Source organism: Vidua macroura, chromosome 13 (assembly GCF_024509145.1).
Source record: "Vidua macroura isolate BioBank_ID:100142 chromosome 13, ASM2450914v1, whole genome shotgun sequence".
Taxonomy (NCBI): Eukaryota; Metazoa; Chordata; class Aves; order Passeriformes; family Viduidae; genus Vidua; species Vidua macroura.
Window position 1 is genome coordinate 5,790,697 of NC_071583.1, and position 116,760 is coordinate 5,907,456.

Below are 116,760 nucleotides of genomic sequence, written 5' to 3' on the forward strand. Positions count from 1 at the left end.
TTGTGTAGTGCCCACAGTAACTGTAACATGCAGCTAAGTCAACAGCTTGAAGCTGTGTCTGTGCATTGTTTTCAAAGCAATACTGGATTTTAAACTCTTATCTCCAGATGTTAATCCGTAATGGGAGCAAAGATGGAGCTTGGCTTCCACAACTCAATTTGTAAAATAGTGGCCACGTGTTCCCTTCATCCCCTCATTGCTTTTATTACATAAAATGCAAAATTTTATGTAATTCCCCTACTTCATGCAAAATTCCCCTACTTCATTTTTTCTCCTATACAGAGAAAAGAGTTGACATCCAAAAACCCATTAAGTAGTGGGTTGGTCTCTTACATGAAGTCTTACTGCAAAGGGTTACAAATTTCGGAGGGTTGAGATGAGGTACATTATGAATTTAAACTTTTGTCTATTTTGACTTCTAGAAGCCAGATTGTTACCTAGCAGGGACTAGGCCACCTTTCAGTACACCCTGAGGCTATTGTGGTATGTGCTGGCCTTCCACACCTTCTGCCCTGCTGTTTTGGGCAGCAGAAGACAACTTGTAGTCCTACTTGTAGTAATTACATTATGTGTGATTTTTCACATAACTGCAGAAAGACTAAATCCCTTTTTATTTCCATGCTTTCATTTTAGAGGATTTTCAAGTTTCAATTAACCTGTGCAATGAGAAAAGAGCACCAAAGAATACTCAGGTCTCTAGTTTAGCCCTACAAGGAGGAACACCTAAAGTTCAGCCCCTCATTTGTTTGTGTGTACCTGGGGAAAAAAATTGCTTTTCTGCTACAGTGGCAGCTGTTGAATTGGAGGGAAAAAGGATTTATTAAAGGTGGTAAGTAAGAAATTCGGAGAGGATGGAGAAAACTATGCAGCACTCAAGGGAAAACAATTCATCAATCCAGTCTGCAGCTTTTGGGGGCTACGGGGAAGAGCCGTTGGATGAAGTTGGTGGATATTTAATCCATTTTCCCCCCGTGGGGCTGGCAGTGCCAGTGGCAGGGTGACAGCAGTGACGGGAGCGCTGCCATCGCGAGCGCGGTGGCTCTCGGCGGCTCCTCGCCATGAGCCAGGCAGGACATCTGCTCTGGCTGGAGGAGGCAGAAACCTCTCACTGCCATTCCTCCTCCTTTGGTTTCCTTTAGATAAAATCTGAATTTCTCCCAGTTTCTCCAGAGCCTGGGGGAACTACAGGGAAGGCAGAAGGAGGCACATCTGGAGTGGTGCAGCAGCTGGGAAACGCCTGATGCCGCAGGGGATGCTGGTATCCTGTGAATGGCTGTGACCTTTTCAGTATTCCAGATTTTGATTGATTGGCCATTTCCCTTCTTTCCCGTGCTGTAAACAGGGAAGCTGTGAAATAGGTGGCCAAAATAAACACAGACTTACGTAGGCTAAGACAAATTTATATTGAATTTATGAGAAAGAAAATTTTGCTAACTCATTCTACTCATAAAAATTATAAAGAGGAAAGAAAGTGACATAAAATCAATCCATTTCCATGACAAAGCTCATTATGAGAAGAGAAAATATAGTCTCATACTAACTTGTTCTCATTACTGTTCTAAGATTTATCATGTCAAGTTCAATGTGCAAGGGAGAAAAGAAAAGCCTTCTTTGCCCTTACCTTAAAAAAAACCCAACAGACAAAATAAGCCAAACCATCCTCTTTGTGTCCAGTGAGCATGTATTTTGTCAAGCCTCACAAGAGGCATGCTTAACTCAAAGCTGTGACTTTGAGGAGCCCTTCCAGGCTGGATGCTCCAGGGCAGGGCAGGTCACCCTGTCCTGGCTGTCACTACCAAACCAGCTCTTCCCTTGGTGTCAGTGAAAACTGGCACTCTGGAAGGAAGATGCTGCTTGAGGGCTTGACCAGATGAAGGAAACACCAGTCAACACCCCTTAGCTGGTGGGAACATGATGTGGAGTGGGAAAGAGCTGATGGAAAAATAAACAGACCTGAGTTGCTCAGAGCTGGGAAAGGGAATTGTCATGCTCAGGCCAGCCCCAGGGTCAGTCTGCTGGATTTTACCTGCAGTTCTCATTCTCATCTCAGCTTAAACACAGCAACAAGTCTAGGGTAGAAGCCCAAAGCTGTCTTTGCAGATGCACTGTCCTCTATTTGCCATGCAAGCCCACAGCCCTGGCTCTGAGGGGCCATTCCAGAGTCTGGTCTCATCCTCTCATGCATTGCTCCTTGTGTACTGCTGAACAGATGCAGTTCATTTTGGAGCTGACATCTGGTGCTGTCAGAGTACATAACTGGTGCTGATTTGCAATGCCAGCTGAATACTCTGACCTTTTTGGTGCATTTATAAGAGATGATAGTCTGTGTGTGCTCTGTGGATACAGCAGGCAGTGTGTGGTGCGTGCGTTTGTTTGCAGGGATGACAAGGAAGAAGTAAATACACAAAACCAGATCTGGCCAGAGTAAAATCCCACTGGTCAGCTGAAGAAAGGAAGGGATGACAGATAAATGGAGGGTGTAATGCCCAGATAAACACAGGCATTTCCTCAAATCAGGATTACAAATGTTGCTTCTCAATTCAGTCGGTCTTCTCCTTATCCATGCAGATAACATTCCCAGCCGTCTCCTCTTACCTGTGGAAGATGGCACACAAATACTGGGATGCTTTAGTGGGATGGTGCCTTCATCATCCCAAAATCTGGGAGAGCACTATTCAGTATCACTGAGGCTGGAACAAAAATTCAGGGATAACCATACATCACATCACAAAATGAATCCTGACCTATCCTTGAAACCCAACCTAGCATGACTTGGGTGGGAATTTTATTTGGGAAAACGCAGCACCCTGCAGCAAGAACTGCTTCACTCTAGAAGCAGGGGCTCTCAGGACAGGTTAGGCTTGCTTTCCCATCCATTTTTCTGGGATTTGTATTGCTGTATGGCTGTAGTTGATTAAGGCTTTTGGTTTGCTTATTTTGTCTCAGTTTTGTGGTGTGGCCAGATTGGGACCTGGGGAATGGAGAAAGAGACTCTTTAGGGATATTCTTTGCTTTACTTGGCTGTTAGAATCCAACTCTCACCCACCCCAAAGCCTGTTGGCACAGGGAAATGTAGGATCTAACAGTGCAGACCCTCAGCTCTCAGCTGAGAAGGGCACCTGGTGCACTTGTGAAGTGTGAGATGAAGAGGCAGAGGAAGGGGGGAGAGGCCAGGACCTCCCCTATTCAAATCCTCAGTGTCACACCCTGCTGGGAAGGAGTTGTGCATCTTCAGCTCTGCTTTGAACTTGCCCTGTGTTTGGAATTGCATCAAGTGGAAAAGCTGAGTGATCACGGGGCTGGGTGGACCAGCAGAGCAGATTCCACAGTGTCAGTAGAGATAAAAGTGAGGTGGAAATGTTTAACTGCCAAGAGGCTTGAGCACTAAGTGACATGTTTTAGGGAGACTTGAACACAGCTGTCCAAAGCCACAAGTTAGAGCATCCTTCCTCCATACAGAATCAGGGTCTCATACCTGTCTAAAGACCAACAAATGCCCACTGAAGGACAAAACCTTACACTTGGGTCCTTCAGATGCTTGGGTCCTTGTGCCTAAAAGAGCCACAGTGTGTTTCTTGCAATAGCCTTGAGATCTGTATCTAAAAGTCAGAAGTAAAAAGCTCTCTCCTTACAAAACCTGCTCAGAAAAGCCAAATTTGAAATGAGGCATTCCTTCAGCAGTGGGACTAATAGAAGCTGGTTTCTTCCAGTTGTTCTCTGCAGTTTGATTTTTTGGTGCCAGGAAGGAGCAGGTGAACATTTTCCTGGGGTTTGTGTGCTGATAACATCTTTTCCTGTGTGGATTGCTCCATTTCTGAGTAAGGATGAGGCCTGGCTGCAGCCTTTCCAGCAGTGGGAATAGCAGTGCCTGTTTTCATGACAGCCAAGGATCTCAGTTGCCTTTAAAACTGTTGTTCCCTTTAAAACTTTGTGCAGATGGCCCCATGGATTAAACAATTACCCATGAGGAACAGACATGGAGGTATAGAGGTATGTGGAGTATGAGTGTGTGAACCTCCCTTGCTTGGGAAAATAGGCTAAAAAATAATAAAATGCAGAAGCCTTGTTATTATCCCAGCTGAACAGTCCTCCCTGGCATATTCTATTAAGTCACTTCTGTTTCACTTAGGTTTTGCATTACTGGCTCTCCTTTCCACAAATGACCTTTTTCATACCAGCCTCTGTAAAATGATTGCCATTCTTCATTTAGAAATTTGCTAAAGTGTGTTTGCAGAAGCTCTAGACTCTTTTTCTGAGGCATCTTCCCTTTTTGGGAAAAGGAGTAAAAAATTACTAACCTTTCTTTACATTTAGCACGATTTTTTGTAAGTTGAGTATCATACCATTGACTCTAGATAGGAATGGGTCTTCCTGTTGTGTGTCAGTGTTTATTCAGCTATTTCTCAGGTACATCTGTAAAGGTATTTATAGCAAATGTTTTGTGGGAAAACCTCACTTTATCATTCCACATAAAACGTAACTGAGAAACTGAAAGAATATTATTAAAGCATTTAAGAGGACAAGGATAGGTTAATAGAGTGAAGCACTTGGTGTTCTATATTTTGATGAGAGAGAACAAAATCCATCCTTTATTCAGCCACATGCAGTTGTTTTGCATCTTTTGAGGTGCACTAAGGTTTACTCTTTCAGGCAGAGCACCACTGTGTCCCTACACAGCAAGGAGGGAGCAGGGCCCTGATGGCCAGCAGTGATGAATTAATTGAGTGTCTTGCTGCTCTACACCACCATGGCCATAGGAGAAAACAGGAAGAAAACAAGATTTAGCTTGACCTCCCTGGTTTTATAAAAGGTTGATTCAATGTACACAGAACACTTGCTATGTGCAGTTGTTATTTCCTGCCCCAGTAGTGTTACTTATTATTTAGGCCATGAGGAATTTTTGGTGTAGGATTTTAACTGCTGCATGAAAAAGCTACTAAACCTTTACCACTAAAGTGGTTTTTGCAGCCACTCTGTTGCTTGCCCTTGCAATGTAGTACCTAAGCCTTGGTAACACATAACATCTGCTGGGGCACTGAGCACTGATGCCCACCAGTGCTTTGTGATCCCATGGTGTGTCCTAAGGGCAGATGAATGGAATCATGCACCTGCAAGGAGTTCATCCAGCAGCTCCTGTTCAACCCCAGCACAACCTATTTTGTGCCTGTCAGGGGCCTGCCAGAGCAAAGCTATAGCTGGTGATTTCCATCTTTCTGAAGTGGCACATTATAGACTTAGGAGCTCATGTCCAATTCCAACTTGCTTCCTTCTTTAAAACCTGGCTCCTGGAAGTCTCCCCAGTTGCATCTTGTGCTGGGATCATGCCAGACATCTCATGCATGGATTCCCTGCTCCCCATGGCTGTGTACAGAGTGTGGAAACATTGCTGATTGTCCCCATAAATCACCACTGAGTAAAATCACTGCTGAGTGTGTCCACAGTGGGTTTTTGTTCTCTCAGCATCTGGCTCGTGCCTCACAGCACTGAGCAGACATCTGAGCCAGGGGATCCCGAGGCACCACATTCAGCTATTCCACCTAATGCTCTACTGTTGCATAAAGGTAAAACCTTACAAAAGGAAGGCCTTGTAAAACCATGGCTCAGACCTGTTACTTTGTCAAGTAGAAGAAGACTATGAGAAAGTGACTCAGCTGAATTAGAGGTAGGAAACCAATTTATATGACCATCACGTGTTCACATCGTGGTGTGTGGTGGTTGGTTGGATTGTGTTTGTTATGATTTAAAACTGTGTGACTAAGAAAGGCCTGACTGCTTAAAAAGGCCTGGTTTTTGCAGTAAAGCAGCTCTCCTTTGCACCTGCCTGGGGACTCGGCGTTGCTACGGACCCTCACCCACACTCCACTGTTAAATGTGTCCAGGAGAGGAATATCTTGTGCTGCAGCTCTTTCCTGTGCCACAGCTCCCACCCAGGGCTGACTTGCAAAGCTGCCACTGTTGGTGCTGCAGCTGATTGAGGACCTCAGCCCAGGAGCAGGGGGGTGGCACCAAGAAGCCCCACTCAGCCCAGCAGCACGTAGGTGTGCAGGATTGCCTCAGCTTGGGCTGCCAAAAGGCACAGCTGACTCAAAACAAATCTCTTTTGTTCTCCCTCCTTGTTTCATGCAGTAAATAAAAATAAATCCTCCAAGGAGCAGAGCATTTAGGCTCAGCGTGTTCCTGTTTGCTCAGAGCATATCAGTCTGTTGTTCTTCCTGGCTAATCAGATAGAGCGGAAACCAAAGCATTTTAAATTCGTGGGTCCATTTTATTCTGTACATAATCACTGCTTCGTGTTTGCTTCTAAATAGCTGCATAAATACACATTAAATGCAGTGACATCTCTTTTGGGACTCAGTCCAGTGTTTCCTGCTTATTTTCTCACTTTGAGAGAGATTGGGTTCTCAGATATTGTCACATTTCTTGTAAAATCCTCTGTACTGTGTATAATGGATATTATAATGCTGGGCTCATTCTTGTCCTCCGCAGGCATAAGGGAGTTGGTGACACTAAATGAATGTGGAAGAATACCATGTGCTCACATACCATGTGTGAAAGCAGAAAAGAGCTCTCACTCTGGGTAGGCATGAAGGTTATTTGAGACTGACACTTCTTGCAGTGCTCCCCCTTCACCCAGCCTTCTCTCCCTCCACTCTGACTCTCAAGCTCTCACCCCCATTTGCAGGGATCACTTTGGGTTAGTGGTTTGTGGTTCCTGCAGAACTGCTTGCTCCTCTTTCAATCTGGTTTCCATCACCCAGGACATGTGCTGTCACATTTGGCTTTTCAAAGAGCCTTCCTGCACATCACAAACATAATGGCACTTCAGCCTTTCAAGACTGAGGTAGATACAGGTCTTAGAATCTGAATTTTTGACTGGCCAATAACTCTCCCTCCAGTACAAAAAGAGATATTTAATGCTGTATACACTGACGGCCACCTCTAGAAAACTGAGCACTGCAATCTCTGCAGAATTCATAAACTAATTTTGGTCACCTTCCAGTGCTTTCTGAATTTGTTTCCTAGGGATGGGCAGGAGGAGGAATATTCTTAGCCCCTGAGGACGGTGGCTTTCAAATTCACCCATTCAGACAGTTGCCCAGCATTATTCCTAGAGCAGCAGTGACCCCAGGCAGGCACATCCCTGAGGGCTGACACATCTGGCCAGCTCAGAGCTGGAAGAGACTGAGCCCACATCTGTCCTCAGTGTGCCACTCAGTCACATTGGTTGTTTAGCTTTCATTTTCAGTCTTTTTTTTCATTTTAGTGGAGAATCACATGAACAGACTCATCAGTTTAATCCAACCCACAGATAGGTTTTTGCAGCACAGCACAATGAAAACTGATGTACATTTTCCCAGAAAGGGCTGTAATTACTTAAAAATATCTATTGGACTTTAGCCATTTCACTCTAATAGTGAGGCATGTGTCCCAGCCACATGCACATCAGGTGAGATGCATGTACGAACATTAACAGCAATTTGGTAAAGGACTGGGACAAATCCTGAGGGTGAACACAGCTCTGCCTGAGACAAACCTGTAAGTGAGGTGCTGTAACACAGATGAAGCTGAAGCCCAAGCCATGGCATTTTGCATCCTTTGGTATGCCAGGTGCTCCTCACGTCTATACCACAATTTGTCACAGCTGGTTACATCCGCACATCATGTTCAATACATTTCCCAGGCACAAAATGAAAGATGATCAGAGAAGTTCTGAAATACCTGACACGGGGAAAGTGGGAGATTAATTACAGCATTAAGGCTGAGTGTGGCACAGAGTGGGAGCTGGAAGAGCTCTGCTCCAGGGGAAGCATCTGCAGAGTTGCTCCTTGTGGAGGACCACTGTGCACCACTTTGACATTTTGGTTACTGATGTCCCCAGAATCCCCAGTGTAAAAATGAATTGGTGTGGGCATAGGGTGGGATGGAGGATGGATGGATGGATGGATGGATGGATGGATGGATGGATGGATGGATGCCCACCAGCCCTGCCCTGAGCCCACAGACAAGTGCTGGACTTGTCTTGCTGCCCACTGCCTCCAATCTCAGAGAGCATGTAGCATGGGATGGGAGAGCCCTTGTAGAAAAGCAAAATATCCTTTGCCTGTTTGTATCCCCCCTCCCAGAACCGTGTGTATCTTAGGATGGAAAATGTCAGGCATATCATTAAGAGAGCCATCTCTCAGCAGATGGGAGTCGGGGGGGAAACAAAACTCTTAAAAGTTTATGGCAGACGATAGTATAAAAAAGCAGCAAAAGCAAAGCAAACAGCCTCGGGGACAGAGGGAGTTCGGCATCTCTGCTGCAGAGAGACGCGCACGCTCCCTCTGCAGGAAATGTGCTGCCGGCTAATTAACCACAGCCAAGCCCAAAGTTTTGGAGGGAAGCACGGGGGAATGTGGAAACACACAGGGAAGAGCACGCACATTCCAAAGCAAGACCGGCGGGAGGAGAGCATCCCGCGGGGATGGTGAGAGCATTCCATGGGGAATAGTGAGAGCATCCCGCGGGGGATAGTGAGAGCATCCCACTGGGGATGGTGTGAGCATCCCGCGGGGGATAGTGAGAGCATCCCACTGGGGATGGTGTGAGCATCCCGCGGGGGATAGTGAGAGCGTCCCACTGGGGATGGTGTGAGCATCCCGCGGGGGATAGTGAGAGCATCCCACTGGGGATGGTGAGAGCATTCCATGGGGAATCGTGAGAGCATCCTATGGGGGACGGTGTGAGCATCCGGCAGGGGATGATGAAAGCATCCCGCGGGGATGGTGAGAGCATCCCTTGGGGGACGGTCTGAGCATCCGGCGGGGGGTGATGAGAGCATCCCGCGGGGATGGTGAGAGCATCCCACTGAGGATGGTGTGAGCATCCGGCGGGGCCGGCGGGGCCGGAGGAGAGCAGGGCGGCCGCAAGCGCGGGGCAAGGCTGATCTCTAGCGGTGCACTGCGGCTGCACCGCTCAAAACTTGCCCAGAATTTTTTTTTTTTTTTTTTTCACTTTTAAGTAACACAGCAGAATGTGTTTTCTCCCGCCAAAGCCGTTTCTGTTTTAGCACTATGTGTATCTCCTCGAGCAGCGCTCCTCTAGAGTACTGGGCTTCTTGACAAAGTTTGTTTGGATAAGAAAGGAAAACGTTGATTTTCGATCTTTCTAGAATTTTTCAAATCGTTGTTCAAAGTGATTGTTTCTCTTTATTCTCTCTGAATACTTGTTTTTTATTTACTTCCCTGCCATGTCCAACCTAGCTCCTCCTATGACTGATGGAAGGAGAAAAGGTGGAGAAAGGAGAAGTAAATGCCAGACTTGACGTATATTTCATTTGTTTTAAATGGTTTTCTTCCTAGTTCCAACAAAAATAAGTGATGGCCCTTCATGCATAATATTTACAGGGAGAGAGGAAAATGTGCAAGTCTTGCACAATGTAGAAGTTCATGCCTTGAGCTGGTCTGGGCAGGGCTGGGCAGGAGCCTCTGGAGGCTTGAGGGCATGGTGTGAAGTCAAATTCATGCCAGCACAAGCTGGGAACCCAAACACATGTAGAGGAATTTCTCCAATTTTATCACCTTTCCTGGAGCTCCTTGGTTTGGGGTTTTTGTGTGGTACACACTTCTCCAAACTCCTGCCATGAGGGCACTGTGAAAAGCAAGCATTCAGGGCTCACACCCCAGCATTTCAAAGCAACCCTGAACACTTTCTGCTGGCTTCAGACCTGTTATTCACATTTTGCCGCTGGTTGTCCCTCTGACAGCCCCAGCAGCCAGTTCTGACAGCATTGCTGCCCTGTGATGAGGAGCTATGTGACAGCCAACAGGTAATAAAAGTCCTGCAGCAAGCTGCTGTTGTCTGTATGGATCCTTAGGCTGATTCATGCCTTTCCCACTGACACACCCTGATCTTCCTGGCATGAAGGAGAAGCCAGTGAACAGCTTTGCAGCTGGAGGAAGCCACATGTGGAAAATGCCTCTCACTGGGTCTGGCTGGGGAATCCTCCTCATTCAGCTGTGTTCACAGCTCCAGAGGCCAAGGGTCCATTAGGTGGCCTCTCAGGCACAGGCAGGCACAGGAAAAGGAAAGAATTGCCCTACTTCCATGCTCTTTTGGGCTCTTCCATGGGATGAGTGATGCTTCCCATGCAGGGTTTGCTTTTCCCCCTGCAGTTCAGGCAGGACAGGCTGTGCTTCCCCTTGAAGGGGGCACCAAAGTGGCTCTTTGTCCTGTGTGCCCCATCCAGGTAAGGCTACTGTACTCCCTCATTTGGAGGTCACAGTGATGGAAGACACACTTAAAAGCCTTCCTACTTATTTATATAAATATTTATATAGCTGCTGCAGGGCATTGAAATATTGCTTGTTACAGGCTCCTGCTTTTCTAGGTTTTCCTGCCCATATTGAAGTCATAATGTCATGACCTGCAAATTAAAGTAGGATGTCTGGGAAGTGCAGAATGCAACCTGTAGATAAGTGTATGAAGGTCCCAAGTGTTCTCTGCAGCTCTAGCGAGCACACAGATGGTAGGAGCCACCAGCCCAGCAGAGTGTGGGGCTCATGGATGGCAGAAAAGCCACAGCTGAGGAGATAATGGATCAAAAACAAGGGCCCAGTGATGTCTCAGCAACAACAGGATGTTGTTAGGGCCACTAGAAAGCTCTAGAAACAGTCTGCACAGCTAGGACTGTCTGTCACATATATATACATATATATTTATAATTATATTTATATTTATATTTACACATACAGATATATGTATATATATATCTGTATATATATATGTTTGTGTGTGCATATGGTATCTGTTGTCTGCATGCAGCACGTGCACAGGTGTGTGTGCAATGTCCAGACACATCTGCACATCTGGATGTTCTGCACACTGGCCAGAGCTGTTCTAACTGGATACCTGGGGCCTGGGCTCCTGGCTTGCAATGGCACTGAAGGAAGAGCTGCTGCAGGCCGTGTCCCTGGTGCTGCCTCCAGCTGCCCAGCAGCTCTGTCCCCTCCTGCACTGCCTCTTGGAACTCACACTCACGTTTCTGTTCACACTATGCAAAGCAGGAGCAAATGCTGCTGCTCTCAGCAGTGCTCACAGACTGAGTGTGCTGAGGGCAAAGCCCTGCTCTGCTCATGTGCTCACTGTCATTTCTCACAGGTAATGGCTGCTGCTAAATCAGCCCCAAATCTGTTCTCCAAACAGTGCTTAAATGCTTACATACTTGGAAGTAAACCACATTTAGCTGCCTTTAACGCTTTTCCATCTTTATTTTTATGCATTAAGATCAATTTCACGAACTTTCCTAGGTAAGATGATTGCCATCGGCAGGAAGAATGTAGTAAATTAATTATAGATGTGTGTTAAATTACTTTCATTACCACTCTGAGTTCTGGGAGGGAGTTGTGTGAGCAGGATGACTGATGAAACAGTGTTTTTACATATTCCCCTGGTAATGCATATTTTTACTTGGCTGCCAGTGTTGTTTCTCAGCTCAGAGAAGCTGGACTTAAACATTTCAGAAAATGGAGGTTGACTCTAAAATTGATCTCCAAAGATTGCCAGAAAACTATGGCTAAGACAGACTGGCTGGAACACAAGCTGTCTGTTGAGGGCCTTGGTGGTGGTGCACAAAGGTGAACTGAGGGAGGATTCATCCTGTTTACATCAGACACACCCAAATCCAAGGGAGTCACTTGCATTTGGGGTGTTGTTCCTACACACTGACAAAGGTGTAACAGCCAAGACAAAAGTCAACATGAGTGGAAAGTTATTTTCCATACTCACCTTATAACAACCTTGGTGCAGGATATTTTCTAGGGATTAATGGTCAGGCCAGTTTAATAGCTCTCTGCTGAACTTCAGGCTATCAACTTTCCACAGTGTATCATTAATCCATGGAAAATATCTAGGTTCATAGCAGATATGAGTGAAAAATAATACACATGTGAAGGCAAGTATAGTGTAATATATACTGGGATTGGTGAAGGTAAGTGTTTAATCATGTGCTGGCCCTAATTGCTAACTCCAGATGCTCTTCAGAATACAAGTAAATGAGGTACAGCTTAGTTACACTGTAATTACAAAGCAGCTTCATTGCACTTCTATTTATATGGTGTATAATTACTGTCTTCTCTGGCTGAAAGCTGAAATCGTAATATCATTGTTCCTCATGTGTCATACTGAAATGTGCTACAAAATACTGTATTTGGAAGGATTTCTGTAACAGGTAAGTCAGAGGACAAATACCTACTCAGTAAACAAATTCTATTTACTTCTAGCCACTGCACTCACAGTCTTTTTTGATTAAAAAACCCAAAAAGTCTAAAGAAATAAGAAATACAAATCAACGTACATCATGTCCCAAGTCATGAGCTGTGAACAAACTTCATTACACGGTTTATCCTGCCTGGAATAGTGGAAAGTGGAGCCCAGACATGGAGAGCAACCTGTGTTCCCTCCCCAGTCCCTGGCTGTGGTCTGGGGGTGGTGCTGAAAAGAGCTCCCTTCTCACTTCCCATTGCCACTGGCACCTCTGGGATCAAAGATGCACCATCAAAGATGCTTGAGGATCCCTTCTGATAGCAGATTTGAGTGACTCAGTCTTTTAACACATCAATCCAGACATCCCAGCGGAATGCAGCCCCTGCATGCCAGCCTTCAGCAGGTGGTTTTCCCTTCCATCTCTCACTGCAATGCAGGCTGTGGGTGTGTGCATGTGCACACAAGGTAGGTAGGGCTATCAGAAGTCTGAAGCACATCACAGAGACTTCCCTGCCCACGCTGCCTCAGCAGGAGCAGGGCTGTGCAGGTTTCCATTAGACTTGTAGAAGTGCCAAAAAAAAAAAAAAAACTCCACAGTCTGCTGGGAGAATAATTAGAGTTGGCAAGTTTGCTCAACAAGCTCTTCTTATACATAGTATTAATGGGTGATAGGTAGAGTCTGTGGTTTTTTTCACTTAATAATGCATGGAACCTCCTAGACATTCTAAGGATCTCTCTCTGGAGTTGTGCTTTGTGATCACAGGCATAACTAATGGTCAGGACTGATTACCTACTGATTATAACTACTTAAGAATCTCATCTGTCCAGACAGGGAATGCCAGGCTCTGCAGCAGGAGGCAAGTGCTCGTCACGATTTCATTTCAATCATACCCATTCATCTGAAAAACTCTGCTTTGCACATCAAACAGGATCCAGGATTCATAAGGAATCTGATGTGTCAGAATTAGACCTTGAAGCTGACATCTTTGGTGAGTTATCTTCCCCTTCTTGGAAGCCAGTGGATTTGACCAGGGAAGCGTAGAAGCACACTCTTGTTCGGTGCCTGTCCCAAACAGCAGTGTTCCCACAGCAGGTGGGAGTTTCTTCACGTGACACATTTTGCTGGGATACCTTTGCACCCAGCAGACAGAAGTCCAAAAACCTCTGGAGAGCCTATGGGAAGCCTGTGTTTCTCTGGGTCTCTCTTTCCATGGATTTAGTCTGACATGAAAAATGACAAATTCATGGGCTGGGGAGTTGGACCATGGGCTGGACCATTCAGAGATGATGATGGTGTGAGGGTGGGCAGTGCCAACTGAGGTGTTTACACCATTAGACTGTCAGATACTTTATCTGAAGTCGATGCAGAGTTTGGCTCCTAAGGGCAAAGTGTAGGACTCTGTCCTGTGTGTGCATTGAGGGACATCCCTGTCCTTTCCAGGCAATAGATCTATTTCCTTCTTATCCCTCCCAAAATCTTCTGGGCTTGCATGCCTTGATAGGTGAGACATAAAACAGATCTGTGTTCACCAAAAGGCTTTGAACTCCATGCTGGTCTGTTGGGATTGCCTCCAGCCCCAGCATGGGCTGGGAAACACAAACTCAGCCACCTGCAGGCTTCTGGTGTGACATTAATAAGCCTCTGCAGAGGAGCAGTGCTGGCCATGCAGTCTCTGAAGAGGCTTTGCAGCACTGGTGATCTCCAGAGGTCCTTTCCAGCTTCAACCATCCTGTGATTGTGTGTGTGATTCTGTGATAGCTGACACAGACAGCCTTTGGCACCACGTATGTGTCCCTGAGTTAGCTGTGAAATCAGAGACACCAAAATGTGAATGCATCTTTTGAACCCTGGGAGGGACTGTTCTATCTGGAGGGTACAAACCTGGGTGTCTGTGCCAGACTCTCCATGAATTGTGTGGTCCCTGTGTGGTGCTGCTCCTCTGAAGCTGTCCCTGTCTGACTTGTGCAGCAACAAGCTTCTTAGGCTGTCCAGCAATCCTGAGCAGCTGACTAAAATATGATCTGCAGCTCTTAAATGACTTCTTAGTGCTTCAAGAGTATTGGAATAGGGGGGAAACACACTGTTAAAAAGTATAAAAACTGGATGTTATGACAGCCAAGTGCTGTGTAAAGTTAGTGTGGCTGAATAAGGGAGTTTAAAAAGAGCAAAGAAAGGGAAGTCATTAGAGGAAACATTTGTAGCCCAAAACAATCAGTAATATTAAAGTCGAAGAGATGTAAAGTAGGTTCCAGGAAGTACTAACACATAAACAAACAAATACTTAAAAAAAATACAGATAATTTTTAAATATTGGCCAAATTTATGCCTTTTTGGAGGGAGGGTACATATAATTTTCCCCTCATGCAGACATCCTCTCTAACAGTTTGATTAATGGGTTAAGCTATCAGCTATCTCAAGCCATGTGGGTCCGTGTTTGTTTGAGCCTTTAGACACCTTCCCTGTGGAACATGGGGAGCTTCACCCTCTGCAGAAGCTGCAGCACAAATGTCATCACAGGGTCACACCTTGACCAGAGCAGGGCTCTGCAGGACAAAGGGTTGTACAGTGTATAAAAGGGAATCTTGTGATGCTGTTACTGGTGATAGCAGGATCTCGACCACAGTGACACAGAACATCCCATTTACCCATGGATATTCATTTTTTTTGGTGTCAAGATGTAAATGAGCATCTTTCCAAATCCAAGCTGAAGCACAGCAATACTTTAGTGAGTGTCAGAGAGGACAGCAAATCAAATCTGTGCTCCTGAGCCACACTGCCATTGTGGGAAGCTTTGCTGACAGATGTGAATGTCACTCATCAAAATGCCCTCACGCAGTTCTGATAAGTCCAAATAATACTATTTTATAGACAATGTCACTGTCACTCCAGATGTAATCTGAATGCACCTGTGTTGTCTACGAGGTGTTTTCTGAACACAACCAAATAAATTTGGTGTCAGCTGCCATGGGAACTGTCCTTCTGAATAATCTCCTGTGTCGTCTAAAATGATTGCATATTTCAAACATATAGGTTGGCACTTCATTTGTTTGTTTGCTTGCTTACTAAATTTTAACACAATTACTACCAAGTTGCCTCTACTCATTTGTGGTTCCAGACTTCTTCTTGTGTGTCTTTCTAAACATGGTTCATTCATTCTACTTAAATGATTTTTATATGTGGGGTGAAGCAGCACCTGGTCCAAGGTGTGATGGCAGAAAATGTCCCCTTCTGGCAGCATGACACTCCATCATGTGGCAGAGTCACTGCTCTAACATTCTTTTAAAAAGGGAGGGAGCAATGTGTACAAATTTTGCTGCACCAAAGCAGTGAAATATTTGAATTCTACCCCCATGCCTTTGAATTTGGAAAGTTAAATATAGAGAGGGTAGAAGTGAGGGGAACTGTAAACAAAAAAAGAGTACATGGGATAAATCTAAATCCAATCTGTGGTACTTGTCACACCTCCCCATCAAACACCACTCTGTTGGTTTCTTTTGTGGTTGTTGGGAATGATGGTCCAGCATCCAAATCAGGCTCTTGATGAAGTTTGAGCAGCCCTGGAAACAATGGCAATTACTTCTAATAAGGTCACAAGCTAATGAAATATGAAAAGTCTCATAACTGCACTCCAAAGAAAGTGTTTGCAATTATCCCTGCACATCTGATATCCCAAATATCCCCCATGTGCCTAGCACACATATTTATGGCACAACTCTCACACCTCTTGACTTGCTTACACAGGTGCTTTCCAAACCTAAGTAAATATGAATTTTGTGTTCAATTTGCCACACAAATCACTAAATTAGATGCACAGGCAGCTTCTACTGCGACACAAGAGCTTTTTGTAATGGTTATTTCATATTGCACTAGTTATTTTTAATAACTGAAATTGTTCTTTGGAAAGTTTGAGAGCTTTCCAAGAAAGAATTACAGCTTGAGTCTGCAAGGTGTTGAATTCATAGGATTTGAGTCAAGGAGGCATTTCTAGGGCTTATAAGTACAGGATTATTTGGCATTGCTTTGCTGCAGTGATTAGTGGGAGTTCATGATCAGAGGTTTAGTGTAGGGTGGCAGCAGGGTGGTAACAGGGAAGAGTCAGGCCACCCACCAGCCATAACCACCAACATTGTCTTAAAATAGTCTGGCTTCCTACCTGACAGAAATAGTGCCATAACCTTAAAGGCAGTGCAGGTTTCTTTGACAGGAGAGTGAGTAGGTTAAATGAAATAGCTGCTTCGTGTTAGAAAAGTTCTGAAGCCTTAAAGACCTACTTATCCAATGAAATATTTTTTGCCCTCAGGGGCAGTTTAACAAAGGCGTCTTTTCCAGAGGATTTTCACAGATAGCTGAACAGAACGCCTTTTTATTAAAAATCTTACCTGTATTAACAAAGTTTTATGACCTAAAAACTTGCTTGGGGTTTCTGAGAGATGAGGAGCCTGAGTATCAGCTCCTGCCGCAAGGACAGCTGGGGATCTGGGTCATTGAACTGAGGATTAATTGATACAACCCAGCAGAACGGTCTGAAAATCATCTTGTCAGGTCCTTGCCAGGTCATTCTGCACAGCTTTCAGACTCCTGGGCCCACACAACTGGAGGTGTGAGGCAGGCTGGCCCAGACCACCAAGGATATCAAAGGAATCCAAATCAACAAGAACATGAGGTTGTGACCAAGAGTTGTGCAACCATGTGCATGGAGGCAGGACTAGAAACTCTCAGAGGATAAACTCCTCACTGAATCAAGAAGCTTCATTGAACACACAGGAAAATGCAAACTAATTTAATTTTTTTTTAAATAGTTTTATTAAGTATATGACAGTATATGACAGAAGGCATATTGGAAAATATTCATGACCTTCTGCTAATGTCTTTTTAAATGAACTATCACAGATATATTTGACAGAAATAAAGGGTATTAAAAACAAGCACTGAAGGCCTAATTATTTTGTATAGAGTTCGGTTTTTTTCAGAGAAAATACAAGTTACAAGTTAAGGCTAACATTTAAGTCCTACTGAAGTCAAAGACCACTATTCTTCAAAGAAACAAAAGAATTCACAGAAAAGATTTTGTACAATAAGACCAGAATGACCTAATTTTAAGAGTTCAGTGTATTTATGAAAGTATTTTTACAAGCCTTTCTTCATATTGTGTACACAAATGACAAAAAAATACAGTTCTTCGAAGACAAAACCATGAAAAAATATTATCTGTCCACATATGGATACCATTGAAACAAAGAAAAAGGAGAACTAACTTCTGGACTAGTTTTAGCTATGAATTTTGGTGATCTGCCTGAAAAGTCCATGTTTTTATCTAATCAAATCCATGAAATTCCACACAAGTCTGATGATTCAACTGCATGATGCCATGCTCAGCATCCACAGCTCTTGGGCAGCAGCTGCTTGGTATAAAATACATCAGAGTGCAAATCTTCCCAGATCTAAATTATCACCACAGGATGAGAGCCTCCTACGTGGTCTCAGCTCTACCTCTGCATCACTGACCTGGCAAACTTTGCTTTGTGCAGCAGGGTGGCATGAGGCCAGCAGGAATTGCAGTGCCAGCACCAGGGGGGTGCCCACTCCAGCCCAAACAAGGGGGAGGCAGCTGGGTTTGGATTCCCTCCAGGATGCATGCAACTGAAGCAGGTTAAAAAAAATATGGCACAAGCGTTCAAAATCACTAATTGTGATTAGTGTGAGTAGTGTGAGGCACACAGTGAGCAGAGTGCACTGTACACAGGTTTAATGCACTGCTATCCATTGTATTCCCTTTTTCCAGCAAGGGGATACCTGTGCTCAGCAGGGCTTTTAGGCAGCTCAGGGCAGTAGATTCCACTTCGGCTCTGGCACGCCTAAGCTTTATTCACTGATGCAATGATGCCCAAAGCCCCTCTGTGCTTCAGTTCTTCATTTGCACAATTAATTAATAGTGGCAACACTTACTGTCTCACCAGGGTGTTGCAAAGAAAAAGCTCACTAGAAATGATAAGGCATTCAGAAATTGGATAATAAGCACTTTGTGACCTCCTAGGGAAAAATTAAATTTGCACTGTTGGAATGTAGGTCAAGGTTTAAGCTTAAGACTAAATTTCTGCCCTGCACAGACAAAGCAGCTGAAGAAGGACTCCTGTCTCATGCCAGCCTCGTCCTGGCCCCCTGCAAAGCATCACATTTCCCTTTTCTCTGGGAAATGGGGAATATCTAAAGGAAAATCTTTCAGGACCTTTGGTATGCAAGCGGATACTGCAGTGTCCCAGCAGTTTATAAGAATCAGGACTTGTTTCTGTTCTAGTCTTCTCCTACAACAAAGAAGAGGATGCACATGGCAGAGAATAGAGTAAAATTTTAAAACCTAGTGTGTTTTCAGAGCTGGTGCTCATTTGAGTGACCCAGAAGTCATTTCCCATTCAGCTCATGAGAACAGGTTTAAACTTCATTTGTGCCATTCATTTCCTTCTTTAATCCTTCTCCCTTCTCTCTCAAAGGTTCCAGCTCAGGCCCATCCTGCGTGGAGTCTTTGTTCCAGGTTCTTTTGCCTTCATTTTCTGTCCTTACAGATTTAGGATCCTCTTCTTTTGCCTTTCTTTCCTTCTCCTCCTTGGCAAGCATACGATAATTATAATAATTCATGATGAACAGAAAGGTTCCTGCCAGGACCATCACAGCTCCACATTTAATGAACATATATTTATAGTCCCCAAAGGTATCAATAAGAATTCCTGTAAAATATATATTAAAAAAAAAAAAAAAAAAAAAAGGAAATTTAGAGATGAAGGCAAGGATGTTGTGTTTTCAAATCCTGTATATCAAGGAACACTCTCGTGGCTTTAGGATGAAACATTCTCTGAACTTCTGATCTCTTCCACAAACACTCTGAGCCCGCAAATACTGAACATGTGTTGCACTATACAGCCTGTGGGTAGTTGACATTGGTACAGGTAATGCTCTGATAATGTAGAAGGGGACAGAACCTACACTGCAAAGTCTGGACTTTTCCAGCACACCTATTTTTTCCATGCTAAGCTACTCCTCTGATCACAGAGCCTGCAGGCAGCCTTTCCACTGACTCCAATGATCAACTACAAGGATGTCCACTTGGCTTGGCAGCCAAAAAGCAGCAGCTTTTGGGAAGACTTTCATGAGAAGACACCTGCCCACTGGGTCTCATCTCAGGCTCCTGGCAAAGACCCTGTGATTTATTCCATCACGGGTCACCCACCAGCATTAGAGGGGGGCTCAGCTTTTGGTCACAGCTGCCCTTTCTGCAGTTACACTCATGATCTAAAGAGGAAAGGGCACAGCGTGAAACTGGAAAACATTAGTTCCAGGGAAAGCAAAGATGATGCTGTCAGTGTCAGATAATTTCAATGCCAAGACAAATGTGACAGGTTCCTCTCAAAGGTTAATGCCTCTGCTACGGAGTTACAGAGCAATTGAAGGGAGATGGCTTAATTGAAATGTCACCATTCTCTAGTATGTCAAAATGTAATGCAAATCTTATTGGGATTATGATCCTGACCATTAATTCCCATTTACTGGGCAACACAGACCATTCTTAACATCCCAAATCCTAATTAAAGTAAGACCCACTCCTAACCTGGCCTTCACAGTACAGATAATGTTCCCTGAAACTGGCCCATCATCCATTAGCTCTCTGACGTTTTGGAATATGTTCTCCACCTCAAAAAGAGGGACCTTTAATTACATCCCGATTGACCCTTAATGTTGAAAAGCTGATGATTAATTATCCCACTGCATTGCACTAACAAGGGGTTTTATGGTCACCAAATAGATTTCCTGATCATAATAATAATATTTTTAGCTGGTTTTGGTCAGTGGTTTTTCCTGAATCATCCCTAGCTGACTTGGTACACCACTTTCAATGCAGAGTGTTTTTCATGCTACTGGTGAAACATCAACCAAACGCTAATTGCAACATTTTTTCCTTTTCTGCTCATCAGGATGACCTAGAGGTCTCTTAAATAGGTTTCAATGAGAGTTTTAATGAGTAGAGTATTGGAAAATTCAACAGTAGGATAGTCTTGCCTCTTTTCCTTTGAGAATAAGATAAAGTCATAAAACACATTGGGAACAATTTACTTAGTTCATTAAAGCAGAACCCTGCAGTAGGTTATTAAAATGCCAAAGAACCAATAAATTTGCTGCTTATTAAAATGGTGGGGAAAACCCTACAAAACTAATATTACTGATTATTACACAGAACTGTTTTAGCCTCATTAGCAGTCTCTGCTCATTAACTTAATCTCCCACACAGAAAATTATATAATTCAGAAAACAGCCATTTTAGAATTGTATTTTCTTTTGTTTGTCATTAATTAAATAATGAATCTCTAAGACAGCAAGAGGATACAGCTGCTTCTGTCACACTGTATGAGCTACCCAGTAGTATGAAGAATTAAACAGCTCTGCAGGATGTGTCATATGAAGCATTAGCCAGATCTCAGTTTTGAATCCAGGAAAAGGGTTAAAATTGCAAAAGGAGCACATGCTATAGAGGGAATATTAAGGCTGTTAAATCACAGGAGATCACTGGCCTTACTAATCTGAAAGTCCTCCTGGAGACTCAGTGTTGTCCACATGGACCTTTGTGGGCTCTGCCTTTTGATATTTCAAACCATTCCATCCAAAAATAAATATTTTTTTAAATTATTTTTCGAACAGACTTAAATCTTTCAGCTGCACTAATATGATTGACATTCCTAAGTGGAGTACTCAGAGCCTTAGAGACAAACAGCAAGGTTTGAGTCAACAAGAGGCTTTCTTAGAACTGTTGTGTTTTACTTAAATTGTGGTGGACTCCAGCCTTTTGCAAAAGGAGGAATGTCCAGGAGGAGCTGTCTGAAGTGCAAGGTTCTTGGTGTTGTAGGAAGCCCCACTCTGCAAGTTCAGTTCAAGTGTCTGGAGGGATCCAGGATTAAAAGATGACCCTCCAAGACTCACTTCAACAGAAAGGAGGAAAGAGGAAATGCTGGAGGAGACATCAAGGACATCCTTTCCTGTCCAGTTACTAGTGGAAAAATGGTGATTGTGAGGCAGAGAAAACACATCCAGAATAATTTCCCAAAAACTGTGCTTGCAAAAGTCTAAATCCAAGTGACAGCCCTGTGGCAGCAGAGGAGGAAAACACACTCACCTCCAATAGGGGGTCCCAGCAGTATCGTGCAGCACTCGGCGATGGTGACGAGGCCGACGGCACTCGTGAACCGGGCAGCTCCCACCAGGTCCATCAGCGTCTCGAAGAGCATGGCACACACCATGCCAAAGGCCAGGCCAAAGAAGCTGGAGTACACAATGAGCCCTGCGTAGCTGGAGGCCAGCGGGCACAGGAGGTGGCAGGCGCCGTTGAAAGCGATGGCGAAGCTGAAGAAGTACTGGATCCTTGGCCGCACCCACTTGCTGTTGGCAACGATGCCGGTGGTGGGGCGAGCAACCATGTCCACAATAGCCAGGATGGAAAGCAAGAAAGCAGCTGAATATTCATCAATCCCTGTGTGCTTTGCATAGGGTGCCAGGAAAACGATGGGGGCAAAGAACCCCAGGAACATCAGCACGTTTCCAATCAGGTAAATCAAGAACCCTCTGTGTTTGAAGAGGGAAAAATCAAGGTACTGATTGACTTTTTCAAAGCAGTCCTTTTCTCCTTCCTCTTCTGTTTTGTTCTCCATGGGGCCATCTTCAGTGATCTTTCCTTTCAGAGCATCCTTCCCTTCCTCAGTCACCTGGGTTTTGACCAGGGCTGTGCCTGCCCCAATGGGTCTGAAGAGAGCTCCTGCCACACAGCAGTTTAATAAAATTGCCCCAAGAATTAAAAAGCTGCCCCTCCAGCCAAAATTGTCAAAAAGGAATTGGTTGAGAGGTGCCAGGGTGCAAAGCATCACGGGGCTCCCTGCCATAGCAAGGCCATTGGCAATGGGTCTTCTCCTCAAGAAGTATTTCCCTATGATTATCACTGATGGCTGAAGGTTGAGGGCAAGGCCAAATCCTGGAAAACAGTTCAGATAAACAAAGGAAGATTTGAGACCCATTTCTCCTCAGCACATTAAGGAAATTCACAGTCAGTTGATTCACTGGTGGCTATTCAACACAACAATCTGGATAAAGATGTTGCTCAGGGTGTCTCTGAGTTCTGGCTGCCACATTTGGGTAACTAGACCCCAGAAACACTCTCTCATTCCGAGAACCCCCTTCCTTCTGCACTGCAAATCTCTTGGGTGGCAAAACTAGCACCAAGAGTTTGCTTCAGAGTGAACCAAAATTATTCCCTCACAGAATGCTGGTGGGTTCTGTCCAGACACAGCACCCTTGCTGGGGGAGAGGATGGATCTGTTTTTAAAAAATGGCAGCTCCCAGTTTGAGGAAGGTTGTTTTGGCTTGGACAGTGTCAACCACCAAAGTGCATCCATCCAGGGCTGGCCTCTCCTTCCATGGGCACCCAACTCTGCTGCCGGGCAGCCAGACCTGCACAGAAAATAACAACATGCTCCTCAGCCACAACTGATGTGGTGCTGTGAGCAATGCAGGTCTGATGCAAAAGATTTAGAGGTCTGCAAGTGCACAGCAAAACAGCTACCGAGGATGCTAATTACACAGGGCCCCAGAGTGTTTCTTTTAATTAGAATTTATTTTTATTGCATTTAGATATATAAATGCCATTGTAAATCTGCATTGCTAATTCAATTGGCCAGCTTCTCCTGCACAGGTGGAATCTGCAGGCAGAAATACCAAATGCTGTGATGGTCTCAATTTTCTGTGGTTCTGTTTGAGAGCACTGCCATATAGAACCATAGAATCACACAGTCAGTAAGGTTGGAAAAGACCCCCAAGACCATGGAGTCCAATCTTTGACCAATCATCACCTTATGAACTAGACCAGAGTACTGAGTGCCACCTCCAGCTTTTTCTTGAACACTTCCAAGGATGGGGAACCTCCCTGGGCAACCCATTCCAATGTTTAATCACCTTTTCAGTGAAAAAATTATTCCTGATGTCCAACAATTCTTCTTGATGTGCAATATCAATAATCAGTAATTAAACATCAATAATATTTTCAAGCATTTCTTTGTATTTTCATAAAAAGTTCAGTTTTCAGAATTCCATCAAAATGGCATTTAAAAGTCATGCCACATATTTTCCACTCCATCATCCAGGAAAGAATGAGCCACATTAGAACAAAGCAGAAATTTAATCCTTGAAGTGATTATATCAGAGAACATGAATCCTGAAAATAGGGTCATGCAGATTTTTTCTTGTTCATTAGTCGATATAATTAGTTTGTTTAACTGTGCAGTACATAATTAGGCATATTGCTTTACAGAAGAGAATTTACAAAGGTCAAGGTCCTCAAAATTAATTAAGGAACACTATCATTAGTCACTGATAGAGTAGAATCCAACTGATGCAGCAGAATCCAGCTGATGCTGGATAGCTTCAGTTTAAATGGATTTACAAAATTATGATTTTTGCCAAGTCTAAAGTTCTTTTTTTTTTTTAATTACTTTGAAGTTTACAACATTAAAAATAAATTGAAATGGCAACACATTAAAATAATTCTGGATACAAAACATTCTCAGCATGAACTTTTTTAGATAGTCCATATATTAGGCAGGGCACATCTTTGGGAAGTGTAGTCTACCTGTAATGCCTATAGGGCCAAATTCAGGGTGACCTGGGAGCCACAGAGGAAAACCACAGCCCTGGTTAGAGAGCGCCCTTGGACAGTGCTGAAATATATCTTTTTCCACCTGAGAAGATGCAGCACAGCAGGTGAGAGTTTGCATTAACTCCCCATTTCTCAGGCTGGTCAGTAAGGGCAGAAATTGAACCATCATTTCCACAGAGTCATTTTTGGTAGGGACACACCACACATCTTCCAAAGGATGAAAATCAGACTGGATGCCAGCTACCCACTTAAACAATAATCATCTCAATTTTTTTTATTATGTGAACATTAATTTGCCAGTCAGACAAATCTAATTTAATATTACCTCATGCTCTTCCCATTAATTAAATTTGGAGAGTTTCAAATTGAATAACTGGATTTTCAATTTACTTAAAGCTTTTGGCTGACTTTAATAGGAAATATTTACATCCATTTTATTGCAGTTTTCAGAAACTACAGCAGCTTTTCCATAGCTGGAATTGTTACTCAATAACCACATTTTCTCCCCAGGGATATGACAGAGAGGTCTGTCAGTGGTGTTGCAAGAACAGAAGCAAACCTGCGCCAGAGGGAGTGTTCTTTCCTGGATTAAATACATCTCACTCATATTAGGATGAAATAAGTGGTGCTACAGGACTCAGCTGTGTAGTTATTGATCTTGTTCTTACTTTATTAGCAAGGAACAATCTGACCAGGTATTTCAGTGCTCAACATTTACAGCCATGGCCAAGACTCTGCTCTCATTAGTCCACATGCCTCACCCAAGATGCCATTTTATTTCATGGCAGTCTAATTGGTACATATTGAACTAAACTATGACCAGTCGTTACCACCTTGCAATTAGCTTTGAAATTTGCTGCTTCTACCTCAGACTTCAGAAGAGGTTGCATGTTGAAACACCTACTTAACGCATCCAGGCTGGCATCTGTCCAGGTGGACAGCTTGCAAACCCCATTTCTTTTTCTAAGCGCTGTAGGGAAACTAATGGGAAGAGGCTGTGGGGTTTCCTGTGCATGCAGAGTGCCTCGTGCAGCCCAGAGAGCCATCAAGGACAGAGCTGCCTCCACCAGCAGAGCCTGGTTCCTGCTCTGCATGCAAATGGAAACAGGCATAATCAAGTCAGCAACTGAGATTGCCGTGTCTAATCCCTCCACTGCAAACAGATACTTCCTGCTCTGCTCCTCTGAAGAGATTTCTATTAATATGCCACAGGCACAGGACTGAGGCAGAGACCTCCTCGTACCAAGACCTTGTTTTTACCTCGATCCCTGTGACTTACATGAGCACAGGCTTTTACATCAGCCTGTTTTCTTTCCAGGCTAGTAGGAAGGAGGCTAGAAAGAGTGTGATGTTTACAGGTTGCTTTACAGTTACTGCAAATCCCCTTTACAAAAGCCTCTCTCCTCATGCAGCAGCACTGTCACAGCCACATGATGGCCAGGTGGCTTCCTAATTGCCCTTGAATGCTTCCATGCTAGGCCTGACCAGCAAAGATACTTCAAGCTTAATTGAAGGCATCAAGCATGTTAGCAGGCTTACAAGCATCTTCCCTTCTCTGACAAATTAATAATCCTTCCCCAGCACACCCCCCATGCCTGGAGATGATGGGTTCTCATCCACACTGCTGCCCTTCTTCAGCAAGCAGGAGGGAAAGATGCACACAAAAGAGGTGCTCTGCTCAGAGGAAACAGCACAGCAGTGCAGACAAAGAGATGTGGGTGTTTTAGCCCTGTACTTTGGGGCTGGCACGAGGGTCACCTGTGTGCACTGAGCACTGCCCACACTCAGCTCAGTGCTGGCTGCTGGACCAGACTTGCAGACACGTTCAGGGACCAAGAGCAAGGTCTTTATCAATCCTAGGTCTGTTGGGGTTATGCACAGAGTTCCCTCCTGTCACCTTTTTAGTGCTTTAGAACAGAGAAGCTGGTGCCTCCCTACAGCCCTGTTTCTTGTCTGAGTCCTTCTGCTCACCAAAGTGCATGGAATATTTTCAGCAAAGGATTTATGGTTTCCATGTGCTAATCCAGCATTAGTCATGGTTTAGGTTGGAAGGGACCTTAAAACTCACCCCATTCCAACTCCCTTGCCATGGCAGGGACACCTTCCACTGTCCCAGGTTGCTCCAAGCCCTGTCCAACCTGGCCTTGGACACTTCCATGGATGGGGCAGCCACAGCTTTTCTCTCTGCAGCCTGTGCCAGGTCCTCCCAACCCTCACAGTAAAGAATTTCTTCCTAGCATCTGATCTAAACTGCCCTCTGTCAGTTGAAAGTCATCCCCCCTTGTCCTGTCATTTCCCCCTTTGCCTTCCTAGGGGACATTTGTTTAGGAGGAAATGATGCAAGCTCATGCATTAAGAAATATTGGGAGACATTGGTTAATTTTATTTCCCACCCCTTTTTTTTTCTGGAGTCTCTTTCAAGGAATCTGCAAGATTTATTCATCCAATAATAACAGTTTCACTAAATTACAGTGACAGTCCTTAGGAAGAGTAAAGTTTAAGAAAGGGAATCCTGCACAGGGATTTATTCACTACTTTAATACAGATTTAATAAAGGAATATTGATAAAGAAGAACAGGGTGACAAACTTTCTGTCCCAATTTGCTTTGCTAGTGGCTGGTTTTATTGATTTTAAACGTTGAGCTCACATTTTCACATTCAGAAAACAGCAACACTTAATGCATCTGCAGAGAGATTGGGAGCATTCATTAAATCATACACGTGGCAACCTCAGAAGCCAATTTTGAGCTCATTGTGTCATGCTTCCAAGCAGATGTCCTAGCTGCACTGGAATAAACTTTGGCTGTACCTTATCCAAAATAATAAAACAAAAATACTTACAATTAAGCATCTATACTCACACAGGTGGAGAGCTCCAATCCATCTACCTTTAAAAGCAATAACCTGGCACCTGCAGGCATTAAAGGTGCTGGACTGTTTGAGTTTCCATATGGAATTTCATATTTCAATACAGGCAATTCAAATTGGAACTTCAAGAAGGAAATACAGGATTTTTTTTTTCACAATAGGAAAATTGTAGCCTATTTTCAGTCAATTCCAGCAGTTCTTATTTTCAGATAAAGGACCTCCTCACCTCACAAGCTGGAAAAGGGCAAGTAAACTGAAGTAAACACCTGAAATCTCATTTCATGTACCTCTCAGAGGGAAGATAACACACAGTAAAATAGGAACAAGGGTTTCTTTATAGTTAGAGAGCCCTGCCTGGGTCCCACATGCCACGTCCAGCCAGGAGCACGGCACAGGGAACGTTCTCTTTGCTGAAGTTCATCGGGAGCATTGATAAGGAGGGCCTTTGTCCCACAAGATTTTTATGTCACGAGCTTTTTATCTCAGCAGCTTCCCCTTGTGTTTGTGCTGGTGCACACATTGCCCAGCTGTGGAAGCCCCAGGCCACCAGAAGGGAGCTTCGGTGCGGAGGGGAAGGAGGTGCTTTGTTCTCACCTGTGATGAAGCCCACGCAGATGTAGAGCTGCAGGATGCTGGTGCAGAAGGCAGCTGAGACCATCCCCACACCACACAGGAGGCCCCCAAACATGACCACGGGGCGGCTGCCGTAGCGGTTCACTAAAATGCTGCTGATGGGACCTGGGGAAAGAGGGCAAAAAGGACCTTGAGGTCGTATCTTCTGACAGAAGGGCATGTTTGACACACAGCAGGTAAAGCTCTGCAATATCAATGGCCCTGAGTGCTGTTGACAGCTCCTAGGGTGAGCTCGGGAAGAAAATGGAAAAGCAGACATCTTCCAGTGGAGATGGCAGCATGTCCAGTGCCACGGGTGTGTAATCAGTGACAGCTCCTGCCCCCAGGACTTCCAAGTGTCACCAGAGAAGGCAAACAGCAATAACAAATCATGTGAACACAGGATCCCCTTGATTTATGATGATGTTAAACTACCCACACAAAGCAGTGGCTCATATTGTGAGGCAGATATCACAAATGCTGCTGCATTTTTAATGCCCCTATTTAATGCAATTCCAATATTGCTGACCAGAACCAAAGCTTCAGCAGAACAGTTGTTAATTAAACCTTAATAGCAGTCCATGTAGGTAGAAAGTGTTGGGGATGATGGATTAGCCAGAGCTCAAAAGAACCAGTTTGGACTTGCATTTATGCAAAGAGGAGGTTCAGGGCAGTGCAAAATTATGAAAGAGGGAAATGGCTTGACAAAAACTGTGCACACTGAAACAAAGCACTGAAATCTGAGGAAGTGAGACCAGTAAAATCAGAATCACAGTATGATATATACTGGAGGGACTTTGATGGTACATCAGGACCAACCTCCTGCTCAAAGAAAAGCCAGAACTGAGAAGCCAGAACTAGAAAAGCCAAGCTGAGCAGGAAAGAGCAGTCCAGAAGTCCAAGCTGTGAGATGTAAAGAAAAGATTCTGTATTGCTCAAAAATCCTGAATCAAAATGTTTCAAAAGTGATACTGGAAATGAGGAAGGGGAATACAGGCAGATTTAATATCTGAATTTACCTGGCTGTTAGTGGTGCTACTCATCATACAGTAATGGTGTTTCAGAGCCCAGTGTGCCTGTTTGCCTTCATTCCTGCCACTTCCCACTCCACTCACACAATACTGCAAACTGGTATTTTAAAGGCACAGGCATCTCTGATGAGTTTGGTTGTAGGATCTACCTCACCACAGAGCCATGGTAGAATATTTACCTTTGCTTAAATAATCTCAGCCAGAAAGAGCTCCAGAGCTCTCTCCAGACCCTGCAAACCACACCACTCCTGATCACAGGAATGAAACCCAGAAACCCTAACACTCCCTCACCTGACAGCATCCAAACAAGTTATAATGTGCAAGAATAGAAAACAGTAGGTATGGTTGGTTCAATCTGGGGAATGGAGCCCACAGAAATACTTTCCACTTGATGTCTGAGGTCAAAACACTCATAATATAAACATAAATTAAATGCACACAAGCACAGTCTCAACAACATCCCTGTGTGATCTGTGATCTAGTCCCATCAAATGCACCATTCAGTTAAAATTTCTGTGTGTCTATAATTACATGGAGAGTTTTTCTGCTAATCCTGTAACTGGATTCACACAGGTGCATCCTTTTGCTGCACAGAGCACTGCAGAATTCAATGAGAAGTTCTGGGCAAAGGGATATCTATTTCAGATCAGCAGAGTGAGAAAGACACCCCCTTCTGTCTGAGTTTCCCCTGGTCAGGGCCTGAACTTGCACTGTGCTTGAGCTGGTCTCAGCACATCCTGTAATTCAATAGATCGAGCAGTGTTCCTCAGAAAGGCAGCACCATATTCATCTGCAGCCTAAGGGCATGCAACTCTTCCATTTTTCAATTTTCCACATGTCTGCATTTCTGCAGAATCAATCTAATTACTCAACTAAGAAAATGTGGTTTCCATTACCTTCTCCCACTGGCAGAGGGCTTTCACCCTGCAGGAAGTTGTGCCACGGAGCAAAGCATTTATAGCCCATAATATTCCTGCTAAGGCTCCTCTCCTGCTCTGACCTGGGACAGCTACCATGGAGAGAAGCCCCTGCTATGAGAGCAAAACCAGGACTGCTCACATACGTCCCACTCTTGCAGCATCCAGCTTAGGAGAAGGGAAATTAGGTTTAAAGTCCCTCTCCTTTCAGTCCATAACGGTTTTATTGGCTTCACCCATCACGAAGGATGGGCTTGGACCATGACAGCAAATAATGAACTGGAAGGGGCTGAGGGTAGGACACATTCTGCCTAGCTATGGGGACAGCTGTACAGCTGCTATTTTCCTCTAGAGGAAAATAAATGTTTGTATCTCAACTAGTGGCTTTACAAATGAGAGCAGTCTTTCTGTGTCCCTGAGGACACTCCATGTGTGCTGTGTCCTCAGCCACATCCCAGCTTCCAAACAAGCCATGAGGCTGAAACTTTTCCCCATTCTTGTCGTGTGTGATCTCTCAGCAATGTTTTACAGGTCTGCATGACCTTCATCTGCTGCAGCCAGAGCAATCAGTTTTACAACAGGAAAATCAGCCCCATGTGTGCCAGTCTGGGTGCAAGAGCTGTGCTCTCAAGGGTGTCACCTGCCTGGGCTGGGCTGGGCTGAGCTCACAGGGAACTGGGACAAAATTCAGAAGCACAGAAGCTTTCCCTTCACAGCCTGAAGTGTCCAGGCTCTGTGAGCCTGATTTGGTAAAGAGCCACAGCCTGCAGGATCACAGCCCATGCCTGAGGGACAGCACCTGACCAGCCTCACCCACACAGAACTGGGGATCAGAGACCTCTCAGACCCTGAGTGCATGCAGTTAGAGCACAAAACAGGAGCAGAACATCTGGACTAAACCTTCTCAGCCACAGAGAATCCACAGTAAGACCCATGATGAGCACTCAACCTGCAGGAAAAGCTAGACCTAGCAGGAAAACCTACATGAGACACCAAAAAAATCCAAACCAAAGCTTCAAAAAGTTGGGAAATCAAACTTCCTTGAGTTGTTGCTCAGAGGCTGAAGGGTTTATAAAAGTCCTCAGCATACCTTTCAAATGCATTGAAGCAAATGCAAAATCACATCCCCAAAATTACTTCCACTTAAGTCATTTGGACCTACAGAAACATCCACAGGCTCTAGCAGAGCCTTTTTTCAAAATCTGTCCCATCTCTGGGTGGAAAGTGGCACACACAATCTGTCACATCTGGGAGCTGTGCACACTTCAGCTCCCAGCCCTGCCAGCCTGGGCAGGTGCCAGAGCACACACAGGGACCCCCTCACCTGCCCAGGTGTCTGCAGCAATCAGCATCACACCCAGCAGGTCTGAGTGCACCCTCCTGCCCTGCTCTGCCCCGTGCCACCTGCACTGTATTTCTTGAGGGGGAGGTTGATTAAACATCAAACATTAGATAAGTCTAACAGCAGCACTGTGGGGTAGCTTCAGAAAACATTAAATAGCTCAAGTTGGGGCAGAGGGCTGAAGAAGAGGGAACACAAAGGCAGTACTGCAGTTGTGGGGAATGTGAGACACAATTACTGCTATGCTTGCAGCTATTGCACAAATTAAATGTGTGACAGGCCCTGGCAGCACGGTGGAATTGAAAAGCAGGACCTGCCATTTACCAGTTACTCAGCTGGCATGGAAAGAATAAAGATATTGTATATTAGCACAGAGAAACCATTTAGGGTAACAGTGTGTGCAGCTCGGATCCCAAGGCCCCTTCAGCTGCTAATAGCTGCCTGGTCAGACGTGCAGGAACCACAGGCTCCCTGTCCTGGCATCCAAATGAAGTCATTGTTCCCTCCTGCAAGCCTGCAGCAGGACAAGCTAAGAGGAGTCAGGGTGATTTTTGCTTCTTAATTTACAGCATCAGGTGAGAACAGGGCAAGAGAAGCAGCTGGCAAAGCCCTCAGAGAGCTGCCTGGCATTTACCTGGCTTGACCTTGCAGGAGCAGCCACACAAATGCTGTGCCAGTCCCTGGGAAGTCAGAGCGAGGAGCAAAAGCCATCCCAGCTGCTGAGAATGTCCCCAGTGCACTGAGGCTTCTCAGGGAGCAGAGCAGTCAGGGCTGTCCCCACAGCCCCACCACCAACAGAGCACTGCAACTTCTCATGATGAAATTAGAGGTATCATTTAATAAACCCCTGGCACCCAGTACATTCCAATGACAAGAATGCTGACATTAAGGTGGTGTTTTGGTGCAGGAAGGGCTGGCATTCCCTCCCACCCACCCAGCCTCATGGCAGCCCCTTCCATGGCCCAGTGACTTCCTCCCTTCCAATGAACTTCCAACCATGGTCATCTTTCATCACCCACTGCAGGGGGACAACACAGGGCAGCAGAGGACACAGCAGGGATGCTGAGCCTCATCCTGCTGCTGGCTTCACTCAGAGCTGTGCCTGTGGCTCTGCACCTCCCCTGGCTCACAGGGACCTGCTCTCCATCATCTCCATCATCAGCCCATGGTAAGAGCAAGGAATGCCTGCTCAGAAGTCCTTCACTTTACACCCCAAGCCCTTGCAGAGCAGGGTGCACACCATGAGGCTCCCACTTCTGCCTGCAGTAAAATTCTGCAGCCTGGAGAGCAACAGTTTGCACCAAATATCCCCAAAAGATGCAGCTGGGATCATGGTGCCCCTGGAAGACTGATGAAATGTAAAGCACTCTCCTCAGCCCATATAAATCACTCTGGTTTAGCCTGTCCTGTTTAAAGCCTCTCTTTTCTCATACCTGTGGCAGATTTCCATTCTTTGTTAGCTGGTACATGAAAGGCCGTGTCAAAGAGGCTGCTCTTGGTGGCAAGAGAAACACAGAGACTCGCCAGTGGGGAATGCAACAAGCCTGAACTCATTTGTTAGCTTGTCCAATTACTTTTCACCTTGAGTTTTGTGTTTGCAGGAGTGAAAAGGACCCTGAAGAGGAGACTGTAAAACCATAAAGAAAAAGCAAAATACCCTGGGCTCTCCTCTCTTCTCCTCCACAAACCCAGGCCACCTTGTCATTCATTCTTCTTGAGTCACTGAACTATGATCCAGAGAGGGTCATAATGCAGAGCTGGCACATAACAAGAAATATCAATCCAGACTGGCTTAAACTCTTGCAAGTATGACAGTGCTCAAAAAATAGACACCTGAATTGCCTTCCTGTTTCCTCAGCAAGCCTTATGAATTTTTTATGAGCTGCAAAACTTCCAGTGCTGGTGTGAAACACTGATGTATTTCTAATAGGGACTAAAACATTCTTCTCTCCCATACTTCTGACCCTGTGTGTGTGTATATATATATATATATATATATATATATCTCCCTTATTTGTAAGGTTTGGTTTGTCTTTTTTTTCTAACTTAACCTGTTACTAATAGTAACAGTATTCCTCCTTTCTGTTGGAACTTGTCCTGGATGAATTTCTGCTGCAATATTTCTGTGTAGGCTTTCAGATAAGCAGCGAAGAGCTGGGGCCCTGAAAATCTGCAACCCAGAGGCTTCCAGCAATGTGGGTTTTTTCCAGGTTTCACAACACTGACCTTCTGACAGGGTAAAGTGGCACAGAGCCAGTGCAAATGTTCTAGGTCTGCTGGTCAGACCATTTAATGACCACACAGGTGATAAAACAACAACACTTTAAAATACTTTAAAATACTCAACTGCACAGACCACAGAGCTGGAAGATTTGGGACCACCAGTGCCCCAACAGCTGGGGCTGCAACATGCAGCTCAGCTTTTCCTGCTTTTCCACAGTGGCAAGTGGTTCTAAAGAGCTTTTCCTGCACAGGGACATTGGTGAGCACCAAAAGAACTGCCCAGATAGTTAATATTTTCCAAACTATTGTGAAAACACAAATAGGAACTCTGCATGCCATGATTGCCACTCACTGTGGGGAGTCACTGGGGACATAAGAAGGAGTGCAGTGTACTCAGAGGAGAGAGAAAGGGGGGAAATCATTTATACTAATGGAACAAAGTCTATAATTACACCAGTAGTAAAACAACAACAGGAGCAGGCCTGCAATTTCCTCAGTAATAATCTCACTCCCTCCGTGGAATAACAACACTGCCTTTGGCTTGGTAATTTATCCAGCAGGGTTCCAGCCCACCATAACAGAGCAAGCTCCTCATTACCCCCTGAATGAAAGCAGGTGCCCCCACGTTATTAATGTGCTGCCAGAACCCCCCAGCCTCGGGAGATGGAGGGATCAGCCAGCAGCTCCTGGGGACAATGCACAGCCTGAAAGGGAGGCAGCCAGGGAAAACACAGGGCCCAGCTGCAAACTTGGGGGGAAAGGGATGAGAGGGTTAAAACCTGCAGCCTTTTACTCTTTGTCATGCCAGAAGAGACTTGGACAGCTGATGCTTTTAAGTGTTTGTGTCACCAGGGTGTGGAGAATAACTGGTGGTACCTGCTAATCATGAAGCCTAATAATTATTAGTCTCAGCTGTTTGGTTCAGATGGTTTGGTTTTCACCTGCATGGGCTGAGGAGCCCTCAGACCACCGACCCTTCCTCAGGCAGTGCTGCTGGGGACAGGATGGCCACACACTGGGGACAAGTGGCAGTGAGCACACGCCTCAGGTGACAAGCACAGTCTCAAATACTCCTCTGCCAGGCCTGACAGAGCAGCCTCCAAAGACCTGTCCACACCTAAATCACCCTGATGCCTTTTATTAGTGTTATTTTACATTGTGAATAGTCGATTTTAATTAAGGAGGCTGAAATCCAGCACATGCCACAGCAGCTCCAACAGCTAACCTGGCCCCAGAGATGCTTCATTTGCTCCCCCACAGGTGAGGAGAAAAGCCAGTTCATTTAAGGGGGTAATGGCTGCAGCTCCAGCACAATCCCTGTGAGATGATGCATAAGCCAAGAATGGGAGAAATTGTCTGGACACACATTATTCACATTATTGATATTCACACATCAAACTGGTCAGTCCTGTGGTGCCTGGGCAGGACTGGCACTGTGTTCAGCTGGGAAGGTAGTGAGGGCAATGAACCATTGCAGCAACCAGGCTGCAGCAATCCTCCCTCCCCTGCAGCCACCAGGTATGCCCTTGGGAACACAGGGACTGACCTCCCACCTGAAATTTGCCACAGCAGCAACCTAAAAAAAAAAAAAAAAAAAAAAAAAAAAAAAAAGAAGAAGAAAAACAAAGCAGACAAGGCCCAAGCTTCAGGAAGATAAAGTGTTCTCTTCCTTATCCAGCAGTCTTATCTGATCAGTGCTCTGGCATTTCAGTTTCCAGATTACCCAGCTGAGATGCTGCTCCCGCGGTGCACGGAGGAGCCACAGGCCACCAGCTCCCAGACTGGGGCTGTGGCCAAGGTCCTTCGTGTCACTTCAAGTTTAGGCAATTAAATAACTTCTCCTGCAAAGGGACAGCACTCAGTGGTTCCCCCAGCTGCAGGTTTGGGTCTCACCACGCAGCAGATCACAGCCGCTCACCTTCGCAAGGTCACGGCACCGCAGTGTTTGAGTTGCTCTCCTGTGATTTCTTTAGCTGCCCTTTTGCCTTGGCAGGATCACTGGCTTTCATCCCTCCCATCACTCACTGGAAGCCCAGCTGCAGGACAGGAGTTCCCTGTGTGGCTGCAACATCCATTCCTGGAGGTCAACAGCCCTTGGTTACTGCTCTCAACGTGCTGCTCCAAACCTGGCCCCTGCCTGCTGGTGGTCTCCAAGGGGCTTTGCCCACCCCTGGGACCCTGCAGGACTTGACCAAGAGATCCACTGTAATTTGACCAAGTTACACTGGAGAGCCCATCCAGGGGCAGAAGAGCTGCAATGCTCTGGGACAGGTTGGCATCTGGGGGGAAGAAGCTTTCACGTGTTTGCATTCCACTTGGGGGGAATGGATTATAACTTACTCCTTGGCTTAACACAATTAACACCCCCCCAACCAAAACTCTTCACTTCCTTCTTCCTAGTTCTTATTAATCTTGGTTTTTATTAAGTCTATCACATCTCCATTACTGCTGCCTGGTGACCTTGATAGCTCCGATGAAGGGCAAAATGATAAAGCTTTGTGACCAAGTCCACGAACACAGAAATATTTCACCTGAACCTACAGTGCTATTATTGCTTTTAAGTAGAACAGAGCTATTTAAAAAAATAAAAAATATAAGCCCATACGTGGTGACCTTGCAGAGCTGGAGCGCTCTCTGAGAGTCAGGAGAAGTATACGAATCTGCAGCACCATTCATTACAGAAATCAAATCATTCCTCATCCAGCTTTCTTATCAAAATCTAGGATTCTGGTGCTGCTACCCCAGGGATTGCCCCTGCGTGGGGAGGATGTCTTGTTTCCACAGCAGGGAGGCTGATTGAGTGGGACTCCCAGAGGTGGGGATGATAAGGAAAAAGGTGATGTCCAGCATCAGGCAGCTCCAGGGAGCGCCTGGCAGGCCTTGGGCCAGGATAGCAGGATGCTGGATATCCACCGCTCTGTGAATAAGCAGGATAATCCTCCCCCTTTTGTTTCAGCCTCCACAAAATACCCAGGTGGAAAAGCACATCCCTAGGGAAATCCTAGTAAAAGCCCCAGTTGAGAATGAATGTTTGTGGAACCAGTGCTGTAAGCACAGCAGTAGAGAGAGCTGACACAGGTGAACAGAACCTTGTCCTTGAGAAACCCACCTCTCTCCCATGCCTCAGTTTCCCCTCCTAGTGCTGTGGTGCTTCACAGCTATTTGAAGGCAAGTGAGATGGGTGGAGAGCCCTGGGTGGGGTCTCCTGGAGGCAGAGAAGGTTTTGATAGAGTCTGAACCAGAGCAGGAGAGAACATTGGCAGTTTTGATTAAGTTAAAAACTGCAGAATCAAACTCATTATTAATATAGCTTTATGCCACTGCATGTTGTAAGGTTCTTTCTAAACCTGTCACTGCAATTTATCATGCTAGCAGTGTAATAAAATACAGCTATAAAATTTTGGATTAAATGTTCAAGGTCAATGGTGGACTTTCAGCTTCCCTATCTCTTCCTTGCTGCTCCAGCAGATGCTCTATTAAGCACTTACAAGCTCTGGGAGAAAGTTTTTTTGGAGAAAAAGATTTAGTTGTGGAGCATTTCCAGAATTAAATCTTCAGGTAATTTGATTTTCACCAAATTACAAACCTATAAATAACAAGACTAATAGACACTGGTTGGTTTCAGGTGGAAGCTTTTTCCCCAGAAACTCTCATTTTTATTGTTTGCAAAATGTGTCTCTCTGATGCTGTCTTTGTAAAATTAAAAGATGGAGATTCCCTAATTTTAATGGAAATTTGGGTGTGAGAGAGCAGCACCCTGGAGATTTTGGGGGGAGTTTTACAGCAGTGAGACTGAGACAAGACTCCACGGCAGTACACTCTGAATAAAAACAATGCATGCTGCTGATGCCATGAGTCAGAGCTTTTTGTATAATAAAGGGCAACAGAAGCAGCACATATTTACACCTACAAGCTGTATACAAACATGCACAGCAATTGCAAAAGAGTGAAATTCTTCAAAATTGCTAAAAAGAAGCTCCAGTGTCCCCTGGTGTAGCCCCAGCTGTGCAAGCTGAGCAGCTGAAATGACTCTGCAGGAGGATCTGCTCCCTGAGCTCCCCTTGGATGATGCCTGTTATTTCATTATAAAGATGGAGGAAGAATTTGGCCACACAGTCACCATTAAAAAAAAAAAAAAGAAAAAAAGAAAATGCAGATGCTGTCCTAGTATTGAGTTATTCTCTCTGTTCTGGCACATGTGCCAGGAGGCTGGCTCGTTGTTCAAGCTCCAACAGTTGGCCATAATAAAAGGTATTACTTCTTCCCACGATCCTTACCTCTCTTGCAGCCTCACAGGAGATCATAAGAGCTACAAGAACATTAAATTAGTGGCATCAAATTAGAGCTATTAAATTAGTGGCATCACTATTTCGTATTTTCAGAATGTTTGGCTGTTTCCCCTGATGCTGAATAGGGCAACTAATTTACTAGCAAATTAATACTGCTTATCTTTTCTTTCCTGAGAGCTCTGCTGCCTCCTGCTTTCCCTGGCTAATGGCTTTCCCCAAGGACACATCTGTGGCCTGGCTTGAAATGTGTCACCCTTAAAAGTGGGACAAGGGCAGCTCAGTTTGGTGAACCTGGCACCACCACACAGCCCAAATCAGGAGGTGCAAAGGCCAAAGGCTTTTGGCTTTGCGATGAAATTGTTTCCTAAACAAAACTCACCCCTGTATGTGAGGCAAAACCTTGGGAATCTTGGCCTTGTGCTGGCACAGCAAAGAGTGCCCAAGAAGGCAGTTTGCAAAAAGAAGCCCTGCCCAGGGCACCTGGCAACACAATAGGTACCCTGTGGTGCTCCACATTTTGGGACATTTGCTGCATCCTCCACACCCCCAGAGCCGTTACCTGGGTGCTGAGGTGCAGCTGAGAGCACCTTTAGGGAAGGATGATGCCATGGCCCTTGGTCCCTTACAGAGAAGCATTAAGGTCAAAATCATTAAGGTCAGAATAATTAAGGTCAAAGGACTTCTAAGATCATTGATCAGATCTTTTTTCCTTTTTTTTTTTTTTCTACATCAAAGACTCTACTCTCTAATACCTTTCTCATTTGGTGTAAGGAATGAGCTCTTCACCCATGACAAGAAAGAAAAGAAAAGTAGAAACATTGTAAAACAAATCTTTCTTTATCAGATTGATAGGGCTTCAGCCTGTGGGATTTGGTTAGAGAAAAGCAATGTTCCCTCATGCTCCTCACTCTCAAAGCTCCCAGTCTGCCCTCTGCAATTGGAAATGTGGAATTGCTGAACAGGAGCTCTGGCAAGAGCTACAAGTACCCCATCATAAAGTCCAGACTATCCACTTTACTGCACAGTAATCTGTTTTACTACTTGTATTATAGTGACAGAATTGTTTTCTGCAACCTAGTTCAGATTAAGAAACTGGGGGATAAGACACATTAACTTCTGTAATATATATTGCCAGAGCCTTGGCTGGTATAAAACAGCTTCCTGGGGGAATTCAGCAGAAAGTAAAGGGCAGAAACAGTCCTGGCTGCTGATTTTCAGTTTTAGTCTGAAAAACTGGAATTCCTTTGGTGCTACAAGCAAAGCCTCAGGTGGTCACTGTAAATCTGCATCCATGCTGTCAAAATCAACACAGCTTCTCCAGTGGAGATTTGGGTTAGGTCATGTATTTTCAGAAAACAAGCTTCATTTGCATTATTTATGAAATGCAAATGCAAGCTCTGTTACAGTGTAAGCAGCACAGTGCAAAAACAAGTCCTTAGACCAACGAGAACACCAAGGAAACCAGGCACTGTGTCAACAAAAGCTGTGGCCAGCGAAAACATCGGCCTCTGCGTGCCCTGCCAGGGCACCGGGCAGCCGGGGTGCCCCTGGGGCTGCAGGGAGCTGGCATGGGGCAGTCCTCACAGGGATTTCCTTCCGTGGCCACCCTGACACCAGCAAAGGCACCAGAGGCCCCTCCAGCCCCCCAGGGACATGTCCCCCCCCAGGGACATGTGCCTGCTGCTTCATGTAGGAGATGCTCAGTGCCCCACAGAGCCCCCACAGGGCTGCAGCAGCATCCCCTGCACCTCCACACAGCCTGCGACCCTTCTGCCTCATTTGGGAGAGGAAGGGAAGGGATGGGCATGCTGTGGCAATAATCATCTGCTTTGGTAGCTCTGTTAGCTACTCAGGAGTATGTTGCAATCTTGGCGTTTTTAGAATTTCTTTTTTTTTTTTTTTTTTTTTTTTTGAAAGATTAGCAAAAATCCAGTGTTAAACTGCTTTCTGTTTTTTCAGCAGAGTAAATCAAGCCTTGCATCCTCAGAGTTCTAACAGGCACTGCCACAGAGCAAAACGTGTCCTTTAATGAGGATTTCCAAATCACTGGAGTCATGCATAAGCTACACCCACTCTGGTGTTAAATGCCCAGAAAGTCAAAGCAGAATGTTAAATACGCTCTTGGGCACAAGTGTTTCATTGCTCCATGCTCCAGCAGCTCCCACCATGCCCTGTCTGCAGCCACTGAGGCACCAGCACCTCAGCCAGGGGCACAGGGAGGATCCCAAGCACCAGTCTTACTCCAGAGCAGAGGAGGGGAGGCTGGTAACTGGACATAACTCTGAGCAGCTGCAAGGCAAGAGATTGTACAAAGGTACAGACACCTGCAATTCAGCTCTATCATCCCCCACATCACCATGTAACAGCATCAGGGAGAGTGAAGTTAAAGCTCCTGCAAAAAGGCAGGAGATGCTCAGTTAACTGGGATAAAAGTCCACTGCAACATCCCAGGTACAGAGCACACAGCACTGACTTGGAACACTTGGAGAGACAGAGAAGAAGGTGGGCTGGGAAACGAGCGGCTGGAAGGAGGCAGAGGTGATCAGAGCAGCATTTCACCTGCTCCAGCACCAGCTCATTGGCCGTGAGCTGAACCCTAAGAGGCTCAAGCTCCCCATCCAGATCCCTGTGAGCAACTGAGGTGCTGCCAGGTGCAGGGCTAATCTGCAGAGCATGTTCCTCACTTGGTCATGGTCAGGCACAAAGCATCTCTTCCATACCAGGGGAGGGGACAGCATTTTTTTATTGGAACACAAAGCAGAGCTGCCAACAACTCACAGAGGCATCCAGGGAGCCCCCAGCCCACCCACAGGTAAATACTTTGGCACATTTATTGCAGTGTAATGGGACATCCAATGGGACAAGAGCACTGGCACAAGCAGAGGGTTTCTCTTTCTAAATCACTGCTTGGGTTCTGCCCTCCAAGTGCTCCATTTGTGGGTTCTTATATAGGAACTCAGCCCTTGCAGAGCTCGTCTCTGTAGGACCAAGTCTGGGTTACAACAGAGTGGATTACAATAGGTTCTGACTCAAGCCTTGCTTCCACCTTACAAACTTATACAAAGCAACTTTATTTTCATTAGCAACTGCGCTCCTCAAAAAGCACTGCAGTGTATTATGAAGGAAAAAAAAAAAAAAACAACCCTTTGTAAAAACAAAGATTATTCTCACAATTTCTTTAATAGACATGATAAATATTGATGAAGCTTCCTGCAATTGCAGAGTGTGGTTCCTGTCCACCTCCAGCTGAAGATTTAATCAAGGGCAGCCCATGTATTTCATTCAGTCATGAAAGTGATATTGAAATCATAAAAAAGAGCAGAGTTACATGCACAGCTTTACAACTGATAAGAACGACTGACGATTTCATTGCTGTCATTATCAGCTGCCACAATAAACAAGCAGATACTTCATTTATTATTCTACTCCACACTCAGCTCTGGCTGAAACCCAGACCTAGTTATTTCACACCAGCCTGTTCTCGGGGCTTTTTCCCTGATGCCCATAGAAAGTTTTCTTAAGTAATCTTCTGCTTTCTGGGTAGGAGCCCCTCAGGCTCCACATATGACTTGTCTGCCTAAACAAACATTGGGAAACATGATCAGAAAGAAGATCTGTGGATGGTGCCCATACAGATGGACACTTGGTTGCTGTCCCTCTGCTCTGGCCCAGAGTGGGGATCTCTGCCTCATTGCTGCTCTTACAGCACCCCGTGCCCAGGGGCTGGTGCAGGACCACTCACCTGCGCCGTACGTCGTGGCCAGCATGATGGAGGAGACCCACGCGATCTCGCTATAGGACGTGCCAAAGAAATCCTGGATTTCTTTGAAGAAGATGGCCAAGCCTTTGGGGAAGGCGTAGGCGAAGCCGATGGAAATGAAGGCGCCGAAAACAACCACCCACCCCCAGCCGCCGTCCGGCGGGCCGGGGGCTCGCCCTGCCTCAGCGGGGGCCGGCATGGCCGGGCGGGCCCACGCTGCCCGGGGAGCCCTGCAATACAAAGGGTGGAGTTGTGGGGTCAGTCCTGGGATGCTGCTCCTTTGGACCCTCAGTCCTGGGATGCTGCTGCTCCTCCAGACCCCGGTCCTGAGATTCTGCTCCCCTGGACCCCCAGTCCCAGGATGCTGCTTCTCCAGACCCCGGTCCTGAGATTCTGCTCCCCTGGACCCCCAGTCCTGAGACCCTGGACTCCCAGTCCCTGAATGCTGCTCCCCTGGAGCCCCAGTCCTCGGATGCTGCTCCCTTGGACCCCTCATCCCAGGATACTGCTCCCCACATCTGTAGTCCTGAGATTCTGCTCCCCTGGACCCCCCAGTCCCAGGATGCTGCTCCTCCAGACCCCAGTCCTGAGATTCAGCTCCCCTGGACCCCCAGTCTCGGGATGCTGCTCCCCTGAAGCCCCAGCAGGATGAGTCCCCAGTCCTGAGACCCTTGATGCCCAGTCCCGGGATGCTGCTCCTCCAGACCCCAGTCCTGAGATTCTGCTCCCCTGGACCCCCAGTCCCCGAATGTTGCTCCCTTGGACCTCTAATCTCCGGATGCTACTTCTCCAGAGCTCAGCCTTGGGGTGCCGCTCCCTAGAGCCCCAGTCCCGGGCCGCTGCTCGCCCTGAGCCCACCCTGCAGTGCCGCACACACCTTCGCTCAGGTGAGTCCCGTGTGCTGTGCCGCCCACGCTGCGCGGCCCCAGCCGGGAGGAGCGGGACGGGGCAGGAGTGCCACGTGTACGTGCGGAAAAGCAGAAACAGCGGCTCCAAGGCGCTGCTCCTCCCCACCCCCGGTGCCTGCCGAGCCCCCGGGACACGCGTGGGACACTGGTGGGGCACCGGTGGGACACGGGACCCGCGGCCGGACCCACCTGCGGAGCGCGGCGCTGGCGCGGCTCTGCCCCGGGACGGGGCGGGGGAGCGGCCGCTCCGCTCCGGGCGGGACCGGCCCGCCCCGGCCGAGGGACACGCTCCAAACCCCCCCGGCTGTCACATCCCTCGCTCCAGCACCCTGTCCCCTCGCGTTTCCTCGCCCCCAGCCGAGGCAGCAGCACCAGTCACCCCGCGGGCGTTAATTGAACCACCTTCAGCTACTTGAACGCAAATTGTTCTTTTTAGTTCCCCTGTATTTCCACCTGCATCCCTCCTCTTTTTCGTACTAAATCCCAGCTCTTTTCTCCTCCATACCAACTTGTTTGCTGTTCTCCTGCCCCTGTGCCACATCATGGTTATTAAAAAAAAAAAAAAAAAGGAGAGTGATTTTTTTTTTACACGGGTAGATGCTGGTAAGACAAGAGGGAACATATTTAAACTGCAAGAGGGGAGATTTAGATTAGATGTTGGGAGAAAATTCTTCACTGTGAGTGTGACAGGGCATTGCCACAGGTTGCCCAGAGAACCTGTGGCTGCCCCATCCCTGGAAGTGTTCAAGAGCAGGCTGGACAGGGCTTGGAATAATCTGGGATAGGGGAAGGTAGCAGGGGGGTTAGAATGGGATGGGATCTAAGGTCCCTTCCAACCCAATTCAGAATTCTATGGTTCTGTGATCATTGCAGACTTCTGCCCCCTTTCATGTTCACTAATTTGCTGTGTATTCTAGTTTTCACATGGAGCTCTGGTTGGAAAAACGTTAAGCAGTGTTTGCTCTGGCTGGGAAGGTGCAGTTTCACCACAGACCTTTTATCTTTCTCAACCTTGCCTCCCCTTGGCTTAACAGCCCTGTGTGTGTCCCATTTTTCTACTTGCACCATGAAGCAACTGAGAGGGGGGAAAAAAAATCAGGGCCTTGCTCTGCAGTTTACCTGGCACAGTTAATCTGGAGCTTTAAAATCTCCTCACAACACAACTGTAAGATGTTTTATTACTGCCATTTCTTTCTTCCTATAAAACTGAGTAAACTCAAAATGACCAGATACCTTTACTCTCAGTTGTGGGGTCACAGCATGATGACTTGGAGAGTTTTATTTTGGTACAGCCCTGACCCACTTTATGGACTGTGAGGATACCAGCATTCAGTTGCTTCAGCACCTGCTTTCTGTGTGCTGTTAAAAATCAAAAATAAGACCAAAACAGAATAAACACACCTAAGATTGAACCTGGCACATCCTTAGCAGCAGCATGGAAGGTGGGAGGACAGATAGAAAGTGCAGGGAGCAGAAAGATGAAGAAGCAGGTACAACTTCAGTCATGGAAGCTGCAAGAACTCTCAGCTGGAAGATGAGAATTTCCTTCTCCAGAATTGCTAAATTGTGTATCATGCTAAAGAAGGGCCCCTGCAGCCAGCCCCAGCAGGACACCTCTGGGTAAACTTTCACACAAACTCTTGGCAAACTCAGAACTAGAGCAGGAAACCAGTTGCAGCAGGTGATACCGGGGGCAAACAAATGATTGCTAAAGATGTCTAAATGCGGTGTTTGCACTGCTGTTGCTGCTCTGAAGAGTTCACAAGCAAAGAAGAACAGCCCGAGGGCAGAGGGTGGGGCTGACGCTGGAAATCCAGGCCTCACTAGGTCAAAAAAGACTTCCTGGCAATTTGGGAGCCTTGGGCTCATCTCACAGCAGCTGCCTGTGCCAGTGCTCCCCCTCCATGTCGGGACCACAGGCTCTCCCCTGGGAGCAGGCTCTGCTTTCTCATCCACTGACAGCAGACACTTCCTGGAGGGCAGGTTTTTTAATTTGCTGGCAAGCAGCAACAAAATTGATTAAAATTGCAAAACACCTCTTCGAATGACTCATTTCCCTATCACAGTATTCCATGTAAATAAGTGCCTGCTATTGTAATTCCCAGGGCTCTGCTCCAGAGCTGTTCAAAGTGGGGCACGCAGGGAAAAGGGGCCAGGAGCAAAGCAGAACCTGAAACTCTTCCTCTCCCCCCATCTTCCAATTTTTACAAAGCTTTCTGTGACAGTTCCCAGGCCACGATTTTCTAATCAAATGAACTAACAGCCTTTACTTATTGAAGCCCAAGGTTTGATGGACAATATTTAAAATTCTAGAACTACAGAATGGCTTGGGAGGACAGAGACCATCCCCGTACCATGGGCAGGGACACCTTCCACCAGACCAGGTTGTTCCAAGCCCCATCCAAGCTGGCCTTGAACACTTCCAGAGATGGGGCAGCACAATTTCCCTGGGCAACCTCTGCCAGGGCCCCTTTTCACTTCACCCATAGAGTGGAGCACTTAAGTTCCCCCCAAAAAAGTGACTAGTGAGGACAACTTGAGTGTTTTTTCTTGTCTTGGAAAAAGAAAAAAAAACCACCAAAAAAAAAAACAGGGTTGGGGGAAAACCCCTGGGCCCCCTCAAGAATCAAAACAATTTCTGTTTATTTTCAGTGAACCACTTTGGTATTTGGAAATAATTTTATTCAATGCCTTTTATGCAAAGCAGTTTATAGCAGCCAAAGGTAAGAGCTACAACTCTATAATTCCAACAGAGTTTTTCCTTCATTGAGTCTTTGGAAGTCAATTAAAGACTTTAGAAATTGCTTCCACTCTACATAAAGAAATCCATACCTAGCTCTCCTGCTTGAAAACAGCATCTGGTAAATGCCAGAAGAGGTACCTCTGCACTTCTTTCAAGGGCCTTTAATGGCACACCCCATTTCTTAAAACTGCTCTATTGTCATGTTCCATTTGCTCAGAAAATGCTGCAGCAGTGAAATCCAATCCATAGCCAGTTCAAATGGAGCTCCTGAATTAATGGATGAGAATATAGGCAGCAATTTTCTGCAAAACCAAAGGGCTGGACCCATGCAACACCATCGCTGGAATATGAGCATTCCCTTCTCCAGAAATACTAAATTGGGTGCCATTCTAAAGAACATCCCCTGCAGTTGCCTTGTGTGCCCTGTCCTAGGAGAGACACATCCCAGTCCTCAAAAAATAGGCCCATATATTTACGTTCCTAATAAAATTCTTATTTTTTTCCAAGGGATCAATCCATACAGATACAAAGTAACACTTGAGAGTAGATTTTTAAGTCACCAAAATTCTTGGCTTTGGACTCCAACCAGATGCCATGACAAAATGCCAGTTGGGGTACAAAGCATCACTTCCCTTCCCAGTGACACAGAATTACCCTTATGCCTGCCTTGTGTTCTCCCCAGCACTGAGCATGAGCAGGCTGATAAAACACATTCCTCAGTGTTTAGCCACAAGACTCCAGCACTCAGGGATTTACCGCTAATATTTTCATGCCTGGGTTTTTAATTAAAGGGAACCTAACTCTGGCTGGTGGCTCCTGGGGCACTGAGCAGCAGGAGGGGTGCAGGCAGCACCTGCCCAACATGTTCCAAGCGGCATGTGTTGGTCAAACATGGTCAATCCCCATCCCCTGACATCTCCTTGGCTATTTGGGAGGGGAGGGACCTTTCATTTACATGCAGCCTCTTTGCTGCTGTGTGAGATGTTCTGCTGCAGGCACAGCCACCAGCCCCTCACCCCCTGCACCTGGTGATGAGGTGACGCTGCCCAGAGCCAAGTGACATCCGTGCTGGCACCAAAACCACCTGGGGCACTGGCAGAGCCTCCTGGCTTTGTTTTTCACCGAGTAATATGTTTTACAAGGGGGTCAAGAAGAGGTCAAAATAGAAAGTTATGAAATGTCAAACTTGCTTTTTGCTAAACCCCAGTATTAATAGCATGAAGTGCAGACTGGCAGAGGCATTCATGACATGAAATAAGTTTCTCCAGAGGCAGGAAATCTCTCAGACAGCCCCAGCCCTGTGTCTGTGCCATCAAACCACCTAGGTGCATGAAGCATCACTGCAGGATGTGCTGGTTTCCTGGAGAAAACAGAATAAACTAAGCAGTAACATCACTTCTTCTGTTTTTCCCTTGTTGCAGAAGTTTAATCAGCAGCTCAAACGAAAACATTCTTGTTGGTAAAAAGATGGTGACAATTAATCTAGATCTAATAACTGGAATGTTTTCACCGGGGAATTAAAACAAATTATTCCTTTGCTATTGCATCTTTGTCTCATTTACATTTTAATCCCAGAAGAATCTTCCTCTGTTATATTTGGAAAATGACTGCATAGAAAGAAAAAAACAACATGGCTGAAGTACTCAGAGATGCATCAAGACTTTAGCTACTAACTTTTATGGCAGAAGTCTGGTTATGCCAAGTCCTAAATGGCTGAAAATGAGGAGAAATACTGTGGTTTTTCCAAACACTGCTGAATGCAGAGCCTGAAGGCATTTAAGATTGTGCACACAAAGACGGGCAAACAAACAGCTGGGGCAGGAGGTTGTGTTGAAGGTGTAATTACACATTAGCCAGAGCAGAGCAGGTGACTCTTTCTTTGTACTGAAAATAAAGGGGACTCCACTGGAGACACTCTGTGCAGAGGGGAACCTCTGCCTTCCCCACCCTGTGGCTCTCCAGTTCCAGACTCAAGCCTTGTCCTTGCTGTGAGGTTTTACCACAGGATAAGGAGTCCATACTTTTGCTAAAGGTAGACACATAATGAATAAAGACTCCTTAGTGTTGCCAAAGTAAAACCAGTGTGGTATCCCACCTTATCCCAGCCTGCCTTACCCACTTAGCCTGCCTGTGATTTCTGGTAGAAGTATTTTTGTGGGGGTTTCCTTACTCCCTTCAGTGGAAAGGAGCCAGGTTAGCAGAGATCTGCAGCTCAGACAGCCAAAACTAATCTGGTGAATTGTGACACATCCGCTCCTTCCACCAGCACCATGTCCAAGTCATGGCCCTCAACAGCTGTGGCACATCTGGGTGCAGAAAACCACTGCTGCCTCCAGCCCACTTCCAAGTAAACTCCCAAGTAGCTGTCAACAAGGCAGGAAAAGGATCAGCTGCCTCAAGGCTGCCTGAATAACACTTCACCAAGTTGGAGAGCTTAAAGCCTCATGATGTTTGAGAGAGGAGAGATGTTGCAGGATCACCATGCAGAGTGATCCTCACTCCACAGCAGCAAAAACCTGGACCTGCACAATGCTGACTGAGCCTGAATTGAGGGTCAGTGACCTGGGGACAGGGGGATGTCACTGCAGTTTCCAAGTAGTCTCTGGAACACTGTTGTTTGCAGATCATAGTACTCCTAGTCATTACGTAATGCAGGTATTTTCCAAAAATATTAACCCCACCTCACCCAAGTTTTAAGATGATGGAGAGATGGTCAATTATAAGTACAGAAAAATATCATAATGAGGCAGCTGGGGCTTTGGTGTGGGTTTTGGTTCCCCACCAAATAAAATTGTGATTGTAACTCCACAAGGGTGTCTCCTCCCGACACGAGTTTCCCCAAGAAATCTCTCTCTTGGACTGCAGTGTTCTGGGAGCAGGTACTGCTCATGTATGTAGGACACCTTTGATCTGCTTCAAGGACAAGGATGGTCTGAGCAGCAGCCAGCCTCAGCTGGCACCACACAGTGCTTGTCGCCAGCGAGGCTCTGGGCAGTGTAAGAGAGCAGGTGGGAAGCAGGACAACAGGATCAAGCCTGCAGCTCCTTGGAACACAACCAGCTCCTCCTGGTGGGATGAAGGAAAGCCTGGAAACTCCTCATTACCCTTCAAATTCAGTAAAACGCTGGGATATGGAAACAAGAGGCAGAAACAAACCTGGGAGGAGCTGAGTGCACACACCACAGGGTGTAACACCCCTGTGCCCTGTGCAACACACAGGATTGCTGGGGGTAAACTCAGCAGGCTCCTGGGCCTGAATTCTCTGTGCTGCTTTGCCCTTCTGGCTGAGCATTGTCCAGCAGATTGAGCACGGTGCTTTAGCATTAACTTTCAAGGTCTTACACAAAGAGTTCTTAAGGAACTTGCTGAACTTCTGACATTGTACATCCCTGTTACCCCACAAGGACAAAAACAGGAGACTTTTTGGTCCAAGGGCAGTATTTACTCAAGCCTGCTGTAATCCCAGGTTTACAGACTGACCTTCCTAAGAGCCCCCTAAGTTCCACAGAAATGACTCCTTGTGAGAAGTGCTTCAAAGAGGCACATGATCCCTAGGTAAGGTTCACAGGCCACTCCATTACTTCCCATTCATGAAGACCTCTGGGGAAGCCCCCTTTCCCAAAATACCAAGCTTCTAATGCTGCAGTGCAGCAGGTCAAACTCAGCAGCTGAAAGATGAAATCCTGGCTCCACTAAAGGTGATGGCAAGATGCCTGATGATTTCAGTGCAGCCCAGGCTTTACCCAAAAATTATATTCAATGTTTGTTGAAGCTTTTTTTTTTTTTTCTATTTACTCTAGTGCAGGCTGTCCTTAACAACTGTTTTATATACAGATATCTGCAGCTTTTCTGAGTACTGTACAATAAAAGCTGGGGTTTGAAGGGATCCCCTGCATTCCTCCAACCACTCTGGGCAGGCTTTGTTGGTGCTTTCCTCCTTCCTCAAACACAGCATGGAGCTTCACTGGATGCTACAGAATTGCTGTAGACTTATGCTGCTACAGCTGAAAGGAAGATCAAACTGAGTATTCAATTACTTATGCACTCAAAGGTATTTATTCCCTGAGATGAAAGTCCTAAATCTGTTATTATTGCCATTCCCTCTTCTCGTACTATTAGCCTGCTGCTGCTTTCAGATCTATGGAGATGTCAACACCAGTTACTGGCAGCAAAACTGAAAGATGAGAACATGACAGGGAAATGTTTAGAATTATGAATCATGTGCAAAAACAGATGAGATGCTTGATCTCCCTTAATTCTAGAAGAGTACACAGGGATTTTTCCTCAGATTTATGCTTTTCCATTATCTACTTCAGATGCTGCAAGGATTTAAAAGATGAGTGAGGTGAAGAGCAGCAGGTACTGTCTGGGGGACAAACCCCCAGAGAGGAAAGGTGCTCTTGGAGCAATGAACACAGGGGTTTGTGAAAGGGACAGGACCCCCCTACCAGCATGGAGTTCTTGGCCCAAAGTCTGAGTGAATATAAATGCCATGCTAAAAAGGAAAAGTTGACTTTCTTCACAGCATCTCGTATTTTCCTGCTTGTGCTGCACTCTCCTGTTGTTGCAGGTGGCATCTGGGAAAGTCAGGCACTTGCACACACAGCTGTAGTTTATAATAACAGCTCTGCAGCAAGATGGTGTCAGAAAAGTCTGTTTAAAGATGGGAAGGTCAGTGATGAAAGCCACAAGCCTGGTACTGTAATGGCTTCCTCTCCCATCAATACCACAGCCAGCAGTTCCCTTGCTGTCCTCTCCTCTATTTCCAAACAGATGTCAAGGGCCCTCACTCAGGGAATGTGGAGAACAAAAAGCCAGAAATTCCAACCACTCTGAGACATGTGCAATGTCTGGTGCTCAGTTTCAGACATCCAGCTTCCAGAGGGCCCTGAATAGCCACCCTAAGGAAATGACCCCTCTAAATGAATCTCTCTTCAGTCACTCTGACTCTCTCAGCCCCTGACACAAAACCACCAGAGCCAAACAGCAGCCAGAGGATACACAGCCATGGTTTCAAGGGGAAATCAGTGTTCAGTAGAGCTGCTGATTTATTCCCCCTGGAAGTGAAGCTTTCTGTCCATCTGCAGCAGAGAGCACAGCCCGAAGAGCCCAGGGAATCTGCCTCACTGACAGTGATCCACTCCAGCCAGACCTGAAAAGGCTCTTTCATCCCTCACACCTCTCTGGTCACATACATCTCCTTTCACCTTCACCATCCCACACCACTCCCTTTTTACTGCCATGTTCCTAAAGCCCATGAGAGTGTGAGCCTTCTGTGTACCCCTGATCTTTGCAATGAGTGACCCAGAAAGCCTCCAAAGCACCCTGTCCTGAAGGTGAGAGGGTACCAAGATCCCTCCATTTACAAAATTTTTTGTAATAGTCTTCCCCAAAGAATGTCACAGACTATTTTTTGGGGGGAATACAGGTTTGGGTAGGTGTGAGGTTACTCACACTTGGGTGGCTATTCTTGTGTTCTTCAGTGTTAATTCTTTTACCTTTCACCCTTGCAAAACCAGCTAAGAACCACCAGGATCTGCTAAGAGCCCAGGAATAACTGCCAGCAGCTGCACCTCACAGGCAGCAGCAGCCTAAACCAGATGATCTCTACTAACCATTAACAGCAAGATTTACCAGCTACTCAGATCAAAGTGACAGACTGACAACCTGGAAACATCCCTCAGGGAACATCCATTTGATGATTTCATTAAGAGGACAGTAGATATCTTCCCACAAAGGCAATTTTTGCAGCCAAGGTACAGGTACCCAGTGAACATTTTAATTTGAAGAAACTAGTGAATCTATTTGTTTTTTTTAGAAAGATTCTGCAGAGAAAAGTCTAAAACATCATCCCTTACATATTTGAAGCAAGATTTTAGCAACAGATTTAGGGAAAAACATATTTCAATGCTGTCTCAAGATACACGTGCACATATTCCATGTCTGTACATCAGCAAAACTTGGGGTTTGAGTTTCAGTGGCTTCTCTGCAATCATGAGCACAAGTCACACATTTTTGTTTCAAAAGGAAAGACAAGAACAGGAACAGAACAAAAGACTAAGTATACTGAAATAACTGCCTGGACTCAAATAATTTCAAGTCTCTACTCACCCACGCATAGCAAGATTTCTGATGAAATAATTGATGGTTTCATATATGTTGGCAAGAAAAAACTCAGCACTACTGGTTTTCTCAGTTTTGCCAATATATATCATCAGAAAACAGAAAGCCAGACTCAGAGTTAGCACTTTCCAGGAACTTTCTCAAGAAATACATTCTCCCCTTTTGGTGTAGAGATCAGATCTTCTCTTTCCAAAGGAAGATACAGCCTTGCTTCACTTACCTCCTCCGTAGGTGGTAGCACACATGATGGATGTTGTCCAGGCAATCTGGCTGTAGGAGATGCTGAAAGCAGCCTGGATCTCTCTAAAGTAGATTGTGAAAGCTTTAGGGAAGGTAAATGCAAACCCAATTGAGATGGAGGCTCCAAACACCACTGCCCAGCCCCATCCACCATCGGGGGGGACGTAGCCCAGGTCTGAAAGGACTGGAGGAGACATGGTCAGAGCAGATTCCAGAGCAAACTCTGCTTCCCAGTGGCCTGCAGAGCAGAGGAGATGTGTGTTGTACAGAATGTTCATAACATGTGGTCAGGCATCATTTTAAAGCAAATTAAAATAATTTAGAGGTCCATAGAATCACCCACTCTTGAAGCCTTAATCCTTTTGCTGCCTTTTAACAGTTCTATTGTTCAATTCTAACACAACCAAGATCACCCTTTCCTCTCCAATAACCCTGTCCAGCTCTTCCACCTGTATTTTAGATACATACCCTCAAAATACTCCTTTGGCCTCCATGTCCAGGGACAGACTTCAGTCCCAGATGAAGTCAGTGCCTCCACTTTCTGTTCTCTGCCACACCCACCTGTGGCTCTGTGTCCCACCTTGGGAGATGGCTTCTGGAGGTTACTCCTGTCACAGTCCCTCTGGAGAGAGCCCAATGCTGTGATTGTACCTTTTTCAGGGTGAGTCCTTCACTGTGTACTTTTCAGATGTGGGTGGAAGTCCTTATGATTTCAGGTTATTCCTGCTCAAAAGAATAATCCCCATGATGTAAGCAGCAGGTGAACAGCCCCAGGTGGGCCCAGCTCCCCTGTTCTGCAGGGGGACAGGGCTCTTTTGGCTGTTGCTTCCCTCAAACCAACAACCAAACTGAGAAACTGCTTGCAAAGGGGCTGAAGTTCCTTCCTACTTATGGGCAGCAATTCCACTCGCGCCTGATGCCTGCCAGGTTACCAGATTATGCTCAGGAACAGCACAGACCAAAGAGGGCATTCACTCATTTGCATTCTTCCCATTTTCCCTGGTCATTAAAATAAAATGAGAATAAAAAGAAAAATAAATAAAATATACACCTCTTTTCTGTGAATCTTTCAGATTCATCAGGGATGAGTTTTGGCATCCCTTTGCAAAAAGTCAGATCTCCACTGAAAACTTTCAGTCCTGTTCAGAAAGATTGCTGATTTTTGTTCTTGTCATAGCCTTCCTTCACTGTCTTTTTTTACTAGAGACCAAGAACGTTCATCTCCATTTATTTTTAATTGAAGGAAATTTATGTAAGCTCATGTTCAGTGCTCTGGAGGCCCTCAAAGGGTGAGAGGTTACACTGGGAGAGGATCACCACAAACCTGCTCCATCCTCACCCTCATCCCTGGGCATCCTCTCCCAGCCTCTGTGGGTGAGGAGTCATGGTCAGAACCAGTGTAACGGGGCAGAGACTGATCCACTGAGACCCACGAGAGGTTTCACTGCCATTTACACAGAATCACAGAAGGGTTTGGGTTGGAAGGGAGCTTAAAGATCATCCAGCTCCAACCCCTTTCCAAGGATTTCACTGGAACATGAGAGGAACTTGACTGTAACTGGAAAAATTATTAGCCCAAAATGCTAATATTTAATAAATCCACTCTAATTTCTATCTGGATAATATCCAGGACTGCAAGTTGTTGGGTTTCCTGAAACTTCCTTGCTGTATCAAGAGACGACCAACTAAGTCTTTTACAATAAAATTATAAATAATAAGGAAAATTCCCCATCACATTATGAGGGATGCTATGTTTTAATTTCAGGATCAAGCAAGATTGTACTTGCAAAGTTCCTCCTGTTCTGATATTAGGTAATAAAGTGGTCTGATAGATATTAATGAAACTTTTTTTTTTTTTCCCTTACAGGTACCCACAGTATATGGAACATTCTGGTGCAGAGTCTGTTATACCCCATCATCTAAGCCTTTCCAAAAAGTGAAATAATTTTCTTTTAGAATTACATTAACTCAACTTCATTACTGTAGGGTAAGGTTTTAAAAGGAAAACCCAAGTTAAAAAGTAATAATGGTAATGTTGGAATGCCTGTCTGTTGATGTTTAAGAGATCTTATTACTTATCAAATTGCATTTCATTGCACTGCTTCTTTCATTCCTGGTTATTCTACCCAGTTTAGGCCATTCAAATATTATGGAGAATACCAAGCTCCTAAAAATATTGACATATACTAGTGGTCCTGAAATTAGGCAAAATAAAACTGATTAAGGGGTGGTCAGAGTGAGGACACATTTCCTTATTTAACATTATGTTTGGTATTCACAATCTATCAAAATTTAGGCTATGCAAAATTCAAATTTTTTGGTAGTCCTTTAAAAAGGTTGAGCCTGAACTTTATATATGGGATTAAAAAGAAAGGCTATTTTTTATTACCACCAATTTTAAAACTATGACTAATTATGCACCACCTTTAGAAGTCTTAGGTGATGAATATATTTGTGCATTTAATTAGATTTTTTGTTTAATGAGAGATATATTGAGAAGACATTAGCATAAAATCAGACCATGGTATCAGATCATTGTCCAAATTTTCTATATCAAAGCAAATTAATACAGTAAACCAAAGAGAGGAACCAAAGTTAAATGCAAATATAGTGTATAGTCAAAAATAAAAATCACACCAGCTGACTCTTACTTCCCCAACTATAAAACAAGGCTTCCAGAGGAAGATTTAGGGGAATCCAACTTCGGGATTATAAAATTTGGGATAGTTTTTAGAGGGTTTAATAGCCTGAGCAACCAGCAGATGTGATACAGTCCCAGTCTCCCCTCATTTCTCCTGCAGCATCCCCTGAGGACCATTCTCCCACGGGCATTACCCTTTCTGTTAACACCCTCTTAACCACAACTTTGTCATTTCCAAGAAAAAGTTGTCTTTGTCTGGCACAAATTTACTTGTCAGCTCTCTTGCTTTGTCCCTATTTCCTTTTTGTGAAGTGAAAAAACTCTGCATGTCCCATTTCTCCACTTACCACACCCTGCAGTCTTCCTGCTTAATTCCTGTTAGTTTATCTAGATTTACTCTTTAGACAGGTATTCTGGATCTTTTCTCCACTATTCTACAATGCTCTTCAGGAATCTCTCTGAGGCTATTAACAACAACTTGGAAATAAAGGAATTCCAGGTCTCTTGCACAATCGAGGCCCTTACATCTCAACCCAGTTGACATTTACCATCTTCTTTCCTTGATTTATGAACTGCCTGTCTTTTGGAACCAACACGTACAATCACAACCTTCATTCTGTAACCCAGATCAACTGGGCACTCTTCTTGGACTGTACAATTATTTTTCTACACCACTTGTTTTATTTGGTTGGGGCTGGGTTTTCTTGCAAGATGACAGCACCGTGAAAAATCAAACCTGAGTCTAATAAAGCTTCACCTGCTGATGCAAGGGCTCCCATGGGACCAAAGTTCCCTCAACCCAAGCACAGCACCACAGCACACACAAACACTCACTGAGCACCGGGCTGCTCCCTGTCCGGCGAGGTGGCACCGCTCGGACCCCGTTCCTCGGCAGTGCCGGCTGCTGGCTCCTCTGGGAGACACCTGCTGCCTTTTAAAGCCATCTGCTCACCTCGTCCCCCACCCCAGATGAGATCAAAGGTTGAGATCAGAGCCTCTACTCTCACTTGGAACACCCTTTGCCACCTGGTAGACCTAAAGGCTGCTGTATCTCACATTAACTCCTGTTGAACGGGGGTGGCCCTTCACCTGCCCTGCAACAAATCCAGGGCAAACTCTCCACTTGCTGTGCTTGGAATGCTGGCATGTCTCAGCTCCCTGTGGCTGTTGATAAATTATTTGTCAGATATCGTTTTTCCTTGTACATATTAACTTATTCTTTCTTCACAATATGTTTTTGCAGGATCTGCTCCCACTCTAGTCCAGGGAAATTTGCATATGGAGGTCTTTGCCCATCCTGCTACATGTGTTTTACCCCTCTGCCTGAAGTTCTCCTGCATGACTTCTGGGTCACCCAAAATCCTGCATCTGATTGATTTTGATCACCCAAGAAATGAAGGCGTTGACAAGCCACAGCAACACTTACCAAGGGGCAAATGTCACCCTGGAGTGAGGAGAAAAGATACAGAAAATTCCTGAATTTGTTACCAGTAACCAAGCAGTTGACTTGGACCTATTAAATGAGCAATGTCCACAAAGCAAGTCCATGCCTTGTAAAGGTTAATGTAACCCAATTTCAGTAGGAATGTTTCCACCAGACTTATGTTGCAAATCCCCATTTGGGGGATTTAAAACATTCTCCTGCCGTGCTTATAATCCTGAGGCTGAAACACACTAGTGAAGCACAAAAGAAAATTAGGAAAAAAAACTATTGTAGGTGGGCCAGGGGACTGTTTTCAGCCAATCTGAGTAGAAAATTCATCAGAAGGTAAATGGAGATAGGAAAATGATACATCCCAGTTAACTTTGCCAGTCAGCATCTCCTGTAGCCCATATTTCCTGCCTTGTAGCCACATGCCTTGCAGTCATCCACACTCTTCCATAGCAGATATATCTTCCTTGCAAGGACACAATTAGTGCCCAAACCCACACACAAGTTCCCAGTTTGCACTAGCACAAAAGGCTGCACATGGTGCTCTCACAGCCAGCTCAAATGTTCTTCTCACAACACAGGACACACAATACACATCTACCATTTATAAATATTTCCTACCAGGCAGTTGTAACAGCTTGATAAAAAAGTCTCCAGTGGTTAAAAGACAGCAAGATAAATTCTGGGGAGAAATCCATTGAGGGCTATTAAACACAGAGATGTCACCTCTGGCATTGCAGATGGCAAATTGCTGGAGCTTGGGGAGTATTGACAGGCAGCTCCATGCTTGTCTCCCCAGGCACCCACCATTAGTTCAGAGTCAGGGAACAAATTCCAGTTCCTTGGGCTGATCGATCTCGTGGTCCTGCTCTTTCTGCCTCACCAGTCGTGGCTCCTACCAGTTATTCTCTTTAAAAATGTTTTACAGCCAGAAATATAACAAGCATATCTGGTGCTTTTTCTGTCTTCTAAAATGAGTAAATCCTTAAAGGCAGTTATATGTGCTGTGGGGATTTGTTACAGCTTGCTGGAGTGCGTGTGGTCCTCTGTGCTCCACCCCACGGGAGGGCACCAGGAGCTGCCTGTAGAGGAGAATGCAACCACACCAGACCTAGAGTTCATGGGAGTCATTTATTCCTGAAGGTGGAGTGTTGGAAAAATGCTACTGTAAAATAGAATGGCATTGCAAACAGTGAAATCTCTTTAGACTTTCAGAATTAATTAACTTCTGCACTTCCAAAGATGTACTTTTTGTTTTGCTTCTGGATACTCAACAGTTCTCTTGACACTGAGCCATTTTAGACTGGTGCTTAACCAAATCAAAACATGGATTTGCCTTTGTTAGATATTGTCCCTCCTTCCATGTCTGTGTTAACAGCAATTGCCTAATTTATAAAGGTTTTTGCTGATAGTTACTGGCTGTGACCATTTCTAGTGCACTTCAGACACAATAGCAATTCATACTATTGAGACTGCTCTTCAAAATCACTTTGGAAAATCTTGGACACCTCCCTTGAGGCTGAGATGGACAAAAGCAGCAGAAACTCTCCTTTACTATTTCATTGGCCTATGAAAAATTGAACCTGAAGGACAAATCCAACTGCTCTTTCTTCTTAACACTTCTTCTCCATATATGAGTTTTGCTATAAAATGTGGTATAACTTTTACTTAGGAAAAATAAAATGTAAATTTTCAGAATAAAGACAGTTTCCGCACTTAATTTATTGGTGAAGGTTAATTTGACATTCACCAATTATTCCTGCCCCTGAACTTTTCAGACTCTGTAAAGAAATCTGTTACTGAAGGAATATGACTGAACCAATCTGGAAGGGTTTAAGGGTTTATCTGCAAATCTTTTTCTGCAACTGATGTGTCACATACCATTTTGACTTCAAACTAATTGATCTAATGGAATTTAGAACTGGGTTTATAGATAATAAAAAATTAGATATGTATCATTAAACAAAAGGATCAAAAGCTGGCACAAAGTGAGCATACAGTTCACAGTTCTTACACTTGTGTGAGGGCTGCAAAGCAGAGGTCATGTGCAGATCTAAAGAGACTTGGGAACACAGAGGGCATTCCTTAAAATATATCTATTTGGTACCATTTAGGTTGATGTTTTACTGGTATGTTATCATTGCTAGCACTCAGTGACACTTAAAGGTCTAAATACACACACAGCATGTGTAAATTGTGGAGCTGACCTGTTAAAATACAGAAGCTTGAGGTTATTTGGGCACAACCTCCAGTCCTGTTACCCTGGTGTGGCTTTGGGACCAGGCTATGCCCTGGCTCACAGCCACACAAAGAGGGAGGGCACAGGAGAAACTGTGACCCACTTGTACAAATTACACAGAGGGCCTTCCATGCTGGGAAGGTCTCCCCATCATCCAGGTGCTACAAGGAGTAGGGCACAATGCTTTACCCATTTCCTTTTTGTTCCTCTTCAGGTAGATCTAGGCCTTCTTCACTCAAGGTTTGTGACATGCAGCAATTCCCCTAATCCTTAAAAAATAGTCAAACCCAGCCAAATGTTCTCCAACTGGGGATTTTTAGCACTTTTTCCTTGAGGAAATACAATATTCAGGGTTCTGTACATGTGCTCTATCACTCACTGTCTGCTCACAGCCCCCCAACTCATCAAGTGAAGGCTGCTTTAAATTGCATTTTGTAGAGGGCCAAAGCTTTCAAAGATGTAGAGTCTGTACAGGATTTGTGTCCTACTGGTTGGTTAGAAACAAAGTAACCCCACCAGCACATTTTGAAAGGGAAAGCTGATAAACACCTTTGTGGTAGTTCAGAAACTCCTCTTGGAGAGATATAGAAATCAGTTGGTTTTGTAGCTTCTACTTTTTCAGTAACTTGATCACATAATCTTTGTAAAAGTTAATAAATACCTGCCTCTTACAGTGGATATTTGCATCATTATTTGTGTAAAACACAAAAATCAGCAGTGAGGCACGGGGACCTTAATGAGTTATTAAGAAATGGGGGAGGTTCCAGCTTTGCTGGTCTCATTCTTCGATCTTCGAGAGGCCCAGAGGGGAGAACATGTGCAAAGAGATAAGGAGAAAGCAACTGGATGGTTATTTCCCCACCTCTTGGCTGCACATGAGTGCCAAGCTGTGAGATATTCCCCTGCATGCAGCATGCACTGCACAGCTTTGGGGCACAAACAGAGTGGATAAATTCATTTAATTAATGCTACTGGTTTTAGGGGGTGTGCAGGGGTTTCTGTGTTCCTATCCTTCAGCAGACGCTTCCAAAATAACACGACTCACTTCCAAAAGGAAGTCTGAAAGGAAAAAAATGCCCAGCAAACAATTCCACCTCCAACCTGCAGAGAGAAAGAATCTCTCAAAGGCTCAGCTGTTTTCTCTTCAAAAAAATACACTGGAATTTACTTTAGTATTCAAAGAAGGAAAATCTTTATTGACCCTTAAAAGAGCATAATCATTTGCAAACCTGTGTCTCCCCAGCTCCCTTGGTTAGCTGCTCACCCTCCTTGCACCTGAGCAGGTTCACCTGACCCTGCAAAGTCATCCTCCTGTTATAGCATTGGCTTTGTAACACATGCCAGCATTGAAAGGATTTCACAAGAGCTCCACAGGAACTTGGGACACTGGGGGGACAACCCATGTATCTGTTCTTTGCCACAACAGAAGAGAAATTAGGGAACCAAAGAGCATGGATGAAATACTCCTGTCCCTTTCTTGTTCTGAGCCTGGTTCCATCTCCTGTGTATTTCCTGCTTATGCAGGAACTGAATTCCATTTTTACTCACACAAGTGTCTTGCCTGTTTTACCCAATTTCTTGTTCATCAAGTTGCATCATTTTAAATCCCAAAGGAAGTGATCCTTTAATATCAACCAGCTCTCTTGAACCCCTGTTCCCTGCAGGGCCTGTTCCTATGGGATTGCTCCAAGATTTCTGAAGAGGCTGCCTGGAGAAAGCCTCATCCTCTCGTGCTCAGGTGGCCTGCAGCCAACACCCACAGCAGGTCACCCTCAGCAGACAGCCCTACCAGCAGGGCCCTAAGTCTCAACTCACTCATCACCCAGCCCAAGACACACTTTGAAACATCCCAAGCGCTGCCACCAGATCCACGGTGCCTTTCTGGTCTGTCTTTCCCAAACAGTGCATCCCCCACAGCAACAGGCCAGTCACAGGAGCCAGCCCAGCACAGCTCTGCAGTCTCAGGGAGATCAGGGCACTGCACAGACACTGCCTGCAGAACCTGACATCAGCACCGTCCCAAACAAGAGAAGCCCACGGTGCCTGCCCAGGCTGCCATGACTCGGCATCTCCACCGGTCAGGAGAGCCTCTGGAAGGGAACAAAGGTTCTCAAACGACCAGCATCATGCACAAGCAGCTCTGCTACAACCATCACTGCAGCAGAGACCACAAATAATGCTGGAGCTTTGCCTTAAAAGCCAGGGGTCTCTAGTTCTCAGCTCTGCAGCAAGGGTGCTGGGAAATTCAGTGTACAGGGGGCTGGGGTTTTCCAATACACAGTGTTCTCAGGTGGGAAAGCCCCACTTGACATTCCTGCTGCAATGCCAGCTGCAGACAAAGGCATGGAGAAAGGGAAGGGAAAGACCATGTTGCCTGTGTGTAAGCAAATCAGAAGTTACACCTGAACAGCCACAAGGAATGAGACAAAAGAACAAAGCACCTTCCACATCAAAAAAAGTGACATTACACACAGGTGAGGCACAAGTGCAGAAAAAGAACTGAACAAACATCAAAAATACATCAGATTAATTTTCAGAAATTTACTAAAATGCACATAGATTTGTCACAAAAACAGTTGAACTCCACTGTATTTCAACAATAGGTTTATTTTAAGAAACATAACATGACATTAAGTAAAAATGCAAAATTGTGCAATTATGGCAAAATGTTTAAAAATCCACACATTTGCCCTCATAGGACTACAGTACTTCTTACTAACATACCTGAGCACTGAATGTTGGATGCCACTTCTCAACAGCCTAGCCAACAGGGAGCTCTTGGATCTCTTGTAGAACATACACACACTGCATGTCTGGTGCACCAAAACTGCTTTGAGTTATTCTAAATTTCATTGATGGAAGCAAGTGGAAATTACAAAATGTTTCCTTCTAAAGTAACTAATAATTTTGGAAGAGATTTACACTCACCTAAGTTCTTACAACACTAGAAATTCATTTCATAAAGGGAAATAAACAAATGCAAAAAAAAAATCCAAATGAGCAAAATGTACAGATTACTGTTCAAATATTATCAGTACCTTTGGTGCAATTATTTTGTTTTTTGTGCTGTGCAAGTTTACTTAAGCCTGACTCTAAAGCAAAACTTTACCAGGAATCTGACTTTCAGCATAACGTAGAAGCATTTACGAATTGGCAAAATGTCACAGCTACATTACTGTCTCAACAAACTCCTCATGCAAAAGATTTAGTATATTCTACTCCCACAGCAATTTCCAGGATTTAGCTTTCAAACACATGACAGACTTGGATCACACCCTCAGTTTGAATGGTTAAACAGAATGGAGATCTTCGTACTTTAGTGCAGATAAACAAAATTAACAAACCTACTGCAGAATTAACCACAGCATATTGTACTTCTATACATCACATGACCAGTCAACTGCTAACTCAATTCTATTTCATAGTTTCAAGTAATATATTGAAATTTGTTCTACTAAATAAATATAGATTGTCAAAAAGCAGCAAGAAATCTTGTAAATAGTCAACCAAGCTCAAAAAAAAAAAAAAAAAAAAGAAAAACAAAGAAACAAGGAAAAAGTTACATAACACTTTGCAAAAAAAAATGCTCTTACACACAAATGCAACACTGTTAGGGAGGGTGCTTCAGAAAGCTTGCAGCTCGAGGCCTACAACAGCGCAAAGAGAGCTAGCCAAGGACTAAGGATCATTAGTTAAAAATTAAATTAGTTGTACTTCTCAGAAAACCCCTTATTCTTGGCTATGCATATAGATAAAACTATCCAGAAGAAAACTAAACAAAGAAACAATACTCTTCAACACTGGTGGAAAATGCAGTCTTAGCGAGAATTGCCAAATTCAGGAAAAAAAACAAAATGCAGGTGCTCGCATTGGAAGAAGAGTTTGGTGAATCTCTGGAAGATGAGGTATGTAATGCAAAGAGGCATTTTTATTTTGCTTTTCATTTCACAGTTTTTTGTTTGTTTTTGCCTCTCAAACATTTTGTGCAAGAATTAATAAATAGAACCAGACGAGTATTTTCATGTATTAGGAAGATTCCATTTGGGAACAGGAAGACCACACAGTAAACAAACATTATCCAAATCCTCAGTCATGCCAGGGGGATAAACAATGAGCTCAATATTTGGCTGACTGAAATATCAGCTGTTAAGCCAGATAATGGTAAGCACTTTCAGGCAGTGATGGCCAGTGCCATGTCAAGTTAACTGGTTTACTTAGGTCAACAAGAAAAAACAGGAAAGAGTAAGATAACTTAAAGCTCTGCAAAAAGTAGAGCTGAAGAAACCTGGTAAATTACAGTTGATGCAAGTTTTAGGAGTCCTCTTTTCCCTTTTAAATCAAATTTTCACTACTGAAGTAGAGGCTGCACTTCAAACTTATTTACTTTTTAAAAATAAGTTAAATGTTAAATACATAAAGACAAGTGTTGCAATATATTCCTTATTCTGTATTTCCCCTAAGATTATTTAAGCCATGGATGCTTATTGTCAATTTTGCTTTAATACACTGGATAATGCTGACAGCTCAGTAGTGCAATTTTTCACATTATGGATCAGAAGGAAATAGAAGATAGTTGGGGGCTTGACTGCAAAGAGAAAAGAAAAACAACTTGCAAAGTTAAACCACACTTTTCCAAATCACCAGAGCACATGCCAACTCTGCACATAGCACTGTACTGTAGTGGAGACAGAATGAACACTCCACACAAAGAGAAAAAATAAAAGAGAATCAGTATTATTAAGGCCATATCCTGTCACCATTCTGTGCAAGAACACCACTGCAGTAAAAATGTTATGTTAGAAAAGAATCTGATGACAGGACAGGGCCTGAAGACAGACACACACTCCATGGAAAATAACAGGCTGTCTTAAACAGTAGCAGAAGGCTGGCCCAGTTCAGACAAACAAGTATTAAAAATGTACTAGCACCATCAACTTTTGGGTTAAAGCCCTTTACGGGGTGAAAAAAAGTTTTAAATCAGTGTTTAAAAAAAAAAGTTTTTACAGCACTACACCTATGTGGCAAAAAACGGGTTTTGGGGTTTATTCCCCACTATCATTAAGCTCAATCTCAACAAAAATCCACAGACAGGAACTGGTACAACAATATGAACAGGCCTCCATCCGGGGCAAAGGTACTCCACAATCCAATTCTGACTTGAGTTTTTCTTCCAAATTGCAGTGCACAAACAACATCACAAACATCTTAGCAGACTTCAAGAACAGTACAAAAAGAAGAGATCATTATGAATCAGGATCTACCATTCCTCTCTATGTACTTTCAATCTAAATAAAATTTTTAAAAAAGCAACAAAACTTAGTGATATTGCCTCAAATTTTACCCGTATTAAAAAAAAAAGAGAAAAAGAAGAAAAGTCACTTCAACACATCTTGGACATCCTTAACTATTAATGCTAGATTTTCTTTCACTGTAGTGCATAGTTATCCTGGATCTTCCACTTAATTTGCTTTTACCACAAAAAAAAAACCTTTAGTATGACATGATTAAGTGTTTACCAGAAAAAAAATGCTGATAATTGCACTTTGTAACCTCCTTCTCATTTCCCAGGAAAATATCAGTAAATATGAAACTGAACCAACAAGTCCCTCCCCAGACTGCAACCTTTAAAGAGCACCCATCCCCATATACAAAAAACTGTCTGTTTCATCTTACAATAAATACTGACAGAATTTCTTTGTTTTCTTTTAAGACATGTTTTCTCTAGCATCAAATTACCACTGAAATCACTAAGGCCTGTTACTGAAAAAAAAAAAAAAAAAAACCCCAAAAAAAGAATTTAAATAACTTTCTGAAGACACTGCGGATACAATTTAGCAACAACACATTCAAAATGCCGGCCTAAATCCCAGAGCCTGTCTGGAGTCTCGTAGACTTTCTGCCACTGGTCAGTGACCTCATCATACTGGTAGAGCGAATTCTTCCTGCTGGTTCTGAAAACGTGTTCTTCAACAGTGACTTGAGTAGCTCTGACAAAGAGATGGAGTTTGTTTTTGAGGAGAACAAGTTTTATGTATGGATTGATGGACTGGTCGCACGGGAAGTCTTTTTTTCGAGTCCACTTGTTCTGTTCGATGTCGTAGGCCTCGACGGTGAACATGCGCTGATGGTTCCCACACGTGCCAGCTATGTAGTAGATGGAGTCGTTGTACACTGTTGCCAAGCCTTGGATTCTAGGCACAGTCATTGGGGTCAGAAATCCCCAGTAATCCTTCTGAGGATCGTAGCAAAGGAAGAACTCCCCTGAAAAGAGAAGAAAAATAAAACATAACTCATGTTTTATTTCCAGACCAACAATTCTGCAGCAATTAAGCTCTGAAGTACGCTCTTCCACAGACAGAAAGACTCTAAATTTTCTAGAGCCTGGATCCCAAAACAAACACCCCAGCACCATCAAATGCTTTCTTTTTAGTGCTTTACAACAACATTAATAGCATGACTAAAACCTACTTCAAGTTTCTGGTTCAGATGAAGCAGAGGGAATTTGAAGCATATCAGAAACACATTTTACAGAGTTTCTAGGTATCCTTTATTACTTCAAAAGCATGCTTTTTAATTTGGGACAAAACCTTTCAAGATGCCAGTCTTGAAACATCTGAAGTACATTTGTGAAGATGTTAAAGAGTGAAACAATGTGTCATCTGCAGACAGGGAGTCTCACAAGGCATAGCAACCTTCAAACCCAGAATTCTGTCTTATACCAAACTCAGATTTTGAAGCTACTGGTATCAGGTGGCTGGGTTACACATTTAGGCTGATTTGCTTGAAAGGAGGCCAGGTGAGAACCTGCACGAAGCTACTGATTCATGGTTAGGTTTGTGGTTAGATTATAAAACACCTCTGCTGCTCAGTGCACAGAGCAGCAGCTACAGACTGCAGATAAAGGAAGTTCAGATGACCAAAAACTCATGCTCTGTACATTTCATGAAAAGAACATGGATAAAGACCACCTTGACTTTCGTAAAGTCCAGTGGGAGAAAGGTCTTACATCTGCCAAATACTAGCATAATTCAAATCATACATGATTTCACGTGGCTATCTTAAGAATTTTAACCAAGCTGTGTGTGACCAAATACCTCAAGTATAACAAAGAATACAGAAGTGAGGCAGTAAAATTGGTGGAACAGAGTTTAAGAGATAGAGTCTAACAGATAATATTAATTTTGATTATTCAGTTTTGTTCCACAGTGCAATCTCCAGTGACTGACACTTGCATTCCACAAGCATTTTCCCACTCTCATCAATTCTTATTGACTACATCTAACTTTGGAGTTTTCCCTAGAAAAATTACTAAAAGCTAACCTCTTTGTACTACAGCACAACTCAATCAAGGTTTTTTCTAGCCACCCATAACACTACTCTTTAGAATTTGCTGGTTAGCACAGGAAGTAGCTTGTTTGTATGAGCAGTCAGTTGTCACTTAAAGCACTGAAGGACAGAATCAGTGCAGCTAAAATTTGTGAACAAAGTGCACTCTTATTCTATAGGTTATAATAATATCATCCACCTTTTATTAGTTCTAAGAAACATTAAAAGAACAAATAGTAAGTTCAGTATTCTTCAGCATTCCTTTCTAAACACCTAAAGCAGACATCTGACCCAAGAGAGATTTAAAGAACTTTTTAGCACAACGGAATATTTAAGGCCACAACCAACAAGAGTAGAACACGATACAGAAACAATGGAAGAAGAAAACTGCAAGTCACATGGAAGATCACGAATGCAAAGTCAAGAAATAATGTTAACTTCTTCTGGTAAATAATAAGGATCTTACAGTATTGTCTATCCTGTTTCTTCCCCGTGGTCCAGCTTTGTATGGAAGTGACCCAAGAAGAAGCTGGTGTGCATCTGAGACCCAGCTTGTGCAGGTATTTACAGAGGTGGCCCTCAGCAAAACAAAACTGGGACACCTCCCCCTCCTTCCTTCCTTCCCACTTTGTGGGGCTCTTACCACAGCCCCAGACCAGTCTCAGCACTTTTCAGTGTGCACTGAGTGTAAAGGCAGTATTGTAATTACTGACCAAAGAAACAGAATTAAAACTAAGAGAGGTGCTTTATCTCTTTCTAGTTTCTAAGATGACTTCAGAAGGCAGGGTAGGGCAGGAAATGAAGACTTAGAAGTCGTTAATCAACTTCTACAAGTCACCAAGAATAAAGACACCAGGAATTTTCTCAGCTTTAGCAAAGTGCTTTTTCACAGGGCAGTATCTTTCCTTCAACTTTGGTGCATTTCACCCAGGTAAAGATTTAATAAAGAATTTTCAGAATTAATTTGAATACTGTATTGTTGACTCAGAATACCACCAAAAATGCCATCTGTGCAATAACTCAGTACTACAGCTTTGTGACCCATTGCCAGGGCATGAGAATTCAAGCAGCAACCTCCCTCTTCCTAGTTCCCCCCCTCTTCCCCTCACCTTGCCCCATTGCCCAAGGGGTTTTTCCAAATTGCTTAAGAAAACACAGTCAGAATGAACAATCCCCATTTCCAATAAAACACCACAGAGGCAGTCAAACCACCTTACCCTGTAAAACATAGATGTTATCCTTATATTCCACAGCACTGTGGAACTCCATTGCCACCGGCATGGGACACACAGCTGTCCAGCAGTTCTCCCGGCTGTCATAGCACTCCACAGACTTGAGGGAGTTCCGCCCATCTCCTTCATAAACTCTCCCCCCGATGGCGTACAGCTTCCCACAGCAGTGAACCAACTTGCAGCCTATTCTGGCCCGCAGCAAAGGAGCCTTGGGAATCCACCTATTGCCAGAGTGATCGTACATCCAAAAATCACTCTCGGCCCGGTGGTCGATGGAGACCTCGCTGCTGCTCGGCCTGTAACCACCCGCAATGTAAATGTCGTTATCAGGAGACACGAGAATTCCCACCTCCCTCAAGTCATTTGGTGGCTTGCATAGTTTAAACACTCTCCCTGTGACCGAATCTAAACAAGGCACTGTTTGCTTCTTTCCTGAGTGTTTGTGGGCAGCATCGAAGCATATGATCATTTCGGAAGCGGTCATTCCAAGCCGCTGTGTGTAGCCATTGGCACTGGGTTGTCCCTTTTGTACACAGCTTTTGGCCATCGCCTGTGCAAACACGGGAGGGATTTTCTCTAAAAACGTCTCATCCAACAGAGGCATACGGATGCATTTGGCAAATATTTCTGGAAGGTGCACTTCTCTCTTATTTTGTTCATGCTCAAACCACCTTATAATGCTCTCATAAACATGTTCTTCTTTATCTACATTTAAATCATCACTGTTGAGGATACTTATCAGTTGGTCTTTTCTCAACTGAAGAAACTCTTGCTCTTTGGTGACACTCAGAAACTTCTTGCGAATGTAGTCTTGTGACCTGTCTTTGAGTTCCTGATGACCATAGTGATCAGCAAAGATGAACACCCCAATGGAGTTCTGTGGGTCCAAATGACTGATCATGTATTTAGCACACTGGTCTTGTATGGAAGGGATCTGGAAGATACTGGCTGCAGTGAACAAAGCTTGAACGTTGGCCTCTGTCAGCACTACTCTGGAGGTATATGCATAGTTCAACACTAAATGCATTGACTCTGCCTCGACACCAACGATCCGAACTTCCTTCTGCGTGCTCTCGGTAAGGCCGCTCGTGAACATCGATCTGCAAAGCAGAAACATCCAGCAGTTTGTCTGGAATTGCCTTTAGCTACTGGCACAAAATTAAATATATTGTACAGCTAATCCAAATGTGTTTGCCCCTGTGTCAGCACAAACACATTTATCACAGGTGTTCAACTCTCCTGTTGGGGTACCTAAATTTTAAGATCATTTCTACACTTACTGAAACAAAAGTGGAACTTCTTGCTTAATTATCTCACTAACCCCTGTTAAAATTCACTGAGCTTACAAGCAAAGACCCTGACATTTCCAAGTCTTTGCATTCAATCTTCAACAAGTTATTTCATATGCATACTCTAGCATGCTAAAATATGTAACTTGAGAAGAAAAAAAACAGTTTCAATATGTTCTTACTGTATCTCTGAAACCCTCAGTACCAGGGGCAGTTTTGCTTGGTTTAAAATCGTGTGACACCGTCTCCAATGAAACTTTCCTTTCAGAAACAGACACAGATAATCCACTGACCTTAAGAGAACAATAATCTTTACTTGCTAGGTGCACTATATTATCCATAAATACACAGAACTTATTCTCATTAAATGAAAATCTAAAAAAATCATACCTATACTAATATTCTGCCTGCTTTGATCCCCACTAGAACAATGGATGGTTTTACCTGAAATAAGGACTGATTGCAGCAAGAACATTCCTATGACAGGAGAATGTTTTCCCATGATCCACTTCCACCACAATATCTGTCAGCTGTCCTTCATCATACATGGTCTTCAGCTGTTGGAGAATACTACAAGCATGGAAGGGGTCCATTCCACTGCTGGCTTGGTTTGAGGGAGGGACTCCGTTCAGTGTTTGTGAAAACTGACTTGGTTCTACAAAGCAAAATTGAAACTTTAACAGAAAACAACCAATAACAAAAAAAGCCTCCAAAAACCCTTGCATGACCAAGAATTAGCACAAATTGATATTCCATACTTCCTCAGCATCATCATCCTTCAACAGCAAGCCAAACATTGTCATGGGTGTGTGAATACATAAATATCTTTTCCTCCTTTTCACAATGTACATGTCAGTTACCATTCAACTCTAAAGTTTTGTTCTATCCCCCTGTAGAGTTTATATCCATTAAGGAAAACAATACAAATACTTCATACAACTGGGGAAGGGGAAATCAAGTCAAGACACAGAACACTTATTGACAGTTAAAACAAAAAGGGACACAGAGGAATAAAATAAGTCCCCAAACTACCCCCACCATTACACAAGTCTGTATGTAAATATTTAACTTCACATTGAAACAGGAACTGGCTCCTGCCTTACACAAGTGATGGCTGGAGCAGAGGCTCATGAAGAAATAGCCCTACAATAAGTCTTAACTTAAATTCACATAAATTTGTAGATACAGTTACATGTTTTCTCTACAAATAAAACAGAATTATAATTTGAAATTTCTCAGGTGTGAAGGAGCTCATATATCACCGTGGAAACATATTTAGTAGAGCATATGCTGCTAAATAACATGTGATAAGCCTAATGAAGTAAATCCCAAAGTGAAAATTGAGCAATAGCTCAAGCACAAAAATCTGTTTCGCAATAGCACCAAAATTTTTACGCAACAAAAACAACAAAGGAGAGCTCAAAAGAAAAACATTAGGTGGCCAGAGCTGCAAATCAGGTAAAGCTGCTGACTGCAACAGAGTGCTTCTAACAAAATTTAGGCAACACAAAGGGGCAAAGAGGAGAGAGAGCACATCCATTTTCACAGAAGCCTTTCATCAGCCCCACTCCCCTCTCCCGGCTGCGCCCCCCTCACCCAGCAGGGGGGTCCCTCACGGGACAGCCTCCTTCCAGCCTCACACTGCCTCGCACAGCCCCGCTCAGGCGCCCTCCCCTCACGCCATCAGCTCCCACAGCCGAGCACCGCTGCCCTGCCAGGGACCCCTCGCAGCCCGGGCACCCCCGAGCCCCCTCACACGGTGGTCCCCCCCCAGCACAGGCCCGCACCCCCACAGACCCCCCTCCACACACAGGCCCCGGTATCCTTCACCAGGAGCGCCCCTCTGGCACCGGGCGCTCCCCCGTCGCCCCGCACCGACCTCCCAGCGCTGCCATCCTGAGCCCCGCTCGGGCAGCGGCTCCGGGGGCGGCCCGGCAGGAAATGTCACCGCGCCGCTTCCCCCGCTCACCGCCGGCCGCGCACCCCGCAGCATCAACAACACCGATTGGTCAGCGCCCCCACTGCCTGCCGGGACATGTAGTGCGGGCCGGCAGCCCTTGGCGCGCGGGGCATGCCAGGAGTTGTAGTCCCTCCGGAGCGGGATGCCTGGGAGTTGTAGTTCTCGGGGGGAGGCGGGACCTGCCGGTCGCGTAGCAACGAGGCGGCGGCGCCTCGGGCGAGCCGCCATTTTGGGCGCCGGGGCAGGGCCTCGTGGGCCGCGTCAGCGCCTGGTCCCGGCGGTCTGGGATGTGTTCTCCCTCAGCAGGGACACCCGGCAGAACTGGCCTCTCCAGAGGGGTAAATCACCCCCTCCGCCCCCAAACCCTGCAGTTCTCCTGCCCACGCTGAGCTGTGGCTTCTGGGGCGAACCCTCGCTGAGGGGAGCGGAGGTGCCACCCGGAGATGCCCAGCGGAGCTGCCGCCACCCTCAGTGCTGAGACCCCAGAAAGGGGCACAGAAATGCCTGCCAGCGTCCTAATGCTGCAAGGGTGTGGTGAGGGGCAGGATGTGAGACCCATAGCTGTGCAAGGTTGAATTAACCTTTAATAGGAACCAATAATCGGCTACTTGTTCTGAAAGCTTGTTACATCAGGAATATTCTGAATTTTTCCAGGGTTGGTAACCCCAGCACGCTGGGGACAGCCAGATCAGCCCTGCCTGTCCCGCAGAGCTGCTAAATGACTGCAGTGCACCAGTGACCGTTTAGTTGCCCCTGACCCTTAATGTCACATTTCTCTCTCCATCCCAGAGGCCAAGTGGATGATAGTCACCAGTTTTTCCAGTTTTCTAAAGCAATTAGCCACTGGTCTCATTCTTGGGAGCTGTATCGTTATCAGGTGTTTGCTGTGGAAGAGTTTTGAGGTTTTTTTCTTTGTGGAATGCAATTAATGAAGAATTAAATAATGGAAGCTTTGCAAAATCATGTATATTTTTCCTGGTTCTATGCAAAACAGATTTAATACAGCTTCACAGCTTTTAGCTGGGAAGTTTTGTTCAGGGGGAAAAAAAAGCAAACAAAACCAATCTGAATAATATTTTAAAATTAATTTCAGTTAACTCTGAGGAATTAGTAGCCTGAGTACATGAGCACTTCTCCAAAGCAGGTGAATTTAAAGGCAGTGCCACCCCACTGGTTTTATTTTTGCTTGCAAGGCACAGCCTTCCCCTCACTCAGCAATTATCAGTGGTGTCCAGGCTGCTCCGATGATAATGCTGCACAACGCAGGAGTGATGGAGACTCTGATGAAGGAGGTGTAAAAGAAAATAGAACTTCACGTCTGCAAATCGATTCTGCAGTTTTCCAATTTCCCCATTCAGCAACGGCACAGCCTGTGAAATTGTCCCTAGAAATCTGAAACGAAGGGATGGAGAATTCCTCTACTCTTACCCTTTAGCAAATGACATTGCCTGATACAGTTCATTTCCTTCGGTGTGGGCGCGTGGGCCGGGCTGGATTAGTGTTCAAATGCAGAAGCCAAATGTAGAATGTTTTTTAATACAAATCCCGCATTGAACTGGCACTTTGGAGCATGAGCCTTTCTTGAAATAGCTTACCTTTGCATGGCTTTTGGTGAAGCAAGCAAATTGCCATACAAACAGGTTTAGATGTGCTTTAAGAGGCATCCATAGCAGCACCTTTGCTAAGGCTGAAGCCTTTCTCAAGTGGAATAACACCATCACCCTCTCCCCTCCCTGGAAACCTCCATCAGCACTCCTAGGATGTAGCACCACGGAGCACTCCCATGGAAGTCTGGGGATCTGGGGTTTTCACCCAGTTCTGCACAGTATTCCCTGCAGCTCTGAAGGGCAGAATGAGATGTGTTGCCTGTGCAAGCTGCTCTGAAATCCATGACAGTCACTCACCATGGTAAAGCTTCATATAAATGGCATTTGCATTGCACACAAATATTTGAGCCTGTTCTTTCAGAAATTACAAGATGCTCGAAGAATTCCATCTCCCTTCTGCTGCATCATTTTCTTTCTCCTGTTGTTGTTTTGTCTGTGGAGTGATACAGGCCCATATTTGAGTGTAGAAGTGAAAAATTGGGTTCTTAGCTTGATGCTGCCACAAATTTCTTCAGGCTGTTGATCAAATAATTTGATTTCATGAATTCTTGCTTTCCAGGAGACAAGGGGGACCTGTGAATAGACATATTCATGTAAATCCTTTTATCTTATAATAGGTTTTGGTATGTATTTTAATAATTTTTGGTACTTTTTTCTTTCTTAGTTCTTCTGTCAGCAATACACTGAAACTTTTTAGGATTTTGCAAGGATTTAAAGTCCTTGTTATTAATGGATCAGGATGCTTTCACTTGTGCTTTAATTTCACACCTAATGTATCATTCCTGGAGATAGAGCTTGAAAACATACACATGGTGGTGAAATTTTCCCATTTGATATTCCAAAGGTTCAAAATAAAAATGAAATTATGTCAACTGATAAGGAACAAACAGTCTATGTCTGTCTTTTATAAGTGACTGCTTATAAACTCACAATTGGCACTGTGTGTTCTGGGATTCTTGCCTTCAGAATAAAAATGTCTTTGTCATGAGCTCAAGAGAGAAAAGAGGAAAAGGGAAAGGTTTCAGGGGAAAGTGGACAAAATACAAACCTTTTCAGATATTTGAGAACTTAGAAGATATCCATAAAAAGAGTTTGGGCAAACAAAGTTATTGAAAAGGTTTTCCTTTGTCATTGCACCTGCAGAACAAGTTAATTAGAAAACTGGTTCATCTGGTTGCCTTCAGCATAGGGACAGAGAGAACATCATATCTATGAAATGGTTGGTCTGGGTCACCTGGGAGTAACCTGCCCCAGTGCTGCTGCTGCACAAGAGAGGGTGCACAGAGCAGTTTTGGAACAGGCAGCTCTTGCTACACAGTATTTGGTGTGTACAAAACTTCCCATATTTTCTCCAGTCAGCAAAATGAAGATAAGAAATGCAACTGGACCAAAATTCATAGAAAATGTGAACGAGGGTTGCAGCTTTAAAAGGGAACAAATTTTAATCCACATGAATATTCCCATTTTTGTTTTGGATATCATGATACATGATACATGTTACAGATACCCTATCATGTTTACTTTAAAGTTGTAGGAAGAGGTCACTGCATCCTGTTTTCCTTTTTTTCTTTGCCCTTTTTACTGTTTTTTTCACTGAAAAGAGGGCATTGTGAAAGGAAGGCACAGCCTATCCCCACATGTTTCATATAACTTGAAAAGAGAAAACCAAAGACTGCAGAAACTCTTTATTTTTTCTTGACATTATGAATGGTGGCATTTTTCATGACTCTTGAGTTTAAACAAGCAAACAAAAATCCCACCAAAATAACCCCACAGTGATTTCCAGCAAAATTGTATACCTATAAAATTTAAATACAAACTAGTAAAAAAAAAAAAACAGTATTACTTGCTAACTCCCAAATATGTCTCAATTACTATTTCCAGTTTTTCAGTTATTTGTGCCTGTTAATTTGCACTGTGACACTGTGAGAAGCAATAGAGCTGATGCAGCTCTGAAAGCCCCTCATATTTTAATTGGAAAAAATCTTGATATTCACTGTGGAACAATCTAACCTTGAAAAACAATCTTTTACTAGGTTGTCTTTAATGCATAAAACACTGCTCATTTTCTGCAATTCTGTCACCGAGGGGCACATTAATTTAGCTGCACAATAATTTAATACATCGATCCATTGATTGGAGCAGAGAGGTTTTTGTTTAGCGGTTCCAAGAAATCACACATTTCTTGCAGAATCCGTAAAAAGACAGTTCTGGCTGCAGTTTAAGTAGGGGGAATTGCAGATCATGAGGGAAAGTTGTCCTTCAAAGCCGATCGATCCCGCCCCACTGAGCACAGCGGGCGTTCCATCAGGAGAGAGGGCAGGCAGGCAGGGGGCAATTAATGGGGCAGACACCGGAGTGCTTCCCTGATTACCCCATGCCAGACACTGGCTTCGGCCGTGCTGAGCCAGCCTGGTAGAAACAAGAACCCTGATGAGATATGGCTCTGCTAATGTCAAGAAGTGCCACTTCCTAGCAGCAGGAGCAACTTTATTGAAACCATCTGTTGTTTTGGAAGACACATGTGCGCGCACACACGTACTTCCTCCTCCCAAAGTCTTTAACCTTTCTCTTAAGGCTGACTGAAATTGCAGAGCTAATCCCTCCTTAATCTCACAATGACAGGCTCTGCTGCAGTCAGCAAGTCCCAGCAGCTGCTACAAACCGGGGTGACTGGTGCCATTTAGGTGAAGTGACAGTGATGTATCCTGGAGCAGTCACTGCAGAGCAAAATAGCCGTTCTTCCACTGTCAGAATAAAGTTTGGCAGGAGTAGGGTGTGATTACCAGGAGCCTCAAAGAGAAGGCTGGAGTACCTGCACCGAGACAAGAACTCTGTACTCAGCTGGATCTCATCGCTCTGTGCAACTCAGGGAACAGGAAGAAGAGATTCACTGAGTTTGGTCCCCCTGAAAGCCTCATTTTTCAGCAGGTAAAGCCATCTGAAAGGACACAGCCTTGTTCCAACTTGTCAAGTCTCTGATCATCAGTTTTATGGTGATCCTTCCTTAAGACACCAGGACCCTTAAGCTTCTCATGGCTGTGTTAGAGGTGAGCATCAGAGCCCAGGTTGCCAGCAGAAAATGTGGTACTGCCAGAGCATCCTCTGAAACTGAATTACCTCCAGCCTCTTTGCAAGTAAAGCATTTTTGTTGGCATTTCATGCATATCTGTGCGCTTCTTATTTCTTATTCCTAAATATGGTGTTTAAAAGCACCATTTTTAAGAAAAATTTAAGCAAATTTAATTTTTAAGCAAAAAGCACTTAAAAAATAACCAGCTCCCAGCTCTTTGGAACAAACATTGCATATCAGACCTGGAATCTCTAAAATCCCTCTTGCCTGCAAACATGACCCATATCCCCTGGTCTTCTTGGTCACTCTGTAAACAAATCACACACAGATGTCAAATAATGCCCCATCCAGAGCAGGAAAAGGTGAAAAGGTGTGTTTCTGTCTTTGTCTCCAGGGTTTGAACAAGTGGTTCAATCTCATCTCCAAGCCCTTCTGGCTACGTCCTCTCTACTTCCAGACAGCCCAGATCAAACAGACCCTTGCAATGATGGCAGAGGTAAGAACAGAGGAGAGCAATGACATCTTGCTGCCCCTTCTTTCCTCCATCCATTTTTGCTTCTGCCTGCATGTGTGTTACTGAAACTCTGCAGCTTGTATGGCCAAACCCATAGCAGCCCCCACAGAAATATGTCACTGCTGGCCTGGCCAGTGACAACAAAGAACTGGGACTTTAATGCACTGCTGTAGATGCAAACTGATCTCACTGTGGTCACAGTGTGATTCAGCTGTGGGAAAGGTGCAGCCACTTCCTGAGCACTGATGGATAGAGAAAGGTGAGAGCAAAAATAAAGTGCCATTTCTGCCTGGAACAAGCCAAGAAAGGCAGGAGCAAAGTAGTTTTCCTCCTTAATTGTAGGAGCCAGTGAAGCCAGAGGGATCTTTTAGCAGAAAGTAAACTTGAATTACTCAACACCATCCTGTACCCCTGGGCTGTTCTGAAGTCATCACTCAGAGCTGGTATGTTTTTGAGTTCTTCCCCTTTTCAGTAATTTTTTTTTTTTTTTTTTTTTTTTTTTTTTTTTTTTTTTTTCATTTTGAAGAATTTGAATATAAAACATAGAATCCCCAGAGCTGCAATAGGAAGGAATGTAGCATTCCCCTTCATCTTTTCAGCCTAAAGAAAACTGGAAGCTTAATACACTGGAGTTCCTTTTAAATCTCAGAAGTCCTGTAGCTTAAAAACAAACATCTCAGACCTCAAAATTTAATGGCTATTTTGAGTCAGTACTATCTGAAAATGGAGCAGTGTAGTGTTACTCTGCAGAAAGGTAACAACCAGAAACAATCTTAACATCCTGGAGAAGGTCATGGATAGTGTGGCCATTTTAATAATAGAGGAAAGCCCCATTTGTCAACTTCCATAAGGGATTAGTTTTAATATAGGGCATTAGTTTATTTTTTAAAAATAATTAAATAATAGATGTGTTACAGATACCCTAATAGCTTCCCTTATTTACTTGCCCTATCCAAATTCAATTGCATAATTTATATTCTATGGACATTGATTACATTCAATTTGAAATATTTGACTGTAAAACTTCAGTTTACATATTGCTGTTTATTGGCAATTTTTACTTTCTCCTTGTTGTCAGTATCTCTATTATTGAATGGAGGGACACTGAGCTGAGGTCCAGAATGAACAAGATAACTGGAAGACAGACAGTGGCTGGATTCCTAGAAATTATGTACAAATACTGCAATAGAATACACAAAAAGAAAGATGACTGATTCTGAAATCTAAAGCAGCAAGATGGATAATGGGCTTTTCCATCATTTGTCCCCCAGCACCCACAAATAAGGTTTTGCTCACTCATTCTTTTCCTTGTGTCTAGCTGCTGTCACTCAGCTTTAGGAGATTCCAGCAGCAGTAGAGCTGTGGTGATGCCAGCTGGGATACAGAGCTGCCACCCAGTTTGGGCTCCTACAGCCTCAGTGACTAAGCTGCTCCTGGGTTCCTGGGCTTGTCACGGTGTACCTGGCTGCACTTCCCCACACACCCTGCCACCGCACCTCTGACGGAGAGGAATTCATATTCCAAACTGAATTCTTTTCAGTGTTTTCATTTCTCCACTACAGGCCTGTCTCAATCATCGATGGGAGATAAATGCCAGTTTAAAAGGCCATTTGGAAAAGTGCCTTCTTGAAAGTCCTGACACGGCACAGCTTTAAAGCCTGGAACTGTGTTCCACACACAGGAGGCCTTGAACTCTCTCTGGGCAGCCCACTTTCATATCCTCTTGGATGGAACACTTTCATATCCTCTGAGCTTGTGTATTTCATGGTAATAAGCTGTGGGATTTAACTGTGCTGAGACTACATGCCTGCTCCTTAACTTAGTAGAATAAAAAAGAGCTTTCCAAATAAAAATAGTTAGGATGAAATGGTTTATATTATACTGAGACCTGGCAGAGCATTCACTTTTTGCTGTAGGGTGGCAAGGGGAAAGCTGTCCAAGATTTCAATTCTGACATTTTAAAAATTACACCAAAAACCACTACCTTGACTACTGCACATCCCTAGGGTGTTTTGATAAACTGACATATAAATAAAAGTAGAAATTCATATATAGATATCTGTATTATCATTCTGTAACATCCATTCATGTTTAAACTTAATTATTTTGGTCTGCTACATAAATTTAAGAGCAAACACTGAAGGCCACATTGGAATTGAAAATCAGGATTCTTATTCATTCATTTGCCCAAGTCACATGCCAGGTAAGCACAGGACATACAATTCCCACAGGAAATCCAAGACAGTCACACTAGGGATCAGGAAAGCTCCCACCCTGGAGGATCCATCACTGCTACATCTGTGCTTTTTTTGAACCTGCTTGTGCCTCCAGGACTAAACCTGCTGATCAGCCAGGGTACAAACTGGTCTGGCTGGGCCAGCGAGGGCCTGTGTTCCCATGGGCTCCTTGTGAAATCTTCAGGCCACTGCAGCAACTCCTCAGCAGGCTCAGCCTTCCCTGCCCACACCTGGCTTGGCAAGGGCTCCTCCCCTGCAGGGAATGACCTTTCCCTCCTGCTGCCCCAAACAAACAGGAAGGGAAAACTTGTCCACCACATGAGGAGCCCAGGAATGGAAGGGCAGGAGAAAAGGAAAGAATGTCTTGAGTCATTTTCAAATTTGTCATGCTTGCTTGTTACAGGCATGAAAAACTCTGAGTTTGGTTCTTTTTCTAATAGTAGCAATAGTACAAATGCTAAAAGGGAAAGTCATTTTATTGCCACTTCCTTCTTGCAGAGCCTGTTCGCATTTCAAGCATGCGCTGTGCAGGCAAGATCTCAGGGCAGTCCCTCTTATTCACCACACTTTTTACATTTCAAATCAGGGGAAATGAAAATTTTCCTCTATTTACCAAAGATGGCAATTGCACTTTGGGGACCTGGTAAGACAATAAAGTACCATTTTTAGCAGCCAGCATAGCCACTCAGCTAAAATATTAAATTCTTTATAAATAAGGATTTTATAAATTTAGATCTGAATAAAGGTTCATCTTTTTATCATTAAAAAAATTTAAACTCACTTCTGCCCACATTCCCTTGGAGGCAAAGGAAATGCTGGGAGAAAATTCACTATAAGCCAGACATTTCTCCACAGAGTAGTGGAAATGAAACTTGGGACAGAACTTAGTTCTTCCAGTGACTGAAATATCAACAGCTGGAAAAGCAAAAGCATGTATTTCTTGAGGGGGGCTCCTATCTGCTAATGGTAGTAGTCCTCTATGTACTCCTGAATTTATATGCAGATTATTGATCTTGGCATTGCAGCTTTTATGTCAGGAGTAATGGAGCAAAGCATACACACGTTAAACATAATATACATAATTTGGGCATATATGTAATACATTATGTATTGTATCTACTTTCCATGAAATATATAGGCCTGTCATTCAGCTAAACAGAGACAGACCTGGAATTAGATACAACACACATTCTTAAGTGTAAAGCATCTGTTTCAACTAATATATTAAACCCTTTACCTTCGAGCCAGGGGCCAGGCTCAGCTCCTGCCTCATTGTTCTCCTCTCGAGCTGAAATGTGGGATTAGTTCCACTCCCTGAATTCAATGCATAGCTAAGCTTACCTGACGTGACTTGAGGACAGCTCCTCAGCAGGGAGGTTTGAAACCTAATAGTGGAACAGGAACAGAGAAAGTCCCCAGCGAGCCAGCGCAGCAGCGTGTGAAAGGCAGAGCTGCCGCGGCTCGGGTGGGAGCTGGGGACTGCTCCTGGCAGCCACACATGGCAGAGCAGGAGTCAGCTCCACGAGAAATGGCTCTATCGGAGATGGAAGGAGGAGAAACTCAGTGCCAGCATTCTGGAAAGTTAGCTTGACTGGAAAGTTCGTATTGCAAAGTTTGGGATTTAACACAGGAGTCTCTTCCAAAAGCCATTTGGTGTTTCAAGTGCATCCCAGTTTACTTTCTTAAATGTTACAGCATAGAGAGGGAAACAAAAGAATTAGCAGAGGCAAAAAGGATATGAGCCAACTCTGAGTGCCAGAGGAAGGTGTGAATGTCACACCGCAGCACTCCACACTCAACAGCTGGGGCCATGTCCTGATTCCTGCCACCTCATCCCCTGCCAGGCCTTACCTGGTGTGTCAGAAGAAAATTCAGAGTGAAAGAAAGAGCACAGAAAATAAAGGGAACACACAGAGCAGCGGAGAGCAGAGATGCCTTGCAGAGACAGGGAATTTGTGTCCTGTAGCAGTGATCTCACTCCAAGCTCTGCTTCACCAAATCTGCCCAGAGCTGCACATATCAGCATTTCTCTGTGAAGTCTGTCAGCACCACAGCCCAAACGCTCTCCCCTTCAGTGACACACTCCTGCCAGCAGGACTTGGCTGCTGCTGCCTGCCAGTGATTTTAGTTTGCTCAGACACAAAGGGCTGGTGCAGATCCACAGATAAAGGGAATGTGTCACCAGTTTAGTGACTTCTGGGTCAGGAGCAGCTCCCAGACAAGAGGCCAGGACAGTGGGCTGCCTGCTGTCATCATCCCAGCAGCCAGTGCATGGCAACCCCCCTGGGTTACCTCTGCTGGGCTCTTTCCATGAGGAAATAGAGGATGGATGCTTAATGGCATCACTAATTCAAATTTTCACTTTTAATTTACACAAACAAACAAAAAAAGCCAAAACCAAAAAACCAAAGACTATTTTGCATGACCCTAAGGTGGAAGCAAAGAAAACACACCCCAGCTCTGTATTTGCCCAGGCTGGCATTTCCCCCTCACTTTGCTCTGAGCCAGACCCTTGACTTTTACCTCCATTCTGTTGATTTTGTGGCTGAGTATTTCTGAACTGCAACTGTGCAGCTCAGCATCACTTCAGAACCGAACAGAGCTTTGCTGTTTTACAGCAGTGGAGCATCCTTAATCGAAGAAAAAGCTCGGGAGAATGGCAGCACGTAATGAATGCAGTCCAATTTCCAACCAGCAATATTCATTTCAAGGCCAGGATCTTTCAGCCTCCCTGCACTGCCACACATTACCTGCCAAACCTTCCCACACTTGTGGACTGGAACAATACCAGAAATGTTGATTAGAGTTAGTCAGTAAATAACATAGGATGAAAACAAATTAGGTAGTAAAAGGACCCTTGAGAAATTAGGAAAAAAGCTCTCTAGCCTTTCAGCTTATTCGTGATTTACCAGAAAGTTGTATAATGTAGCAGGCCTAAGAGCCAGCTAAAATACTTCTAAGACCAAAATATCCCAGTTTGAATTATTATGGTACCTACTGAAAGCCTGGGGAAGTATTTAAAGTAAGTTAAAAAGAAAACTGACACTCTCCCTTCCCCCCACCCCAAACCTTTGATTTTAAAAAAAAAGGCAACAAAAATGCTAATCTTCTGTGGTTAAGCAGAAAGGCTTAAGAAGTGGCTGACAAACAACATGAATTATTCAGGGACAAGGTTACTGCTATTCCATACACATTGCTCCAGAGTGCCAGCACAAAGCCACACAAGCACAATAATTTCTACGAGTGTTACAGTGATAAAATAGTTTATAGTAACCTCCTTTAATTGCATCAACATAATACAGCCTTTCTGGATCTTTAATGCTCCATAAAAGACTCTCTAAAAATGAAGGGCCTGATCCCAGCAAAAATGGAACAAGTTTAATATATTATGGGACTTCAGGAGGGCAAGTGTTCTGCTGTGTTGAATGAGTATGGTCAGAAGCAGTCCCATTCTTCCATCTGCTATCGTGACTCAGATTTAGAGTTTCCATGTTCATATCATTACCGTCTTCCCTGAGTCCACAAGAAACCTTGTCCTGTTGCAGACTGCAGTCACATCTTTATATCTGTACACAGGTACATCTCTTTAGCAAGAAAAGGGGAGGAGGAGCAGGCAATCTGGTTTTACAGATGAATGACCAGAGCGATTGCCCAGACCTCAAAGCACAGGAGGGAACCTGTGCAATACACTTGCTGCACATGTTTGGGAGGAGGCATTAACAGCCTCCACAAGCCTACTCTTGGCCCAGCTCCCAACCCAGCAGCTTGGGTTCTTGCTGAGAAGCACTGGAACACCTTTGTCTCCATTGTATCTTACTTTGTGACTCACCTGCAGATCTACAAACCCTTTGGCCTGCTGCCCCACAGAGCTCATTAAGGAAACAAGTTGAGGTCTGGTTGGGGGAATCAGAATAAGGGACTTATTAATGAGCTATTCTAAAGAGGGCTGCACATGACCCAGCATCTCCAAAGCACAAAGCAGGGTCTGTGAATGTATCTCTGACCAAACACCAGGCCAGTCAGAACCATACTTGCAGTCTTGTTAAGGAGCCCCTCAGCCCAGAAAGACCCTTTATTGCCACTCATAACTACACAGCTGTGGTTAGACTCTCAAGGGAGACAACTTGCTGCTGGTGTCACAAGGAACATCATCTGATGCTGCAACACATCAGGTTGATGAGGAAGACAATGTGGTTGCAAACAGCAATGCTGTTGACTGCACAGCTGTATGCAATGATTTTTCTTCTGCCAGTGGGTTTTGGAAGAGGATGGGAAGTAGAAAAACAGTCCCAGAGAAGCTCGGTTACAAAAAATCCAAAGGTAAAGCTTCCTGTTAAACACATAGCAGTCAAGTTAAAATTATAGGTGACAATTACTGTAACTTGATTAGGCACAATAGCAAATTCACTTCCCTAAATCACTTTCACAACTCTCCTAGGAGGTCTGAAAGATGTAGTATATGAGGTTCATTTAATTTCTAATGTAGTAATTATCACTACTGAAAAAAAAAAAAAATAGCGGTGACAGACCCAGGAAATAAATTTAGCACTTGAGGTTTTAATAAAATTTTTATGTGCAACCCCGTTGCTTAGAAATTGTTTAATCAATCTTATCTGGTTCACAGACTTTCTGCTGAGCTTTTGCTTCATGTTATTACAAGGCAATATGCTGCAGCACCTTCTCAGCATCCCAAGTTGCAAAGCCACAACACTGTTGTATCTAAAGCCAGTGCAAGCTCCTCTTTCAGTTGTGAACACCCACAGTTTTGTTCATGTGCCACCAGTTGTTCTCAGGTTACAGAGCTGGTTTAAGAGCTGGTAACTCCAGAGTAGGGTCCAGTCCTGCCTGGTGCTGGAAGGGATCTCTGCTCTAGGCAATAAGAGGTATCTAGTGAGTTAAATCAGGTTTTCAAGATAGCAGTGTGTAGGAGACACTGCCAGTCCTGTCTGAAGGGACTTCATGTTCCAAACTCTGATACAGCCCCTTGAGAGGAATCCATCCCAGCCTCTCCTGGCCCCTCCAGGCTCATCCCATGGGCACACCTGGAGACCAGCCCAGTGGTTTGCTCAGGGGTATTGAAGACAGATAAAAAAAACTAAGCCTGCAATCCAGGATTAGTAGATTTTCTCAGGTTTTCCTGACTCCAGAGGTTTTTCCTTAAAATTTGAATTTTCCCAAGCTCCTGGGCACAGGTAAAGAGAATATTGAGCCCAGGTCTCCTATCCTGCTACTTACAGGGTCACTGCCCTGCATAAATTAAGCTGTAATGGTTTGTTTCTGTTTGCAAACCAGGTCGTGAGAGTAGCAGAGAAGTTAAAATGCAGTAATAAGTATCTAGGAGGAAAAACCCAGCAGGATTCCTGGGCTATATCAGTATTCCTCTTATTTAGCCTAAAAAAGTCCAGCTCCTCTGTTGAACCAAACGATTCTCACTGCTGAGCTGCTTATAACTGTTTTAAAGTATGCCAGTGTGAATTACTTAGGACCACTTTAGTTGATTTTGGTCCCATTCCAAAATCCGAGGAATGAGCATGGCCCTTACTGGGCTCTCTTCATTTTTGTCCATCACTAAAAGTGATCCCTCAGTCAGTGGGATTTGGCTCTGTTCTTTCTCTTTGCTGGAACTCTCTGCCCCAGCACAAAGAACAGTCAGTCATCCAAGCTGGGTATTCTCTTTTTCTGTTTGCAGTTAGCACAGTAATAATTTCTGGAGTGGCTAACAGGTAAATTGATAGCCTCCAGATCAATTAAAAGAAATTCAATAAATATTTGGGCATCATCATCAACAAAATGCATTCAGGACCTCGTATTCCACTCCTGCAAAGGAGGTTTGTTAGGTGAGAGCATCTTAAAAAGACACAGCCTGTGTGTCCTGGCCCAGCTTTTGGTCCTTGCCACAGTTTCAGTGCTGACCTCTCTGAGAGCCTGGCAGGCAGGAGTGGCAGTGCAGGACTGGTGCCAGGGCACAGTGGAAAGGAGGCTCTAAAATGATGAAGCCAGAGCCATCCAGCATCTTCCAAAGCCTCATGAGTCCAAGGGCCAAAGATGCAGGATGCCACAAATCCTCACTTACCCACACTGGGAGCTCCTCAGAAGGTCAGTTAGCAATCACTTTAACCAGGCACCCCAAAATTCCCATTCCCTGGTCTTTGCTTTCACTTGTCAGTGCAGCATCAACGCCACAAAGTGATCAATAAAAGCACACCTGAAGATAGGAATTCTCTTTCCTGACTTTCTAAGTTGGCCTCTGTGTGTCATTTTGACACACTAAATAACTACAGCATGTAAATACTCGGTGCAATTTCATCTTGAGGGCCCATGCAGGAACTGTTTGAGCTGAAGGAAAGTACAGAGGGAAGCTGTCCTCGAAAAAGCTGGGATGCAGAGAAACCTTTGGCAGCATCTTCACCCAGAGCTGGATCCGAAGGCCACTGCTGCCATCTGGTGTCACTGTCACCCATGAGGAGAGCTGGGACATCGCAGGCAGACGTTGCTGCTGGATAAATGAGAAGTGACTTGATCCCAGACACAGGAGGGAGAGGACTCTGCACATCCAAGCTGCCTCATATCCCTCTCCATCTCAATGGAACCAGTTTGTGTGCTTGAATGTTGCAGCAGGAGACACAAGAAAGGGAAATTGGTTACAAGACTCTGCTGGCAAGAGACACAACCTGGCAGAGTGAGTTATGGATCAGCAGCTCTAGACATCCTGCTCCATAAAAGCCACTGGGAAATGCTCATGAAAGGGGAAGGTTTGCAAAGCTACAGAGCAGAGCAAGAACTTCAGGTCTTTGGGAGCTCAAACCTGAGCCTTGTGGGGAGGGGGAGGCAGTGTCTCTGTCATGAGTCCAAGGTCTTCAAGCCTTGGCCTTAAGTAGTTTTACATAAGAAGGCAACATTCTCTTAAGGCTAAAATGTGTCTCACGTTTCCCAGAGGGTGCTGTCTAATTATGCCACTCACCTCGTTAGATGGGCTTATGGCTCCAGTGTTTTTTCTGAAGTAACAGTCACGGTGCACATCAGGAAGAACCCCAAGGGAGATGGGTTTCAGAACTCATCAACAGGCAAGGCCCCCCAGAATGGCTCTAGATTTGGACAGCTGGACATTAATCATGACCTGGGTTTTGGTCCTCCAGTCTCACCAGGGTTTGCCAGCCCCATAGCCACAGGCATGTCTCTGCACTTCATGGAGAAAAATAAAGGGACACAGCAGCAGTGGTTTGCTGCTGTAAATCCTACAAGGTTGTAAATCCTACAAGGATTTAGATGTGGACTTGACTTTACACACTGTGAAGAGCTCCAAAGAAGCTACAGGAGGGTGATAAATGGGGATTGGGGTGTTGGCCACAGGAAGAGCTGTGTCCAATTCCCTGATTTGCCAGAAATTTCCTGTGCTGTTTTAAGTAGATCATGTAGGTGCAGCACCTCAAAGCCTCATGGGAGTCAGCCTTTTACATCCCTGGGGACTTAGCACGAGAGCCACAGCTCTAAAATGAAATTCCCCTGCCTTCCAAAGCTGCCCTGATGCTAAATCTCATCAGGAGACTCGGGTGCAAAGCTAATGGGGAAAGAGGGGCTGTTAATCAAGAGGCCTTGGGCAAGATTGGAAAGGAAAACAGCCTGGATAGCCTGGTTAAACCATGGAACTGCATCGAGAAAAGAAGAAAATATCTCTTGGGAGAGTCTGTAGGAATAGAAATGTGATTTTTGGGATCATTCCCTAGCTAGTTTCTGCATCCTCCCCAGTCTTGGTGTGGCCAGTTCCCTGCAGCATCTCCCACTCAGAGCCCAAGATGCCAGAGCTGGGGCAGGATGGGGCCAGGAGCACTCACCCCTCCACTGTGCTCCCCCAGGTCTGGATGAGTTCCAGGCTCCCCAGCCTGTCCTGGATACAGCAGAGCCAAAGAACCCCAAGAAATATATACAATGCATGAAATAACCAGCAGTAAGGGAATAGTAATTATTTGATCAGCTCCCAGGGTATCAAACAGCAGTAAATTGAGCTTCAGTTTAAAAAGCAGACAATTTTCAGTGTCATACCACGACATTTTTCAAAGCTAATTTAACAATTCCATTAAAAAATGAAAACATATTCAAATTAAAACACCCATAAGATATGAAAAGGGGGGGGAAAAGCCTTGTTGGAGAGAGGACATGAAATGCATCAGTAATTTCCCATCAGGCAACAGTTCCCTTAACTGACCATGACAGTCAAAGATGAAATAGAAATTTCTATATCAAACAGGAACACAAAGGAGAGCTGACCTTTGATCAAATGTCTGTTTGTAGTTTTGACAAGAAAATTTGCATTAAAATAATTTATGCTGGACACTTACAGGAGAAGTTAACTCCCAGCATGTAAAGGAAGAGAGAGGTCAAACCATCCTTAACCAGCCTGTCAGATGAAAGCCACTCTCTCCCAGCTGCAGAGCTATGTGAAGTTTCCAGCCATTCAGGCTCTTTTTCTGAAATCCCAATGCTGCGGGTTTTGTGATGCAATTTTTCAAAGTGCTATTTATGCAGGGGTGGGAAAAGCCTGCTTCAGGCAAACAAAGGTTTTCTCACACAAAGAAAGCCCACTTTTAGCATAGCAGCAGATGGCATCTAAAAAAATCAAAAAGCACCAATTAATTATAATATTTAAGCTATAGGTTTAGCTAATCTTCCTTGTCTTCCAGCAGGAAAAACAAATTAAAAAGAAAAATAAAAAAGAAAGAAGCTGAGAAGGGAGATGTGGATCTGTTTGGACCCAGAGCACTGCTTTGCCAGGGAGCTGCAGAGGGGTGAGTGCTGCCCCTTCCTGAAAGCAAATGTGAGTTCCCAGCTTACAGCTCAACTCTGCTGTGAGGTGCAGGTGTTGAAATATGCAGCTGAGAAATATCAGTTGAATGAGGTATTTTGAGATGGTTACATAAGTAAGAGGGATTTGTAGACAGCCATAAGAAGAGGGAGATGTTTGGCTTATCTTGTCAGGAAAATTACTGCTGCTGCTTATTTGAATTCTTATTACAACTGCACCATAACCACAACCATTTTTTCATACAGGTTTTTACAGATGGCCCTACATGGTGCAGCTAAGAGATTTACCAGATTCCTTCAGGGAATTATGCCCTTTCAAATACATGTGTTAACCTCTTGGATTTTCTCCTTTCTTCCTAATACTTATTTAATATTTCCCAGGTTGCTCAGTTTCCTCACAGGCATCATTTTGCAGCCCTCAGTTTTACCCCTAATTTCTCCCCAGTGAGGACTGTAGGACTGAGATGGATTTTTGGATGCTTCCAGGTCTCCTTTGTCCCTTTACTGTGATTTATTTCTGCAATAATAACTCACAATCACAGATGCTTTTAGTTTGTTAAGGACACCTCAGAAGGCATCCCCAGAGGGTTGGTTCTGCCTCTTTTGTTGCCTTTTAACTGGAAGTTGTGCCCGGTTGCTGCTTCCCAGCAGGAATATTTTCCCAGGGAAGCTGTTGAGGTTGGGAGTTGCCTGGGTCTGGCCAGGAGAGGTCAGTGAACACCCAGTGAACACACGGAGCCCACGGGCTGCAAACCTGCTGCTGAAACTTCTGCATTCCATGAACATGAGCGTTTGGCTGGGGCTGCCAGCACTGGAGGTGAGCAGCTCATCCCAGGTCCCCTGGTGCCAAGACAGAAAGCACTCAGCATTTTGGGAATGCTTTGTTTGCAGGTGAGACCTCTCAAACGGATGCTTTCCATGCTTCCGTCTCTGCCTCCCAGCTGATTGAGCTGCAGGAGCCCAAACATCCAACCAGACAGGTGAAGGTAACAGTGGCCTTGTGCCAAGGGAGACGTGGTGACACCAGGGGATTGCCCTCCAGAGAGGGGTGGCAGTGGGAAGAGAAACTGAACCAGAATTTTACAGCAAAAGCCAAGTAGCCAAGCTTTCTCTGCTCCATCTGTTCCTTGGGAGTCACTACTTTTGTTCCTATTCAATTCATTTTAAAGATTTTGAGAACTCTCCATGAGCCCAAAACATCTATTTCCTGAACCTATTATGGTGTGCTGCTTATTTCAAATGTTCACACTCTTGGTGTTTCCTCTCACTGCAGTTTGAGATTTAATTAAAGATTTCTCCTATTTCTTAGTAAATAAGTCCTTCAGGATCATGGTAGCTTTTTAATAAACTTCAGTTTGACTCAAGCATCTGCAACACTGTCAACACAGGTCTTTCCTTCCATCACGAGGCCCTTTAGAGGACACGGTTACAAATATCATGTTGCCCCTTTAACATATTTAGGTAATAGATAGTAGATACATGCTGATAACAGGCACACACACTTGTCCTGGGGACTGCCAGGATATTAAATTAGTGTTTCGGAAGTGCCCTGAAATGCTTCTGCTGGGAACAGGTGCACAGCTCAAATGTTACCATGGCATTTAGGTCTGGAGAGGAAATCTCCTGGTAAAGCTTACAGACAATTTACAGCACCCACAAAGAGGGAAGTTGGGACTCATGACTGAATTAAAATGAATTAAATCTCAGAGGGTGGGATCAGGGCTGTGATCCCCAGGAGCAGCACAAGCAGATTTGCCTTCACCACCCTCTTTCTGCTGCTTGCTTAGTGCTCAAAAGGAAAGATTCAGCTGAGCAACTTGAGCTGCTTTTCCTGCTGCTTGGAAATTAGAGCATCTCATTTCAAGCAGATATTATCTGACTTCATTTGAGCTACACCATTTCATGCCAGAGATGAATCTTGTTCTCTGAATCAGAGCTGCCATACAAGGAGATTCTTGCCCTAGTCCACCTGCTTCTTTACCCCAGGGCAGGGATTTTCATTCTGTGGCATCTCCACAGGGACCCCAGGGATGGTGTGAATGGTGCCTGGAAAAAAAAAAAAAAAAAAAAAAAAAAAAAAAAAAAAAAAAGCCCATATTCAACCAAGAGAGAGCCTTCCAGAAACCTCAGGACCAAATCTTTGGTCACTGAAAATCACCTTTTATGAGAGTGGAAGAGTCTCTACCTGCTCCCTGAGGTCTAAGTATGCACAAGGGTAAAGGAAGCCACATGCTGAGGTTCCTAAATTGCTGCAGCTGATTTTCTACCATAAATAATGAGTGAAACTTATGGGTGAGAAACTACCACAGAGCTTGGAAGGCAAAGCCTAAGTTTGATGGCTACTGCTTGTCTACAGTAAATGTTTTCCACCCAAGCTCCTAACTGTGAGCTGAAAGGAGCCAAAAATGGCTTATGAGTTATTACTTGCTGGCCTCTGTGGCACAAGATCTTGGTGTTGCAGGAAAGCAAAACCCCTGGAGTAGAAGACTGGGAAGAGTGAGGCTACCCAAGGTTAGGGCAGCTCTCTGCAGCAAACCATATCAAGCCATGGGAGAAGAACAATGTGTTCTGCTTAAAATAAACACCAAGCAAACAAAATTAAAATAAAAAGTAAACCCACAGAAACAAAGCAGCAGCAGTGCAGTGAAGAGGCAATGCACCCAGCTATGCTCAGGACATGTGGCCAAGTGTTTGGCCTGAGTAGGTGGATGGAGTTGGAACAGCTCTGCCTGCAGTGCTTTGGGGACAGTGAGCAATGTCACAAGCTCCCAATGTCACCCCAAGGAGTGGGTGGTGGCTACTGTGGCCAGCAGTCACCTCTGCTGGAGGCTCCTGCACAGGACGGGCACAGGGCTGAGCACAGCCTGTCTCTGCTAGCAGCAGCTCAGAGCAGTCTGTTTCGGGGGTCAATATCCAAATATTTCACTCTAGGGCGGTGCTGTCTGCTCTTCCCCCGTGCCCTCCGTGCTCTCTGTGGTTTGATTTGCAGCCCAAAGCCACAGAAGCTGTGAGTGAGGACAGAGGGGTCTGTCCATCTTATTTCAAGTGTAGCCTTCTGCCCTGTAAAGGCACATCATAAATCCCTCCAGCACTGGGAAGAAGCAAATGAAGGTCACAGGAGGTGGAAGGAAGCAGGTGGCCTTCTGTCCCTTCACCACCACGACAGGGACAGCAAAGCCAAGGCAGTGTCAGAGCTGCTTTCATCTCCTGCCAGCACAGTCCCCCCAGCCCCAGCTCCCTCCAGAGAAGGGATGGGATTGAGGAGCCCTTCCCACCCTGGCACCATTCCTGGAGGCAGGACTGGGGCTCAGCACCCCTTGGAGGCCTGTGAACCCACTGGTGTGACTTGTCCCCACTTCGTCCCCTCTTGTGACCACTGAAAACATTTTATTTTATTTTCCCCCCCTGGACAGTCCTTGGCTATATCAGCTCTTTTCCTTGCATGTTTAGGAAGGTGGCCAGAGACTATTATAACATAGAAAAGCCTCCAAATATCCTCAAAAATAAAAGACTTCCAGCACACGCCCTCATAAGCACTGGTTGGGAAGAGCCTCATTAAACCAGAAAACATTCAAGGACACATTTAAGCCCCACTGACACCGGTGTTCTCCTGCAGAGAGGCCACCATCCCAGAGCAAAGCTGGAAAGCTATCACCTGGTTCCTGAATGGTGTTTCCTGCAGGGTTTTTGGGTTCCATTTCACTGTTAACCTCATTGCTACCAAATCAAACTGAGCTCAAACAACCCTGAGCCTGTCATCCTGCTGGTGTTCCCTGCAAGTGTCCTGTTCAGAGCCTGGTGAGCAGTGACAGGCATTGTACAGGCCAGCTGCAACAGAGGGACAGCACCAAAACCCAAAGCAGATGGATTTGGTAAGGAAAACTGGCACATTCCTTGTGCTGTGTGTGAAGTGGGTTCACCTGGAGGAGTGCAGAAAGCTGAACCCCTGCCAGAGGAATAATCTGGTAAACTTCCTAATGAATATTTCTGCAACACAAAGTCTCTTTGTGGATTTAAATTAATCTAAAGCACATTCATTAATTCATAGCTAGGAATTGAATTATATTTTGTTGCTGACCTCCATGTTGTTTGTCTGTAACTAGATTTCCCCTTAAAGGCAGCAACACTATTTAATCATAATGCCAACCTTTGGATCTACTTCAGCAGCAATTACCCTGAGCTTTGACTTTGATATAATTTATATTTCAGAACACATCATAAATAACTCTTTCTTCTCCTTTCAGTACAGCTGTGTGAATGTGCACAAACCCATGGAAATGTGAATCACAGCCTATTTATCTCATTCAGGCTGCGTGAGTGAATGCTGCTGCCTTGGCCACATGTCCCTGGCCACCCCTGTCTGCCCCATGGTGACATTTTTCTGTTCCTGTGGTGTGAGATGAGAGCTGTGTGTGCTCATCATGGAGCTCCACCAGCAATACCACCAGGCAGAGGGTCCTGAAAGTGCCATAAGATGGACCAAAACCCCTTGCTTGGATACAGAAGAAAGAAAAATTCAGTGCAGGTGTCAGCAAATTTCAGTGCAGCAAAATTTGAAAGCCAGCAGTATGAAATTCCCAACAACCCTAATAAAATTAACACCAAATCATCAAAAATCCCATGAGATTCCTGCTGCTTTGGATCTGGTAGCTACAGAGCTGCAATTAGCAGGAGAGGTAACTCGTGCTAGAGCAAACCTGGTGGCATTGGGCACGTTTAGATGCTGTGTTTGCACCCACAGGGGAGTTAATCCTGATCCTGCTGACTAACACTGCAACTGTTGTGGAAACACCCTCTGAATGCACAGGAGGGTTTGCAGGCCTGTGTTCATGAGGGGAAATAACAGTGAAGGTGCAGCACGAGCTCTGTCACACTGGTTTTTGAGCTGCCATCAGTAAAGTGCAGGATTTTAAATGTGTCTGTCAAGACTGGCAGGAAGGGGTGGGGGGGAAAGCTGCAGAAATCTTCAGTGTGTAATGAGCAGAGCTGGGTCTTCACAGAAGAAGTGGGTTTTTACTGTTCCTTAGTTTGTTCTGGATGAGTTTCACCAAGAGGATGGCAGATTGCAAAAATCATTATGCATTGATTTTTTTTTTTCATTTTTATCCTAATGTGAAAATGAAACTACAAAGTGCTTCTGCAGGAGTCCAATATAGCCTTGCAATTAAATTCAAGTTGCTTTCATGAAGAATGACAGCCCAGTGGTGGGAAGAAACCTGCAAAAACAATGCCTAAGTCTGTCAAAGCAATCAAATAACATCTGTTAACTTCTGCTCAGGAACAGAACTTCTGGCATCTCCCAAAACCTCCTTAATCTCAACAAACACACAATAAACCTGCATGATGAAGGCACAGCTTTCATGAATCCAGTGAAAACCCATGGCTTCCCAAATCCCAAAGTGTTGTTTCACAGAAATGTTTGTCACATCCCAGTGGTTGGGTACAAACCCTGCCTTTTGGCTACCCTGGGGCTGGTGCATCCCAGATGAGGCAGCCCAAAGGGGAACCTGAAACCTCAATCATCTAAGCCATAAATTTAGGTCTTTTTAAAGGATGGGAAAGTCCCATAAGTCTTTCATGTTCCTCAGCCAGCACAAGGGAGGACCTGAAACGTGAGGGCTTTGGAACATCACCATGCCCCTTGGCCTTACTATTTTTTCAAGGCAGTTGCTGTCCATCATGTTTTCCACATAGACCAGGTGGGCCCAAAAACAGCAGCTGTGACTTTGACCAGCTCCTGCAAAAGAGCTCCTGCCACCCTTGTCTGGCCTCTCCCATCACTGGGAGAACTCAACCAGTGGCTTCTGTATCAAGTTTAGCTTTGTGCATCAGGCTGGTGGGTCAGGAGCCCACCCTGAAGCTCCAAGTGGAAGAGACACTACTAATGCTCATCCTTTCAAAGTAAAATTCCAGTTCAAGTCAAGTTTCTGCTTCTCAGCTTCAACAGGATTCCATCACACTGTCAGGACATCAGTCCTGCCAGAGGTGCCTTTCCTGGCCAGAAGTCACCCAATGGCTGATACAGCTGCACAATCCTCTGCCACTTTTCACTGTCTCTCAATAAAAAGCCTTTGAGGTAACAACCTGTGTTTTTTCTATCTGATTATTCTTCATTGGGATGCTTATAAGCGAAGTGCCATCCAGAGACAGTGGCCATGGCCCATAAATTTAATTACTAACCTTTAATTCATGGGTGGCAGAAACAGTTCTTCAAGCATCTGAGTTAATCAGGCTTTGCTGACAGTGGCAATCAATTGTTCAGCAGCCTGCTTTTTGCTTAATTACTGTTGGACTACATTGCATTTTCAAAATGTCAAGAATCCTCTTTTAGAAAAGCAATAAATCATTTCCATGTGGTGTGCCAGGCTGGGGTAGGAGACTATTATTCTCTCACACCTGACCTTGGTTACAAGGAACAGAAATTGATCATTTACTGTACCAGTGAAATATCATTTAAGGAAAAGTGAGCATTAACTAAGAACTTCAGCTCCCTAAAAGGAAAGAGAGTTACTTTCTGGCCAAGGAAGATGCTGGCAGGGGGATGTGACTCCATTAAAACTCTTCTGTTAATGAGGCACCATCTGCACAGGGAATCAATATCAGAGTATCAATTTCAGCAGGAATCCACAAAGCACTTGTGCCCAGGTTTTCACTGTGCCCCAGGCAGAGACACCTGATTCCTGTTCTTCTGGTATGAGGTACATGTCAACCAAAGAGTTATCCAGTCCTCTAACTTTCAGAAAGGATGCTCCAGAGAAGGCAACTTAGCCAGTTTGAACTTGTTGAAGACAAAAATCTTGGCTGTCGGGGATTTCATTAATTAGAAAAATTAAGGCACTTCTCAGAACACATCTCCAGCCTCACCTGGAACATCTCACTGCTGGCACCCATGGACTCTGTGGGTGTGGGTGGAGGGACCATGAGGTGGAGCTGTGGCCTTCACAGCAAGGGCCTGAGAGGAAACTTTCCAGAGCACAGCTCTGCTCCAGCTCCTCAGCTGGCCCTGATGCTGCCCTGGGGGACTGTGCCAAGGGTCTGCCCATTCCCATTGGCCTCCATCTCTGAGAGGTAGTGAGCAATTTTTAATTGTGTGTATTTCCATCAACCAAGACAGGAGAAACCTGCTCCCCACTCAGTCCCCAGAGACCAGTGGGGTAGCAGTAATAAATGACACCTTCCTGGCTGAGAAATGGGAGGTGTTTTCAGGAGCAAGATTGTGCTCGAGTATGTTGAGAGCAGTACATGGGCTGTAGCTGGTGTCAGCCAAGATGATATGAAGATAAAAGACATCCTCTGAGAATTCTGCCAGAAATAAGAAGGAAGAGGCTGTGTGGAATCATATGGATCAAATTTCCTTTCTCATTGTGTTTAAGAGAAAAGCTTTTCACCTCCCAAGGGTACCAATGAAAATTTTCTTCAAGCCAGAGGTAGGATGAGTTTTTGGGCTTTCTTTTTTCATTAAACATACATGCATTCAGAAAATAAAAACCTTTTTTCCCTTTTAGAAAGCAGAGCTGATTAGAGCCAGGACCCAACAACAAACAAACTGTGATCAAAGAATGAAAATGAAGCAATAAAATGTTCAACACTTTCAAGACAATAAAAACCATTTCTTAGTAGAAAAAATAAAAGGAAGAAAGACACAAAAGAAGTCTCTAGCCTAAACTAACATTACTGTTTTCCTTCAGATTCAAAACAGATTTAACTTTTCTCCCCATTTTTGCCAATGGCACCTGTCTCACCAGGAGTGTGGCTGAGTGTCATCACCCTTTGGTTGGAACGTGCTGCTCTGGTGGCAGCTGAGTGTGACAGGCTGTCAAGGAGCTTCCCAGTGTGAGTGTGCCACAAGTTTGGAGGGATCCTTGCCACCAGAGTGGGGACATGAGCCAGCACCAGGAGAGGACATCCCTGCAGACCCACCACCCATTATCTGTGTTCTTCCTGTGGTTCTCACTCCAGATCTTCCTGTGATTCCAGGGGGAAATCCCAGTGTCTAATGGGCTTTCCTCTGTGTCTCACCTCTCCACAGTGTCCCAGTTTCTCCTCACCACTGGCCACCATGGCCACCACCAATGCAGCTCCTCCGGGGAGAAGGGCAACCACGGCCACCGTGCCCGGGGTGCTGGCAGAACTTAGGGATTTATGTCCATCTGTCTGTGCTGTCAGCTCAGACCAGAGCTTTGTTTTTCTCATTATTTAACATTCCCAGCTTTGTCCAAAAGGCAGCAGCACTAGAGGGCACTGCCTGCACGTGTGAGAAAAGGGGACATGTCTCCAGCCATCCCTCAGGACACACAATTTTGGCTGTTTGCTGGCACCTTCCCTTCTCACCTGTGCCCTTTCTTTAGGGAAGAACATGGAGCCAGCTGGGGCCATTAATTTTCCTGGCTGCAGATGAGGTTGGCAGCACAAGGTGATGAACAAGATCACTCCCAACAAACAGATCTGGGGAAGCCAAAGTGAGACATTATCAGGCAAGCTTGTTCCAGGCTCAAAGCAGGCAGTGAAACAGCTGCACACTCGATTAGGCCAAAAGATAAAGTCATGCTGGGGGGTGTCCAGGAGCACAGGGAAGACAGAGCCTCACAGAGCCCCTTCTGGGGTGGCCAGCTATGCTGGGGGGAATCTCACTGCTGCATCTCTGCACCTCATTCCTGTGGACAGGAATTCCGTTCTTGATCCAGCCACATGGGTAAAAACAGCCCATCCTCCTGCTGCAGCAGAAAAAGACTCATGTCTGGAGAAAGCTGCTAATTCAGATTAACCCAAAGTACATGAGCCAAAGCCTTCAAGCAGAGTTGAGCTCTGCAGGGCTGGCCTGAGTTACAGGGAGCTTCTCTCAGCCCAGGTGACAGGGGAACTGAACCCCTTCTGTTGCCAAAAGCATCTCACTGAGCCCAGAAGGAGCCAGGCTCTGCACCCAGCACAGGTTCAAAGTGCTCAGCAGCATGGTTGGTGCTTTGGTCCCTTTTTCTCCATGCCACATCCAGCCTCACCTTGCCCCACAAATCCTCACAGGCTCCCTGGATGTCACTGTCCACACCAAAAAGCCATCAGGCCTGGACAGTCTTCTGTGTTAGATGAAGTCCAGACAGAGCCAAACTCCTCCAGTCTTCCCTCTGGGGCCCTGTGCAGCTGAATTGACACTCCCGTGACTGATTTCTTCCAGTCTGAACTATTTCCCTTGATGATCTGCCCTAATGGAAAAACAGCTTTTCCACCTTTCAAATGAAAGCAAGATAAAAAATGCCTTCCTGGTTCAAAAAGCATGTGGAAATGCTGCCAAAGAATATGCATGTTAATAGCATATCCTTTGTATGAGAAGACAGCGCTGAAATTTCAAGTGATCTCCCCAGAATACAAACAATACCCAGAGAATGGCAAGGAGATTAAAATAATCCTTGGGATGCCTTTCAGTTTTCATGGCTTTTGTCAAATAAATAAATAAGTACAAATTAGCAGTGTATTACAGTCTTCTGAAAGCTGATGTTTTCACCCCAAAGGATTCCACTCTGCAGTTAATAAAAACTACTTGCATAGATAGCAGGTCCCTGAGGCTGAGGCATTATTTCTAAAATAAATTGCTTATTTGAAAAATCTCAGGGAAATCATTGTGTTTGGGATGTTTGAAGACTTTTCTAATTAATCCAGGAGCATGAGGGAAGGCACAGATTCCCTTGCCAGAACAGGGTTTCTCCAAGTGCTCACAGTGTAAAACAGCCTGCAGCCCCAAGGAGTTTGGGGACTTGTTCCAGAGGAGAATGACTTGGTGATGCTGCTAAGACACTTTTTTCCACCAACCAGCAATCAACCCAGCTGTTTGTTTTGCTGGAATCAGGATCAGGGAACTCAGCCCTGCAGCCACCTCCACAACAGAAGGTATTTCTGTAGAGAGGGACAAACCTGCCTTCTCTGGGGCAATGCCTGGGCTCTGCTGCAGGGGAGCATGTTTCCTTTTCCCACAGAGGGAAATGATGCTGCCTTGACACCCCCTGGCATTCCTTGGCTGGGAGCTGCAGGCCCAGAGCATCTTCAGAAACCTGCACGAGCTTCACGACAATTTTTTCTTTCTCCTGGTTAGAAAAAAGAAAAAGAGACACTGGCATTCCCAAGACAGGGAGGTGACATCCTCACTCAGAAAACTCATCTCCTGTGCTTTGTGAGAGTCCTTTCCACATGCTGGCACTTCCCTGTGCAGCTCCCCCATGGGATTTGCAGCCCAGTAACCAGCTCAGCCCTGTAGAAGACCCCTGGGGCTGTGGCACTTCCACAGGGCACCACACCACACATCCAGATCAGATGAGTCCTGGAGCCCCTCCAGGGCAGGGCTGTCCCTTAAAGACACAATGCCAAGGCCCAGGATGTCTTTTTGGCTTTGATTTGTTGAAAGGAGAATATTCTGTATTAGTTAAAGTCTGTGATGAACCTGCCATGAGATATTCCTTGCTCCTGGAGGAAGCCGTGGGCAGATTTGGAGATCAGAGAAGCCACACAGGAAGATAACACTCTCCTTTTAGCTGGAAATGCCCAGGTTCTTGTGAATGACCAAACATCCAGCCCCTTGACTGCTGGGCTGAGGCTGCCTCGGGGATTTTGGCCTCAGGGAGATGAGCTCACTGGGACACACCAAGGAGCAAACACAGCCATGAAGCACAAGGTACATGGGCTGCACCTGGAGATCCTGTGTGTTCCCACACAGCTCCTGGAGGTACAGGTCATTCTGGGCAGGAGACACTCCTCCAGTCCCTCCGCCACCTCCTGCCACCTGTGAACTCACCCTTCTGGAAAAGAAGATAAAAATAAATGGGAACACTTGAAAATTTCTATAGGATAGAACAATTTCAGGATATTGATATGCGGAAATGACTGTGAACCCTCCTGTATTTACTTTAGAAAAGAAAAACAAAACTGCCACATCCCACCCAAAAACAAAAGAAAACAAAAAAACAACAAAAAAAAAAACCCCACCAAAATAAGAAAACCAGGGTTCCCATTTTTAAACCGATTCAATTAAAATATAAATAAATATGGGGCCTTGCTTTGTAAATGTGTATTTATAGAGACCATTTATAGAGACCACCCTCTCACCCTTCATCTCTGCCAGACTAAACAAGCTGCTTCAGCTGCTTCTCTGCCAGACTCCCCATCACCTCCCCATCGTGCAGCCTTCCCATGCTGACCCTCTCTAAGTCTGTGAGTGTTCTGGATGGTGCCTCACCCACAGCTTCTACAAGCTTGATCCATCCATCTCTACTCCTCTTGGAAACACTTGGCCTGCATCACTCTTAGAGCAAATCTTGTGCATCACAGACTCTCTGCAGAACTTTTTCTCTAAGGACCTTCCAACACTTTTGCAATTGAGAAGGACATTGAGGATTTTGCATTCTATCTTTTCCATCCCCTTGGTGTCCCTCTGCAGCCCAGTCTCTTTTCACACTTGTGACAGCTGAGGAGCACAGCCCATCACAGGCATGGCTGAAACAGAAGATGCACTTGGATCCATTCATCTCCCAGTTCCTGAAATTCCTGCCCAGCTCCTGGGAGGCAGGCAGAGGGAGACCACGTTGGTCTGCCATGAAAACAGGTCATGAGAGAGGTGCAGGTGGACAGGATCTCCTCAGACTCCTTCTTATTAGCTGGAAACCACACTGGTTTGCCCACTCATATCTTATCCCACACTCCAGGCCTTGCCATGGACAGGACTGAGAATTTAAACCACCAACCTTTATCCATCCCATTCCACTGGCTGTGCTGAGATTTCCTAAAATATGGTGTACATGGAGACAGAGAGAAGGGACAATGAGGAAGCCCATGGCCTCCTTTGGTTAATGGCCCTTGCAGTGGGCAGCACAGTATATTTTTACTCATTAAATCAAAGTGCCTGCTCCCTTGCCCTTCAAGTCCCCAGAGAGCAACTATTTCTGATAACAGTCAGTCCCCACAGACTCATTAAGCTTTCTGGAAGCTGTTTACAAAGGCAGGGTGCTAATCTATGAAGATAAGAAGCCAAACCTTTCACTATGAGGACGTTTTTTACTACTTGTCTCCTGCTCTCCCTTGTAATTTCATCAAAGGCCAAACCTAAAAACCTATCTAATCTGTCAGAAAGGCCAATCTAATCTATCATTATTAAACACTTCTATGGAGAAAAATAGATTGCAACATTAGAGAACTTGTGATTTAGCACATGAAAGAGATGGAAAAATGTCTCTGAAATGACAAACAATACAAAATCTGCTTTCCCAAAAGAACAGATTAGCTGGTGACACAAATAAATAAGTAAATGCAGTTAAAACTGCTTAGGTCTATGGCAAGAGGTGTACAAAATGCCTGAGACTTGCCAGTGATAGCCTTTTATGGCAGAAGTAGATTTTAATGGACTTACATTGAAATGAACCTTCACCTACTTGGGGAGCTCTGGGAGCCAAGTGCCTTGAAAGCAAACCATGGAAGGTCTGTTCTGGGCTTGGAAAACCATTAAAAGGTGGTGGGTGAAGAGAGGGGTGGTGTTTAATGTAGGAAGCATGATGGGGAGAAGATTAGCACTCATATAGTCCATGGAGAGAAATGGGCTTTTCCAGAAGATAATCAAAGACAGGGAAAAAGTCCAGCTCAATTGTCCTTGTGGAGCAATTCTCAACACTTCCCTCTCCAGGCAAAGACCTGGGAGAGATGGGACTTTTCCCTGTAGACAGAGAATTGTTTGCTCCATCATTTCCACCTGAACAGGGAAAGCAGAGGCCTGGCCACATCAGTTTTGGATGCTCTGGAAAATCCAAAGTCTGAGCCCTGCTTGCACCCACAAGGTGCTCAGTGAGGTTCAGAGCTGCCCACAGCCAGCAGCAGGGCTCTGGCACTCTGGGTGCCCAGGGCTTTCTGCTAGAGTAAGGAGTCTGATTTCAACAAGAGGAAACTTGTCATCATTGCAGACAGATTAATTAGACCTGGCAGGCTTCTCACTAATTGGAAATGAGATCTGTTGCCATGAAAATGAGGGGGGAAAAGGGGCACGGGGTGATTTGTACAGGGGATGTATTTGCCTTGGGTGCCTGTGCAGCCTGGGCTCTGGCTGGGAGCACTCCCTGGAAGTCAGGGTCCAAAGCTTGGTCTGCACACGGCCAGGGCTGAAGATGGCATTGGGTTGTAGCAGCAGCCCCAACCCTTTCTCCCCTCAGCTCCTGCAGTGCTGGGGCAGGACTGGGGCTGGGGGTGACCTGGGTGTTCAGCCACTCCTTGCATTGCCCCAACGTGTGCTCAGCCAGGGGTTAACTCAAACTGCCACACGTGAGCTGCCAGGCCACCAAACTGCAGCGTGAGCCATGGATGGCATCAGCTCCCTGCAGAGCAAATGCCCCCACAGCAGGGCAGGGATGCTGAGCCTGGCTCAGGGACAAGGACACGACCATCCCACCTGCACAGCAGGACATGTGCCCGACCCCTCCAGTGACATTTAGGTTAGAAATCTGCTCTTTAACTGCACTGAGCACTTCCAGATTTCCAGCATTTCAAGGGAGATTTGGCAGGGCTCGCTTGTGCTTGATTTTATTTCAGAAGCCATAACATTTGGGCCTTTTTATGCAGCTTTTGGCTGGTGTTGAAGCAATTTCTGTCTGTTTCTTCTTTCTCTTTCTCCTCTCCCTTGCCATCCATGGTGGGAGGCTGACAAAAGTCAGTGACTCAGCCTTAGAAGAGAATGGAAAACTCCAACAGGGCTTTGAACTGAAATGCAGGCAAGGAAGGAGAGACCCAAAGGGAAGTTGGAGAAAGGGAAGGAAAAGGATTGTAATGAGAAAAAAAAAAAAAAATAAATGCTCTATTTGAATAAGCAAGCAAGAATAACTTCTTACAGGAAAGTCGCTTCTACTTCACTGGCTGGGGAAAGAGAAATTTGCATACTAAAAAATCCCAGATTATTTTAACAAACAAGGAATTTCAGAAGCTGCAGAACTGTAGCCTGATTAAGCACAAATTTGTGTCTTCTGTGCCCTTATGAGCACCGTCTTTCTCCGTGGCTCTTACTAAGCAAGAGACTGTCTTAGGGCTAAAAATGTGAGCAGAGAGACAAGCAGGAAAGAAAATAAGTGCCCCTAAACTTCATGGGGTGTGAAGACATCATATCAAAATCCAGCAGTGGGTTTGAATGCCAGTGCAAGCCTCAAGCACAGTCATGCAGCAAAGCTGTGCACCCCAGTAGCATCCCAGTCTGTAGGAGCAAAGACTGCCCCTTGCCCAGTGCATCAGGAAGGTGGCATCCAGCCCAGAGACACGGGTTTGTCCTGAGGACACCAAAGGACTTCTGTTCCCACTGGCAGGGTGCTGCATCTGGGCTCCCTGCAGCCACGTGGACACACAGCCTCCCCTCCAAATCCAGATCTGTCCCTACAGCAGTAACAGGTGCTGCTCCAAAGCTAAAGGCTCTCCTTCCATCAGATTCCCACACGTCACACAGGGGCTTTGCAAGTTTTTCTGTTTCTCAGAACAGCCAGCTTCTCTTCTACCCCAGGCACTTGTGTACACCCCAAGCATACACTGTGATGGGTGTGAGGATATCCACGTCCTCCCAGGTTACCCCAACACCAAATTACTCAGCTGTTTGCTGCTCTGGGCCCTTGACACGTCAGTGCAACACGCCATGGAAAGATTACCAAGCCCAAATGTGCCATTTTGGGCTGTGGGTCTCCCTCAATGCCTCATTGTGCAGAGGAAGGGCGACAACCAAGGCATTGTCCCGGCCAGCATTTCTCACTGCTCTGGGGCCCTGGCTGAGCTGGGCCCACTCTAAAGAGCTGTTGTCTTTTGCTTGCCACCACACCACCATAACATATCTCACACATCCATGGCAGCCTACTCGCTTCCCATTCACAAATTCCTGCGCTGAATAACACCAAAGAGTTAAGGCTTTGTCAAAAGGTTGCGCTCTGGGAAGGGAAACTGGAGGGAAAATGGCTTTCAATGCAATGCAGCATAGACAATACTGTTTTGTAACTGCGCCGTTTGATGTGCAATGACAGGAATTAATCATTTTACTTAACAGAATTACTCTTTGTTATGTAAACTTTGTAAAGTCAGTCTCATGTGACCTCTTTCAATTAGGAACAAATTGTTTAAAACTGTCGTCTTTCTGAAGGCGCAGTATTCCTAAGAGCGACCTCGGGGATGGGTTGTCATTTCACCCTGGAGTACTCACAGCTGTGCAGTTCCACACCAAAAGGAGACCAAAATGTGCAGAATTACTCTTCTTTTTTTTTTCTTTTTTTTTTCTTTATTTTTCCAACAGAGCAAGCAATCCCTCTGCACTTATTCTAATATGGGGTGAACATTTGTTTCCCATTTCATTTCCAGTTCTGACAGAGCTCGATATGTTTTTATAGGTTTCTCATCACCTCAGTCTGCAAGCACCTCAGTAGTGAGAACAGACGTGCATCCTGAGAGCCCCTTGGAGAAAAGGAAGCATTTTCCCTCTACCAAGAGAGAACCCAGACCAGGAAAGATGAAGAACCCCATCATCAGCAAATGAAAATCATTGCTTACCAAAAAAAAAAAAAAAAAAAAAGTAGAGCTAATGTCATGCAGAAAGTCTGTAGCAGGGCCAAGAAGAGCCTCCAGAGGTCCACAATTTCCCCTCAACATCTCAGGCTCCTCTCCTGGTTCCCATAACCTTGAGAGCTGCTGCAGCTCCCTTTGCTGCCAAACAGTTTCACACAAACTATTGGACCTGGGAAGGCTGGAAGTGTCCTCTGTTACACACAGGGGTGCTCAGACTTTGCTGTATTGGCCATATTACTGCACAAAGGGAGGCTGCCAGGCTGGTGTGGGCACCACAGATTTGCTTTCAAAGCTCCTTGCAGAAGTGAGGCAGCAGCAGCAGCAGCCTCGGGATGTGCATGCCCTGATAATGCTGGGGATAACTGAGCCACACCTGATGGGCTGTGAGTTCAGCCTTCTTTGGAGATCCCATTTCACCTCTGCTGCCCATGGAGGTTGCTGCCCGTGTTCCCACTCCAGTCTTGTTTCTCAGAGTGGAAAACTCATTGCAACTCATAACCTCTCTCAGCAGCATCGACAGGCCAAATTTTTGTCCTCTTAATGCTGTGTTCAGCTAATAACCAGCCCTGATTGCTCTGGGTGATAAAAGCATTTGCTCTGGGTGTTTCCCATGCATAATGCAAGGTTTATGCTGGGCCCAGGCACTTTCAAAGGGTGGCTGTGCAGCTTTAGTTAAGAGCCCAATCAGAGCTTGCTCTGCTGTTTAGCTTTGAAGGGTTTCGGCTGAACTTTGATCTCATTTCCCTGCCTGCCCTGCCCAGCACATTGGCTGCATTAAGAAAAACCAACTTGCCTTGTCCAGACAAGGAGAAGGAACACATCCAAGGGCTTTCAAGTGGAATTGAACAATTATATACATCCCCCTGAAATCAAACATGGTCAGAGATTGCGGCGCCCGTCAGCTGAGCTTGTCCCTCACATGACACTGCCCTACAACTCCCTGAAGGGAGGATGTAGACAGGTGAGGGGAAGTCTTTTCTTCCAGGTAACAAGTGTCAGAACAAGAAGAAACAGTCTGAAAATGCATCAGGAGAGGTTTAGACTGGATATTAAGAAGTATTTATTCACTGAAAGGGTGGTCAGGCATTGGAACAGGCTGCCTGGGGAAGTGGTGGAATCACCATCCCTGGAAGTGTTCAAAAAGCAGGTAGATGTCATGCTTAGGGACATGGTTTGGTGGTGGGCTTGGCAGTGCTAGGTTAATGATTGCACTCAATAATCTGAGAGTTCTTCTCCAACTTTAATTATTCTGTAATTCTGTACTGGCCCATATGGACTTCCCCAACCTGCAAATCACCAGCATGACTGGTATGGCCTGGGACTCACTTACTGCTTACCCCAGTGTAAAGTGAGGAATCTGTGGGGTCTGCAAGGCTGGATTAAAGCTGCAGCCACTGCCCTGTTAAACAGCAGCCCAGGGTTGCCCCAGGAATTAAAGCACTGCAATAGTTTTTTCTCAACATCATTCCATGGGAGTAGCTGAACACACCCCCCAGCCCCTCCAGGTGAAAGGTGCAGAAGGATGAAGCCCAAGGAGATTAAGCAGGTGCATGAAGGGGCCTGGGGAGCCTGCAGCATGGCTCATATCACAGCTGACATCCCCAGGGACACACCAATGTGGACTTTGCAGGATGCTGTCACAGGATGGAAACCACGTGGGCTCATGCTCTGCAATAAACCATGCTGCAAATCAAACCCCACGAGCAGCAGCTTATTGAACAGGCAGGCTGCAAGGATCTGCAGCAAATAATAGTGTCTTCCTCTAACAAGCTCATTAGCTTCTGGAACAGTGAAATCATCTCTGGCATATCCCTCTTGATCACTGTGGCTGTATCTTGTGTTTCTATCAGGCATTACTAATAGCTTATATTCATTGTGGTATTTCAGTATGGCATTTACTCCCACTCTGCAAAATAGCCCCGGTTCAGCCCCAGGGAATAAAAACAACAGCAGCTATCGGAAGTGTTAAGTAGTTGAGAATTTTTCTCCTCTGTTTTTGCCAGTCTTTTACATCATTTCATCAGTTCTTTGTGGAAAGGAGCCCTTCCTCCCTGGGACAGAGGCTGTGTGTGCTGGGCAGAGCCTGTCCCAGGGGAGCAGCTGGGCTCAGCACTGCTGAGCAGTGAGCACTGCATCGAGGAGAGGAAAGTGCCTTGGGTGCACCGTGGGTGGAAACAGGCTTTTATCTTGGCACTACCACAAATATATCCCTGCAAACAATAGCCAGTGCTTTTTACCCCCTTGAGCCAAGGAAATCAGCCTAATGATGAGGAACCAAGCACCGATCCCGTGAAAGAATAAGGCTTCAGCCCATGAGACCAAACTACCTCACAACTGAAAGACACCAGACACCAGACAAGAGGATGCCCACTCTGCAAAACCATTCCTCAGCTTCTAGTGTCTATCTCAGTCCTCTTCAGGTCTCTTTATGTGATATTGCATTTACATCCACAGCCTTCATGTCCAGTAGTGTTCAGGTACTCCTGCGGACCCAGAGCACACTCAGTGCTCGCTGGAAGCCACCAGCACTGCTCACAAGCTACACCATCTGACAGTACTGCAGTTCCCTTCACCTGCAGCATGTTTTTTGGTAGCATTAACACAAAGTGTGGACACTCTCCAGCCCCAGCTTGGATCCTGTGGATGGAGCCAATGGTTATCAGCAGAGTCTGCCATCATCCCAGCCTCCTGCCATGTTTTTAGTTACAAGCTCCATTCCTCATGGGTTTTATTTTCACTAAGAATTATTAATAACTTGTATTTATTTGCTCAGTGTCAGTTAGATGTCTGCTTTTCTGCCTGGACTATCTTTAGCTTCCAAAATATTTTGCAATTCAGGGAAGTATTTGAGCAACTTTTCTGAGAAGAAATAAGGCAGAGCATCAGCACACAGAAACTGTCCTATTTGCTTTTTCTCTTTTCTATGTGGGGGCATCCACAACGTGTCCCAAAATGACTGAGCAAGGCTTGTACCCAAGGTAAGATTAGTAGGGCTCATGGAAATAGGATGGGCATGGCAGCACACAGCCATGCACAGCCCAGCTCAAGAGTTTTTCACTAAAGAAGGATTTCCATCTAATGCTTAGGGAGGGAATGTGAATAAAACTTAACTCCCAGAAAAGTTGCAGGATTAGTTTTCTCTTTTTGTTGTCAATGAGACAGTTGTTTGCCTTAATGCTTGCCATGTGGTTTAGGTCCTGGTTTTCCGTCTCAAGCATTTTCCTTTAAGAATTAGTGCCTGCACTGTTTGCAGGCAATCATTAGCATGTTAACTTCTGTTTTGCATATGCAAATTAGCTCTTTGCCTTTTCTATTTTAATTTTAGCACATAAAAATAACAGGCAAAGAAAACAACAGGAATATATTACATTATAAATATCTTATGTTATATTATCATATAATATGGGATATTTTGGAAAGTGTTTCACACACAGACTCAGGCATTAATGATGGGAAGTCCCCTCTGAGATAAGTGAGCAGGAGAGGTTTGACAGTGTCTGTCTAGGACTGGCACAGTCCCCAGCCACCCCTCCTTCCCATGCAGGCTGTCACATTGCAGAGCAGCTCTGGTGAACGCAGTCTGGGGTCTGCTTGGACCGTAGGCATCACTCAGGATGCAGGTTAACCCAACCCAGTGACCTTCAGAGGCTTCTGCCACTTATGAGGACAACTCACTGGGAGCTGGACCAGGTCTAGCTCTTCTCAACCATCCCAGCACACACGGGTAGACCTCACCGCCGTGGGATTGCGCTGATGCCCAGCTCCATCCAGAGCCTCTCCCCATGGTGCTGCAGAGCTGGCAGGACCATTACCTCTGCTGCAGCTGTTCACCAGAGCCCTGCCTCTGTGTGTGTGTGTGTGTGAGTGAGGGGGATACACAGCGGGCTGCAGAGCAGCCCAGTGGAGCTTGTCATCCTTAATGAGATTACCCTGCCCTAATCTCACAGCAAATCCAATTGTCATGCTGTGCACGCTGACGGCCAGGGAGCGCAGAGCAGGGCTCTGCAGCACAGGAGATCCACTCGTTTGGTGTCTCCTGAAATCAGGCAGGAGGGGCTGGAGGTGGATTTGCCTCGGACCCCTGGGACTGGGAGCGAGTGTCACCATGCAGGAGAGGGCAAGGAAGCCCAACCGAGGCGCGCACCTCTGGCAGGGAGCAGAGCTCAGCTCTTGGCACGCAGTCCGGCACGAACAGCTGTGCTGTTTTCTATGGGGTTATGCAACTGCTTTGTTCCCAAATAATATAGCCAGTGTTATGTTTAAATTCATACCAAATCTTGTTTATCTTGCTGCAGTTTCACTGAGAAATCATGTGTGAAATTTTAGTGGGGCCTGAAGATCGCTGGACACAACTGCAGTGCTCACTGCCTCACACGGATCCTTCCGGGCAGTCTGGGGGCTCTTCCAGCCCTCCATCCCCACGCTGGGAGTGGGTTCTGCTCCTGTTTGGGGACACAGCCTCTTGGCTGATCACAGCTTGTCCTGTCTCAATAAGGGCTGCAATCCCAGAGCAACATCCCCATGGTGAAACCCCCTTGCCTGATCTGTGCGGACACGGAGCAGGAGATGAGATGAGGAGATGAGATGAGGGAAAGGGCCTCCCCAAAAAGACCCAGTAGGAAGAGCAAGTGCCCAAACCACAGAACATCCCTCAGCCTAAGGGAGACCTTTCATCTCCTGGCGAGCCCAAAGCAACAATTACATCTACCACCGGCTGATTTGACAAAACAGCCACATTTCTTTTCATGCACTCATCAGAAATGTGGTAAATTGCCAAGGTCCTGCTTTGAGCGAGGAAAAGAGGTTCCTGTAACCTCTCTGGGCTCCTGATGCAGCCAAACCCACACTCCTGTGAAATGCAAGTACAAACTCAGTGTCTGTGGCACCGCTGGAGGTGGGAGCACCATCCCTGTATGGGCTGGGCAGAAACTGCACGGGAAGTGATGTGTGTGCAACTGAATTTTAGGAGTCCCAGCCCAACTGTTCAGCTACACATTTAGGACAAAGTTGCAATAACCAGAGAGGCTTTTGAACTTGGGAACAATAGGAGCTATTTTCAATGGGTGAATAATGTTGAAAATCTGTCCCTTAATGTCAGCTCACAGAATCATCATTTTTCCCAGGAAATAATATAAAAGTTTAATTTTTTTCTCAATGGATTTCAATGCAACATTTACTCTGAGACTGTTTATTCCTCATCCAAGAATAACAGGGAGACACGCTGAAAAGGGACAAGATGATCTTTATCATTTTAAATAGAGCAATACTAATTTTTTGAATCATCTAACTGTAGTTCTGCATGCTTAAAAGCATGCCATAAAAGCGATTTTATGAAATAATTTCTTTTCATGATTTGCATCACATGCCTTTGATGAAGAGAAATAAAACTGAAACCCACAGATACTGCTACTGTTGGTGTAAAAAATAAAATAATTAGTTTTCTATGCAAAAATGAAGCATGTCCAAAGTAATGTACTTCAGGAGGCTGTTTTGATGTTTAAAGGAAAAGAAACATTGTTCAACTGTGTTATTTTTCATGGTAATAATTTACAAATGTTCACTGAAGGCTTAAATATTGTAGGAGACACGTATTTTCACTGGCATAATATTTTGACACTACTAAAAAAACTTTCTGAATAGACACATTTCAGAAATCCAACCTGGAATGGAAACTAATTTTGAAATAATGGAATCTCTCTGATTTGAAAGTAGGTCTCCTCATTACTCAGTGGAAGTATCTCTTCTTAATTAAAAGAATACTTAGAAGCATTTCTCATAGCCTGGCAGCAGTGTGCTGGGCAAATAATGAATCTTGCATTGTCTTTTTGGCAGTGTAGCCCTTTCCTGCAGCACCACTTGGACAAAAATTTATCCCTGCATGAACTAGGAGCAGGCTCTGCTAAAATAAATTTCTGATGTGGATATATTACAAGGACTGAAATTTTATTGTCACAAAAGCAGCTTTGCACAACAATTAGAAAATAGCAGCTTATTTAATCCTGTGTTTCATGAACATGGGTCTCATTTTGTCAACTCAGAGATACCATCCTGCTCACGTCAGACTCTGTGCTTGCAGTATTTCCTTTTTTGCTTCTTGTTGTACACATTTAAAATCTGTTTTCCATTACTGACACCCCGAAATGCAACTTGCCACTGTAGCACAGGCAAAAGCATTGAGGATGGCCATGAAACCCCAGCTTTTTATTTAGAACAGAGTTTCCAGATAAGATTATTTAAACTGATAAAACCTCACACAATCTCAGGATCACCGATGTTGCCCACTTCTCTTTATGAAATAGTTTTGGCCAAGGGGCTCCTGCAGATCTTGTTGCTTGTAACCTCCTGCCCAGTGATGATTTCAGCTGCTTGTTGACACCATTCTGCTGTGGTTAGAAATGGTCATCTAATAACAGGTCTGAAACAGAGGGATGGGCAGAGCTTATGTCTCAAGCAGACATGGGCAGGGTTTTCTGGTGCAATTCCATGAGTGATCAGCTGTGACATCCATTTCTGTGCTGCATCCTCTGACACCAGCTGGGTACAACAGGAGTTGTACCACTGTCCCCATGCCAGTGTCCCACGCTGCATCACCTTCACCTCCCTGCTCACCACAGGTTGTTGCTGATACAAGAGGGAGTAAGAAGGTGACAGCAAGGGAACCAGCAGTGCCCTTTGGTGATGTTCTGCACATGGAGGAGATTTGCTTTAACTTAAAGGATTTCTGCGTTGGAAATCCTTTAAGTTAAAGCAAAAGGCAATGATGGGGATGTTGGCTCCCTTCAATGTTCATCTCTTTAGGCAGCAGCAAAGCAGAGCTAGAGCAAACTGCATTTTGTAAAAGTCAAGAATTATTTTCCCTAACCCTAACCTGTCTAAACTCCTTGAGAAATTCCTCCTGCAACATTACCATGGAGTAAGGCAGACTTGGTAAAGAACCTCCAAATAAGAAGTTTGTAGCCCAGGATATCACTGCTCCCCTGCACCAGGAACAGAATTTCTTTCACCCCTAAGCTCTTGTGGCTGTATCCAACCCTACTGACGGCCAAGAGAAGTTCATTCAGTGTTCCTCTAATGCCAAGTCCCCATTTAACATGTTCCATTTTCAATACAACCCCTTCAGAAGCTCTGCAAACACCAGCCAAATGGGTCACATTATTTGAAACCCTGTCTCACAGGTTTTGAACAAATGCTTGACTATGTGTAGGCACAGCTCAGCACCTTTCTCATTGATCCTGGTTTCTGGAGTGTTTAAAGAATTATCTTAGACACCTGCTAGCTAATAATTTGGATTGGATGAACCTTTCCTTAGCTTCTCCACAGTGACAACGGCAGCTGCTTCCCAAAGCTTTTGGATGGCTGCTGTCCTTAGAAACCACCTGCTGCAGCACAGCCCCGGGCTGGGCTCATGGCACATCTCACAGCCACGCACCGAGCAATTTCCTGTCAGATTTCCACTGCCATGGGAGAAGGTTATAAATGCCTGGATTGCTGCTCCTCTGCACTAATTAATGCTGTAACTCGACACAGCCCTATTTTGGGCCAGTCGTTTCTCACGCTTTGTAGCCCAAATGCTTTCCCTGCCTGCTCCAGCACTTGCTTCTCCTCTGACAGGACAGGGCAGAGTCCAGTGAGCAGTTTCCACCTCCCTTCAAGGCACTGACACACTGGCAAGCAGAGAGGAAGTCCCTTGAGTTTAAACTTGAACAGAACTGACTGAATGTGGCTGACTTCTACCACAAGTTCAAGAACACGGAAATTTTTAATGCGTGTTTTGGTATGTCCTGGGATAATCTATGGCCTTTTGAGTCCTTTTATATCCAAAGCAAACTTCAGAACACAATCCTGGCAGATTTCTTGGAATCGTGACGCTGAGTGATTCTACAGATATCCCAAGTGATGCTCTGAGAGGAATGAAAATATTTTCAAATTATGTCCCATTTACCCAGAGATGAAAGTGAACAGTAAATACTGAGTGCTCATTGCATGGGAAGCTGTCAGAGCAATCTGTTCGTATGTCTGCATTGTGTGTCCTAGTCCCAAAGGAATTCCTTGCATGTTTCTGTAAAATTTAAATAATGCCCACTCTTCAGAAAGCAATTTGTTTCACAGCCTTCATATGCTTTTCATAGCATTTGGGGGTAGGGAGTTCTGCTCTTTCTCAGGGTTGCAGTTTATCTGAATTTGCCCATTTTACCAGCACCCAGAGTGTCCTGAGGCACAGCTGCCTGGGCACAGCACAGCCAGGTGTCCCTGCATGGCTGTCCCCATGGCCAGAGCAATGTCTGCATCGTGTCCTTCACCCAGAGCAAAGCAAACTGCCCCAAAAATGAGATGGGACTTGCTGGAGACAGCTGTGGCTGAGCAGGCTTCACTCAAGGACACCAGGACAGGAGGTTATGTTTTCAAAGCTGAGTTGTTCCCTGTGCACGCAGAGCATGAGGAACTCCTCATTACTGTCTCAGTGTAAAAGTCAAGAATTATTTTCTGTAACCCTAACTTGTCTAAACTCCTTGAGGAATTCCTCCTGCAACATTACCATGGAGTAGGGCAGACTTGGTAAAGAACCTCCAAATAAGAAGTTTGTAGCCCAGGATATCACTGCTCCCCTGCACCAGGAACAGAATTTCTTTCACCCCTAAGCTCTTGTGGCTGTATCCAACCCTACTGACGGCCAAGAGAAGATCATTCAGTGTTCCTCTAATGCCAAGTCCCCATTTAACATGCTCCATTTTCAATACAACCCCTTCAGAAGCTCTGCAAACACCAGCCAAATGGGTCACATTATTTGAAACCCTGTCTCACAGGTTTTAAACAAATGCTTGACTATGTGTAGGCACAGCTCAGCACCTTTCTCATTGATCCTGGTTTCTGGAGTGTTTAAAGAATTATCTTAGACACCTGCTAGCTAATAATTTGGATTGGATGAACCTTTCCTTAGCTTCTCCCTTCATCATTGCTAAGGGAAGTCCAGGGGTATTTGCCACAAAGGGGAGGAAGAGAGGACAATGATCTGAAATGACATAATGAAGACATAAACACAATGGCATCTGTCAGGAGATGTTGTTGTAGGAAACACAGTGTTTGTGTGTTTGTTTACTTCAAAATCACTTTGTTTAGCTGCCAGGAGGACATTGCATGAGGAACTTTCTTTCCAAACGTTGTGTAGATGCCATCAGCCCCCACTCCTTCCTACTCCAGATGAGTTTGTTGCATGTGATTCCCAAGCAGAACGAGTGGTTGAACCTCTCTATTGAACTTTTTCTCTTTCCCATAGTAAAAAACACACGGTCTTGATTCTGGAGAGGACAGCAGCATGTGTGAAAGTCCATCTTTGTTCATCAAAGTACTTAAGCTCATGATTAAGCTAAGAAAACACTTAAGTGCTTTGATAAAAAGGGAGGATCCGATGAATTGGGACCAAAGAGAAGCTACAGTTAATTGATTTCCTTTGAGAGCAGCCTGCATTTTCCCCAAAGGGCTAATACTGTAGTTCTTCTATTCAGCTCTAAAGCTGTTCCAAAGCTGCAGCAAGTTTGATAGAGTTGGCATTTCTTAGAAGCTGTTTGTTCACCCATGACCAAAGTATTAAGACCCTCTCTCTCTGCAGTAAATATGCACAAGTGGACACACACTGGGAAATTCTTTGTCTTGTCCTGTTCTGCTGCTGAAGGAAGACACATGGTTTCAATGATGTCTTTGTTATCTGATCAAGCATTCAGTCCAATTTGCAATTTTAATGAAAATCAGACACCTGCACTGCAACTGATCTCCACTCCCAGGATTAACAACAACAAGGAAAAGAAGCAATCCCCCTTATCGGCAGAACTGAAGCCTCCAGTATCCTGTTACCAGAGCTCAGGCTGTGATTTCAGATGTTACCCAGAAGAAAGGAACCCTTTATCCCTCTTTGGACAGTGATCTCCTCAGATGGAGAACCAACCCGAAGTGGCCAGCTATGGGTAACACTAGCCTGAGTGCAGAGCCACAGGCTGGGGAGCCCTGGCTGCACCAGAGCTCTGCAAGCTCCAGAGACAGGCAGTGCTGGCTGGCCCTGGAAGCACAGCATTGCACTGACCACAGAGACAGTTCTCCTTTAAACATCATCTTCCAAGAATTATTACCAGATCATGCAGTCTTTGGTGTTGATTCAAGTTTTTTTTTTTTCCCTCCTTTTAAGTCTGTAGGTTTATTTTTAGTCTGTCTTGGATATGAAGATGCCAAACACTGTAGCACTTAGAAGACCCCCAAAATGAAATCAGAAGGGGATTTGGAAATGGGACAGGTCTCCTGGCTCCAATGCCACCTAGGAGAGGTCCCCCAGCACATCACCTTGTCACAGCTGAGCCTGAGCAATGCCCAGTAGGGAGAATGGGCAGAGGCTGCACAAGGGACACGCAAATATGAGGGGTGAAAGAGCAGTCCTACACATGCCTGGTCCCTGTTTGCAAAGCCACAGCTCCAAATATGTGCTCCAAAAATCTCCACAGCTCTCTAAAATGGGAGAAGGATTTGGTGTGTGCAAAAAATGGGAAATCATGTAACAGACTGCATCAGAGTGTATTCTCCACTCCAAGGCATGAAGAAATCCATTTCCTCGGAGCTTCAGCCAATGTTTACTGAAGTGCTTTCCAAAACGTTTCCTGATTTCTCGTCTTGCCTGAAGCCCACTTCTTCCCGTCATCTGGGTTGTTTGTGTTTGTTGGTCTTTTTCTCATAGGGAGAGAAGGATAAGAGAAGGAAAGGAGGAAGTAATAACACCAGTGAGCATCTTCAACGAGTTCATAAACTTTGAAGATTACCCCAAATCAAGCGCTTCTAATAAAATAGGCAATTTTTTCACACAGCCTTTGGTCTTAACACTTGTTTCAATGGAACCCCCACTCTGCTGTGGAGATGCTCAGGTAGATCTGATGAGATCAGGGCAGATTTACATGCCAGAACTCTTGGGATGTTCCTTGTCCTGGGAAGAAAGTTTTATCTGCAATAGGACAAGAAGAAATGGCCTCAAATTGCTCCGGGGTGGTTTAGGTGAGGAGGTAGGGAAACCTTCACAGAAAGGGCTGTTTTGGAAAGCATTGGAACAGGCTGCCCAGGGAAGTGGCGGAGTCACCATTCCTGGAGGGATTTAAGAGACGTGGAGATGCGGCACTGGGGGAGATGGTTTAGTGATATGCTTGGCAGTGCTGGGGGAATGCTTGGACTCGATGCTCTTAGAGGACTTTTCCAGCCTGAAGGATTCCGTGATTCCATGCACAGCTCGTTGTCTCCTTTAACTTGAGCTCCCTCTTTTGCCCTGCTGAAGGTAAGTCAGGCAGCTCCAAAGAAAGGGCTTGTCAAATTGTTTCAAGCCGTGGCTCTCTTCCTGTCCTACAGCAAGGCAAACAATTTGGAGACCCCAGGTCACATGTATTGCTGAATTGAGCTCTTTATGTGCCTGGGCTTATGTTTCAGAGAGGCAGTGATGCTTTTTATAGCAACACTATTTTCTATTCAGCTCTGAGTTGGGCTCTGCTTCCCTGATAAGGATTCTTCACCCCATTTTGCAAAGGAAATTGCACTATTTTGAAACAACATTTAGCCACCCCAGCCTCAGAAAATATTCTTGAAAACACTGTGCGCTTGAACCTACCACCCATGGAATAACAGAGGGAGTTTTCTCCCCAGGCTGTTTCTCTTTCAGTGTGGTTTAGGGACAGCCATTCCACCATGCAGTGGTTTGTGTCCTGTGGTAACACACCCGAGCCCAGCAGGCTGGTGCTGCTGCTGAGAACATGCACACTCATTTCTAGCATGACCCAGGGCTCATGTAAGTTGATGGAAAAATTCTCCTGTTGATTCCAGGAGAGCTGGACACCCCTAAAACATCCCTGTGTGGCATTTGGATGTAGCAGTGCAAGTGCTGCAGCAGTTCTAAGGCAAAGGAGCTCCTTAAGAGCCTGTTTGGTGTCCTCCTGTTCATTCAAATTGCGCCCATGGCACCTCAGTTATCTTCCTGCCTCCTGTAAGCACCAAGTCTGAAAAAGTTATTAAACAACCACAAAAAATGTTTAATCACCACGTTCAGGTATCTGCAATGTCTTGGGTCTCTTCTCCAAGTCCACTGTCCCTGTGCACATTGGTTAAGGAGCATTTGGGGAAGACAGTCAGGAACACAGTGGGACAGTAACAGGCAACGAAGAGATGGCATTTGCAAACGCCATCCACAGGTGGGGTTATGTGCCTTAGTGCTGAAAACTGGATGTTTGTGCCCTAAAGCTCAGGGCTGTGATCACCCCATGGCCAGGTCTACCCTGCATAGCAGTCCTAGGAGGAGTCCTGGAGGCAGTGCAGCCGTGTTGGCTCTTTATCCAGTGAGGAGCTGTTCTGATACTGCTACACTTTCTAACAACCAAAGCTTGATTTTTGACAGTTTCCAGGAGGATTTGTGCCCAACATGAGCAGAAGTGCCTATTTCAGTTGTGCCTAGCTGATTTCAATGCCCAAAGCTGACCCTGTAATAAAGGAGTTGTAGGAAAATTCTATGCAAAGAGATCTATAAGCTGTTTTGGAGGGGATGTCACAGGGCTGAACACAGCTCCTGGGAATGTCCCCCTGCTCCAGGAAGGGCCAAAGCAGAATCAAGCCTGTCTAAGAGCTGTGCACACGTCCTGGACACCATCCCTGCTCACTTGTCACTGGCTGTGCTCAGCATGTCCCTGTGGGCCATCTGGGTATCTTCCACCAGAGCCTCGAGGGGCCACCACCATCCAAAACCAAATCAGCAACTTCAGCTCTGCCTCCATCCAAGGTTTTTAGCAGTTGTGCTGTAACTGTTGGGAGGGGAAAATTTAAAACTTTGTTTTTATCTCCCTCTCTCTCTGCTCCTTTTTTCTCCCCTTTTGTTTTTTAAGCAGGCAAACATCTGCAGAGCACTTTGAGATAACCATAGCAATGACATGAGGACAGTTGGCAGGCACTCTCTGTGCTCCTCAGCTGTGATTCACTGGCCCGAGCAGCCCAGCAAGGAGGGACCTCTCTGCATCGGGACCTTGCCCCGGGGTCAGAGATAGAGCAACGAGAACTTTCATTGGAGCGGAACGGGGGGAATGCAGATATCAGGGGATTTTCAATGGAAATCACAGGTGTTTCTTCCCTGCCTCCTCCCTGTGAGAGGCCCCTCTATGTTCTGTTACGATTTGTTTTTCTGGCAGCCAGCGTGCTCTATTTTTCTTGCCTGTGTTTTTATGACTTATGTTTGGTTTCTGCTAAAACAACAGAAAACAGCACAGGGCTGGGGGTGTTTTTTTGAGTGGGTTATTGTCTTTTTCCTTTTCCTTTTAGGAACTATGCAAAGGGTCATTTGGAAGCCCTGGTTCCAGTGAAACTTTGCAGAAGGATTGATGGAGGTTTCGGATCAGCTGAAGGTCACAGGTCAAATGGTTTACCCCCCAGGCGGGCGAGAAGATGAGATTTGCAGCCACGCAGCCACGGCTGAGCCCTGAAAGGGGACACGGCTCCACAGGACACGCTCAGCAGCAGGAGGAAGATGAGCTTTTAACGGTGGGCTTGCAATCAACTGTTTAAAAATGTCCCACCAAAGAGCCTCCCTTCCACCCCATCTCAGCAGAGAAAGTGAATTGCAGCTGGCCAGAAGTGAGGAATTGGAAGGAAGCAGACACAAATTCACACAAGAGCAGGAGAATGAATATCTCATTTTTTAGAGGAAGAGGTTCTTTTTCATTTTGGTGGAGGACAGAGGGGGTTTTTAAAAATATTTGATACTATGTTTAAAAGCAAAATCAATTACAATTCAGTGCAGACCTGAGACAAAACTCAAGCAGGGAGTAAGAGCATGTTTAAATACATCTTTAGAGGAATTGCTTTCAAAGGCATCTATGCTTTGCTCTAGACATGAATCATTGGTGTTGGTAAAACACTTTATCCACACACTTCCATCTAGACAGTGAAAGATTTTGGCTGTTTCAAAGAAAAAAATCAGTGGCATATGGTCTGCATAAAGCACAAACATGACTTGTTCTTTTGGCTGATTTTGGCACAGGGGAGGTCACGAAATCATCTTTCAGAAACCCCAGCTGGACTGAGAGAGAACCTTCTCCCATTTTCCTACTTCTCCTACCAAGACCCTTATTCAGAACTGTGACTGTTGTCGTCATGAAATGTATCTTCCCAGGACCAAACATTTGCTGGTTTGAGTACAGAAGCATCTTGCTTTTTCCCATGGAGGACAGGGATAGAGGTTAAAAAAAAACCCAAACAAACCAAAAGGTATTATTCCCCGAGAAATGCATGCAATTCCTCTGCATCTTTCATTATCATTATCAGTAGGATTGGAAAAGACCCTTGAGATCATCGAGTCCAGCCTGGCACAGGCAAGCTCACCATTAAAGATGTCCCTTAAGAAGTATCCACACTTTTTTTAAATACCTGCAGGGACTTGTAACATTTCAGATTTTCCCCCAATGGGGAAAAATCCCCAGATTTTTCTATTTCAGATTTTTCCCCAACTGGGAAAGGAGTCCAGGCTCTCCAAAGGGCTCAGGACCCAACTCGTGTTGCACATTCAATATTCACAGCAGCAATTGCTGCCAACTGTGCATCCCCAGCCTGAGGTAATGAGCACCCCTAACTTCCGTGAGTAATCCTACCTGCAAGGCAGCTTTCAGGGGGAGGAGGACAGTGGAAAGTCTGGAAACAGAATATGGAAAGGAAAAATGCAAGGCTTCCATGTTATATGAGCTCATGAAGGCAAACTGCACAACTCTGTAACAGTAGTGCCTATTGGCATGAACAAGCATCCTTGCTCTGCCTTCACAAAAGGTTTGCAAAACGTTAAGGGTTTGGTTACTTGAGATGATGCAGAATGAACAAACCTTATTCTCTTGGTCCTTGAGATGGAAAGAAACATGTTATCCCCCAGCCCAGCTGAGAAATGTGTTTGCAGGATGGCCAGGGCAGCTACATAGCTGGGAGGTCTTGCGGTGGGTTGGTACCTCAAAGCAGAAAAAGAGGCTAGGCTGCCTTTTTTTCTCTACACAAAAGGTGATTTATTTAAAGCCAAAAGGTGTGAAGGATTATCTTTTGAACCTGCCAAACTGACTGCAAACATCCTGAAGAGCAGATTTTATTGTTATTATTTTGCATTATTCTCTTTTTAAAAGAATGAAGGAAGCATTAGAAGCAGAGAGATGAAAACTGGCTGTCCCTTGACATATTTATTCCCCAGATTAAGTGTGTGTAACTGTGTGCTATACACACAGCACTGCAGATAACAGAGGTGTGACTGTGGGACACTGCAACATCCGGGATGTAATTGATATCTCTCCCCACGTCTTCACTCTCAAACACATGTGGTTCATCATATTTGGCACTGCTGGACTCTGGCAGGCCCCAGCATTTCAGCAGTCACTGTTCTTGAGGGGCTGGTTTGTCAATAGCCATTTCTGCTGTGTTTATCCAGGTATTATTCAGCTTTGAACCGCTGAGACAAGCTGGTTCATGCTGGTTCTGTTCCTTGTATTGTTTATTCTCTGGTGTTTTTAACCTTTGAGTTCATCTGTGAAACGTGCCCAACCAGCACTTCTAAAAGCCCCTGGGAGGCTGCAGAAAGGATAGGATAGGATAGGATAGGATAGGATAGGATAGGATAGGATAGGATAGGATAGGAGATGATGTTGAAGTACACCAGCTAGAAAAAGATGAACTTGACATTTCTATTAAACTTGATGTCTGCAAATTTAATACACAGCAGAGGCATCACTCCTCTGTCTCTAAACCTCATAGCATGAAGGTCAATCATAGCTTTGCCAATCCACTGAAGATAAGGCTGGGATATCTCAGGAAGGTACTTTTTTTCCTTGTTTTATATTTAACGATCACAGATTT

At 45.0% G+C, this 116,760-nt stretch overlaps 2 protein-coding genes across 2 annotated transcripts; both read right to left on the minus strand.

Annotated features, from left to right (window-relative positions):
* Positions 1-17,023: 17,023 nt before the first annotated feature.
* LOC128814105 (monocarboxylate transporter 2-like) lies at positions 17,024-41,604 on the minus strand. Its single transcript, XM_053989686.1, has 4 exons — positions 40,952-41,604; positions 27,390-27,533; positions 21,402-22,250; positions 17,024-18,966 (listed from the first exon to the last, which is right to left on the minus strand). The coding sequence occupies exons 1-4, from the start codon at positions 41,463-41,465 to the stop codon at positions 18,674-18,676; spliced, it is 1,800 nt and encodes a 599-aa protein (XP_053845661.1). The 5' UTR covers positions 41,466-41,604; the 3' UTR covers positions 17,024-18,673.
* Positions 41,605-59,882: 18,278 nt separating this feature from the next.
* Positions 59,883-69,098, minus strand: KBTBD8 (kelch repeat and BTB domain containing 8). The gene is made up of 4 exons (XM_053989505.1): positions 69,022-69,098; positions 67,587-67,797; positions 65,839-66,953; positions 59,883-63,556 (listed from the first exon to the last, which is right to left on the minus strand). Exons 1-4 carry the CDS (start codon positions 69,035-69,037, stop codon positions 63,093-63,095), a joined length of 1,806 nt encoding a protein of 601 aa, XP_053845480.1. The 5' UTR covers positions 69,038-69,098; the 3' UTR covers positions 59,883-63,092.
* Between the last annotated feature and the right edge of the window lie 47,662 nt (positions 69,099-116,760).

What these genes read in the sequence shown, in the direction of transcription:
- KBTBD8 (XM_053989505.1), bottom strand. An exon ending in GCAATCAGTCCTTATTTCAG is followed by an intron (nt 66,954 to 67,586) that starts GTAAAACCATCC and finishes TCTGCTTTGCAG; the next exon opens with ATCGATGTTCACGAGCGGCC. An exon ending in TAACATCTATGTTTTACAGG is followed by an intron (nt 63,557 to 65,838) that starts GTAAGGTGGTTT and finishes TTCTCTTTTCAG; the next exon opens with GGGAGTTCTTCCTTTGCTAC.
- LOC128814105 (XM_053989686.1), bottom strand. Translation starts at nt 41,465, where the DNA reads ATGAGGGGTCCAAGGGAGCAGCATCCGAGGACTGGGGCTCCAGGGGAG. An exon ending in GGCCACGACGTACGGCGCAG is followed by an intron (nt 27,534 to 40,951) that starts GTGAGTGGTCCT and finishes CTCTTTCCCCAG; the next exon opens with GTCCCATCAGCAGCATTTTA. An exon ending in GCTGGGACCCCCTATTGGAG is followed by an intron (nt 18,967 to 21,401) that starts GTGAGTGTGTTT and finishes TATATTTTACAG; the next exon opens with GAATTCTTATTGATACCTTT.